Source organism: Erythrolamprus reginae, chromosome 2 (assembly GCF_031021105.1).
Source record: "Erythrolamprus reginae isolate rEryReg1 chromosome 2, rEryReg1.hap1, whole genome shotgun sequence".
NCBI classification, from domain to species: Eukaryota; Metazoa; Chordata; class Lepidosauria; order Squamata; family Dipsadidae; genus Erythrolamprus; species Erythrolamprus reginae.
In genome coordinates, this window is record NC_091951.1 from 8415944 (window position 1) to 8542053 (window position 126110).

Below are 126110 nucleotides of genomic sequence, written 5' to 3' on the forward strand. Positions count from 1 at the left end.
GGACTTTTATCCCGCCCCTTTCTGAGGACTCGTTATGTTTATGTTACACAAACTATGTTATGCTTATATGTTATGTTTATACAAACTACTATCCTATACATGTTTGACTAAATAAATAAATAAATAAATATATAAATGAATGAATGAATGACTGCATAACAGACACTGCATAATAGTGCATAACTGAATAAATGACTTATAACAGACATTAATAGAACTGAAGGAGTCCAGAAATATTTCACAAGAAGAGTCCTCCACTCCTCTTCAACAAATTGCCTTACTCCTCCAGACTTCAATTACTACCGCTCCGAGTCTTCGGAGAGAGGCGGCATACAAATCTAATAAATAATAATAATAATAATAATAATAATAATAATAATAATAATAATAAATTTACAGCTACACCGCCTCCAAATTAATTTAATCATTCATAAAATCATACATCGTGCATAAGTGCACTAGAGTGCCTTCCGACCCCTGTCCTATTGTCTCTCCTATATCCCATATATTTCTCTTCTATCCCTATATCTTTCTTCTATTTTCTCATTGATTATTTTATCCTATACTCTCTCTTCTATTCTTTCTCTAATTATATTTCCTGGAAGGTGTCCTCTATTACCTTCATCGTGTATTATTGTGTATTGGACAAAATAAATAAATAAAATAAAATGCTGTACATCACAATGTACTCCCTGTTAGCGACTACTTCACCTTTAACAACAACACAAGAGCACACAATAGATACAAACGAAATGTAAATCGCTCCAAACTAGACTGCAGAGAATATGATTTCAGCAATAGAGGTCAACGCCTGAAATTCACTACCGGCCTCTGTTGTTTCCTCCCCCAATCCCAATCCCAAAACCTTCAACCTTACATTATCTACAATAGACCTCTCCCCTTTTCTAAGACGCCTCAAACATGATCTAAGTATTGCCCACAAGATCATATGCTGCAACATCCTGCCTGTCAAAGACTACTTCCGCTTCAACCACAACAACACAAGAGCACACAACAGACACAAGCTTAATATTAACCGCTCCAAACTTGACTGTAAAAAATACGACTTTAGTAATCGAGTTGTCGAAGCGTGGAATTCACTACCGGACTCGGTAGTATCATCCCCTAACACCCAACACTTTACCCTTAGACTATCCACGATTGACCTCACCAAGTTCCTAAGAGGTCAGTAAGGGGCATACATAAGCGCACTAGAGTGCCGTCCGTCCCGTCCTATTGTTTCTCCTATATCTCCTATATCTTCTCTTCTATACCTATATCTTTTTCTGCTATTCTCTCATAGTTATATTTCACTCCTTTATTTTCTCCTCTATTCCCCCTTTAATACATTCTACCCGATTATATCCTCTATAACCCTCATTGTGTATTATTGTGCATTGCAGTGTTTCTCAACCTTGGCGACTTGAAGATATTTGGACTTCAACTCCCAGAGTTCCCCAGCCAGCTGGCTGGGGAATTCTGGGAGTTGAAGTCCAAATATCTTCAAGTTGCCAAGGTTGGGAAACACTGGTGTACATTGGACAAAACAAATGAAAAAAATAAATAAAAAAGGGGCGTGCATGTGCACCTTCTTGCCTACCGTCCCTGTCCTAATGTCTTTTCTATCTCTACTTTATACTTTTATTATGTTAAACATATTATAATACTATATTTGTATGACAAATAAATAATATACAATAAAATAAATAAACGTACCTAAATTGCACTTTGGGGCTTGGGTCTCTTGAAAGAAATATAAAATCGAATAGATAGATAGATAGACAGACAGACAGACAGACAGACAGACAGACAGACAGACAGACAGACAGACAGACTGGAATGTGGGGTTTGGGACAGACACCTCCACATCTTAAACCGCCCCCCTCCCCATGGCCCTCTATCACGGGAGAGGGGGAACTTATTGTAATAAAGTAACTCAGGAATTCGGTCTCTGCACAAAAAAATCCCTCCCCCCCCCGAAACGCTCCCCTCCTCGCCCAAATGATAGAGTGGAACGGACGCCAGAAGCAACGGAGTACTGCCAAACTTCCCCACGATGTGAGCATGCGCAAGGTCCCTTTGCCAGCCCGCCCGCTCGCTGGTTAGCGTGAAAAGGAACGCAGAAAGCAGGTGCACCCGACAAAGTCTTCCCCCATTCCCCGAAACCTGATATCGCCACAAAACTCTCTCCTTTCCACCTCCGTGTAGCCCCTGCGGACTCCTCCCGGGCGGGGGAAATTTCTCCCGCGAAAGAGACCATTCTCCCCGCCCTCCCACACACACACAGAAAAGCCCCACCCCGACCACGAAGGAGGAAGCGGGTTACAAATCTCCAGGCAGGTAAGACAAATTATTGCGGTTGCTGGGAAAAACGGTGGGAAGAGAGGATTTCTGCTTTAAAGAAAAGCGGGTGGAGGGAAAATGATTTGAAGTTTGCATTTTGCAAGGTGGCTGCCTGCATCCCTAAGATCAGGTCCTCCTTTTCCCAGCTCCAGACCCAAAGTCTCTTGTTGGTATAAGGCAGAGGTCTTCAAACTTGACAACTTCATTTTTATTTATTTATTTTGTCCAATACACAATGAGGGCTTTAGTGGGTATACAGTATATCTATATACACATAGTAAAATACATGATGAAGGTTATAGAGGAGATACTCATACTAAAATATATCTAAGAAATAATAGAAAAGAAGGTATAGTAATAGAACATATCAATGAAAGAATAGAAGAAGAGATATAGGAATAGAAGAAAGGTATAGGAGATATAGGAGAGCAATAGGACAGGGGACGGAAGGCACTCTAGTGCACTTGTACTCGCCCCTTACTGGCCTCTTAGGAATCTGGATAGGTCAACCGTAGATAATCTAAGGGTAAAGTGTTGGGGGTTTGGGGATGACACTGTGGAGTCCAGTAATGAGTTCCACGCTTTGACAACTCGGTTACTGAAGTCATATATTTACAGTCAAGTTTGGAGCGGTTAATATTAAGTTTAAATCTGTTGTGTGCTCTTGTGTTGTTGTGGTTGAAGCTGAAGGCAGGACGTTGCAGCATGTGATCTTGTGGGCAATACTTAGATCTTGTTTAAGGCATCTTAGTTCTAAACCTTCTAGGCCCAGGATTGAAAGTCTAGTCTCATAGGGTATTCTATTTCGAGTGGAGGAGTGAAGGGCTCTTCTGGTGAAGTATCTTTGGACATTTTCAAGGGTGTTAATATCTGAGATGCGATATGGGTTCCAAACAGATGAGCAAAGGTGGCTGGAGAATTCTGGGAGTTGAAGTCCACAAGTCTTAAAGTTGTCAAGTTTGGGGACCCCTGGTATAAGGTCCCTTGCTTGAGCATGGGACTGGACTAGAAGACCTCGAAAGTCCCTTCCAGCTCTATTCTGATTCTGATTTGTCCTCTCTTCCTCAGCTTCATAGGGAAGGTTTGCCTATTTGCCGAGGACTCTAAAGTGTGCAATAGGGGTGATATTCCTGGAGGCGTCTGTATTATGGTAAATGATTTAGCTCTACTAGATAAATGGTCAAAGCAATGGAAACTGCAGTTTAATGTTTCCAACTGTAAAATAATGCACTTGGAGAAAAGGAATCCTCAATCTGAGTATTGTATTGGCAGTTCTGTGTTAACAAAAACTTCAGAAGAGAAGGATTTAGGGGTAGTGATTTCTGACAGTCTCAAAATGGGTGAACAGTACAGTCAGGCGGTGGGGAAAGCAAGTAGGATGCTTGGCTGCATAGCTAGAGGTATAACAAGCAGGAAGAGGGAGATTATGATCCTGCCATATAGAGCGCTGGTGAGACCACATTTGGTATACTGTGTTCAGTTCTGGAGACCTCACCTATAAAAAGATATTGATAAGATTGAACTGGTCCAAAGATGGGCTGCAAGAATGGTGGAAGGTCTTAAGCATAAAACGTATCAGGAAAGACTTAATGAACTCAATCTGTGTAGTCTGGAGGACAGAAGGAAAAGGGGGGACATGATCGAAACATTTAAATATGTCAAAGGGTTAAATAAGGTCCAGGAGGGAAGTGTTTTTAATAGGAAAGTGAACACAAGAACAAGGGGGCGCAATCTGAAGTGAGTTGGGGGAAAGATCAAAAGCAACATGAGAAAATAGGAATATCAACCCTATTGCACACTTTAGAGTCATGGGCAAATAGGCAAACCTTCCCTACCAAACTTTCCTCTATGTCACTCACAAACACATTAAAAAGAATAGGACCCAGAACAGACCCTTGTGGCACACCGCTTGTAACCTGTCTCTGCTCAGAATATTCGCCATTCACAATAACTCTCTGATGTCTATGCTTCAGCCAGCTCCTTATGGTCACGTGAACAAAATTTAGACACCTGGCAACTGATTTATACTTGTGAGTTGCATTGTGCCATAGACAGGCAATCCCTTTCAGTTTCAGGAGCTCTTTGTGGAGATGGCTGTTCAACGCTTTAAAGCATGGGGAGATGTGCTGCATCCTTCTCAGGAGGGGGAGAACTCCCAGGAAGAGACATCTAAGAATATACCATCAGGTAAGAATGCTGTCTGGGGAATTCTGGGAGTTGAAGTCCAGATATCTTCAAGTTGCCAAGGTTGGGAAACACTGTTTTAGGGTGAGTAGGAAAGGGCGTCTTATACTCCGAAAAATGCAGTAATTTTGTGTGTGATGTATTTTCTCTTTTATCTCACTCTCAGAGAATGGAATGTTGCTGACGGCACCTGTGGAAACATCTCCTCTTTATAGTGGAGCAGAAACAGTAGTCATCCTTCCAGCTCAGGTACGGTGACTTTTCCCTCTCCCAACAAATTAGAATGACCCAAGGAGCATCCAATTTGATCAAGATGGGCACAACCAACTGCTTTCACTTTCTTAAAAAGTTAAAGGTTCCCTCGCACATGCGTGCTAGTCGTTCCTGACTCTAGAGGGCGATGCTCATCTCCGTAACAAAACCATTGTGCCTTCTAAGAAGGAAAGGGAGACTCAGACTACTATAAGATATGGGATAAATTTTATAATTGGTTAAGAGAGAGAAATGGCAAAAGAAATGAAATTAAATAGAAATATTTAATTGGCTGCTGATCAATTTCAGGTCACAATTCAAAGTGTTAGTTATGACCTACAAAGCCCTACACGGCATCGGACCAGAATACCTCTGAGAATGCCTTCTGCCTCACGAATCCCAGCGGCCGATATGGTCCCACGGAGTTGGCCTTCTCCGGGTCCCATCGACTAAACAATGTCGTCTGGCAACTAACTTCAGATTGTGTCCCCTTGTTCTTGGACTGTGTTGTTACCTGAGGGACAACATAAGCCAGTTAATGCAACATTTCAAAGAGGAGCCTCTTTACAGGATGATCTGAAGTTTCTGTTTAATTTAGCTTTACTAGATGTTCTGTCTGGGTTCCCCCAGACCTCAACACCAACTGGAAAAAACAGCCAGACACTCTGGTAAAAGCCAAAAGTAGTTTATAACTGGAAAAAATAAGCACAGAGGAAAACCTGTTCTTCCCAACAGACAGGATATAATACGGTACAGCAGGGTCCTGATGTCCAGACAATACAGCAAGCTTCTTGCTGGCACCCCCCCCCCCCCCAAGGTTTCAATAGTCAAAGGCACAAACCAGGATTCCAAGACGCCACAGTCAGGTCCCACGACTCTCAAAGATAAAACTCCACAAGCCAGGAAGGGTGGGTCTGCCTTTTAGCCTTTCCCAAGAGCACCACACCCAAACCCAGCTGCTGCCACTTTAATGCTGAAAGTATTTAGCCAATTGACTCCGTCTCTGATTAGCTCTTCGTTGTCGCAGATCAATTATGGCTTGTGCACTTTCCTCTAAGGAATCCAGGCTGCTTGCTGAGGAGAGCTCCCCCTGGTGGGACTCTGGCTGTCCTCCCTCTTCTTCAGCCTGGGATTCCTCCTCGTCTGTCTGCACCTCCTGTTCCTCAGCCTCTCCCTCTGAGCTGGAAACCGACAGAAGGTCAGCCGTTCCCGGAGGGGCCTCAGACGGAACCACAACAACTAGATAAATGGTCAAAGCAATGGAAACTGCAGTTTAATGTTTCCAAATGTAAAATAATGCACTTGGGGAAAAGGAATCCTCAATCTGAGTATTGTATTGGCAGTTCTGTGTTAGCAAAAACTTCAGAAGAGAAAGATTTAGGGGTAGTGATTTCTGACCGTCTCAAAATGGGTGAACAGTGCAGTCAGGCGGTAGGGAAAGCAAGTAGGATGCTTGGCTTCATAGCTAGAGGTATAACAAGCAGGAAGAGGGAGATTATGATCCTGCTATATAGAGTGCTGGTGAGACCACATTTGGAATAATGTGTCCAGTTCTGGAGACCTCACCTACAAAAAGATATTGACAAAATTGAACGGGTCCAAAGATGGGCTACAAGAATGGTGGAAGGTCTTAAGCATAAAACGTATCAGGAAAGACTTAATGAACTCAATCTGTATAGTCTGGAGGACAGAAGGAAAAGGGGGGACGTGATCGAAACATTTAAATATGCTAAAGGGTTAAATAAAGTTCAGGAGGGAAGTGTTTTTAATAGGAAAGTGAACACAACAACAAGGGGTCACAGTCTGAAGTTAGTTGGGGGAAAGATCAAAACCAACATGAGAAAATATTATTTTACTGAAAGAGTAGTAGATCTTTGGAACAAACTTCCAGCAGATGTGGTTGATAAATCCACAGTAACTGAATTTAAAGATGCCTGGGATAAACATATATCCATCCTAAGATAAAATACAGAAAATAGTATAAGGGCAGACTAGATGGACCATCTTTTTCTGCCATCAGTCTTCTATGTTTCTATGTTTAATGAAGCATCCACAGCGGTGGTATATCAGTTGATCAAGAGGAATATTGGAGTTACAACCCTCAGATGTATTTGCTGTAATATCAAATGTTTTGTGGAGATTCAGTAGAATCAATAAAACATTTACCAATCGGTAGCTTGAGCTCTTCTATTTAGTATCGCAAAATTTATCTGTAGGATGTGATTATTTATCTAGCATAAGGAGAAACTCTGGTATTGGGACTTGTTCATTAAAAGAGTACATATAAACACTTCCAGTAATTAATTAATTAATTCATTAATTCATTTATTTATTTTATTTATTTTTTATTTATTTATTTGTTTATTGATTGATTGATTGATTGATTGTTAGAGTTGAAAGGTACCATGAAGGCCATCGAGTTCAACCCCCTGCCCAAGCAGGAACCCTATAGTACACCAGTCAATTTTTCACTGATAGGAGAATACTTTCTTTCTGTTCTAGGTCCCCCTGATTTTTGATGACATAGCTGTATTTTTCTCCCGGGAAGAATGGACTCTGCTGGATTTCAACCAAAAAAATCTATATAGGGAGGTCATGCTGGAAAATGCTAGGAATTTGGCCACCTTGGGTAAGTTTTTTTTTTCTATTTTCTATTGAAATTGATGTGGATGATATTGTCTGCTACAAAGGAAACAGCAGAATAACAGAGTTGGAAGGGACCTTAGAGGTCTTCTAGTCTAGCCCCCTGCATAGACAGGAGACCCTACACCAGGGGTGGGCAATTAATTTTGCCATAGGGCCACATGAGAAATTGGGATAGTTCTAGAGAGCCGGATTAATATAATTAAATCAGTTCTACCCAATACTGTATATAATTGGGTAGAACTAAGTTAATTATATTATAATTATAAATTATAATTATATATTATATTATATTATATTATATTATTATTATATTATATTATATTACATTACATTATATTATTATATTATTATATATTATAATAATATTATAATTACAAATTAATTGCCTACCCCTTCCTTCCTTCCTTGTTCCCTCCATTTCTCCTTCCTTCCTTCCCTCCTCCTTCCCTCCCTTTCTCCTTCCGTCTTTCCTTCCTTCCTTCCTTCCTTCCTTCCTTCCTTCCTTCCTTCCTTCCTTCCTTCCTTCCTCCCTCCCCCAGATGGAGAGAAGCTTCTGTCTCTCTGATTTTCTCTGCCTTTTATTTCTGCTTTTGGGCAGTTCTTTACTTCTCTTTCCAAATATTCCTTTCAGCTGCCTCTCTTCAACTGACCTACATTGTCAGTTGAGAAAACATAGTGGAGGCTTTGCCTGAAAGTAGCTTTGGATTAATAATGGTTAATCCTTTTCATTAAACTAGATATATCCAAGATGGTTTTCCCCAAATCAATTCTGTACAACTTTTATCAAGAGAATGTAAATTGATTTTCCTTTAATAGCAGTAGCATCCATCTCTTGGTTTTGATTGAAATTTAACTTTTTTCATGCTTGAAACCAATTATTAAGAACAATAAACACTGGACTGCATGGGAGAGAAAATGGAACCATATCTTATCAACTGCTTAGATTTCCAACAGTAAACCCCAGCCCCACTAATCGGAAGATACACTGTGTAACATAATGTTTCAGTGTAGTTGAGTGTCAGGACACAGTAGGAATGTGTGCATAGTGTTCTGGTTTCTGGTAGAAGTTTAGTAATTACAAATAACTCTCATTAAATGCATCATTTCATGAATAAAGCAACTCCGTTTATTTCTCTGCTCTCCTGTACTTCAAACACATTCCAGACATCACTCGGTCCGTTATCTCTCTCTTAGCCGCATTTCTCACATTCCTTTTCCTGCTTCACTTAGACAAGATTTATTTTCCTAACTACATAACTTTGAAAAAACAGCAGCACTGACTAAATACAATACAAAATACTTTGGCTTACTTTAGCGTGGCGAAAAACACATCCATATTTCTTTTCGGCAACATTGAAACTCCACCCTTCTTCTCCATTAGCCCCCTGACGTGCCAAATGCATCACTGCAATATTTAACCCATTCCTCTCCTTAATATCTTCTTCCAGACCTTTGCTCTCTACGTTTCTGAACCCTTCTGAATTTAGGGTTAACCCAGCGAGTGTCTGATTCTCCCTCGCTAGATCCTGAACTCATAGCCCCATCCTGTGGCTGGCCTCCCACCTGTTCTACTACCTGTAACCCCGGGCCCCCCACTACTTCATAAACACTATCTGAATCCGAGTCCTCAATATCTTCATCATCCTCTGTTCTGTCGGGGTCTCTGGTAGACTTCTCCCAAAAATTCACAGGTACAAATTTCAGACACACACACGTTTGAAAATTCAAAACAATGTTCTTTATATTGAAAAGTCACTTAAACTAAGCCCTCTTTTGGTATAGCAAAGAACACTTGTCTCCAAACAAACTGGTAATTTGTACAAGTCCCTTATCAGTTCTGTGATACTTAGCTTGCAGCTGTGAGGCAATTCACAGTCCTTCTTCTTTCACAAAGTGAAACACACTTTGCTCTGGGTTAGTTTCAAAGCGGGGAAAAATCAGCATACAAAAGGTCAAAGTCAGTAAAGCAGTCACGAAACACAACGATCAGATAATCCTCCACAATGGCCAAACCCACAGGCTGCTCTTTATAGCAGCCTCACTAATCACCACAGCCCCACCCAACCACAGGTGGCCTCATTTTCTTTGATAATAATCTCTCAGTTGTTGCTGCCTATGCATCGCTCTTCGCATGCGTGGCTGTATCATTAACTTTTGTTCTGAATCCAAGGAGGAGCTAGATAATTGATCTCCTTCTGAGCTGTCTGCCACACTCTCCTCCTCCCTGTCACTCATGTCTTCTTGGTCAGAGGAGCCTTCATCATCAGATTCCACCGGGAGCAAAACAGGCCTGCAGCATGTGGATGTCTCCCCCACATCCACAGTCCTTGGGGCAGGAGCTGGGCCAAAGCTAACCACAACATCCTCCAACTGATCAGGAGTATGTACAACACATAGAGACCTTGAAAGGGAAGGACCGGAAGATTTAAAAGCAGAAGTGGGGTAACAGAGAGAGTTGGAGCTCTCATCTCACAATCAGGAGGGTTGTGAGTTCAATCCAAGGTAGCTGCAGCTACTTCACTCTCTGGGCACAAAGAGATAATATCTGCTACGAAGTGCTCATTAGCGACAGGAAGGGCATCTAGCTGTAAAACAGCTTCATTTGGTTGTCCTGATTCTATCCAAATGGGGTTATAAGAAAGGGGTAATAGAGAAATACTAGATAAAGAGGCAGCTAAGGGGGTTGATTCCTAACAGCACACTCAAGTTCTGCTTTAAATTTCTCGAATTAGCAACACTAGTTAAATATGGGGAATTACGAGAATTTAAAGAAATCAAAACAGCAGCTTTGGAAAGTGCTCAAGCAGTAATGGTATTAGGGTGGAAGGATAGCAATAAATGGACAATCCAGAATTGGTACTGGTACATGGTGGACCACATCCACTTCGAAATTATGGAAATAAGATTAAATAACTTTGATGAAAATAAATTGGAGAAGCTGATGGCACGATGGAATAAGGTGAAAAATTATATCTTAAGTAGAATTTATGACGACAATGTGAAAAATAAATTCCAATCACTTTTTGTATGTAAAGAAATGTAAACCGGAGCTAAGGAAGAAATTGAAACTTATTGCAAATAATTTAACCCCCTAAATGGTGGTGGGGTTTTATTGGTGTTGGGCACTTTTTCTTTAAGTATTTTTTTTGTTTGTTGTAATAAAATTTAATAAAAATATATATATTTATTTTTTTAAAGTTCTGCTTTAAATTTCTCATGGACTTTTTTTTTTTGGGGTTCAGTAGGGGATGGATGGGAGAACAAGAATTACGAAGATCTCCAAACCATCAAAACTGAAATAGGAGAAGAGACGTTTCGAAATCAGCAAGGGCCACAATGGTCAGAGGCAAACTGGCTAAACGGTGACCTCCAAAACTCCTCTGCTTCTCAAAACCCAGATGTCCATCTTTTCCCGATCCAAGAAGATCACAGAGGAAAAGGCTTTGGAGAAATAATTAAAGAGGAATCCAAGGTATGTGAACACCCCAGTGTTTATATGAAAGAGACGCAAGACGAATGCACGGAAGATGAGGAAAATTTCACCCCTCATGTAGAAGGAAAACCACGTCAATGCACAGAATGCGGCAAAAGCTTCAACAACAGCAGCCATTTTGTTTCCCGTCAAAGGACCCACATGGGGGAGAAATCGTATAAATGCCTGGAGCGTGGAAAGAGCTTCAGTAAAAATAACTCCCTGACTTCCCATCAGAGGATCCATTCAGGCGAGAAACCATGTAAATGTGTGGGCTGCAGAAAGAGCTTCAGTCAGAGTGAACAGCTGATTTCTCACAAAAGGATCCACACGGGGGAGAAGCCCTATCAATGCACGGAGTGTGGGAAGACTTTTAGTACCAACAGTGATCTTACTTTGCATAAAAGGATCCATTCAGGGGAGAAACCTTATAAGTGCACGGAATGTGGGAAAGATTTCAGTCAACAGAGTAATCTTATTTCCCATAAAAATATGCACTCGGGGGAGAAACCCTATAAATGTATGGACTGCGGAAAGAGCTTCAGCCAGAGTGGACATTTGACTTCTCACAAAAGGATCCACACGGGAGAAAAGCCATATCGATGCACGGAATGTGGCAAGCACTTCAGTCAGAATAGCCAGCTGATTCCGCATAAAAGGATCCACTCTGGAGAGAACCCGTATAAATGCCCGGAATGTGGAAAGAGCTTCAGCCAGAATGGCCACCTTACTTTTCATAAAAGGATTCACACCGGAGAGAAACCCTATCAATGTATAGAGTGTGGGAAGAGCTTCACCTTAAGCAGCTACCTTACTTCCCATAAAAGGATCCACACGGGGGAGAAGCCCTATCAATGCACGGAGTGTGGGAAGACCTGCTGCACCAGAAGTGATCTTACTTTGCATAAAAGGATCCATTCGGGGGAGAAACCCTACAAGTGCATGGAATGTGGGAAAGACTTCAGCCAGCGAAGTAATCTTATTTCCCATAAAAATACGCACTCGGGGGAGAAACCCTATCAATGTATGGACTGCGGAAAGAGCTTCAGTCAGAGTGGACAGCTGACTTCTCACAAAAGGATCCACACGGGAGAAAAGCCATATCAATGCATGGAATGTGGCAAGCACTTCAGTCAGAATGGCCAGCTAACTTCGCATAAAAGGATCCATTCTGGAGAGAAACCGTATAAATGCCCGGAATGTGGAAAGAGCTTCAGTCAGAGTGGCCACCTTACTTTTCATAAAAGGATTCACACTGGAGAGAAACCCTATCAATGTATAGAGTGTGGAAAGAGCTTCACTATAAGCAGTCACCTTACTTCCCATAAAAGGATCCACACAGGGGAGAAGCCTTATAAATGCACGGAGTGTGGGAAGACTTTTAGTACCAACGGTGATCTTACTTTGCATAAAAGGATCCATTCAGGGGAGAAACCCTATAAGTGCATGGAATGTGGGAAAGACTTCAGCCAGCGCAGTAATCTTATTTCCCATAAAAATATACACTCGGGAGAGAAACCCTATCAATGTATGGAGTGTGGGAAGAGCTTTAATCAGCGAAGTAACCTTATTTCTCATAAAAGGATTCACTCGGGAGAGAAACCCTACAAATGCATGGAATGCGCAAAGAGCTTCACTTGGAACTGCCAACTGACTTCTCATAAAAAGATTCACTCAGGAGACAACCAAATAAATGTTTTGACTGTCGAAAGAGCTTCGTGGACTCCAGTTCTGAGTTGATGAACACCATGTCGAGTTGGATATGAATGCAGGACCTACTCAAAGAAAGAATTGTACCTGCAAAGTTGAAGGAAAAACAAAAGGGAAGTCAGTTACAGAGTAGTTCAAGGTGCTTATAGAAAAATCCTTGAAAAAGGTGCAAATAATAATAATAATAATAATAATAATAATAATAATTTAAAAAATTTTTTTATTGTCATTGTCAAAACAACGAATTGTCATTGGCAACAAAAGTCGTGTGACACCCAGAGACCAGTCCCACCATACATAAAATTAGAAAAGGTAAATTTAAAAATAGAATAAAAAATAGAATAAAATGTCCCACCCACTACAAATTCCCCACCCTAAACCACTCAACCATCTACATGACAAACCGAGTAATATTGTCCAACAGTTCACTGATGGTGACCCTTTAATTCGTTGTTAAGTGCGAGTATAGCTCTGGGATAAAAACTATTCAGGAAACATGTGGTCCGAGTTCTAGTTGTTCTGTATCTTCTGCCAGAAGGCAACAGTTCAAAAAGATTGTAAGCAGGATGAGAAGAGTGTTTGAGAATGGTATGCACCTTCCTAGAACAGCGAGATGTGAAGATGTCATCCAGGGCGGGTAGCTGGAGCCCAATGATGTTCTGGGCAGTTTTAATAATTCTCTGTAGAGCTTTTTTGTTCGCTACAGAGCTGCTCCCATACCAAGCTAGAATGCCGTATGTCAAGACACTCTCAATGGTGCTGCGATCATAGGACAACAGTAGATGCTGAGATAAATTTATCTTCCTGAGCATTCTCAGGAAGTACAGCCTCTTTTGTGCCTTATTCACAAGCATATTTATTTATTTATTTATTTATTTACTTACTTACTTACTTACTTACTTACTTACTTACTTACTTACTTACTTACTTACTTACTTACTTATTTATTGGATTTGTATGCCGCCCCTCTCCGTAGACTTGGGGCGGCTAACAGCAGTAATAAAAAACATCATATAAATCCAATACTAAAACAACTAAAAACCCTTATTGTAAAAACCAAACATCCCTATAAACAAACATAACATGCATAAATTGTAAAGGCCTAGGGGGAAAGAATATCTCAGTTCCCCCATGCCTGACGGCAGAGGTGGGTTTTAAGGAGCTTACGAAAGGCAAGGAGGGTGAGGGCAGTTCTAATCTCCGGGGGGAGCTGGTTCCAGAGGGCCGGCTGGTTCCAGAGGGCCGGCTTTTCCCCTGGGCCCCGCCAAACGACATTGTTTTGTTGACGGGACCCAGAGAAGACCAACTCTGTGGGACCTAACTGGTTGCTGGGATTCATGTGGCAGAAGGCGGTCTCACAGATATCCTGGTCCGGTGCCATGAAGAGCTTTATAGGTCATAACCAACACTTTGAATTGTGCCCGGAAACTGATCGGCAGCCAATGCAGACTGCAGAGTGTTGATGTTATATGGGCATACCTTGGGAACTTTCATAGTCCATGAGAGGTCCTCCGAGATATAAGTGCCCAGAAATTTGAAACTACCAACCCTCTCCATCTCCTCGCCATTTACGTGCAATGGTGAATATACATCTTTCTTCCTCCTAAAGTCAATTATCAGTTCTTTAGTTTTTTTGGTGTTAAGTGTAAGATTGTTTTCTTTACACCATAATATCAGCCCTTGTACATAATTAATAGAGACTTATTGAGATGCCAAGCATTTCTTCATGTGATAGTATTATTATTATTATTTATTATTATTTATTAGATTTGTATGCCGCCCCTCTCCGGAGACTCGGGGCGGCTCACAACAATAGAACAGTACAAATCCAATAGTTAAGACACGTTAAAACCCTTGATATAAAACACAATCGTACTACTTGAAGATTCCAAGATGGTGATTTAGGAAGATGATAATAATAATAATAATAATAATAATAATAATAATAATAATTTATTAGATTTGTATGCCACCTCTCTCCAAAGACTCGGAACGGCTCAATGTTTAGACGGAGAATGGGAATCCAGGTTTGAAGAAAAACATTAAAAACAAGTGAGTTTTCCCCAAAATAATATGAAATGAATTACCATATTTTTGGAGAATAAGATGCACATTTTTCTCCCTAAAAGAGGGTGAAAATTTGGCTGTGTCTTATATATCAAATGTAGCCCAGTCCAGCCTCTCAAACTTCTGTTTCAGAAGCTTAAAATAGCTTGTGAAACCTGTTTAACAGGGTTTTTTTCAGCCTCTGAAACCTCCATTTGAGAGGCTACGCAGGGCTACAATGGAGGTTTCATAGGCTGGAAAAATGCCTCTGAAATTGTGAGAAGTTTATTTATTTATTTATTTAATTTTTATGCCGCCCTTCTCCTTAGACTCAGGGCGGCTTACAACATGTCAGCAATAGCACTTTTTTTTAAACAGAGCCAGCCTATTGCCCCCAACAATCCGGGTCCTCATTTTACCCACCTCTGAAGGATGGAAGGCTGAGTCAACCTTGAGCCGGTGATGAGATTTGAACCGCTGACCTACAGATCTACAGTCAGCTTCAGTGGCCTGCAGTTCAGCACTCTACCTGCTGCGCCACCCCGGTTCCATATAGTTCCAGAAAGCTCTCTTTCATCTGGATAATCAGTGCAAACGTGGGTCTCATTTTGTGAGAAATGGAATATTATTCTTGTAAGAAATAAGAAATAAAACAAGTTTATTTGGATTTATATGCCGCCCCTCTCCGAGGACTTGGGGCGGCTAACATGTAACAAGCACCATCGTACAACCATTTTATGATTTTGTAATTAAAAATGGATTTTTGTTTGCTAATCTCTATTTCCTTATAAACAGGATATGTGTGTCCTTAGAGAAGAGATGATTATGCTGTAAGAATGTGGAAAAGAGACGCCGACCAGTTAAAGTCATTAATTTGAGGAAATGAGCTATTATCAGAGTGATGGATGTTTTCGGGTTTTTTCCAAGTCGAAATGCACCATAAAAGGGTGCCAAAAGATTACATAAAGGGGGGGAGTCGGCAATGAAGTAGGAGGAGCAAAGCTGAAGACATGAAATGTAATTTATATGTTGAATTCATATTGTAATTTTGCCTCTTATGATATGGAGATTTTAGATCTGATCATAGGGGGACCTTTCTTGAAAGAAAGATATAATAAACCTCTCTCTTATTGTTCCTTTTGGACTCCTGTTGAATTTCATTGTTGGGCTTTTCTAACACATTTAATAAGTTAAGTATGAAAAAATAACCCCACCAGCTTGATGTATGTTTCTAAAATGTAAGCTGGATCTATAAAGAGGACAAATGTAAAAATCTTGGGGTTGCACTGTAAAGCACAATGCAGATGTTAACATTATATAGAAACTCTGAAAAAGGCAAATAGAGTGATACCTCGTCTTACGAACTTAATTGGTTCCGGGACGAGGTTTGTAAGGTGAAAAGTTTGTAAGACGAAACAATGTTTCCCATAGGAATCAATGGAAAAGCGATTAATGAGTGCAAGCCCAAAACTCACCCCTTTTGCCAGCCAAAGCACCCGTTTTTGCGCTGCTGGGATTCCCCTGAGGCTCCCCTCCATGGGAAACCCCACCTACGGACTTCCGTGTTTTTGTGATGCTGCAGGGGAATCTCAGCAGGGGAATCCCAGCAGTGCAAAAACGGGTGCTTTTCTGGCAACGGAAGTCCGGAGGTGGGGTTTCCGAGCGAGGGGAGCCTCAGCGAAATCGTAGCATCACAAAAACATGGAAGTCCGGAGGTGGGGTTTCGAGGACTTCCTTGTTTTTGCGATGCTGCAATTTCGCTGAGGCTCCCCTCATTGGAAACCCCACCTCTGGACTTCCGTTGCCAGCGAAGCACCCGTTTTTGCGCTGCTGGGATATCCTTGCTGAGATCCCCTGCAGCATCACAAAAACACGGAAGTCCGTAGGTGGGGAATCCCATGGAGGGGAGCCTCAGGCGAATCCCAGCAGCGCAAAAATGGGCGCTTCACTGGCAACAGAAGTCCGGAGACGGGGCATCCCAGTGGCGGCGGCTTGTGTTTGTAAGGTGAAAATAGTTTGGAAGAAGAGACAAAAAAATCTTAAACCCCGGGTTTGTATCTCGAAAAGTTTGTATGACGAGGGGTTTGTAAGACGAGGTATCACTGTACCATGTTAGGAATCATTAGGAGTTTTGAAGACAAAAACAGGTCTCATTATTATTCCTCTTTACTTAACACAATCACATTAAGAAAGTAATGTTTCTATTGTTTTATTTTTAATTTTGATGTTTTCTCAATAGTCGTTCTGTTGGGGTTGCTTCTAACCCCAGAGGTGTTTTTTCATGAAGCAACTGGACTTTCTTTGTTTTTCCTTGAAGACGTTTTACTTTTCATCCAAGAAGCTTCTTCAGTTCTGATTGAAGAACTGAAATGACTGACTGGGTGGTTTTTTAGTTCTAGCTACAGTGGTACCACTACTTACAAACTTAATTTGTTCCATGACCAGGTTCTTAAATAGAAAAGTTTGTAAGAAGAAGCAATTTTCCCCATAGGAATCAATGTGAAAGCAAATAATATGTGTGATTGGGGAAACCACAGGAAGGGTGGAGACCCTGTTTCCTCCCAGGAGATTCCTAGAGAGGCCCCACAGAGACTTCTCCCCGTATTTTCTGGCCCTGTTTTCTCCCAGGAGATTCCTAGAGAGGCCCCACGGAGGCTTTTCCCTGTCTTTTGTGGTTACAGTTTCAGAGGCTCTGGTTTATAAGTGGAAAATGGTTCTTGAGAAGAGGCAAAAAAATCTTGAAAACGAGGTTCTTATCTAGAAAAGTTCGTAAGTAGAGGCGTTCTTAGGTAGAGGTACCACAGTATTAGAGTTTGCTATTTTTTCCCCTTATATCTTCAAATGTAGATGAATGACTCCAAATGGGTGCTACTTCCTGCCTTTTCTCTTTCTTGATAAATCTTCACTTTCCATTGTTGTGGTTAGCTCTGGCCCAGCTCCTGCCCCAAGGACTGTGGATGTGGGAGAGACATCCACATGCTGCAGGCCTGTTTTGCCCCCGGTGGAATCTGCTGATGAAGGCTCCTCTGACCAAGAAGACATGAGTGACAGGGAGGAGGAGAGTATGGCAGACAGCTCAGAAGGAGATCAATTATCTAGCTCCTCCTTGGATTCAGAACAAGAGTTAATGATACAGCCACGCATGCAGAGAGCGATGCATAGGCAACAACAACTGAGAGATTATTATAAAAGAAAATGAGGCCACCTGTGGTTGGGTGGGGCTGTGGTAATTGGTGAGGCTGCTATAAATAGCAGCCTGTGGATTTGGCCATTGTGGAGGATTATCTGATCATTGTGTTTCGTGACTGCTTTACTGACTTTGACTTTTTGTGTGCTGCTTTTTCCCCACTTTGAAACTAAACCAGAGCAAAGTGTGTTTCACTTTGTGAAAGAAGAAGGACTGTGAATTGCCTCACAGCTGCAAGCTAAGTATCACAGAACTGATAAGGGACTTGTACAAATTACCAGTTTGTTTGGAGACGAGTGCTCTTTGCTATCCCAAAAGAGGGCTTGGTTTAAGTGAATTTTCATTATAAAGAACATTGTTTTGAATTTTCAAATGTGTGTGGGTCTGAAATTTGTACCTGTGAATTTTTGGGAGAATTCTACCAGAGAGCCCGACAGAACATCCATCCACTGGGGTTTTTTAATGAGATCAAGATATTTTAATATGTGCCATCAAGTAAATATTTCTTTTCTGTTATATCCCCAGAGTAATTCGGTTCTTGATTTGATATTATAGAGATCACGTTCCTGCATTAGAATAATTTTTTAACTATTTTTTACAGTTTCGTCCTTTTTAAATAATTTCTATTCACCTATGGAAACCAGCCCATTCAATACTTGTGTCAGCTCCCCAAATAGCATCTGAGAAATAAATAAACTTGCCAACTTGTCTATGGAGATTCTCAGTCATCCAGGTCATGGTTGTCCCAAAGGTACTTTTTCAAGAGGCAACTGGACTTTCTAGTTTTTCTCTGAAGACCTTTCATTTCTCATCCAAGAAGCTTCTTCAGCTCTGACTTCCCCACCATCCAGTCAGCTGAAGAAATGTCCTGGATGAGAAGAATAACATCTTCAAAGAAAAACCAGAAAGTCCAGTTGCTTCTTGAAAAAGCATATTTGGATCATTCAACAATTATTTTCTTATATTCTACATATTCAACATATTCTAGAAATTTTAATTTTCTAGAATATGTTGTTTTCAACTTTCTTCAATATTCCTGGGTTTTTTTTTGTTTTCAGGTTATGATTGTTTTATATCATGTACCACTGTCACCATTTTTATATTTACAGGTAGTCCCCGACTTACGACATTGATCCGTTCCTACAGGGCGTCGTAAGCCAAATTTCCGTGTAAGTCGGAATACTGAATAATGGAGGTGGCGGCGGTAGCTTCTAGGGACCAACAGCTGGTCCTTCTTGGCGCTGCGTTGCTGCAGCCTCCGAGGCTGCCCACCGTGGAGATCCCCTCACCCGAACGGAAGCAGCAATGCAGCCCCGAGAAGGACCGGCTGTTGGCCCCTTGAAGCTGCTGCCGCCGCCACCATTCAGGCGAGGGGATCTCCGCGGTGGGTGGCGGCGGTGGCTCTGAGGCCGCCCACCACAGAGATCCCCTTGCCCAAAGGGAGGGGGCGGCGGCAGCGGTGGCTTCGAAGCTGTCCCTAGGTTGTCGTAACGACAAAATGTCGTACATCGGGGACGACGTAACCCGGGGACTACCTGTATATATCAAATTTGTCTTCCTTTTCTCTCTTTTAAATGAAGGACAATTTATGCCATTTTTTAAAAAATTCACTTGGATCTCAAGATTATTTTGCACATACTTTGGCTTATGTCTACTTACAGCTTTACTGTCACACTACTGCAATCCACATGCTAGCACAGGTGGTGTCAAACAAGGCCCACAGTCCGGATGTAGTCAAATCCAACCTGTGGGACCATCCTGCAAAATATATTTTATTTATTTGATTGATTGATTGATTGATTGATTGATTGATTGATTTTGTCCAATACACAATGAGTGTTTTAGTGGGTATACACATAGTAAAATACATGATGAAGATTATAGAGGATATACTCATAGTAAAATATATCTAAGAAAGAAGAGAAGAGAAGATATAGGAATAGAACTTAGCAATGAAAGAATAGAAGAAGAGATATAGGAATAGAAGAAAGGTATAGGAGATATAGGAGAGCAATAGGACACAGGACAGAAGGCACTCTAGTACACTTGTACTCGCCCCTTACTGACCTCTTAGGAATCTGGAGAGATCAACCGTGGATAATCCAAGGGTAAAGTGTTGGGGGTTTGGGGATGACACTATGGAGTCCGGTAATGAGTTCCACACTTCGACAACTCGGTTACTGAAGTCATTTTTTACAGTCAGTTTTTGAGCTGTTAATATTAAGTTTAAATCTGTTGTGTGCTCTTGTGTTGTGGTTGAAGTTGAAGTAGTCACCGACAAGCAGGACGTTGCAGCATATGATCTGGTGGGCAATACTTAGATCTTGTTTAAGGCGTCTTAGTTCTAAGCTTTCTAGGCCGAGGATTGAAAGTCTAGTCTCGTAGGGTATTCTGTTTCGAGTGGAGGAGTGAAGGGCTCTTCTGGTGAAGTATCTTTGGACATTTTCAAGGGTGTTAATGTCTGAGATGCAATATGGGTTCCAAACAGATGAGCTGTATTTGAGGTTGGGTCTGGCGAAGGTTTTGTAAGCTCTGGTAAGTAGTGTGAGATTGCCAGAGAAGAAGCTACGTAGGATTAGGTTTACAACTCTTGAAGCCTTCTTGGCTATATTGTTGCAGTGGGCTTTGGCACTTAAACTTTTGGTATTAGTATACCGAGGTCTTTAACCGAGTGGGGGTTATCTTTGATAATCTGATTATTCAGTTTGTATTTGGAGTTCAGATTCTTTTTCCCAATGTGTAGGGCAGAGAATTTGTTAGTTGTGATTTGGAGTTGCCATGTGTTAGACCACTCAGAAACAGAGTTCAGGTCTTTTGGGAGAGTAGTTATGTTATCGATGGTCTTGAAGAGTTTTACATCGTCGGCGAAGAGGACAGTTGCTTGTGATGTAATCGCAAAGGTCATTGATGCTGGCATGTGTCATTTTGGACTGGTCTACCTAAAGACGGAAGAAGAAACATCAGGCCAACGTGGCTTTGGGCCGGTATACCCTTGTGAAGAGGCAACATGCCAGCAGTTTGGGGAATGGTGTCAAGCTGGCCAGCCCCCCCCCCCCCCCGCCATCACCACCCCTGCCCACCCCAGTCCCCCCCCAAACCACAGCTCTGATGCAGCCCTCTAATAAAATGAAATTCAATGCAGAGAAAAGTAAAATCCTACACCTAGGTAAGGAAAACCAAAGATATACAGTGATCCCCCGTTTATTGCGTCCCCAACCATTGCGAACAGGGTACTTCGCTATTTTTCAACCCGGAAGTCAAAAATACCATCTACGCATGCGTGCCGGGCACGCATGCGTAGATGGCAGCGGCTTCCCTGGGTCTTCCCCCTCTTGCTGGCGTCAGCGAGGAGTTTCCCCACCGCCCACGCAAACTCCTCGCTGCCGCCCGCCCTTCGCCCGCCCACGCCGTTCATTCTCGCCGCTTTTGAGCTGAGTCCGGGAGCGAATTCGCTCCCGGACTCAGCTCAAAAGCGCCGATAGCAAGCGGCAAGGAACGGCTTGTCTCGGCGCTTTCGAGCTGAGTCCGGTCAGCTCGAAAGCGCCGAGACAAGCCGTTCCTTGCCGCTTGCTATCGGCGGTTTTGAGCTGAGTCCGGAAGCGAATTCGCTTCCGGACTCAGCTCAAAAGCGGCGATAGCAAGCGGCAAGGAACGGCTTGTCTCGGCGCTTTCGAGCTGAGTCCGGTCAGCTCGAAAGCGCCGAGACAAGCCGTTCCTTGCCACTTGGTATCGGCGGTTTTGAGCTGAGTCCGGAAGCGAATTCGCTCCCGGACTCAGCTCGAAAGCGCCGAGAGCCAGCGCCCCCCGGACCCCCAACCCGGGTTTGGGGGGCTGCTAGGAAGCCCTCCATGCCGGCGGCAAACAGCCGCCCCGCCCCCAATCTTCGGCTCCTCGCTAGCGCTGTGGGAGTAAAAACGCCATCTGCACATGCGCAGATGGTGTTTTTACTTCCGCAGCGCTACTTCGCGAAAACCCGCTCGTTGCGGGGGGTCCTGGAACGGAACCCTCGCAACGAGCGGGGGTCTACTGTACATATAAACTGGGTGAAACCAAACACAATAGTGACTGCGAGAGGGATCTTGGAGTCTTGGTGGACAACCAACTAAATATGAGCTAGCAATGCATAGCTGTAGCCAAACCCAATGCAATCCTAAATTGCATGAACAGAGGGATAGAATCTAGGACTCGGGAAGTACTAATACCACTCTATAAAGCCCTAGCTAGCGCATAACTAAAAGTACTACATCCAGTTTTGATCACCACACTACAAAAAAGACATTGAAACTTTGGGGAAAGTGTAGAAGAGAGCAACCTGGATGATAAAGGGATTGGAAACTAAAACATACGAAGAGCAGTTGCAGGAACTGAGCATGGCCAGTGTGGCAAAGAGAAGGACTAGGGATAGCAGTCTGGCAAAAGAGAATGACCAGGGGTGACATGATACTTGAAGGGCTGCCACAAAGAGGAGAGAGTCAGGCTGTTTTCCAAAGCACCAGAGGGCCAGACAAGAAATAATGGATGGAAGTTGACCAAGGAGATTCAACCTGGAAATGAACTTTCTGACCATGAGAGTGATCAACCAGTGGAACAGCTTGCTTGCGGAGGTTGTGAGTGCTCCAACACTTATTTATTTGTTTGTTTGTTTATTTTGTCCAATACACAATGAGGGTTTTAGTGGATATACACACACACACACACACACACACACACATAGTAAAATACATGATGAAGGTTATAGAGGAGATACTCATAGTAAAATATATCTAAGAAAGAATAGAAAAGAAGATATAAGAATAGAACATATCAATGAAAGAATAGAAGAGATATGACCGCTCCAGGTTCCTAAGAGGTCAGTAAGGGGCGTACATAAGTGCACCAGTGTGCCTTTCGTCCCTTGTCCAATTATCTTTCCTTTATCTCATATATCATATATATTTTCTTCCTTTCATATATCTTCTCTATTTTACATTTTCTTTATATATATATTACCTTATGTCTATTCTCTTCTATATGTATTGTGTATTGGACAAATGAACAAATAAATAAAATATAGGAATAGAAGAAAGGTATAGGAAATTTAGGATAGACAATAGGACAGGGACTTCCGTCCATCATCTCCAGTATTGGAGCGTTCACAACTTCTGGAGGCAAGCTGTTCCACTGATTAATTGTTCTATCTGTCAGGAAATTTCTCCTTAGTTCTAAGTTGCCTTTCTCCTTATTTATTTTCCCCCCATTGCTGCATGTCCTGCCCTCAGGTGCTTTGGAAGGTTGAAGACCACTGTGCTAACCGAAATATGAATTAGAAATCCTTTGAAATTGAGACAAGCGTAAAGCAAATCACGGCTTACACAACATCATGTTGTGCAGTAAGCAAGCAACCAATTAAAAGGCGGCCTCCTGCAATGAGGCTCGTAGTTCCCCCAACGCAGGAGAGCCTGCACCCGGAAGACCCCGCGCCACACCGTCAAGGGAAATCCCAGGCCCGAGTGTGCCCCTTCTAGGAAGCAGCACTCTCTCCCTTTAACCCTTTCTTGACCAGGGGGAGTTCTAGCCGGCTTGCGAGGCCGTTGGTTCTACGCTGCTCTCCGGATCCGAGAAATCGGAGCGCGGATCGTCCTACTTGTGCGGCTGGCTTTGGAAATCGGGTAAGCCTGGAGTTTGCGCTCCCTTCCGTTTCCCTCTGGATGCCGGGCAAAGAAGCTTTTCCTTTTGCAAACCTGCATTTGCAAATAGGTTGGAGGCAATCGCCTTGCAGCCTTTGAGCAAAAGGTTTTTTTGGGGGGGGGATGCTTTTTGTCCTGGAGGACCCGAGAAGTAAGGGCCAGGTAGGTGAAGGTGCACAGGGAGATATAGGGAGGTGGGAGCAAAGGCAGAGCCTATTTATTTATTTTATTGATTGATTGATTGATTTTGTCCAATACACAATGAGGGTTTTAGTGGGTATACACATAGTAAAATACATGATGAAGGTTATAGAGGAGATACTCGTTAAAATATATCTAAGAAAGAAGAGAAGTTATATGAATACAGCATATTTTTTTAATTTTATTTATTTATTTTGTCCAATACACAATGAGGGTTTTAGTGGGTATACACATAGTAAAATACATGATGAAGGTTATAGAGGAGATACTCGTTAAAATATATCTAAGAAAGAAGAGAAGTTATATGAATACAGCATTTTTATTTATTTATTTATTTTGTCCAATACACAATGAGGGTTTTAGTGGGTATATATCTATACACACATAGTAAAATACATGATGAAGGTTATAGAGGAGATACTCATAGTAAAATATATCTAAGAAATAATAGAAAAGAAGGTATAGTAATAGAACATATTAATGAAAGAATAGAAGAAGAGATATAGGAATAGAAGAAAGGTATAGGAGATATAGGAGAGCAATAGGACAGGGGGCGGAAGACACTCTAGTGCACTTGGATGGATATATGTTTATCCCAGGCATGTTTAAATTCAGTTACTGTGGATTTACCAACCACGTCTGCCGGAAGTTTGTTCCAAGGATCTACTACTCTTTCAGTAAAATAATATTTTCTCATGTTGCTTTTGATCTTTCCCCCAACTAACTTCAAACTGTGTCCCCTTGTTCTTGTGTTCACTTTCCTATTAAAACCACTTCCCTCCTGAACCTTATTTAACCCTTTGACATATTTAAATGTTTCGATCATGTCCCCCCTTTTCCTTCTGTCCTCCAGACTATACAGATTGAGTTCATGAAGTCTTTCCTGATACGTTTTATGCTTAAGATCTTCCACCATTCTTGTAGCCCGTCATTGGACCCGTTCAATTTTGTCAATATCTTTTTGTAGGTGAGGTCTCCAGAACTGAAGAACTGAAACAAGTCACTGCAGCCAAAGCCCCTCTGGGGATTTTATATAGCATGGTGAGAAAACGCTCTAAGGCTAAACAGTAAACTCGGAGAACAAACTACCAGCAACATAAGAGTATTGTCATGTATAAAACAGCGAAGTGTGCATCTCATAAAAAAACCCTCCCAATTGCTATATAGGTGGATTAACAAGAAAAGTTCTGAATAATTTCTGAGCAACGCCCAATGGTGGAAATGGACATACCTCAAGATGACTCAATAATAGGAAAAATTAAACACTGTGCAGAAATGACCAAATTAACCCTGGAAATTAGAAATAATGATGAGTCTTCATTCAATAACTGCTGGGATCCCTTCTATCACTGGTTAGAAAAAAAAGAACAACTTGCCCAATAAATGTTAAGAACCCTATATATTAATAATAATAATAATAATAATAATAATAATAATAATAATAATAATATATTTAAATAGATACATATCTGGTGTCAAATCGTCTTTTTTTCTTCTAAATGGATGTATGAGACATCGATATGTGTTAAAATTAGACTGGCTTTCTTAAAATCTTATTTTGATTTATTCAACACTTTCTCTTATTTATTTATAATTTAAAATATTAGATATAAGGTAATGAGCTACTGAGAATATTTCTAGTTCATAATTTCAATACAGATCTACCGTACACCTGCCTGCCTTTTCCTTTCTTTTTTTCTCTTCTTCTCTTTCTTTTTTCTTTCTCTTTCTTTCTGTTTGTCTGTATGTTTGTCTGCTTGTTTGTTTTGTCTGTTCCTGTTTACTGTTAAATGTATATTGTCTAGACAATAATTTGACATACAATCTTTGTTTTTTAATCTTCCAATTACCCAATTCTCTTATTTTTTCCCCTTGTATCTCGACATGTCTACACTGTTATTTGTACTTAAATGTATTTATTGTATTTATCCTTGTAAATAAAAACTTTATTTATTTTATTTATTTTATTTGTTTATTTATTTTGTCCAATACACAATGAGGGTTTTAGTGGGTATATATCAATATACACATAGTAAAATACATGATGAAGGTTATAGAGGAGATACTCATAGTAAAAGATGTCTAAGAAATAATAGAAAAGAAGATATAGGAATAGAATATATCAATGAAAGAATAGAAGAAGAGATATAGGAATAGAGGAAAGGTATAGGAGATATAGGAGAGCAATAAGACAGGGGACGGAAGGCACTCTAGTGCACTTGTACTCGCCCCTTACTGACCTCTTAGGAATCTGGATAGGTCAACCGTAGATAATCTAAGGCAGTGTTTTTCAACCAGTGTGCCGCGGCACACTAGTGTGCCGTGAGACATGCTCAGGTGTGCCATGAAGTTCAGAGAGAGAAAGAAAACGAGAGAAAGAGAAAGAAAGAGCAAGAGAGAGAGAAAGGAAGGAAGCAAGAGAGAGAGAAAGAAAACGAGAGAAAGCAAGAGAGAAAGAAAGAGAGAAAGAAAGGAAAAGAAAAAGAAAGAGAACAAGAGAGAGAGAAAGAAAGAAAGCAAGAGAGAGAAAGAAGGAGGGAAGGTGGGAGAGAGAAAGAGGGAGGGAGGGAGAGAAAAAGAGCAAAAAAGAAGAAGGAAGGAAGAGAGAAAGAAAGAGGGATGGAGAGAGAGAGAAAAAAGAGAAAGGGAGAGAAAGAGGGAGGGAGAGGGAAATAGAGCGAAATGGAGGAAGAGAGAGAGAGAGAATTTTTTTTGTCCAAACTTTTTAGCCGCCCCGCCCCTCAATGTGCCCCATGGTTTTGTAAGTGTAAAAAATGTGCCGCGGCTCAAAAAAGGTTGAAAATCACTGATCTAAGGGTAAAGTGTTGGGGGTTTGGGGATGACACTATGGAGTCCGGTAATGAGTTCCACGCTTCGACAACTCGGTTACTGAAGTCATATTTTTTATAGTCAAGTTTGGAGCGGTTAATATTAAGTTTAAATCTGTTGTGTGCTCTTGTGTTGTTGTGGTTGAAGCTGAAGTAGTTGCCGACAGGCAGGACGTTGCAGCATATGATCTTGTGGGCAATACTTAGATCTTGTTTAAGGCGTCTTAGTTCTAAACTTTCTAGGCCCAGGATTGAAAGTCTAGTCTTGTAGGGTATTCTATTTCGAGTGGAGGAGTGAAGGGCTCTTCTGGTGAAGTACCTTTGGACATTTTCAAGGGTGTTAATGTCTGAGATGCAATATGGCTAATGCCTTTTTTGAAATGAGTTTTCTTTCCTTTTTCCTTTAGCTTGGTGGCTAAAAAGAGTAAAGTTTCCAGTTTTCCAGGAAGAAAAATTCCTTGTCTCCCAAGATGGCTCAAGGGAGTTCTTCCTGCCATTCTGCTCCTATCAGTGAAAGATGCTTTGCAGAGCAGGAAAGTCCTTTGAATTTGACCAGAACAGCATTTAAGCACAGAAGGAAAACAGACACACAACAACACATAACAAAAAAAGAAGGAAAAGGCCCCAGGGTTGTACTGAATGAGGCTGCTGGGAAAATCATGGAAAAAGACAATCAATACATCCTGGAAAGGGAACAAACTTACTTTTTCAAGGAATTCTGTTCCCAAGAGGCTGACGGGCCCCGAGAGCTTTGCAGCCGACTCCACCATATTTACCGTCATTGGCTAAAGTTAGAAAAACACACGAAGGCTCAGATATTGGATCTTCTGGTCCTGGAGAAGTTCCTGGCTGCCCTTCCTCCAGAGATGACAAGTTGGATTCGGGAGTGTGGAGCAGAGACCTGTTGCCAAGCGGTGGCCCTGGCCGAAGGCTTTCTCCTGAGCCAAGCAGAGGAGAAGGAGCTGAGGGTGAGACAGAATCATTCAAAAATATGTAATTGTGGGAAATAATGTTACTCAATTTTTAAATGCTTCCCTTCTACAACTAATATTATGAGGAAGAGATTTCATTTCCACTTTAGGTATTCTGTTGTCTGTTGTACGTTAGACATTCTGCTGTCTGTTCTTGAATGGCATCGGATCAGAATACCTCTGAGACCGTCTTCCAGCGGCCGATAAGTCTCCAGACCTTTGATCATCTTTGTTGCTCTTCTTTGAACTTTTTCCAAGCCCTCATTGCCTTTTTTGTAGTATGGTAACCAAAATTGGTGGCTTTATTTATTTATTTATTTATTCATTCATTCATTCATTCATTCATTCATTTATTTAATTATTAATTATTTATTATTTATTATTTATTATTTATTATTTATTATTTATTATTTATTATTTATTATTTATTATTTATTATTTATTATTTATTATTTATTATTTATTATTTGTTTGTTTGTTAGTTAGTCCAATACACAATGAGGGTTTTATTGGGTATATATCTATATACACATAGTAAAATACACGATGAAGGTTATAGAGGAGATACTCATAGTGAAATATATCTAAGAAAGAATAGAAAAGAAGATATAGGAATAGAACATATCAATGAAAGAATAGAAGAAGAGATAGAGGAATAGAAGAAAGGTATAGGAGATATAGGAGAGACAATAGGACAGGGGACGGAAGGCACTCTAGTGCACTTGTACTCGCCCCTTACTGACCTCTTAGGAATCTGGATAGGTCAACCGTGGATAATCTAAGGGTAAAGTGTTGGGGGTTTGGGGATGACACTATGGAGTCCGGTAATGAGTTCCATGCTTTGACAACTCAGTTACTGAAGTCATATTTTTTTACAGTCAAGTTTGGAGCGGTTAATAGGCAGGATGTTGCAGCATATGATCTTGTGGGCAATACTTAGATCTTGTTTAAGGCGTCTTAGTTCTAGGCTTTCTAGGTCTTATTCGGGTTTTATAAAGCAGCACAAACAGCAATAGGAGTAGAGTAGAACAGTGTTTCCCAACCTTGGCAACTTGAAGATATTTGAACTTCAACTCACAAAATTCCCCAGCCAGCATTCGCTGGCTGGGGAATTCTGGGAGTTGAAGTCCAAATATCTTCAAGTTGCCACGGTTGGGAAACACTGGAATAGAGAACAGAAGAACAGAATAGAACAGGGAAGAACAGAGGGTGGGTATTGGAAGCTTTGGGCAGTAATGCACTCTTCACTTCTTCTTTTTTATTGCTCCTGGCACAGAAGCCCTTCACTGAGATGGCCGTTGAACACTGTAATAAATATCCTCTTCAGGAGCTCATCTTTAGTGGGAGATCCCAGGAGAAACCATTTCTGGACTCATCTTCAGGTAAAGGAAGATTCTTCTGATACAACAGCCCTGAACAGTCTGTACTATCTGAGTCATTCATGAGATTGTTTTTCAAGAATACCACCCATAGACAACCATTTATTTAACGACCGTTTGAAGTTACTTCACTTCCAACTTGTGACCATTTTTCACCTTTACAATCCTTGCAGCATCCCCATGGTCACGTGATTAAAATGTGGTTGCTTGGCAACTGACTCGTATTTATGACAGTCACAGTCAGTGTTCCCTCTTATTTTTTTTCGGTGTGGGCGGAAAAGTATAGTGTCTGAGCGGCAGTCCCTTTGGGACTGGGCGAGTGTGGGCACACACTATTCCGCATGTGCGAGTTCTGACATTCATAATTCACTCCCCCTCCTTTCTCTCTCTTTCTCTCTCCTCCTTCCTCTCTCCTCTCTCTTTCCTTTCCCTCCCTCTTTCTCTCTATCCTTTCTATCTCTCACTTTCTTTCTTTCTCTCCCTCCTCCATTCCCTCTTTCTCTCCCTCCCTTTCTCTTTCTTTTCTCTCCCTCCCTCTTTCTCTCTATCCTTTCTATCGCTCTTTCTTTCTCTCCCTCCTTCATTCCTTCTTTCTCTCCCTCCCTTTCTCTTTCTTTTCTCTCCCTCTTTCTCTCTAACCTTTCTATCTCTCACTCTTTCTTTCTCTCCCTCCTTCATTCCCTCTTTCTCTCCCTCCCTTTCTCTCTCTTTCTTTTCTCTCCCTCCTTCTTTCTCTCTATCCTTTCTATCACTCTTTCTTTCTCTCCCTCCTTCATTCCCTCTTTCTCTCCCTCCCTTTCTCTTTCTTTTCTCTCCCTCCCTCTTTCTCTCTATCCTTTCTATCACTCTTTCTTTCTCTCCCTCCTTCATTCCCTCTTTCTCTCCCTCCCTTTCTCTTTCTTTTCTCTCCCTCTTTCTCTCTATCCTTTCTATCTCTCACTCTTTCTTTCTCTCCCTCCTTCATTCCCCCTTTCTCTCCCTCCCTTTCTCTTTCTTTTCTCTCCCTCCCTCTTTCTCTTTATCCTTTCTATCTCTCACACTTTCTTTCTCTCCCTCCTTCATTCCCTCTTTCTCTCCCTCCCTTTCTCTCTTTCTTTTCTCTCCCTCCCTCTTTCTCTCTATCCTTTCTATCTGTCTTTCTTTCTCTCCCTCCTTCATTCCTTCTTTCTCTCCCTCCCTTTCTCTTTCTTTTCTCTCCCTCTTTCTCTCTAACCTTTCTATCTCTCACTCTTTCTTTCTCTCCCTCCTTCATTCCCTCTTTCTCTCCCTCCCTTTCTCTCTCTTTCTTTTCTCTCCCTCCTTTCTCTCTATCCTTTCTATCACTCTTTCTTTCTCTCCCTCCTTCATTCCCTCTTTCTCTCCCTCCCTTTCTCTTTCTTTTCTCTCCCTCCCTCTTTCTCTCTATCCTTTCTATCACTCTTTCTTTCTCTCCCTCCTTCATTCCCTCTTTCTCTCCCTCCCTTTCTCTTTCTTTTCTCTCCCTCTTTCTCTCTATCCTTTCTATCTCTCACTCTTTCTTTCTCTCCCTCCTTCATTCTTTCTTTCTCTCCCTCCCTTTCTCTTTCTTTTCTCTCCCTCCCTCTTTCTCTCTATCCTTTCTATCTCTCACTCTTTCTTTATCTCCCTCCTTCATTCCCTCTTTCTCTCCCTCCCTTTCTCTTTCTTTTCTCTCCCTCCCTCTTTCTCTCCATCCTTTCTATCTCTCACTCTTTCTTTCTCTCCCTCCTTCATTCCCCCTTTCTCTCCCTCCCTTTCTCTTTTCTCTCCCTCCCTCTTTCTCTTTATCCTTTCTATCTCTCACTCTTTCTTTCTCTCCCTCCTTCATTCCCTCTTTCTCTCCCTCCCTTTCTCTCTCTTTCTTTTCTCTCCCTCCCTCTTTCTCTCTATCCTTTCTATCTCTCACTTTCTTTCTTTCTTTCTTTCTCCCTCCTTCATTCCCTCTTTCTCTCCCTCACTTTCTCTCTCTTTCTTTTTTCTTTCTCCCTTTTCTCTTTCCTTTCTTTCTCTCGGCGAGGGGGCGCCGCTTGCCTTTCGGCATTGGTGCCCCCCCCACGGATGGAAAGAGGCTCGGTGGCGGGGCACGCCGCTAGTCCATTTGCCTTTTGGCAGCCCCTGGTCGGCATCCCCCCCACGGACGGCAAGAAGCTTGGTGGTGGGTGTGCCGCTAGACCGCTTGCCTTTTGGCAGCCCCTGGCGCAGCTCACCTGGTCAGCAGTCTGTGCGCCTTAGAGGGAACTATGGTCACAGTGTCCCTGGGGTCCTGTGATCCTCTTTGGCGACCTTCCGACAAGCAAAATCAATGGGGAACCCAGATTCACTTTACAACCCTGTTATACTGACTTAACAAATGCAGCGATCCATTTAACAGCTGGGGCACAAAGGTCGTAAAATGAGGAAGACCTTACTTGACAAATGTCTCACTTAGCAACAGAAATTTTGGGCTCAGTTGTGGTCGTAAGTTGAGGACTACCTGTACTTTAGCTCTATAGGTAAGGAGGCCATTGTGTTCTGCTATATTATTTATTTACTGTATTTATATGAGGACCCAGATTGTTGGGGGCAAAATGCTGACTCTGTAAACCGCTTAGAGAGGACAGCAAAAGCACTATGAAGTGGTATATAAGTCTAAGTGCTATTATTATGTCTTATCTTTATTAATTTTAGAAATAAATAATACCCAGTTGTACATCTCCACCCCATGTCCAGTCAACGAAGCAGTTGAAGTGATGTGCCGGTGCCTGGAGGCTGTTGGGGCCTGGATGGGTGTCAACAGACTCAAACTCAACCCTGATAAGACGGAGTGGCTGTGGGTCTTGCCTCCCAAGGACAATTCCATCTGTCCGTCCATTACCCTGGGGGGGGGGACTATTGACCCCGTCAGAGAGGGTGTACAACTTGGGCGTCCTCCTCGATCCACAGCTGACATTGGAACATCATCTTTCAGCTGTGGCGAGGAGGACGTTTGCCCAGGTTCGCCTGGTGCACCAGTTGCGGCCCTATTTGGACAGGGAGTCATTGCTCATAGTCACTCATGCCCTCATCACCTCGAGGTTCAATTACTGCAACGCTCTCTACATGGAGCTACCTTTGAAAAGTGTTTGGAAACTCCAGATCATGCAGAGCGCGGCCGCGAGAGCCATCGTGGGGCTTCCCAGATTCGCCCACGTATCTACAACACTCCGTGGCCTGCATTGGCTGCCGATCAGTTTCCGGTCACAATTCAAAGTGTTGGTCATGACCTTTAAAGCCCTACATGGCATTGGACCAGAGCAGTGTCTCCCAACCTTTTTTGAGCCGCGGCACATTATTCATATTTTCAAAATCCTGGGGAACATTGAAAGGGGGGGCAGGGGGGGCGGGCTAAAGAAAAGTTTGGACAAAAAAACCTCTCTCTTCCTCCCTTTCGCTCTATTTCTCCCACTTTCTTCCTTCCCTTCTTTCTCTCCATCCCTCTTTCTTTCTTCCTCTCTTTTTTGCTCTCTTTCTCTCTCCCTCCTTCCCTTCTTCTATGTCTTTCTCTCTCCCTTGCTCTCTCTCTCTCTCTCTGTCTCTCTTGCTATCTCTTTCTTGCTTTTTTCTCTCTCTTGCTCTCTCTCTCTTTCACTGTCTTGCTATATGTCTCTTTCTTTCTCTTTGCTTCTCTTGCTATCTCTTTCTTTCTCTCTCTTTCTTTCTTTCTCTCTCTCTGTCTCTCTTGCTATGTCTCTCTTTCTTTCTCTCTCTCTCTGCCTCTCTTGCTAAGTCTCTCTTTTTCTCTTGCTATGTCTCTCTTTCTTTCTCTCTCTCTCTGCCTCTCTTGCTATGTCTCTCTTTCTCTCTCTCTTTCTCTATCTCTCTTCCTCTGCCTCTCTTGCTGTCTCTCTTTCTTGCTCTGTCTCTCTTTCTCTGCCTCTCTTGCTATGTCTCTCTTTCTCTCTCTCTCTCTGCCTCTCTTATATGTCTCTCTTTCTTTCTCTCTCTCTTTCAGCTGACTGCAAGCAGGAGCCCTGACGGCGGCAGCTGGACGTGCTGCTGGACACTGTATATGCCAGGCCCGCAGCGCCAGCATGTACGACGTCCAGCAGCACATCCAACCGCCACCATCAGGGCTCCCGCTTGCAGTCAGCTGAGAGAGAGAGAGAGAGCGCTCCCTCTCGCCGCCGCCTGGAGCTCCCTCTCGCTGCCGCCATCTCCCCGCGACTGCCTGCGGCCGCTGCAGCCATCCCCCCCGCTCCCACCGCCAGTGCCCTCCCGCCGGGCCACAAAGGACACTTGCCGCCGACGCCAGGGAAGCTCCAGCTGGGCGGGGCGCTGCCGGTACTTCCGTCCTGGGGCTCCCGCTCGCAGCTGTCCCCCGGCTCCTGCTCGATGCCGCGGTTTTCGGCGCTCTCCTGCTGGGCCCCAAAGAAGGAAGGCAGGAAAAAGGCGCGAAGAATGGAGCTCTCCTTCTTCCTGCCTTCAACTAAACAATGTCGGTTGGCGGGCCCCAGGGGAAGAGCCTTCTCTGTGGCGGCCCCGACCCTCTGGAACCAACTCCCCCCCGGAGATTAGAACTGCCCCTACTCTCCTTGCCTTTCGTAAGCTCCTTAAGATCCACCTGTGTCGTCAGGCATGGGGGAACTGAGACATCTCCCCCGGGCATATACAATTTATAAATGGTATGTGTGTATGTATGTGTGTTTAGAAAATGGGGTTTTAAAATGTTTTTAGTAGAAATTTAGATTTGTTGTGAATTGTTTTTTCACTTTGTTGTGAGCCGCCCCGAGTCTGCGGAGAGGGGCGGCATACAAATCTAAATAAATAAATAAGTAAGTAAGTAAGTAAGTAAGTAAGTAAGTAAGTAAGTAAGTAAGTAAGTAAGTAAGTAAGATATTTGGACTTCAACTCCCAGAATTCTGGGAGTTGAAGTCCAGATATTTTCAAGTTGCCAAGGTTGGGAAACACTGCACTAAAACAACAACCATTTGAGGTATCCTGGGGTGAGAGAGAGTAATTGACCCAAAGTCACCCACCTGGCTTTCATGGCTAAGCCAGGACTAGAACTCCTGGTCTCCCGGTTTCTAGCCTGGTGCCTTGACCATTGAATCAGACAGACTCTGTGCTAGAATACATAATTCCTTTTTAAAAATCTCTTTCTCAGCAAATGGTGCAACAATAATGCTACCTGTGGAAACCTCTGTTCGTTATGGTGGACCAGAAACAGTGGTTGTACTTCCAACTCAGGTAAGAGTAATATCTTCTACAGTGATTTCTTCAAAGAGAATCCTACTCCATCCTTAGTGGTACAAATCTTCTTTCTGGTGCCATCTCCTTTATTTTATTAGGTCCCTCTAGCTTGTTTTTGGATCATGAGAAGCTTCCAGTTTTCTGATGGGAAAACTATTAGATATCAATAATAGAGGATATTTGTAGCTCAGGGTTCAAATGAGGGGTCCTTGGTGCTCTCTGGGTTTGCTTATTTCCTTGTAAACATTTCATTACCCAGATTAGGTAAAAGCCATTGGACTTAATGTCATCTGCAGAGCTATGGTTCGAGACCGCACGAATCTCAGCGACCGGTTAGGTCCCACAGAGTTGGCCTTCTCCGGGTCCCATTGACTAAACAATGCCGTTTGGCGGGACCCAGGGGAAGAGCCTTCTCTGTGGTGGCCCCCAACCCTCTTTGCCTTTTGCAAACTTCTTAACACTTATCTCTGCCGTCAGGCATGGGGACATTGAGACATCTATAGTTTTATGTATGGTATACTTGTGTTGAATGGTTTTAAATTAAAGGGTTTTCAGATACTTTTTAAATATTAGATTTGTTTATTATATACTGTTTTGCTATTGTTGTGAGCCGCCCCGAGTCTATGGAGAGGGGCGGCATACAAATCTAAATAATAATAATAATAATAATAATAATAATAATAATAATAATAATAATAATACAGTAATAATAATACAGTAATAATAATACAACAATAATAATAATAATAATAATAATAATAATAATAATAATAATAATAATAATAATAATAATAATAATAATATGGCTCTCCTGCTACTACCTGGAGGATGTCTGCCAACAACTTTGTGTAGATGTTCAGTGGAGTTTGTTAACTAGTTAACTTGTCAATTAGCCAGCCCAGCTCTGTCTGCACCAAGGCTGCACGGCAATAAATCCCAAATTTATCTAGCAAAACAAGAACAAAGCAAAGAATTCAGGGAGCACAAGATAACAGATCTATTTTTTAAAAAAATAATTTTTATTTACATATACACAATGAGACAATAACGACAAACAATACATTTACATAAAAAATGAAAAAACAAGCAAGAGATATATGTTCTTCTCTCCTCCTGTAGTAGGGACAGTTGACAACGTCCTCTCTCTCTTTTTTTTAAAATTCTTGGCGGTGTTAAGACCAGTGGTTTAGGTTGTATATTGTTATAATTGAGTTCTTATGTTATAAATTCTTATCAAATAAATGAAACTAAAATTGTGTTAATTGTTTAAGAAAATTTGTTATTTAAATTGTTTCTTTATCTCGCAGCACTTAAAGAGATGTTCTTTTATTTAACCAGATGTAAAATTCTTCCCGTGTTTGGTAGTATTTTGTTTTTTCTTTTTCTTTTAGTTCCATTGTTAATTTGTCTGCTTCAGCACAATCTAACATTTTTTTAAATTAAATTCCGTTCTTTTGGCATATTTTCATTTTTCCAAAATTGTGCTATGGCTATTCTTGTTGATGCTATTAAATGTTGTATCAAGTAATAATGTTCCTTATTCATCTGATTTTCAATAATACCAAGCAAAAATATTTCCGGTTTCATTTCCAATTCTATCTTAATTATTTCTTTAATCCACTTTTGAAATTTGAGCCAAATTACTTTAACTTGTCTGCAAGATAACAGATCTAAGCTGATCCCGTTTCCTCTGCACTCTCCAAGCCTTTGTATCCGAAGGTGGTTTATGCTCCTGGGCTGAGCTCTGTTCTGAGCTCTGAGCAGGCCTTGCTAATTCTGAACAGCCTTGCCTGGACTTACTCTGCCCTTCTCCAGTTTTATCCAAGGCCAATGGAGCTGCCCTCTCACTTGCTGTCAGTTCTTCTTCCAGCTCATCTTCTGCTGCAGGGTCTGACTCCAACAGGGGGCATGACAATGGGTTTGAAGGTTATGCAGAATCATTGGTGTGAGTTTGTTTGGTTTTTTTCCTTAAGAAAGACAACTTGCAATGTTCCTGAAATTATTGACAAAATTGAACGGGTCCAAAGATGGGCTACAAGAATGGTGGAAGGTCTTAAGCATAAAACGTATCAGGAAAGACTTAATGAACTCAATCTGTATAGTCTGGAGGACAGAAGGAAAAGGGGGACATGATCGAAACATTTAAATATGTTAAAGGGTTAAATAAGGTTCAGGAGGGAAGTGTTTTTAATAGGAAAGTGAACACAAGAACAAGGGGACACAATCTGAAGTTAGTTGGGGGAAAGATCAAAGGCAACATGAGAAAATATTATTTTACTGAAAGAGTAGTAGATCCTTGGAACAAACTTCCAGCAGACGTGGTTGGTAAATCCACAATAACTGAATTTAAACATGCCTGGGATAAACATATATCCATTGTAAGATAAAATACAGGAAATAGTATAAGGGCAGACTAGATGGACCATGAGGTCTTTTTCTAACGTCAGTCTTCTATGTTTCTATGTTTCTATTAATTAATTGGGAACATTTTCTTCCTGTGTTAGGAACCCATAACCTTTGAGGATGTAGTTGTGTTTTTCTCCAACGGAGAGTGGGCCATGTTGAATTTCGACCAAAAATCTCTCTACAAGGAGGTGATGCTGGAAAATGCAAGCAACTTGGTCTCTTTAGGTAAGGAACTCTCTTTCCTTTTAAAAAAAATATATTTTTATTAAATTGCATAGACAAACATGACATACATAACATGCAACACTTAATGGAGCTACAGTCGCTCCGCTCAGAGTAGAAGTCATCTTTATATTTAAACGAAAAAAAAGTGAAAAGAAAAGATCTTGTCATTGTTTAACACCGTCTCTAAAATACTTAAAAATATCAATTATACAGGGATAAATAGAAAGACATCTAAATTATTTAGCAACATATGTAAAAAATTTAAAATTCTAAGTTAAATTGAACTAAAAGAAAAGGAAAAAAAGAAGGAAAAAAGACCAAAAAAATGTACAAGAAAAAAAAGAGTTCACATTTATATTGTGAATAATCATCATCTACTACAATATAACTACTAAGTACTCTAAGGAACTCTCTTTCCTCTGGGCTCATGTAGTATTAGAACACATTATTTACTCAAAAGTAACCAGCTGATATATTTATGTTGTGGTTAGCTCTGGCCCAGCTCCTGCCCCAAGGACTGTGGATGTGGGGGAGACATCCACATGCTGCAGGCCTGTTTTGCCCCCGGTGGAATCTGCTGATGAAGGCTCCTCTGACCAAGAAGACATGAGTGAAGGGAGGAGGAGAGTGTAGCAGACAGCTCAGAAGGAGATCAATTATCTAGCTCTTCCTTGGATTCAGAACAAGAGTTAATGATACAGCCATGCATGCGGAGAGCGATGCATAGGCAACAACAACTGAGAGATTATTATCAAAGAAAATGAGGCCACCTGTGGTTGGGTGGGGCTGTAGTAATTAGTGAGACTGCTATAAATAGCAGCCTGTAGGTTTGGCCATTGTGGAGGATTATCTGATTGTTGTGTTTCATGACTGCTTTACTGACTGACTTTTTGTGTGCTGATTTTTCCCTGCTTTGAAACTAAACCAGAGCAAAGTGTATTTCACTTTGTGAAAGAAGGACTTTGAATTGCCTCACAGCTCCAAGCTAAGTATCACAGAACTGATAAGGGACTTGTATAAATTACCAGTTTGTTTGGAGATGAGTGCTCTTTGCTATATCAAAAGAGGGCTTAGTTTAAGTGAATTTTCATTATAACGAACATTGTTTTGAATTTTCAAATGTGTGTGTGTCTGAAATTTGTACCTGTGAATTTTTGGAAGGATTCTACCAGAGAGCCCGACAGAACATATTTATTAAAGGAAATTCTCATCTGATATTTTTCTTTCAATGGAAAAAGAAAGTATTCATACCTTTATTGCTTGTAAGAAGAGCTAAAATCTTCATGCTGTTTCTATAGAGATACCCTGCATAGAGATACCTTAACCATGAAATGTTCTTTGTTCTTTCACTTTGTTCCCAGAAGGTGATGGACAACAGACTGACAGTTATACACAACAAGCTGTAGAGCCTTCAAAATCATTTGAAACTGAAATCAGAGGACAGATATTTGGAAATCTGCGGGGGTCACAAAGTCCCAAGGAAACCCAGTTAAACAGAGACATGGAAAAATCCCTCCTCTCTCTGCGTGCATGCAAACAAGATGAAAAAGAGAGCAGTTTGAACCGTCCTCTTACTTTACACCAGGATTTTGAGCTTCAAGATAAAAAACATAAATGCACGGAGTGTGGGAAAAGCTTCAGGAAGAACAGCAACCTGAATGCCCATAAAAGGATCCACACAGTAGAAAAACCATACAAATGCGCGGAATGTGGGAAAAGCTTCCGCAGGAATAATAACCTTACCTCCCATAAAAGGATCCATTCTGGAGAGAAACCGTATCAATGCACGGAATGTGGGAAGAGCTTCCGCAAGAACAGTCACCTTACATCTCATAAAACAATCCACACTGGGCTGAAGCCGTACGAGTGCGCAGAATGTGGGAAGAGCTTCAGCATGAACAGTTACCTTACTTCCCATAAAAGGATCCACACCGGGGAAAAACCATATCAATGCCCGGAGTGCGGGAAGAGCTTCAATGGCTTGACTTCCTTCACTACTCATAAAAGGCTCCACTCGGGTGAAAAGCCATATAAATGCACGGAATGTGGAAAGAGTTGCAACACCAGCAGCGACCTCACATACCACAAAAGGATCCATTCAGGGGAGAAGCCGTATAAATGCTTGGAGTGCGGAAAAACCTTCCGTATTAGTTCATCTCTTACTTGCCACAGAAGGATTCATACAGGGGAGAAACCGTATCAGTGCCCGGAATGCGGAAAGCGCTTCATCATGAGTTCTTCCCTTACATGCCACAGAAGAACCCACACAGGAGAGAAACCCTACAAATGTTCAGAGTGTGGGAAAAGTTTCAGTCAGAATGGTCACCTCACTTCTCATAAGAGGGTTCACGCAGAGGAAAAAGTTCAGTAGTGTAAGGTCTTCTGTTACTCCTATTAAGGTGCAGAAAAGAGCAACCAAAATGATTAGGGGACTCGAAACCAAGACTTACGAAGAGAGATTGCGGGAACTGGGCATGGATAGGATCAGAGAGGGTTCGCAACTTGGGCATCCTCCTCGATCCACAGCTCACATTAGAGAAACATCTTTCAGCTGTGGCGAGGGGGGCGTTCATCCAGGTTCGCCTGGTGCACCAGTTGCGACCCTATTTGGACCGGGAGTCACTGCTCACAGTCACTCACGCGATCTTCACCTCGAGGCTCGACTACTGTAACGCTCTCTACATGGGGCTACCTTTGAAGAGTGTTCGGAAACTTCAGATCGTGCAGAATGCAGCTGCGAGAGCAATCATGGGCTTTCCCAAATATACCCATGTTACATCAACACTCCGCAGTCTGCATTGGTTGCTGATCAGTTTCCGGTCACAATTCAAAGTGTTGGTTATGACCTATAAAGCCCTTCATGGCACCGGACCAGATTACCTCAGGGACCGCCTTCTGCCGCACGAATCCCAGTGACCAGTCTGGTCCCACAGAGTGGGCCTTCTCCGGGTCCCGTCAACTAAACAATGCCGCTTGGCAGGACCCAGGGGAAGAGCCTTCTCTGTGGCGGCTGCGGCCCTCTGGAACCAACTCCCCCCAGAGATTAGAATTGCCCCCACCCTCCTTGCCTTTTGTAAGCTACTTAAAACCCACCTCTGCCGCCAGGCATGGGGGAATTAAGATTCCTTTTCCCCCTAGGCCTTTACAATTTTATGCATGGTATGTTTGTATGTATGTTTGGTTTTTTATATTAAGGGGTTTTTAATTCGTTTTTAGTATTGGATTACTATTGTACACTGTTTTATGATTGCTGTTAGCCGCCCCGAGTCTTCGGAGAGGGGCGGCATATAAATCAAATGAATGAATGAATGAATGAATGAATGGCCTTGAGAAAAAGAGGGCCAGAGGGGACATGATAGCAGTCTACAGGTATACGAGGGGTTGCCACAGAGAGGAGGGGGTTACTCTATTCTCCAGAGCACCAGAGGGCCAACCGAGGAACAACGGCTGGAAGCTGACCAAGGAGAGATTCAACCTGGAAATAAGGAAGAACTTCCTGACGGTCAGAGCGATCGACCAATGGAACAACCTGCCTGCGGAGGTTGTGAACTCCCCAACTCTGGACACTTTCAAGAGGAGATTGGACTGCCACTTGGCTGGGGTGCTTTAGGATTCCTGCTCAGGCAGGAAGTTGGACTTGATGACCTGCATGGTCCCTTTCAACTCTAACAATAAATAAATAAATAATAAATAAATATTCCCTTACACCCAAGAAAAAGAGATTCATTATGTGTGGGAAACGGTATCACAAAGACAACCAGACAAAAGAACAGTTTTTCCCCCAAACGCCATCACTCTGCAAAAGAGATAATTCTCTCACCACTGTCAAACTATTCACTAAGCTGCATTACTATTATTATTAGTCTTCTCATCTTTCCTATCACCCATCTCCTCCCACTTATGACTGTATGACTGTAATGTTGCTTGTATCCGAGTCTTCGGAGAGGGGCGGCATACAAATCTAATAAATTATTATTATTATTATTATTATTATTTAATAATTATTATTAAGGGGGACATGATCGAAACATTTAAATATGTTAAAGGGTTAAATAAGGTCCAGGAGGGAAGTGTTTTTAATAGGAAAGTGAACACAAGCACAAGGGGACACAATCTGAAGTTAGTTGGGGGAAAGATCAAAAGCAACATGAGAAAATATTATTTTACTGAAAGAGTAGTAGATCCTTGGAACAAACTTCCAGCGGACGTGGTTGGTAAATCCACAGTAACTGAATTTAAACATGTCTGGGATAAACATATATCCATTGTAAGATAAAATACAGAAAATAGTATAAGGGCAGACTAGATGGACCATGAGGTCTTTTTCTGCCATCAGACTTCTATGTTTCTGTTATTATTATTATTATTATTATTATTATTATTATTATTATTATTATTATTATTATTACATTAATATTGATTGTTTCCAGATTGCTTATTTGTACCCTATGACAATCATTATCATAATAATAATAATAATAATAATAATAATAATAATAATAATAATAATAATTTATTAGATTTGTATGCCGCCCCTCTCCAAGGAGCGGAGTGTTAAATGTTGTACACACACACACACCGCTCCGGAAGATTCCAAATGTCACAATAGTGGAAAGTTTCTGATTGGCTGTTAGGATCATGTGATTTCAGAGCTCCATTTTATAGAAGAGAACTCAGATCAATTACTGTCACAGGATTCCTGGCATCATCTTCTCAGCTTTAATGCTTTAATGACCCACTCTCTTGATTTCCTGGGACCTCCCTCAGAACCTCATGTCTCCCACTTATATGTGGGTTGTTACCCTTTCATGGTCCCTTCCCAACTCCTGTTCTGTTCTATTCTGCTCTGCTTTTTAAAATTTCCAGTGTTGGAGGATTCACAACTTCTGTTCCATTGCTCAATTGTTTCAGGAAATTTCTCCTTAGTTCTAGATTGTTGGGGTTTTTTTCTTTGATTAGTTTCCATCCATTGCTTCTTGTCCTGTCCTGGAGAATAGCTTGACTCCCTCTTCTTTGTGGCATCCCCTGAAATATTGGAACACTGCTATTATGTCACTCCTGGTCCTTTTTTTTATTAATCTAAATAAACCCTGAGCAGGAAGTTGGAGTAGAAAACCTCCAAGGTACCTTCCAATTCTATTATTCCTTAGATCTGTGAAACAATGCAGAAAAGCTATTGGTTCCCTCCCTCCTGAAGCCCCTCCAGTCTGCCATCTCTCTTCTCATTCCATGACTCACTTCACCCTGTTGTGGTTGGCTCTGGCCCAGCTCCTACCCCAGGGAATGGGGAGGGGGATACAGGGGAAACTTCAACATGTCACAGGCCTGTGTTATTGCCAACAGAATCAGTTCAGAGTTTAGTTTCCTCGGACGAAGAAGAAAGTGGGAGTGACTCGGCAGAGGAGGGCTTGGCACACAGACCAGGCAGTCAATCTCTCTTATCTTCCTTTGATTCGGATTATGACGTTTTGGACCCACGCAAGCGCAGAATTATGCGTAGAAGAGACCAAGTAAGAACATATTACAGGAAATAAGGGAGGCCACTTGTGTTTGGGTGGGGCTCCAGTAATTAGGGCTGCTGCTATAAAAAGCAGCATGTGGGTTGGCTGTTGTGGAAGAATATCTGATCAGAGTTCGTCAGGAATCTTGTGTTGCTGGACTTTGTTGCTTTTTCACGCCTTTGAAACCAAAGCAGAGCAGCGTGTGTGTGTGCGTGTGTCCCTTCTTTGGAAGAAGAAGGAGTGTGAAGTTTCTTCACAGCTGCTAGCTAAGTACTTAATGACTGCTTAAGGGAAATTGTGCAGACTACCCAGTTGTTTTTCGAAGAGTGATAAAGAACATTTTTTTGAATTTTCAAACGTGTGTGTGTCTAAAATTTATACCCTTGAATTTTCGGGAGGCTCCTATCAGAGAGCCCGGCAGAACACACCCTATCCCCATTTTCCACCTGCTGGTGCATTCAGGAATTGCTAGGTGGGTGAGCTTCCTACTCCCCAATTTTCTTGTACATCCCTCATGTCTCTCACTTATGGGTCATTACCCTCTCATGTATGCTTGCTCAGTCTTAGTTTCCTGGATAAGAATCACACTGTGCCAATGCATGTGAGGCTTGAGTTATACCTGGAGTAATTTACACCTGAAGGTGAAAAAGACTCTTAAAATGCTTCTTTTTTTGCCAGACTTTTTAGAAAACTGGAAAAAATGTATTACTTTTCAGTACATACACGATGGCTGCATAATGATTAGAAAATATATTGATAATCAAGTTATTATATTGCTGATCTTAGTTTATTATGTATTACATTTTATTATTTTGTCTGGACTGTGAATACCTGTAAGTGGATATGAAATTTAAAAAAAATGCTATTAGTGCCAGTCAATTCAAGTTTTCTGAATTTGTGCAAGATAAGAACGTAAGAAGAACCATGCTGAATTGGGCCAAAGCCACAGTCGCTCATGCCCTCATCACCTCGAGGATCGACTACTGCAACGCTCTCTTCATGGGGCTACCTTTGAAAAGTGTTCGGAGACTTCAGAGCATGCAGAATGCGGCTGCGAGAGCTATCGTGGGGCTTCCCAGATTTGCCCACGTTTCTCCAACACTCCGTAGCCTGCACTGGCTGCTGATCAATTCAAAGTGTTGGTTATGACCAACTTTTCTATTGTAACATTGTTTTATTGTTGTTGTGAGCCGCCCCGAGTCTTCAGAGAGGGGGGGGATACAAATCTAATAAATTATTATTATTATTATTATTATTATTATTATTCTGTGTCACACAGTAGCCCACCAATTGTACATGGGGATCTTGAGCAGAAAGAAAAGGCAAAACCCTCCCTTTCTCTTGACCCCCAACAAATGGTACCCAAGGGAATCCTGCCTGCTCAACCAATATAGAGGCAGCACTTGTACATCTGTTTCAATAACCACTGATACACTTGGCATCCATGAATCTAAGATGTGAAGCCAAATATTTATATATTGCAAAGGTTTGGGTAGATTCAGCCACACATCCCTGCCTTCTTAGATTTCACTCAAGGCTTTTAGTTGTTTTTAGCTATTTTACAGTGGGTAAAGTTAGGTACAGTTTGTACATTTTTTAGGTCATTCCTTGACTTACAACCATTTGTTTAGCGCCCATTCAAAGTTTCAACAGCACTGGAAAAAAATGACTTTACCACCATTTTTCAAGTTATGACTGTTGCAGTATTCCCATGGTCATGTGACCAAAATCCAGATGTTTGGCATCTATGTTTCTATGGCATCTGCTTCATACTTATGACAGTTGCAATGTACCCTTGTGGTCCCCTTTTGAGACCATCTGACGAGCAGATCAGAAAGGGACAACCTAGAACTAAGGACAGATTTCCTAACAGAACAATTAACTAGTGGAAATATTTATTTATTTTTATTTATTGATTTTGTCCAATACACAGTGAGGTTTTTAGTGGGTATACACATAGTAAAATACATAATGAAGGGTCCAGTGGCAAGACCAACACAATCAAACCAACACTTGGTTAGCTCCGTCTCCACATTCACCATCATCAGGCTGAAGTTATAAGCTTCGTGCTGCTGTAAATATAGTTTATATATATAAATATATATAATAATAATATATATAAATATATTTACAGCAGCATGAAGCTTATAACTTCAGCCTGATGATAGTGAATGTGATTTCACCGAAACGTCGCATAGACACTCAAAATATTACATGGGGCAAAACCCAAACTCAGAACAATCGACATATATATATACCAAGACCATCATATTGAGCCGCCCCGAGTCTTCGGAGAGGGGCGGCATACAAATCTAATAAATAATAATAATACTAATAATTCCCCCTGAAACCTATCAGATTCCATCACCAAAAAAGTTGAGAGGGATGGCTGCAAAGTTTAGTTTGGAAAGAGTCTTTAATACCTTGTTGCTACTAAAACAACTACACACAGGGACAGTTGAAGGCCACTCACTTTTCATCAAACTGGAATCCTTTCTTCAACAACATAAGTCTTTCAGACTCTTATTAATTTGTACAGCTATCAGTTTTATTGAAAAGGAGAACCGTTTCTTACAAACAGCATTGGAACTCTTAGTATAACTGTAGATTCAAGTGCAAGACAGACAGGGGGTACAATTTAAAGCAAGGTAACAAATCAGATAATAAAACATTAAGGTGTTTCCTTTACTTTTTTCCTGTTATTTGTTCTTTTGTATTCAAATCGGGCCTCAAGATAATAATGTAGCACTTGGGGATGAAAATGCAGCCCAACAGTCCAGCACTGGAGGCCAAGATGGAAAAGACCTGCACAGCCACCATGTATTTCCCTTTGGTGCTCAGGTAGGTGGGCACGAAGGAGATCCAGACACTGCAGAAGACCAGCATGCTGAAGGTGATCAGCTTGGCTTCGTTGAAGGCCCCAGGAAGCTTCCTGGCCAGAAAAGCCACCATAAAGCAGACGGCGGCCAGGAAGCCCATGTAAGCAAGGGCAACATAAAACATGATGACAGAGCCTTCGTTGCACTTCAGGACAATCTGTTCAGGATGGGAGTGCATGTCGGAGTCAGGGAATGGAGGGGAAACTGCCAACCAGACAATACAGATGAGAGCTTGAAGACCAGAGCAAGAAAAAACAATAGAGTTGGCCAAACTCTTCCCCAACCATCTCTTGATTTTGCTTCCCGGTTTGGTGGCCAGGAAAGCCAATACTACCATTAATGTTTTGGCCAAAATTGAAGAAACGGCAACTGTGAAAATAATGCTAAACATTGCTTGTTGGAGAAGGCAGGTAACTTTCTTTGGTTGGCCAATGAACAGGAAGGAGGTCAAGAAGGAAAGCAGGAGGGAGACGAGGAGGATGTAGGAGAGGTCCCGGTTATTCGCCTTCACAATTGGCGTTTGTAGAAATTTAATGAAGATTCCTAACCCAAAGCTGGTGATCAATGATAAAAATAAAGCCAAGGAAGCCAGAATGATGCCCAAATATTCTTCGTAAGACAGGAAAGTTATAATCTTAGGGATACACTGATATTGACCTTTGTTTGGATGCTGATCTTCTGGACATTGTTGGCAATCACTTGCATCTAAGAAGTTGATGAATAGTTTTAAAATCACTGGCATCAGTTCTTTTTTTAAAAAATTATTTATTCAGGAATTTTATTAACAGAAGATAATATGTCATTATTTTTAGACAAAAACCCCAAAAACATAGTATGCATTATTTCTAATAATGCAAATGCTGTAATTCATTTTATACATTTCATCTTTTTATATATGGCATTGGATTGTATATGAAACATAAAAATGTTTCCAAGAAATATAGGCATAAATTTTCCTACTTAAAGTGGCCTATCGCCTTCTGGAAGTCATTCTACTCTAGCACATTTCTGTTTCTTCTGAAAACAAATGATTCATTTCTTACAGAAGAAATCTTTGAAATCTCTCCCATATGTCATTCTAGTAGCTACTAAAAATAATTAATACAGAAGACTAAGTACCACCTAACCTGGCATCAGTTCTATGTCTCCTTAAATTAAAAAAGTGTAACCGATAATGCTGAAATCCAATTTTTTTTTATTACTGGTTCTGTGGGCGTGGCTTAGTGGGTGTGGCAGAGGAAGGATCCTGCAAAATCCCCATTCCCTCCCCACTTCTGGGAGAAGGATATTGCGAAATCTCCACTCCCACTCCACTCTGGGGCCAGTCAGAGGTGGTGTTTGCCGGTTCTCCAAACTGCTCAAAATTTCTGCTACCAGTTTTCCCAAACCTGTCAGAACCTGCTGGATGTCACCCCTGGTAACACCCATAAAAACCATTAATGTCTGTTCTGCCGGCGTGTCCCAACCGCCCGTAATTACAGGGTATTCATTCATTCATTCATTCATTCATTCATTCATTCATTCATTTATTTATTTATTTATTTATTGGATTTGTATGCCGCCCCTCTCCGTAGACTCGGGGCAGCTAACAACGGTGGTAAAAACAACATGCAACGATCCAATACTAAAACAGCTAAAAACCCTTATTTTAAAAACCAATCATACATACAAACATACCATACATAAATTGTAGAAGCCTAGGGGGAAAGAATATCTCAGTACCCTCATGCCTGAAGACAGAGGTGGGTTTTAAGGAGCTTACGAAAGGCAAGGAGGGTGGGGGCTATTCTAATCTCTGGGGGGAGTTGGTTCCAGAGGGCCGGGGCCGCCACAGAGAAGGTTCTTCCCTTAGGTCCCGCCAAACGACATTGTTTAGTTGACGGGACCTGGAGAAGGCCCACTCTGTGGGACCTAACTGGTCGCTGGGATTCGTGCGGCAGAAGGCGATCCCGGAGATAATCTGGTCCGGTGCCATGAAGGCCTTTATAGGTCATAACCAACACTTTAAATTGTGACCAGAAACTGATCGGCAACCAATTAGTCCAGAAAGACACACACCACACGATAGAAGGAAAACCAAAAGTCTTTATCAACAGAAAAACAGAAACAGCTCCCTTTTTAAATGTCAAAGGGATTTTCTGCTACACACAAGGCACAGGTTAAATGCAATCCAATTTCTCACCCAATAACTGGGAAATTGAGTCCAATTCTAAAGTCCAGAATGTCCACACACAGTCTTGAACAGCAAAAACCACGATCTTGACAAAACTATGAATCAGATAAACTGCCATGAGGCTAAACCAGCAGGCTGCTCTTTTATATGTAGCACTAATTACAGCAGCCCCACCCAACCACAGGTGGCCTCACTTATCTCCTGTAATAATCCTTCAGTTGTTCTCTCCTATGCATCACTCTACGCATGCGTGGATGTGTCATAAGTTCTTGTTCAGAATCCAGGGATGATAAGTATGATTGATCTCCTCCTGGGCTGTCTGCCAAACTCTCCTCTTTCAAGTCACCCCAACTTCTTCTTCTTCCTCTGAGGAAACTTCACTACCTGACTCTGTCGACAATAAAAGAGGCCTCTGACATGTTGATGTTTCCCCTGCATCCACCTCCACATTCCTTGGGGCAGGAGCCGGACTAGAGCCAACCACAACAAATGTCATTCAGAATAGCACTTAGATTTATATGCCGCTTCACATCACAAGGCTTTACAGCCCTGTCTAAGCACTTTACAGAATCAACATATTGCCCCCAACAAAGTGGCTCCTCATTTTACCAATCTTGGGAGAATGGAAGGCTGAGTCAACCTTGAGCCAGTGAAAATTGGACTTCTAGCTGTCAGCAGAATTAGCCTGCAATGTTGCATTTTAACCACTGTGCCACCAGAGCTCTTATTAATCCCATGGAATGGATACTGTGATCAATGTATTAAGCTTTCTGCTTTGTTTTGTTTTTTGAAAGTCTGGTAAGTTCAAGCAAAAGAACTGCTTAATTTAAGCAATAGTTGTAATCATAGGTTTTTTTTTGATTTGATTTGATTTGATTTGATTTGATTTGATTTGTATGCCGCCCCTCTCCGTGGACTCGGGGCGGCTAACAACAGTGACAAAAACAGAATGTAGAAATCCAATACTAAAACAGCTAAAAACCCTTGTTATAAAACCAATCATACATACAAACATACCATGCATAAATTGTAGAAGCCTAGGGGGAAAGGAATCCTCAATCTGAGTATTGTATTGGCAGTTCAGTGTTGGCAAATACTTCAAAAGAAAAGGATTTAGGGGTAGTGATTTCTGACAGTCTCAAAATGGGTGAACAGTGCAGTCAGGCGGTAGGGAAAGCAAGTAGGATGCTTGGCTGCATAGCTAGAGGTATAACAAGCAGGAAGAGGGAGATTATGATCCCACTATATAGAATGATGGTGAGACCACATTTGGAATACTGTGTTCAGTTCTGGAGACCTCACCTACAAAAAGATATAGACAAAATTGAACGGGTCCAAAGACGGGCTACAAGAATGGTGGAAGGTCTTAAGCATAAAACGTATCAGGAAAGACTTAATGAACTCAATCTGTATAGTCTGGAGGACAGAAGGAAAAGGGGGGACATGATCGAAACATTTAAATATATTAAAGGGTTAAATAAGGTCCAGGAGGGAAGTGTTTTTAATAGGAAACTGAACACAAGAACAAGGGGACACAATCTGAAGTTAGTTGGGGGAAAGATCAAAAGCAACATGAGAAAATATTATTTTACTGAAAGAGTAGTAGATCCTTGGAACAAACTTCCAGCAGATGTGGTAGATAAATCCACAGTAACTGAATTTAAACATGCCTGGGATAAACATATATCCATCCTAAGATAAAATACAGAAAATAGTATAAGGGCAGACTAGATGGACCATGAGGTCTTTTTCTGCCGTCAGACTTCTATGTTTCTATGTTTCTATGTTTCTATGTTTCTATCTTAGTTCCCCCATTCCTGATGACAGAGGTGGGTTTTGAGGAGCTTACGAAAGGCAAGGAGGGTAGGAGCTATTCCAATCTCTGGGGGGAGTTGGTTTCAGAGGGCCGGGGCCGCCACAGAGAAGGCTCTTCCCCTGGGCCCTGCCAACCAACATTGTTTAGTGGATGGGACCCGGAGAAGGCCCACTCTGTGGGACCTAACTGGTCGCTGGGATTCGTGCGGCAGAAGGCGGTCCCTGAGATAATCTGGCCCGGTGCCATGAAGGGCTTTATAGGTCATAACCAACACTTTGAATTGTGACCGGAAACTGGTCGGCAACCAATGCAGACTGCGGAGTGTTGGTGTGACATGGGCATATTTAGGGAAGCCCATGATTGCTCTTGCAGCTGCATTCTGCACGATCTGAGGTTCTTAGGCACTGAACACTGGGATAAAATATTACTGGAGGATGATGTTTTAGCCTAATGGGTGCTGAATAAAACCTTATTCCCCCTCTTTAGAAAGGGAGCAATCTGCAAATTCCATGATCACGTGGAAAATAATTAACATCTCCCCCTTGCCCATGTAGTTTTTGTGTATGATTCGATTGTGTGCTTGTTTTTTATATATTGGGGTTCTTTTGGATTTTTTAACTTAAAACGGTAATTTAGATTGTGAAATATTAGATTTGTTACTATGTTTTGTTTACCATTGTTGTGAGCCGCCCCGAGTCTACGGAGAGGGGCGGCATATAAATCCAATAAATCTAATCTAATCTATTTTCCATCCATAAAGAAGAAAACATCTTCCATCAGGCAGTTGGCTAGTTACCATATTTTTCAGTACACCCAAAAGTGGATGGAAATGTCTGTGTGTCTTATACAGCGAATATTGCTGAAGCCCCATCCAACCACTGGGTCTTAGAAACATAGAAGACTGACGGCAGAAAAAGACCTCATGGTTCATCCTTATACTATTTTCTGTATTTTATCTTAGGATGGATCTATGTTTATGCCAGGCATGTTTATATTCAGTTCCTGTGGATTTACCAACCACGTCTGCTGGAAGTTTGTTCCAAGGATCTAAATACTACTCTTTCAGTAAAATAATATTTTCTCATGTTGCTTTTGATCTTTCCCCCAACTAACCTCAGATTGTGTCCCCCTGTTCTTGTGTTCACTTTCCTATTAAAAACACTTCCCTCCTGGACCTTATTTAACCCTTTGACATATTTAAATGTTTCGATCATGTCCCCCCTTTTCCTTCTGTCCTCCAGACCAGTGTTTCCCAACTTTTTTGAGCCGCAGCACATCATTCATATTTTCAAAATCCTGGGGAACATTGAACGGGGGGGGGGGGGGGGGGGTTGCTAAAGAAATTTTGGACAAAAAATCTCTTCCTCCCTTTCGCTCTATTTCTCCCTCCCTCATTCTCTTCCTTCCCTTCTTTCTCTCTCTCTATCCCTCTTTCTTTCTTCCTCTCTTTTTGGCTCTCTCTCTCTCCCTCCTTCCCTCCCTCTATGTCTTTCTCTCTCCCTTGCTCTCTCTCTCTGTCTCTCTTGCTATCTCTCTCTTGCTTTTTCCTCTCTCTCTCACTCCCTTCCTCACTCATCTTTCTTTCTCTTTCTTTCTCTCTTGCTTTCTTCCTCTCTCTCACTCTCTTCCTTCCTCTCTCATCTCTCTTTCTTTCTCTCTCTTTATCTCTCCCTCTCTTTCTCTATCTCTCCCCCTCTTGCTCTCTCTCTCTTTTTCTCACTTTCCCTCTCTTCTTTTCTTTCTCTCTCTCTCTCTTGCTTTCTCTCTCACACTCTTTCTCTCTTGTTTTCTTTCTCTCTCTTTCTCTCTTGTTTTCTTTCTCTTGTTCTCTCTCTTGCTATCTCTTTCTCTACCCCTTTCTCTCTCTCACTTTCTTTTGTTTTCTCTCTCACACTCTTTCTCTCTCTCATTCTCTCTCTCTTGCTATCTCTTTCTCTACCCCCTCTTTGTATCTCTCTCTCTTTCTCACTTTCTATCTAGCTCTGTCGCTCTCACTCTCTCGTTCTCCGGAGGCTGGTGAAAGTGATTTTCAATGTTGGGCGCGCAGGCTGGCGCGCGCTCTCTCCCCATCCCCCTGCCAGCCCGCCCGGAACATTCAAAGTAAGAAAAACCTTCGCCGGCTTACTTTGAATGTGGCAGGGGGAGAGGGAGAGCGCACGCCGGCCCGCGCGCCCGACATTGAAAATCACTTTCGCCAGCCTCTGGAGAATGAGAGAGATCGCCTTCGCCGCCTCTCCTTCAGCCCCCTCGCTGAGAGCCCGGGACAAAAGCGCTTTCGGCGAAGGCAGCAGCGAGTAGCCAGGGGCGCGAGGTGCGGAGGGGGCGGCCGCGGCTTCGGGTGCGCGGGGGGGCCTTTTGGGGTGCGCTGGTGCAGGTGTGCGCGGCCCGGCACCCTCCTTCTCCCACCGCCAGTGCCCTCCCTCCGGTCCCCAAAGGACATTGGTTGCCGCTCCCGCCAGGGAAGCTCCAGCTGGGCGGGGTGCTGCTGGTGCCTCCGCCCTGGAGCTCTTGCCACTGCCATCCCCCGGCTACTACCTGGTGCCGCTGCGAATGGCGCCCTCCTTCTCTTGCTGCCGGTGTGAAGAATGAAGCTCTCCTTTTTTCCCGCCTTCCTTCTTTGCGACCCAGCAGGAGAGCGCCGGCAACAGCAGCATCGGGCAGTAGCCAGGGCGGGGGACAGCTGCGAGTGGGAGCTCCAGGTCGGAGGCACCAGCACCGGCCGTGCCCCGCCCAGCTGGAGCTTCCCTAGGAGTTTCGTGGCACACTTGACCATGTCTCGCGGCACACTAGTGTGCTGCGGCACACTGGTTGGGAAACGCTGGGTATACAGATTGAGTCCATGAAGTCTTTCCTGATACGTTTTATGCTTAAGACGGCTCTTACCCGTCTGTTTCCACATGTCGCATTTTCAGCCTCTGCATGCTCCATTTTAGACCCATTCCAGGCTGCGGGGATCGCTACAGCACGCCACCAATCGCTGTCTCTGCATGCTGCATTTTTGGCCTCCACGCATCACACTTTTTACCTTGCATGCCCTGTTTTTGGCCTCTCTGCATCACATTTTCGGCCAGTTGGGATCGCCATCACTGCTCATTCTATCCGATTTAACAGGATTGGCCTATTGCACATTGATTAAAAAGTGTCACCTGTTGGGACCTAGAAGGGAACCTGCTTTGGTCTATTGCTTGCCCTCTTGAATGACATTCATCCCTAAGCCCCAGATTCACAACCTGCCCTTCCTCGGGCAAGCCCTGGAGAGGAGTAGTTTATCTGTGTTATGGTTGGCTCTGGGCCAGCTCCTGCCGCAAGGACTGTGGGGGTGGATGTGGGTGAATCCTCCCAGGGTCAGAGTCCAGTTTTATTGCTGACTGCTTCTGACAGCGAAGTGTCTGAAGCAGATAGTGGAAGTGAAATGGGATGAGAGCTGCTGGTGCTGAGGGCGACGAAGGAGACAGATGGCCGGAACATGCAGGAAGGAGGCTGAGGCGAGTTGGAGCTGCCCTGTGGAGTGGAGTGTTGGCTGGGATTGGACTGAAAGAACAGAGAGGGCAGAGTTGGGGGAGAGTGAACAATGGAATCCCCCCCTCTCCCCTCACTTCCAGAGTGGACAATGGGAACTGAGGTGCCAAACTGCCAATTAAACTGGGGGTATTTGCAAATGTTGAGATCGTTGCTTTGTCATCTTCCCCCTCCTCCTCCCCCTGCTTCCATCCATTGTCTGTATTCCCTATTCCCTATCGAATAACATTGAAGACACTGCGCCCCTAGTGGATGACTTTATAAAACAGCAGTCTTAAAGAAGGATTTACTAAAGACATTATTATCACCCTGACCTGGATTGATTGATTGACTGATGAATTTTGAACTACTTACTTAAGAACTGATCTTACATTATTTGATTCCAATTTATATTATTGTCTCAGTTTAATTTTATAATTATAATTTAATTTTATAATGTCTACAGAGAGGGGTGGCATACAAATCCAATAAATTATTATTATTATTATTATTATTATTATTATTATTATTACTATTATTATTATCCTCAGAGGGGGTAATGGCAGACAGCCCATTAGATAGTCGCCCCGTGAGTGATTCGTCATCATTATCATCACTGGATTCAGAAGAAGAGACATTCATTGATGTACACAGGTGCAGGGCAATGTCTAGGAAAGAGCAACTGCCTAAATACTACAGGAAATAAGGTAGATTACCTGTGGCTGGGTGTCATTAGACTAATTGGGGCTGCTGTTAAATAGTCAGCATTTTGGCCTCTGGGTGTGGAAGTTTATCCGTTCGGTAAAGGAGACATGTGTTTTATATCAGGATTCTACAAGGACTATCTCTGAATTGTTTCTAGGAATTTTGAACTAAATCATAGTCACGTTTGTGCCTTTGCGAATTCTTGAAGGAGAGTGGCTGTGACGTCTTCACAGCTGCTTGTTATCTGCTTTGTGTTTGTTTATTGTTCTTCACAGCACTTAAGGCGGTTGCTTTGAAGGTGAGCATTTTGCCTGACTAAAAGTGTGCTTGGCTCCTCTTTTACTTTTGATAAAAAACAGTATTATTGACTTACAACTGTGTGTGTCTGAATTCCTACCTTTGAACTTAATTGAGGGCTCGTGCTGAGAAGCCCCACAGAACAATCTGAGGCAAGGTTCTTTTTTCGGAAGCCTGGAGTTCCCCCCCCCCCCTTTAATGCTCTTTTTATATTGTTTAATTATATTGCCTTGAAATTATATTACAGGATGCCCAGAATTGTGTTAGAATCAGGCATCTTATAAAGGAATAAATTAATCTCAATTTTCATCTAGGATTATAGGGTGACTAGAGTTCCCTTTTCCAGTAACAGGGCTCAGGATGAGTGACAGCCCACAGTGACCAGTGACCAGTGAGCATCTCTGGATGCAGAAGGAGAATCCCCTCACATGCCACCCAGGGTTACTCACCTTCCTGAGTGGATATTGTTCCTTCGGCACACAAGGAGCAAGCATAGCAACAAGGGGCCCTTCCTTCCAAAACCACCTTGGCCTGTCCAGGAAGACAACTTTTAGTACATCTGGACTGAGGAAGGACCTAAAACAAGGTACATGAAATAGAGTGTTAGGTGCAGCTCATGGAAATTAGGGAGAGATCTCACTTTGTGTATTAATGATTTTAAGTATCTTATCATATTGTTAAATTAAGTATAGTGAAGTAGATTTTAAATTAAATAAAAGATATATTGAAGTTTTAAGGATAGTTTGATATTAAGAAATCTAAGGACAAGGTTTTCTTTTATTATTATTAGAGTAAGTAACTGATTTTAAATATTTTAATATATGGTTAAATTAGACACAATGAAGTAAATTTTAAACAAAATGAAATTATAAAATTAGAATGTTATATTGATATTTTAATTGATTATAACTGTAATATCAAAATGGAATTTTTATGTGGAATGTTGTCAACTATTTTTCTGTATGGATTTGATTATAGTTAGTTTTTTTTCCTGTATTCGCTAGACTTCTATGACTAGCAGAGCAAATGTAGCTCCTCTAAATGTTGAATGTTGTTCGTGTTGTTTGTCTGAAGAAAAATTCAATATTTTTTTTTAAGGAAATTAGGGAGAGAATAGGAAGACTCAGAGTGTCTGTCCACCCAAAATTAGGTAGCTTCTGCACCTATTGTTTATCTATTTATTTATCTATTTATCTATCTATCTATTCATTCATTCATTCATTAAATTTTTATGCCGCCCTTCTCCTTAGACTCAGGGCAGCTTACAACAGTTAGCAATAGCACTTTTTAACAGAGCCAGCATATTGCCCCCACAATCTGGGTCCTCATTTTACCCACCTCAGGAGGATGGAAGGCTGAGTCAATCTTGAGCCGGTGATGAGATTTGAACCGCTGACCTACAGATCTACAGTCAGCTTCAGTAGGCTGAAGTACAGCGCTCTACCTGCTGCGCCACACTGGCTCTTATGATCAAGTGAGCAGGGAAAGCCAAGAGAAATTTGCCAAAGAATAGAAGAAAGGAGAGTGACCAACAAAACTTCACTGGGGAAGTTTTAAGTCAATGTCCTTAATAAATTTTCCTCCAAATCAAGTGTTTGTACTTGGTTAGTGTTAGAGCTTGAGAAAGGAATAAGAAGGAATAAACCTGGAGTTTCCTTAAGAAACAAAGTGAAAAAGGATCTTCAGTTGTGTGGCCTGCAATGCTTTTAGATATCTGACCTGTAGTGCTTTTAGTGTTCATGTTCTCATCCAAAAACAAACAAACAAACATTGCAAAGAACAAGGGCATACATTCAATTTTGAAGCTACTGAGATTGTTGGACGAGCAGGCACAAAAATAGCAGGGAAATCATCGAAAACTTTCAGTGAACAGGTGTGCTGATTTGATGACCTAAATCTGTGATGGCGAACCTATGGCACACGTGCCACAGGTGGCACACGGAGCCATATCAGAGGGCACGCAAGGCGTTGCCCTATGTCAGCTCCAGCACGCATGCATGTGCTGACCACCTGATTTTTGGCCTTGGGAAAGGCCGTTTCATCCCTGAAGCCCCAAGGCAAAAAATCACTTAACGCAAAAACCGGAAGTTCGGGAAAGCGCACTTCCGGTTTGCTATCATGCTGGGTTTTTTGCATTCTGGAGGATTCAGGGAAGCTTCACTGAAGCATGGGAGGCAAAAAAATTTGCCCAAATTGCCAGAGCAACAAAGACAGCTACTGCCCTTCGTTCCCCCCCCTTCAGCAGCAAGAGACACTCCGAAAGTGCGGTGAGGATCTCAGGGATCCCTATATGTTTTGGGGCTTCTCTCGCTCATGAGGAAGACAGGGTAGAAGCTGTGTCCTTTCCTTGTCTTCTCCTTGAGGGAGAGAAGCCTCAAAACATATGAAGATCCCTGAGATCCTCGCTGCGGTTTCACAGCTTCTCTGGCTGCTGAGGTGGGGGGAACAAAAGGAAGAAACTTTGTCCCTTCCCTTCTTCCCCTTGAGGGACAGAAGCCCCGAAACGTATGAGGATCCCTGAGATCCTCACTGCCGTTTCAGAGTTTCTTTGGATCCTCATACATTTCAGGGCTTCTCTCCCTTAATAATAATAATAATAATAATAATAATAATAATAATAATAATAATAATAATAATAGTAATCATAATCGTAGTAGTAGTAGTAGTAGTAGTAATAGTAATAGTAATAAAAATAAAAATATGTGGCAGAGGACTTTTGCAAGTGAAGCAGAAAGTGGAAGAAGAGAAGCATGCATTAGCTGACTATGTGAAGAAGAGCAAAGAGTCAGCGTTGATGGAGGTCAACAATAGGAAGCTTCTCAAGGTGAGGCAAACTAAGGACCAGTACAGAAAAACTGTAAACCAGTACAGATGTCGTATGGACAGTTGGTGGAACAAAGCATTGCATGGCCAGTTCTTGGAGAAGATTGAAGGCAAAGTGGATAAAGAAAAGACCTGGTCATGGCTTACAAGTGGAACACTCAAAAAGGAGACAGAAGGACTAATACTGGCGGCACAAGAACAGGCCATTAGAACAAATGCTGTCAAAGCCAGAATTGAAAAATCAACAGACGATCAAAAGTGCAGACTCTGTAAAGAAACAGATGAAGCAATCGATCACATACTCAACTGCTGCAAAAAGATCGTACAGATTGACTACAAGCATAGACATGATGCTGTGGCACAGATGATCCACTGGAACTTGTGCCGGAACTACCATTTATCAGTGGCAAAGAACTAGTGGGATCATAAGCCCGAAAAAGTGGTCGAAAATGAGCAAGCAAAACTACTGTGGGACTTCCGACTTCAGACTGACCGAATTCTGAAGCATAACACACCAGACATCCTTTTTTTTTTTTTTTTTTTAATTCAATTTTTTATTATTAAAATATAGACATATACATCGTTATATACAACATATGATACAAGATACAATGCAGGGTATATCACATATAAAGGGAAAAGACAAAAAAAACAAAAAAAAACAAACAAAAAACAAACAAACAAATAAAAACAAAACTAATAACAATATCGGCGAATAAGCAGGGGAGTTGAGTTAAAAACGAAAATTAAATCTAGATATTTTGCTCAGTTAACATATTTCAAGTAGGTTATCAAGAGTGTTAGAAGCCAGCGTTGCATTTACATATATTGTTAGGAAGTTCGCAAAAAATAATGATAGGTTTAGATAATTGAATAAATATACAGTCACATGTGATAATATTAGATAATGAAATACTTTATACCGGATTTGTAACAGTTCATGGTTTGTTTATTTTTTTTTGGTTTTTAACCATCTTAAAGCCTATTGGCCTCTCTGTTGCTTTCTAGCCATTTATAGAGAGGGTCCCAACAACTGTTAAACGTATCTGCCGGTTCGTTCCTGACTAATAGGGTCAGTTTCGACATTTCTGCGCAGTACATTATTTTCCTAAGTATTGCTTCTTTTGGGGGAAGATCTTCATTTTTCCACCACTGCGCGTATGTAAGTCTTGCTGCAGTAGTTAAGTGGATGATAAGATGAGCTTGGGGTTTTGACAGTTTTTGCCTAGTTATACCTAGTAGAAAACACTCAGGGGTTTTGTCGAACGTCAAGTTTAATATTTCCTCAATCCAATTTCCAATCATCACCCAATAGGTTTTGGCTTTACTGCATTCCCACCATAGATGAAAGTAGGTACCCAATTCTTGTTGACATTTCCAGCAGATTGGTGAAAGTTTGTTGTTCACTTTGGTTAATTTAATTGGGGTAATATGCCAACGGTAAAACATTTTGATCAGGTTTTCTTTATAAGAGGTGGCGATGGTCAGTTTATAGTTCTTTGTCCAAAGTGTTTGCCATTCCTCCTCTTTTATCTCTTTTTTAAGATCAAGGTGCCATTTCTTGACATTGGATTTTTGGTTGAAAGAGTCCAAATCATTGTAATTTAAGTAGCCATAGAAGTTTTTGATTATCTTGTCTTGTGGACCTATACATAGTTTATCTAGCAAAGCATTTTTGGTAATCCCGGAATTTTTGGTGTCTTTGTTAAATTTGGTCTGGATCTGAAGGTATTCCCACCATTCCACTTTTTGGCCCAAGTTCTCTAGTTCTAATCTTGTTTTAATTGTCCCATTTGGGTTTAAAATGTCTTTATATCTTATTATATTATTTCTCTTCTGTAAATTAGGATGTACATAGGCTTCTAAAGGAGCATACCACATGGGAATTCCATTGTATAATTTAGTTTTAGTTTTTTTCCAGGTGCCAATTAACGATTTTCTAATCAGGTGGTTGGAGAAGTATTTGTGGGTTGACGGCTTTTCGTCCCAGAGATAGTAATGCCACCCTGCATGGAGGTCATGGCCTTCTAATTTAAGAAGTCTAGTGTTTAATAAACTCATCCAATCTCTTGTCCAGTCTAGCGATGCAGCAGTATAGTAGTTCTTCCAATTTGGAAGAGCCAGACCGCCCTCTTCTTTTTTCCCTTGTAATATTTTAGACGAATTCGAGGCCGTTTGTTTTGCCAGATAAAATTGTTAGTTATTTTGGTCAAATTGGTAAAAAAATCCTGTTTTACTTGTATAGGGATAGTTTGAAATAAAAACAATATTTTAGGCAGAATGTTCATTTTTATGGCTGCAATTCTCCCAAGTAGAGATAGTTGTAAATTCCTCCATTTTGACAAGTCTTTATTTATCTTGTCCAGTAATATATCGTAATTATTTGATTTCAAGCTTGACACTCTGTTTGTCAAATTGATGCCAAGGTATTTGATTTTTGTGACAATTTGAATATCCAACTTAGCAAATAAAATATCTTTTTGTGCTTGTTGCATGTTTTTTGTTAAAATTTGGGTTTTAGTTTTGTTTATTTTAAGGCCTGCCACTGTACCATATTCTTCCAGAACTTCTAATAATTTAGGACCTGATTTTAAAGGATCTTCTAGGATTAATACCAAATCGTCTGCGAAAGCTTGGAGCTTATAAATTTCTTTCTTACAGTTTAGACCCCGTATGTCTTCCTTGTCTCTAATTATTCTTGTTAGTACCTCAAGAGTTAAAATGAATAGTAAAGGGGACAATGGACAACCTTGTCTTGTGCCTTTGTGTAAAGAGATTTTGGATGATGTATCTCCGTTGAGGATTATATAGGCCGATTGGACAGAGTAAATAGCTTTTATTGCGTTAATAAATTTGGGGCCAAATTCCATATATTCAAGCTGTTTTATCATAAATTTCCAAGATACATTGTCGAAGGCCTTCTGGGCGTCGAGAAATATTAACGCCACTTGTTTCTCATTGTGGGCTTCATAGTATTCGAGCGTGTCAAGTACAATTCTAATATTATTCTTTAGCTGTCTCCCGGGGAGAAAACCGTTCTGATCTGGATGTATAAAATAATTTAAAAAAACTTTTGATTCTATTCGCTAAGATAGAGGTGAATATCTTGTAATCTGCATTTAAGAGAGAGATCGGGCGATAATTAGCTATGTCTGTATGGTCTGTATCTTTTTTTGGAATTAACGCTAGGTTTGCTTCTGTCCATGAATTTGGGATTTTGCCTCTATCTAGAGCTTCATTTAACGTCTCTAAAAAGGCTTTTTCCATTTCTTTAGGGAGGTCTTTATAAAGTTCTGTGGGGAGTCCATCCGGACCTGGTGCTTTGTTGTTTTTTTGATTTTTAATTACTTCCTTTAGTTCTGTTTCAGTAATCGGTTTATTGATTATATTGACCATTTCTTGGGGTACTTTAGGGAGTTTAGCCTGATCTAGGATTTCTTGAATTTTTGCGTCATGGGTATTATTTTGTGTAGTTTCAGAATATTCATATAGTTTACTATAAAAATCGCTAGCAATCGTTTTTTTCCTTTCCAAGTCATGACAAGGTTCCCCATTTTTGTTTTTTAAACAGTTTATCAGTTTCTTTTCCTTTTGCTTCCTGAGCTTATTAGCTAGCCATTTGCTAGGTTTGTTGGCATTCTCAAAATTGTATTGGTTATTTCTTTTTATTTGTTGTGCCCATTTTTGTTGGTCGATTAAGTTTAGTTGGTGTTTAATATGTAGCATACTTTGTTTGATTTCTTTTTTAGTGGGGAAGTTCTGAAGTTCTTCTTCTAAAGCCCTATACTCTTCTTCTAAATTAGCTAACTTCTGTTTTTTTTGTTTAAATTCTCTAGCCATGGATGATATAGCTATCCCTCTAATAACAGCTTTGGCTGTATCCCAAACATTTTGAAGGCTAGTGTCCTCTTTTGAATTTTCTTGGAAGAAATAGTTCATTTCAGTTTTAAGTTTTTGCTTAAAATCTTCCTGACTTAGAATAGATTTCTGGAGCGACCAACTACAACTCTGTTTATTCCCTTTCCAACAAACTTTGAGCGCACTGTGATCTGAAATATAATTGGGTTCTATATCTATCGAGTGGATTTTGGTGTTGATTTCTATTGTCGTCCAGACCATATCCAATCTTGACCAAGATTGATGCCTATCAGAATAAAAGGTAAATTTTTTAAGTTTGGGGTTTCTGTCCCTCCAGCTATCTTTCAATTTTAGTTCTTTAATTAGATCGAAAAAGGTTTTAGGTAGTATTCTTTTCTTTTGTTTAGTCTTTTTGTCATTCTTATAGTCCATTTCATTGTTAGTTATGCCATTAAAGTCACCTAATAAGCAGATGTTCTCAGTGGAATGTTCTCTAATGGTGATTAATAGTTTTTTGTAAAAATTTTCTTGGCCTTCATTCGGGGCATAAATATTTATTAAAGTTATTTTGTCTTTTTCTATAGTAAGTTCTAGAATTAATATTCTACCTTCTCTATCTTTATATTTCAATTCAGCTTGAATATTAGGATTGATATAACATATTACACCTCTCTTTTTTTCCCCCGCAAGCGACGTAAACAGATTTCCAAGTTTATTTCTTTTGAGTAGGTGCTCAAATTTTTTTTTGATGTGCACTTCTTGCAATGCAATAATGTCGAAGTTTAATTTAGCTAATTTATTTAAAGTTTGGCTTCTTTTTTTTGGTGCATTTAGGCCATTTATGTTAATTGAGTAAAGTTCAATTCCTTTGTTTAATTTTTCTTGTGACAAGTTTAAGTTATCTATACTTGGGTCTTGTTGCCCTAGTGCTTCTAGTTTCTTTTGGATATCCTGTATAGCCATTGTTGCCTAAAGTTAGTTTATCAGTAGCCTGAGTTCTTTCTAGACTTGTTGGGCTCTGTTCTATAGGTTGTACGCTAGTGGAAGGGAGAGTCGTTATTCCGGTATCGTCTTGGTTTTCAGGAGTTCGGTCGGTAGAGAAATTTTTGTCGAAAAATTCCTCCGCTTTTTCGACAGAGTCTATTTTTATTTTCCTATCTTGCCAGGTCACCAGCATACCCTCTGGGACCAGCCATCTGAAATTTATATTGTGTCTGGTCAGTTTCGCTGACAGAAAGGTGTATGGCCTACGAAGGTCTCTGACGTGTTTTGGGACCTGTTTTAATATTACCAATTGTCTCCCTTTATGTTCTATAGGGTCTTCCCGGGCTCTGTGAAGGATTTCGTCCCTGACTGATTTTTTGATAAATTTGATATGGACTTCTTTGGGGAGGTTGTGGCGTCTAGCGTAATTAGTGTTTATACGATAGGCTTCATCGATTTCGTTTAGCATTGTATCCTTTTCAATGCCCAGAGCCTTTGAAAGGATATCGGCCATAACATCTGGCAGGTCTTCACTTTTTTCCTCCCTAAGATTTTGAAATCTGAGATATTGGTTAGCTTTTTCGCTCTCTAATTGAATTACTGTGTTCTCTAAATCTTTGTTGGCGTGGATTAATTTATCTGTCAGGTCTTCCATTTGTTTGTGCTCTTGGTCTATTTTGTCTTCTAAGACCTGTATCCTCTGTTCTTGTTTAGTCATTTGTTGTTGAAAAGCCTCGTGCTTTTTGTCCATGTTCTGCATCCACTCTTTTAATTCGGATGTGTCACTCCTCACCTCACCTAGTTCTTTTTTAATATCCTGATGATTTTTCAACATTAGCTCCTGCATTTGAAGCAGTGTAGCTTGGAGATCTTTATAAGAATTGGACCTCTCTCTAGGTATCATATCGTCGAGAGATCTCTGGGTAGAGGGGCTTGGTATAGCAGATGTAGAGTGGGTGATTGATTTTTTCCCTGATCCTAGCCTAGACAAATTAGAAAGGCTTGTCATTTTTATAGCTGACCACCAATTTGCCCACTGATACAGTTGTTTGATGGTCTGATCCAGAATTTGGTATCAATAAAGCAAAACAGTATATTTTAAGTAATATATAGTTAGGATATCAATTCCTGTTGGACTCAATATTAAACCTTAGAAGTTTAAAAATATTTCTTCCCTCTAGAGATTGTAGATACGTAAGGGAAGATAGAAGGAATGAGTTCGAACAGGTTATGTACAAATTAATTATTAAGTAACTATATATATGTAGATTAACCAAGGTATTTAACTATTACAATGAAAATACTACCTTATCTTAATTATAGTAGCTTCTAATTAAGGTGTCATTTACTATTGACAGGTAACTAATTGACAAAAACAGAGTAATATATATAGATTAATTCAGAATATTATTGCCGGTATATCTTATCTTATATTTCTATTTCTATTGTTCTATTTCTATTAAATACCCAGTACAAGTTTTATAGTTTAGTGTTAGTACTTACAGAGTTAATAGTATATTCAAATATTCCTATAGCTAAGTTATTTTTACAGAGAAACAATAATTATCAATTAATATATACAAAAAATTAATAATAGCAGTTAATGTCTTGTTATGTTAAATATAATATACAATATATTAATTAGTAAAGTCAATAAGCTTATTCCTATAAATTCATTAGATTAGAGTTGATTTAGAGTTGAATTAGGCCTTAAGATATTTGGTATAGATAATAACGATATAGAGTCGAGGGATACAAACTTGGTAAAGTACAGAAACCTTGTGTGGATCTTCAACTAGTAATAGAGATTAGGAATTTGCGAGGCAATAGATCGTAGGAGTTACTTGTGCAGTTAAACAATTAAATGGAGTTTCAAACCCTTCTAAATCTTCAAACTTTACTTCATGGAGTTCGTGGAGTTCGGGTAGGATCTCAATGATGTCGCACGCTGATGTTGTTTTGAGTTCGTTATATCGCTGGGTCGGTTATTCAATAGGGCCGATCTCTCTAGTAGTCTCTGGGGTGCTCCAGCCGCTTAAGATCTCTCCTGCAGCCTACCCCTCCCGATATCAGATGAAAGGGGTGCCTCCGCTAGCCGTCTCTCATATACCAAGAAAGTTGGAAATTGAAAAAGCCGACGCTTCCTCAACTCGCTCGCCTGTGACGCAGCATCCAAGATCGAGGGGCCAGAGAGGAACCAGGAACCAGGAAGTGGATGAATCAGCTGTCTCGTTGAGTCCTCTTTAGAAGATTCCAGATTTAGCCATTTAAAAGTTCATTCGGTCTTATATATTTCCTCGCGGGACGTCAGATCTTCTTAGTACAAGTTATACGCTTTAGAAGATGTTGTTGATTGCTTTCATAAATAGATATTGTGACTCAAAAACAAAAGCTCGCCGCCAGCCGGAAGGGGGAAGCTGTCAATTCCTCCCTCCTCCTTTCCTTGTCGTTGCTTGTCAGATTTTTAACTCTAGTGACGCCAGCCCGTATGTGAGGAAACCGAAGCTAAATTCGAAGATCTCACGTTCAATCCAGCTCCGATATGTTAATCATCAACTCCTCTACCCCGGTCGCCGTTGCTAGCGTTAGTTTAGTCACCACCAGCTGGGAACACTCTAGGCCGCCATGACGCTCCTAGCTTGCAGACACTCAGTCGTAGGGGGAATATCCGCTCCGCCGATCGGGCTGCCGCCACAAATCGTGCTGACGGTATCCCCTTAACGCCAGACCCTTTTCCGCAGAGTCTGGGATCCCCTTGGGACCAAAGAGAATCTGAAAAACGGTGGTGTTTGGCGGAGCTCAGCTCCACACCATCCGTTCTGTTCCGCAGTTGGCTCCGCCCCCGAAAAGCCACACCAGGATGTCACACCAGACATCCTGATTGCGGAGAAAAAGCAAGTATGGATCATCGACATCGTAATCCCAGGAGACAGCAGAATTGAGGAGAAGCAGCTAGAGAAATTAGTGAAATACGAAGATCTAAAAATCGAGCTGCAACGACTCTGGCATAAGCCAGTGAAAGTGATCCCAGTGGTACTTGGCACGCTGGGCGCAGGGCCAAAGGATCTCAGGGGACATTTGAAAACCATTGGAATTTACAAAATCTCCATCTGTCAATTGCAAAAAGACACTTTATTGGGATCGGCAAAGATAATTCGCCGCTACATCATGCAATCCTAGGTGCTTGTGAAGCACCTGACTGGTGATGAAATATGAAATCCAGTAAAATGATTTCGTTTTCTGTGTTGTATAATAATAATAATAATAATAATAATAATAATAAGAATAAGAATAAGAATAAGAATAAGAATAAGAATAAGAATAAGAATAAGAATAAGAATAAGAATAAGAATAATAGAAGAATAAGAATAAGAATAAGATTAAGAATAAGAATAAGAATAAGAATAAGAAGAATATGAATAATATGAATAAGAATAATATGAATAAGAATAATATTATTATCCTTTCTATTACTACGTTCTACTTATGTTATGTTATGTTATGTTGTGTTAATATGTACTATAATACTATACAGTGGTACCTCAAGATACGAACCCCTCGTCTTATGAACAACTCGTGATACGAACCCGGGGTTCAGAAAATTTTTGCCTCTTCTTACGAACTTTTTTCGAGTTACGAACCGGCGTTCGGAGACTGCTGGGAAGCCGCGCAGCTGCTTTAAAAGGTGACAGCCGGGCGGCGGGGCTTCCCAGAAGCCTCCCGAACGCCGGTTCGTAACTCGAACAAAGTTCGTAAGAAGAGGCAAAATTTTTCTGAACCCCGGGTTCGGTTCGGGAGGTTGCTGGGAAGCCCCCCAGCCCGGCTGTCACCTTTTAAAACAGCCGCGCCGCTTCCCAGCTGTCTCCCGAAGCCGAACGCGGAAGTTCGGCTTTGGAGTTCGGCTTCAGGAGACAGCTGGGAAGCGGCATGGCTGTTTTAAAAGGTCGCAGCCGGCCTGGGGGGCTTCCCAGCACCCCCCCGAACCCTGAACCCGGGTTCAGGGGGGTGCTGGGAATCCCCCCAGGCCGACTGCGACCTTTTAAAACATAGAAACATAGAAACATAGAAGTCTGACGGCAGAAAAAGACCTCATGGTCCATCTAGTCTGCCCTTATACTATTTTCTGTATTTTATCTTAGGATGGCTATATGTTTATCCCAGGCATGTTTAAATTCAGTTACTGTGGATTTATCTACCACGTCTGCTGGAAGTTTGTTCCAAGGATCTACTACTCTTTCAGTAAAATAATATTTTCTCATGTTGCTTTTGATCTTTCCCCCAACTAACTTCAGATTGTGTCCCCTTGTTCTTGTGTTCACTTTCCTATTAAAAACACTTCCCTCCTGAACCTTATTTAACCCTTTAATATATTTAAATGTTTCAATCATGTCCCCCCTTTTCCTTCTGTCCTCCAGACTATACAGATTGAGTTCATTAAGTCTTTCCTGATACTTTTTATGCTTAAGACCTTCCACCATTCTTGTAGCTCGTCTTTGGACCCGTTCAATTTTGTCAATATCTTTTTGTAGGTGAGGTCTCCAGAACTGAACACAGTATTCCAAATGGGGTCTCACCAGTGCTCTATAAAGCGGGATCACAATCTCCCTCTTCCTGCTTGTTATACCTCTAGCTATGCAGCCAAGCATCCTACTTGCTTTCCCTACCGCCTGACTGCACTGCTCACCCATTTTGAGACTGTCAGAAATCACTACCCCTAAATCCTTTTCTTCTGAAGTATTTGCTAACACAGAACTGCCAATACAATACTCAGATTGAGGATTCCTTTTCCCCAAGTGCATTATTTTACACTTGGAAACATTAAACTGCAGTTTCCATTGCTTTGACCATTTATCTAGTAAAGCTAAATCATTTACCATATTACAGACCCCTCCAGGAATATCAACCCTATTGCACACTTTAGAGTCATCGGCAAATAGGCAAACCTTCCCTACCAAACCTTCCCCTATGTCACTCACAAACATATTAAAAAGAATAGGACCCAGAACAGACCCTTGTGGCACACCGCTTGTAACCTGACCCTGCTCAGAATACTCGCCGTTAACAATAACTTTCTGATGTCTACGCTTCAGCCAGCTGCAAATCCATTGAACTATCCAGGGATTAAGTCCAATCTTCACTAATTTATCTATCAGCTCTTTATGTGGCACTGTATCAAAGGCTTTGCTGAAGTCCAGGTAGGCAATATCCACGGCACCACCTTGATCCAACACCTTTGTGACACAGTCAAAGAAATCAATGAGATTAGTCTGACATGATTTGCCTTCAGTAAAGCCATGCTGATTTGGGTCCAATAAGTTATTGTTTTTTAGGTGCTGATTTATCCTCTTTTTGAGTAGAGTCTCCATCATTTTAACTACAACTGATGTCAAGCTAACTGGCCTGTAGTTACCAGCTTCTTCTCTACTGCCCTTCTTGTGGATAGGCACAACACTGGCCATTCTCCAATCCACAGGAACTTCTCCTGTTAACAGGGATTGGTTAAACAAATCAGTCATGGGGGTAGCAAGGACAGACCTTTTAAAAGAGCGGCGCCGCTTCCCATCTGTCTCCTGAAGCCAAACGGCAAAGCCGAACTTCCGCGTTCAGCTTCAGGAGACAGCTGGGAAGCGGCGCGGCTCTTTTAAAAGGTTGCAGCCAGCCTGGGGGGCTTCCCAGCACCCCCCGAACCCCGAACCCAGGTTCGGGGGGTGCTGGGAAGCCCCCCAGGCCGGCTGTCACCTTTTAAAACTGCCGCGCGGCTTCCCAGCAGTCGCCGAAAGCCGTTTTTTTGCGGGGGTTTTTTGGTTGCACGGATTAATTGACTTTACATTGTTTCCTATGGGAAACAATGTTTTGTCTTACGGACCTTTCGTCTTACGAACCTCCTCCTTGCACCAATTAAGTTTGTATCATGAGGTATTACTGTACTTGTTTGACAAATAAATAAATAAATAAATTAAAAATAAATAAATAACTCACTTCCAGTCTTCACCTTTAAGTCTTTCATGTATTACAAAGGGTTCCATTAGTCCCTACCTGGTTAAACCGCTTCGTCCAGATTCTGACATTCTGGTAAAGAGTGAATTTCATCTCATCAAATCCCTTTTGTCTGTCTATCTTCCCAAACTTGACTGCTCCAAGGGACCGGTTGGGAAACACTATCCACTTCATGAGGTCATACGCAGCAACCAGCTCCCCCTTTTCATCCAAATACACACCATCTATGGAAGTATTGAAAAAGTGGGCATTTCTTAGGAAAGAGTGAAGCTGCAATGGTGGGAAAAATAATATCAATGTTCAGAAACAGGAAACCCATTGAGATTGTTCAGTCCTGACCCTTGCATAGCTAGAGGTTATGGGGGCTGCATAGCTAAAGGTATAACAAGCAGGAAGAGGGAGATTATGATCCCATTATATAGAGCGCTGGTGAGACCACATTTGGAATACTGTGTCCAGTTCGGGAGACCTCACCTACAAAAAGATATGGACAAAATTGAACGGGTCCAAAGACTGGCTACAAGAATGGTGGAAGGTCTTAAGCATAAAACGTATCAGGAAAGACTTAATGAACTCAATCTGTCTAGTCTGGAGGACAGAAGGAAAAGGGGGGACATGATCGAAACATTTAAATATGTTAAAGGGTTAAATAAGGTTCAGGAGGGAAGTGTTTTTAATAGGAAACTGAACACAAGAACAAGGGGACACAATCTGAAGTTAGTTGTGGGAAAGATCAAAAGCAACATGAGAAAATATTATTTTACTGAAAGAGTAGTAGATCCTTGGAACAAACTTCCAGCAGACGTGGTAGATAAATCTACAGTAACTAAATTTAAACATGCCTGGGATAAACATATATCCTTTTTTTTTTTTTTTTTTTTTTTTATTTTATAAAATTTTTATTACAAATATATACACATTTACATACAATATATGTTTTATATTAATACAAGGCTAAATCAACGCGTAACAAATACACGAACAAACAAACATGACAAACAAACAAAAAAAAATATTCTTTAAAAAAAAAGATCTAATTGCTTATTTAAGTACATTAATAACAATAACTATTCACTTAGCATATTTTATAATATTTGTACTTGTATTCCCTTCAGGAGGTAAGTTTTGAATGATTTTTGATTTTAAATTATTTTCTGGTGAAACTTGTTGTGTCCTCAGCGTATACCATTTTCTCTTGTAGGTTGTCACTGTTTTTTAAATCATTTAATTCTTTCTTATCCGCCTTCTTTTATTCATATTCAATTTCTTTAATGTCATACAAATCTTTTTTTATAAAAAGGTTTTTTGTATATATGTCTTTTGTATATATTTTTTTTCTATGTAATGAAAAGGATATAAAGTATTGTTAATTTGATTTTTTCTTTTGAATTTTATTTCTTTTCTTAAACCAGTTATAAAGATGTATCCAGGTTTTATCGTGTTCGGAATCCTCTTTGTTTTTTAATTTAATTGTTAGTGCGTCAAATTCAGCACAATCTAATATTTTTTTAATTATCAAATCGTCTTCAGGTGGTTCGGGTTGCTTCCAATTTTGAGCTATCGTTATTCTAATTGCTGTTAATATATGAATTAATAAGTAGTGTTTGTTTTTTTCAATTTTTTGATCTATAATTCCCAGGAGAAAGGCTTCAGGTTTTTTATTTATCTTCATTTGTAAGATCTCTTCTATCCAATTCTGCATTTTGTTCCAGAATTTTTTTATTTTTGAGCAGGTCCACCAAATGTGGTAATATGTCCCCATTTTTTTGCACCTCCAACATTTTGGGCTTGTTCCTTTATACATTTTGGCTAATGTTGCCGGTGGAAGGTGCCACCTATAATACATTTTGTATATGTTTTCCTTATAGGCTGTAGATTTTGTTAATTTATAGTTCTTGGTCCAAATTGATTCCCACTTATCTAAATTTATGCTATAACCAAAATTTTTGCCCCAACTATGTATACTATTTTTAACGATATGTTCCTCCATTTTATAGTGTAGCATATATTTATATATTTTGGAAATCATTTTTTTTTCTTGGCCTAAAATTATCTTGTCTAATTCTATCTCTTTTATTTGTATTTCCTTCCTTTTCCCTTCTTGATATTTTGATTTAATTACGTTATACGCCCACCAGTCGATTTTGATTCCAATTTCTTCTAATTGTTCCCTAGTTTTTAATTCCCCATTTTTTTCTAATGTTTGATAATAATTTAACATTTTGTTTAGTTCTCTTGAGTTTGGATATATCGTCGCCTCTAAGCTTGAGTACCATTTGGGAGTTTGGTGATAGTACATTTTTTTGATTTTTTTCCAAGTTGTGTATAACGAGTTTCTTATTATATGTTGTTTGAAGTAACTATGTGTTGGTTCTTTATTTTCCCACAGGATAGCATGCCACCCTATTCTCATATCGTGTCCTTCCAGTATTAGAAGTCTCTTATTTTCCAATTTAAACCAATCTTTCAACCAATCCATAATTGCTGCAGTATAATATAATTCGAAATCTGGTAGTGCAAATCCTCCTTGTTTGATATTATCTTGTAGATATTGTATTCTAATTCTAGGTTTTTTTCCGGCCCAGACGAATTTTGTAATCATTCTATTTAGTTTTTGAAAAAAGTCTTTTCTTAATATAATTGGAATCGTCCTAAATAGATATAGAATCTTGGGTAAGATAGACATTTTTATTGTTGAGATTCTACCTATGAGCGAAATAGGCAATTTGTTCCATTTTTCTAATTTCTTTTTTATTTCTTTCATCAAAACCGTGTAATTATCTTCCTTTATTGTGATCGCTTTTGCTGTTAATTTTATTCCCAAATACTTAACTGTTTTTACTATTTGTAAGCCTAATCTGTCTTCTAATATTTTCTTCTCTGTATTTGTTAGATTTTTTGTCAGTATTTTGGTTTTTTGTTTATTAATTTTAAGTCCTGCTACTTTTCCGAATTCAGTAATCTCCTTTAATAAAACTTCCCCTGATTCAATTGGATCTTCTATATTGAATACTAGATCATCGGCAAATGCCTGAATTTTGTATTCTTGTCCTTTCAAATTTAATCCTTTAACATTTTTATTTAACCTTATCTGATTTAATAAGGTTTCTATGGCCAAAATAAATATTAATGGGGAAAGGGGGCATCCTTGCCGTACTCCCTTTTCTATTTTTATATTTTGTGTTAATTGGTCGTTTATTATAACTTTTGCCGATTGTGTAGAATATATCGTCTTGATTGCTTTTATAAATTTTTCTTTAAATTTCATTTTGGTCAGTTGCTTAATGAAGAAGTTCCAATTCAAATTATCGAATGCTTTTTCCGCATCTAAAAATATTAGTGCCAAATTCTTTCCTGGGTTTACCTCATAGTATTCTAAAATATTTATAATGTTTCTCAAATTATTTTTTATATTTCTGTTTGGTAAAAAGCCGTTCTGGTCCGGATGTATGATTTCATTAATTATCCCTTTAAACCTTTCTGCTAATATTGTTGTAAAGATTTTGTAATCTGAGTTTAGTAATGCAATTGGTCTGTATTGTTTTATTAAATGTCTTTGTTCCAAATCTTTTGGTATTAGTGTTATTAAACCTTCCTTCCAGGATTCAGGCATTGCTCCTTTGTCTAACACCTCGTTCAACATCTGTAGTAATAATTTTTTGACTGGTTCATATATTTCTTTATAATATTCGGCTGGTATTCCATCTACTCCTGGGGTTTTGTTATTGTTTTGTTTTTTAATTGCTAGTTCTAATTCTGTCATAGTTATATTTTTATCCATTCTATCAATGTTAGTCTCCGATATTTGGGGTAATTCAATCTCGTTCAAATATTGATCTATTTCTTCCTCTTTTATCTCATCATTCCTATATAGCTGTTCAAAATAGTTTTGTATTATCTTTTTTTTTTCTTCTATATCGATTTGTTTTTTTCCCTTTTCATCTTCCAATTGTTGGATATATTTCTTCTCTTTCTGTTTTTTAATTTTATAGGCAAGCCACCTTCCCGGTTTGTTTGCGTGTTCGAAGTAATTTTGTTTTACACTTTTGATTTTTTGGGCTATTTCTTCCTGTGCTATCAAGTTTATCTTATGTTTAATTACATCTCTTTTTTCTTTTAGTTCGATTTTTTTTGGATCTTTTATCCATTCGGCTTCTATTTGTTCTAATTCTTTTTGATTTTCTCTCATCTCCCTATTTTTATCCTTATTTTTTTTACTAGTGTATGCAATGGTTATCCCCCTTATATAGGCTTTGGTTGTGTCCCATATGTTTTGTATGGTTGTGTCTTCATTCCAATTTTTTTCTAGAAAGATATCTAATTCTTTTTTTGAAAATTCTTTGTATTTATTTTCTTGTATAATTTTTGTATTCATTGTCCATCTATTTTTTTTGGTTTGGTTTCCTCTAATTATAATGCTTACTGGGTTGTGGTCTGCCCAAAAGTTGGGTTCTATTTCTGCTGATATTATCTCTTGTTGTAATTCTATATTTGTCCATATCATGTCCAATCTGGACCATGAGTCATGTGGGTGTGAATAATAAGTATACTTACATTCATTTCTGTGTCTTTCCCTCCACGTATCTTTTAGTTTAAATTCCTCTATAATATCTTTGAGTTTTTCTGGTATTGTTTTTTTCTTTTTACTCTTTTCTTTACCTTTGTAGTCTTTGTCGTAATCTATTATTATATTGAAATCCCCAATCACACAGATGTTTCCTTTTTCAATTTTTATTATTTTTTGGTACAACGTTTTATAAAAAGATTTTTGGTCTTTGTTGGGAGCATAAATCACAATTAAATTTATTTTTTTTTTATTAATTTCAATTTCTGTTATAAGTATTCTACCCTCTTCATCACTGTCAATTACTTTTGGATTTAACCAGCTTTTGATATATAGTGCAATTCCCCTTTTTTTTTCGTTTGCAAGTGATGTGAATAGTTTCCCTAGTTTCGGGTGTTCCAATACTTTCTTATCCTTTTTCCTTACATGAACTTCCTGAAGGCATATTACGTCTAAATTTTGTTTTATTAATTTTGTAAATGTTTGTCCTCTTTTTTGAGGAGAGTTCATTCCGTTTATATTCACAGAAAATAATTTAATTTCCTTATTCATTCTTCGTCAACTATCTTGCCCTTTTGCTGCTTCTAAGCTCTCTGTAATTTTCTGTTTTCTCCCCTTTCCCCTTGCTTATCTTGTCTGTTCTCTCCTCCTCTATCTCTCCTTCCTCTTGGCTTGTTGTCTCCAGTTCTATGCTGCTTTCCCCTTCTTTTTTCAGGTGTTCTCGGATAAAGTTATCTGCTTGTTCTAGTGTTTCTATATTTATTTTCTTCCCCTTCCACGTTAGCATCACCCCCTCTGGCACTAGCCATCTAAATTGTATCTCGTTTTTTATTAATTTGTTTGTGAAGTAGTGGTAATCCCTCCTTCGTTCCCTAATTCTTTTAGGTATTTGTTTTAACACAATTATGTCTTTCCCTTTGTACGTTAAGACCCCTCTGGTGTTCCTGTATATCTCGTCTCTCAGGGTTTTTTTTGTAAATCTAAGGTGGACCTCTCTGGGGAGTTGATGGCGACGTGCGTAGTTGGTTTGCACTCGGTATACCTCGTCTACGTGGTTAATTAGTTCACTATCATTTATTTTTAGCTCTTCCGCAAAAAGTTCAACTACAGTCGCAAACAGGTTCTCCCCTTTTTCTTCGGGTATATTTTGTAGCCTGAGATAGAATGAGGCTTTTTCGAATTCTAATTGGGCAATGGCCCCTTCTAAATCTTTATTTACCCTCCTAAGGTCTTCTTCGTTTTTATTTAATCTCAGCTTGTTCGCTTCTGTTGTCTCTTCCACTTGTTGAATTTTAATTTCCTGTCTGTCTACTGCTTCCTTAACATCTTCTATTATACTGTTAAATTTGGCAAAGTTTTCATTTACTTCCTCAAATTTTTTTTGTGTCTCTTGGTGGTTTTTAACTATAGTTTCTTGGGTTTGATTGGCGGATTCCTGTTGTTTTATCATAAATTCTTGAATTTTGTCTAGGGAATTTTGTAAGCTTTGAAGCGAGGGTGCCTGATCCTTAATTTCTCCTGTAACTATGTCGGAAGTTGAAGAGGATTTCTGCACAGCTGGTGATAGTAGGGTTAAATTACCCCTTCTCAATGACTTGGTTAAAGTCTGTTGAGTTGCCATTTGTAATAGGTTTTAACCTTCTAATAATTAAATCAATATCTAATCAATCTATTCTATATCTAATCAATTAGTCAAATTACTCTTTAACAATTAATTCAGTATATGACCAGTCGAACCAATCAATTTATACAACTTATTTTTCAAAAAAGAGAAAGGGTAGAATTAATGCTTTCAATTATTATCGGTGTTTCAATATTTAAACAGTATTTAATCTAACTTAGCTTATTCTTTTCAGACTTATGCTTGATATTCTAACTTATATCTTAATATTTAGTATTTAATCCTTAATATCTAATATCTTAATATCTAATAATATCTAATACTTAATGCTATTGTATTTAATACTTAATACTTAATCAATATTCAATATACAGTATATAATACACAGTTAATTAATTAATGGTTAAGAGATCAACAGTTGAGTAGTTAAGTAGTTAAATAATAGTTGAATAAATCCTTATAAATATTATATATAAACAATTTTTGAGAGTAGAGGTAGAGATTTAGATAATAATAATATAGTTATAGCTTTAGCAAGTCCTTACATCAATTAATCACTTAATTAATTTGTTAGTTGATTGGTTAATTACATTTATTAGTATTGTTAGTTGATAACAGCAATTACTTTGATTTCATCTAGTTAGATTTTATCTAATTGTATTCTTGTCCAATCTGGTTTCTGTCCTTTATTTTCCTCTAATTTTATATATTGTCCAGTGTACGTTTCTTGATCCTAATATTGGCTTTAGTCCAGACTATTGCAAAAGTAAGTGAATTTAGCAGTCCCACATTCAATATTCACAGTTTAGTAGATTGTAGCTTAGTGTCTGGTAGTTTAATTTCGCGTAAATTTCTAGTTTCCTATGGGAGGATCTGCTGTGATGACGTTGAAAAAAAAAACCAGCCCAGTCAAGTTGATATCTAATTGAGTCAAATTCCTGTCTCTTTAAGGTTATACCTTCTTGTATTTTATGGGATTTTAAGTCGTTGCGTAGTCCAAAGGCAAGCGCAAACCAAACAAACCAGATAGACCAAACGAACAAGCTGAACAAAACGAAGGGGCGTAGATCTCCACGATGTTATCTTGCTGTTTCTGCTTCCTGCTTTCGTAGCTCTATGTTTCCGGAAGAGGGGGAGGCTTAAACACGTAAATGTAACGTCTCACGCCGGGGGAGGTTTTTTTTCTTAAATCCCCGCTTTCGCTGCTCTTATTCCACCTGGTGTTCCTGGTATTCCAAATGTTCGTGAAATAAAATCATATCATCCCCCGGTTATATCCGTCTTTAGTTCCCGATTTTTAGTTCCTGATTTTTCAGTCTATCTCCGTTCCGTCTCCGCCCCTCGACCCAGCTCTCCTGTCACACACCCGATTCTCCTGTCACCGCACGCTGTCTCTTGCTTCTCCTGTCGCTCAACCTTTTAATCGCCGCTTCTTTCAATTTGAGCTTTTCTATCTTTTATCGTCTTTCCCACAGTTGTTCTGGTACACAAGAAGTTTCCGAATTCAAAATATGTTATTTTAGGGTACTTGCTGAGGTTCACCGATCTCTTCTCACTTCCTCCTCGATGTTTACGGGGCGGCCATGTCTTAGGGCCAGCAAACGCTGGCTTCTTTTTTGCCCGGTCCTGGCGGTTCAAAAAAGCTTGTGCCGGTGTGAGCTAGCGACTCTCACATCGGGCACAGCATAACCACCTCTTACGACACCCTTCCCTCCAAGTTGGGTGTCTGATCTTATTTTTAAAGGCAATAAAAGTCGTGCTGGGAGAGCAGCGGTTCACTCACCAGCTCCGCATCGACCAAGCCCCGCCCCGGAAGTCTTCGGGATAAACATATATCCATCCTAAGATAAAATACAGAAAATAGTATAAGGACAGACTAGATGGACCACGAGGTCTTTTTCTGCCGTCAGACTTCTATGTTTCTATGTTTCTAAGATAACAAAGATAACAAATTTGCATGTCTAGGAAAAGAAATGGGTTGCTAATTTTCCCTCTTAATTGGAATGAATGGTCCCAAGGTTTATTTTTAGGCAGGAGTGAAAGCATTTTAAATATTAGCACATTTTGGATTTTCTGTTGAAACAATATTTAGAAATGTAGGGTCATTTCTACTTCCCTCTAGTAAACAAAGAAACTTTAGATATAATCTCTGGTACATAAGCATTGGTAGAATGAGATAAAGTAGAGAAGAATAGTATTCTGAACCAGGTCCCCAAACATGACAAACCCTCTGAAATTAACTCCCTTCTTGTTCCCAATTATTCTCTGTTGTGGTTGGCTCTGGCCCAGCTCCTGCCCCAAGGAATGTGGAGGTGGATGTGGGGGAAACATCCACATGCCACAGGCCTGTTTTGCTCCCGATAGAATCTCGCGATGAAGGCTCCTCTGATGAAGGAAGCGTGAGTAGCAGGGAAGACGGGAGTTTGGCAGACAGCCCAGGAGGAGATCAATCATCCTTATCATCCCTGGATTCTGAACAAGAACATATGATGGACCCACTCATGCGTAGAGTGATGCATAGGAGAGAACAACTGAAGGATTATTACAGGAGATAAGTAAGGGCGTGCATAAGCGCACCATTGTGCCTACCGTCCCTGTCCTATTGTCTTCTTTTGTTTCTTTTTATCATTACTTATCTAATGTTTTATTTGTACAAATTACCACCCTATAATTGTTTGACAAAATAAATAAATAAATAATAAATAAAAATAACCTTCTCTGATTCTACTTTCACCTATCCTTTTGGAAGTGTATGCCCAGAACTCTGCAAACTCCAGATGTAGTCTCATCAATGCAGTGTAGAAAAGAACAGCTGTGGGATGGGGTGGGGCGTCAGTCTTCTATCAACAGAGAATGTGGAATGGATCAGGAAGAAATGCTTTGCAAGTCCACCAAGCTTATCATAAACCAGAATACTGATTATTTTTATTTTTATTTTTTTACAATTTTAGAAAAAAAATATTTACAAATATAATGCAAGGTACATAGAATACATAAAACATTACATCCAATAAGAAAAAAATTGACAACACAAAACACAGAATAAAGTACACAAGAAAAACAAAGAAAAAATAGAAACCTATATATTAAAATAAAGGCGTGTACAGGGTCAATATCTATATTCTTCCGAAATTATGTATATTTTCTTTAGATTCAGTGACAGCTTTTATCGAAAAAGAGTTTGGGTGGGTTTTTTTGTGAGACAATCAATTCATTTAATAAATCATAATATTATCTCACTTGCTCTTTTTGTTTTCATCAGGGATATATGTATATTTATATACTTTACATGTTCATATTGTAATTAGCAAGGATTTTTTTCTTTTTTCTAACCAGAGATAAGAGTAAATTCCAACAATCATAAAATTGTGAGTCTTCTTTACCTTTAATTTTTAGGGTCAGTTTAGACTTTTCTGCACATTGAGTGCAGAATACTGATTATTTTTTGGGCAACAGATGAGAAGGAAAAATCAATACCTGCCATGACTGAATCCTCAATGGAGCTTGCCTGCCATTGTGGACTGTTGTCTTTTGTCGGGATCTTGATAGATGTGCAGCATTTAAAGAACGTGCCAGAGCCTGGAGGATGCTGTAAATGTTGTTATTGTCTAGAGAGAGGTTTTTTTCAACCAGCATTTTAGGCAGAGACTCCAGGTCTTCCATCTCTTGACACCGCATCCTTCCTCTCCTGGACAGCCCATGCCTTGAATATAAGCAGTTAAATGCCTTCTTCTGAAAATGCATCAAAGCCCTTAAGACTCCCCGAGTCGTATCATAGTTCTCCTCTTTTTTCCTGTGGATTAAGAACGAAAAGAAGCTATGTGTTTGCGGGGCAAGCAAAATCTCAAGATCTAAGTTCAAGGAGAGATCCCACGAAGCGGTGGTCACCCAGACTTTACCTACAATGGGCTTGATGAATTTTTCAATGATAGCTTGCATAAGCCAGATTGTGCCGTAGAAAAAACGATATTCCCCATAATAAATCATCACACTGACTTGGTTCCAAAGATGGAACACTTCAAATTCAAAACTGATCCTTTGTGTGGTTAAAACCGGGGTGCGGTATATGAAAACGGCACAAATTGCGTTCTGAGTGAGCACTGGGACAAAGGTCCTGATGAATCTCTCTCCATTTTCAGAGTCTGGAGTAATGAGACCAATCCAATTCCATCCGAAATGCAGGAACATCTGGGCAATCCCTTGGTAGAAGTGTTCTTCTTTGGGGGCCATCCGGTACATGAATGGGAATTGATTTTTCTCATTAAAAGTTTGAGAAACAAAACCATAGCTGACCTACAGAGGAAGGGATAAGACTGGTCTTTGCCTGGGTCCCTGGTTTCCATGGTAACCTTCAGATATATGCTTACCTGCATTGGTTGACCTCATGATACATAGGGGTTGAGATTTTGCAGGATCCTTGGATGAAAGCTTCTATCCAGAAAACTAAAAACATGTTTAATCCTGATCAGCAAAAGAGCCTTCTCTGTGGTGGCCCCGACTCTCTGGAACCAACTCCCCCCAGAGATTAGAATTGCTCCCACCCTCCTTGCCTTTCGTAAGCTTCTTAAAACCCACCTCTACCGCCAAGCATGGGGGAATTGAGATACTCTTTCCCCCTAGGCCTTTACAATTTTATGCATGGTATATCTGTATGTATGTTGGTTTTACAATAGGGGTTTTTAACTGTTTTTATTGGATTGTCATATGCTGTTTACTACTGTTGTTAGCCACCCTGAGTCTACGGAGAGGGGCGGCATACAAATCCAATCCAATCCAACCAGATCAGATCAGATCAGATCAGATCAGATCAGATCTGATCTGATCTGATCTGATTTGATTTCATTTATTTGATTTGATTTGATTTGATTTGTATGCCGCCCCTCTCCGTAGACTTGGGGTGGCTACACAATATGTCTACACCATATCTAGTATCTTGTACATGTTTTGTATAAATGAATGAATGAATGAGTGAATTAATGAATGAACAAACAAACAAACAAACAAACAAACAAACAAACAAAACAAATACATACATACATACATACATACATACATACATACATACATACATACATACATACATACTTTATACATTCTAGATAAGTTATCCAGTGTTAAATACCAGCAATACATCCTCTTATAAACATTTTCTTTTCAATTATAGTTTAGTGTGAATTTTAAACCTTTCATCCACGTATTTTCCCATTGTTCAAGCAACCCATTATATTCCCAATTCCTTGTCCACCGAGTCATACAATGTTTTACCTGTTCACTTTACATCTTCAAACCTTATTTCAGACCATTTTCAAATAAACACGCTTTCTGGACAGACATTATTAGGCCTACCTGCGGGATTTTGTAGATTTCTGACATGGTTGAAATCTGCTTAGAAGTAATCGAATGAGTGCCTTCGATGACCGCCAGCAAATTGTTCTGCCTTCCACAGTGGAAGTTTGGAATATTGGTCTGTCCAGTCGAGAGCAGATCTGCCATGGCTTCGGAAGTACTCCTCGCATCAAAATAATTGTCCAATAAATTGTAACCCAGGGTGATGTTGGCCAACAGTTGAGGGTTATGGTTGATCTCATAGACAGTAAAAAGGAAGGACAGGATTTTCCAGTACAATATTTGCCCTTTGCTGCAATACAATATTTGCATCAGGGGTTGTTTTTTTTTCTAATTCTCTATTCAGTGATATAGTACCTATCAAATTCTTCATTACCTAACACCAACATCTTTTCTTGATAGGTGCTTAGATTTCTTCTTGGGTCTCAATTTATTTATTTTGTCCAATACACAATGAGGGTTTTAGTGGGTATATATCTATATACACATAGTAAAATACATGATGAAGGTTATAGAGGAGATACTCATAGTAAAATATATCTAAGAAATAATAGAAAAGAAGGTATAGTAATAGAACATATCAATGAAAGAATAGAAGAAGAGATATAGGAATAGAAGAAAGGTATAGGAGATATAGGAGAGCAATAGGAAAGGGGACGGAAGGCACTCTAGTGCACTTGTACTCGCCCCTTACTGACCTCTTAGGAATATGGATAGGTCAACCGTGGATAATCCAAGGGTAAAGTGTTGGGGGTTTGGGGATGACACTATGGGGTCTGGTAATGAGTTCCACGCTTCGACAACTCGGTTACTGAAGTCATATTTTTTACAGTCAAGTTTGGAGCGGTTAATATTAAGTTTAAATCTGTTGTGTGCTCTTGTGTTGTTGTGGTTGAAGCTGAAGTAGTCGCCGACAGGCAGGACGTTGCAGCATATGATCTTGCGGGCAATGCTTAGATCTTGTTTAAGTCGTCTCAGTTCTAAACTTTCTAGGCCCAGGATTGAAAGTCTAGTCTCATAGGGTATTCTATTTTGAGTGGAGGAGTGAAGGGCTCTTCTGGTGAAGTATCTTTGGACATTTTCAAGGGTGTTAATGTCTGAGATGCCATATGGGTTCCAAACAGATGAGCTGTATTCGAGGATGGGTCTGGCAAAAGTTTTGTAAGCTTTGGTAAGTAGTGTGAGATTGCCAGAGCAGAAACTACTTGGATTAGGTTTACAACTCTTGAAGCCTTCTTGGCTATGTTGTTGCAGTGGGCTTTGGCACTTAGATCTTTTGTTATTAATATACCAAGGTCTTTAACTAAATGGGGATTATCTGTGATAATTTGATTATTCAGTTCGTATTTGGAGTTCAGATTCTTTTTCCCAATGTGTAGGACAGAGCATTTGCATCAATGACCAGTTTCACCTCAGAAGCATTGAAGAAAGATTAAAGTAAGGGCTGCGGATTTTATTAAATAGTGGACTATATGTATATACTGCACTTCTACATTAACAAGAATGTGGATTGCATTGATAAGTTAACACAAAATGTACAGATACTGTAAAATGTAAAAGACCTTGGAACACTAATATCAAATGACCTAAGTGCCAAAGCCCACTGCAACAATATCGCCAAAAAGGCTTCTAGAATTGTTAACCTAATCCTACGCAGCTTCTGCTCTGGCAATCTCACGCTACTCACCAGAGCCTACAAAACTTTTGCCAGACCCATCCTTGAATACAGTTCATCTGTCTGGAACCCATACCACATCTCGGACATCAACACCCTTGAAAATGTCCAAAGATACTTCACCAGAAGAGCCCTTCACTCCTCCACTCGAAACAGAATACCCTACAAAAGCAGACTATCAATCCTAAGTCTAGAAAGCTTAGAACTATGTCACCTAAAACACGATCTAAGTATTGCCCACAAGATCATATGCTGCAACGTTTTATCTGTCAATGACTACTTCAGCTTCAATCGCAACAACACAAGAGCACGCAACAGATTCAAACTTAATATTAACCGCTCCAAACTTGACTGTAAAAAATATGACTTCAGCAACCGACTTGTCGAAGCGTGGAACTCATTACCTGACTCAGTAGTGTCAACCCCTAACCCCCAACATATTTCCCTTAGACTATCCACGATTGACCTCTCCAGGTTCTGGAGACCTCACCTACAAACAGATATTGACAAAATTGAACGGGTCCAAAGACGGGCTACAAGAATGGTGGAAGGTCTTAAGCATAAAACGTTTCAGGAAAGACTTCACGAACTCAATCTGTATAGTCTGGAGGACAGAAGGAAAAGGGGGGGGGACATGAAATAGTATAAGGGCAGACTAGATGGACCATGAGGTCTTTTTCTGCCGTCAGTCTTCTATGTTTCTATGTTTCTAAGATAACATTATTCACACACACTCGCACAAACTACCTCGGTTTCTTTGAATAAATGCTAGAAGTATCTAAAATGAATGAGAGGCAGCAGAGCCTGGAGAAATATTTTATATTTCCTTCTCTCTAAAGACAGTAAAAAGCAGCAACTGGTAAGATCAATTTTTCCCCGTGAGTAAGATAGAAAATGCTGTCTTTGATGGACAGAGTCAGCAGGGGGCCCATGAAAGCTGAGTCACATTTAATAATATTAAAAATGACTTACTTTGCAAGTTTGGTGGAAGGTGATTGGCGGAATAGAAATGGGTAAAACATGACCGGGGTTGCTGGGAGAATGCCACCAATATGGAAATCTCCTGATCGATAATAACTCTGGAACCCATCCTGATCTGAGATGAAATTCAATGGGCATTTCATCTCTGGCTTCCTGCTGGCTGCATTGGGCAAAAGCAACGGGAGCAAGAAAAGAGAACATAATGTTCCAGCTATATTTTTGAAAGTCTCCTCCCTTCTTGCTGAACTAAAGGTCATATCAGGAGCTGGCTCTGGTCAATGTTTCAACACTAGCAATATTAATTCTTACATTGCCATTATCTCTATCCCTGCCCTTAATCTCAGCCTAAACTCTCCATGGTATACAATGATTTTATTTTGGCATTAGCCTCTCCAAGCATCACAGAGCGAAGTGTTAGTTATGTCACGCCGAGTACATTGCAGATGGAAGATTACCTTTGGGGTTTGGCCAAATCACTTTATCTTCATAATTATAAGGTTAGGATGCATTTTCTGCGTCCTTATTTCTGGAAGCAGGTGTAGGAAGGATGAAAAGGTCTCTAACAAGTTCCCTATGGTAAATATAAATTTGAGCTGTCTTTAGCAGTGTGAAGGACTAGGAAAAACTCTTAAAAATGAGTATGTAATATACTATTATCATACAGCAGGGACTCTGTATGGATTCATACTTATAAACATTTGGAATAGTGTGTTCAGTTCTGGAGACCTCACCTACAAAAAGATATTGACAAAATTGAATGGGTCCAAAGACTGGCTACAAGAATGGTGGAAGATCTTAAGTATAAAACGTATCAGGAAAGACTTAATGAACTCAATCTGTATAGTCTGGAAGACAGAAGGAAAAGGGGGGACATGATCAAAACATTTAAATATGTTAAAGGGTTAAATAAGGTTCAGGAGGGAAGTGTTTTTAATAGGAAAGTGAACATAAGAATAAGGGGACACAATCTGAAGTTAGTTGGGGGAAAGATCAAAAGCAACATGAGAAAATATTATTTTACTGAAAGAGTAGTAGATCCTTGGAACAAACTTCCAGCAGACATGGTTGGTAAATCCACAGTAACTGAATTTAAACATGCCTGGGATAAACATATATCCATCCTAAGATAAAATACAGAAAATAGTATAAGGGCAGACTACATGGACTATGGGTCCAGATGGCATCCACCCCAGAGTTCTTAAAGAACTTAGATATGTGGTTGCTACCCCCATGACTGATTTGTTTAATCAAACCCTTTTAACAGGAGATGTTCCTGATTATTGGAGAATGGCCAGTGTTGTGCCTATCCACAAGAATGGCAGTAGAGAAGCTGGTAACTACAGGCCAATTAGCTTTACATCAGTTATAGTTAAAATGATGGATACTCTACTCAAAAAAGAGGATAAATCAGTACCTAAAAACCAATAACGTATTGGACCCAAACCAGCATGGCTTTACTGAGGGCAAATCATGTCAGACTAATCTCATTGGGCCCCTAATTTTTCTTACAGGCTATGTCACAAAGGTGGTGCCATAGATATTGCCTATCTGGACTATTTGCCGATGACTCTGAAGTGTGCAATAGGGTTTGTCTGTAATATGGCAAGTGATTTAGCTTTACTAGATAAGTGGTCAAACCAATGAAAACTGCAGTTTAATGTTTCCACTTAGAAACATAGAAACATAGAAGACTGATGGCAGAAAAAGACCTCATGGTCCATCTAGTCTGCCCTTATACTATTTCCTGTATTTTATCTTACAATGGATATATGTTTATCCCAGGCATGTTTAAATTCGGTTACTGTGGATTTACCAACCACGTCTGCTGGAAGTTTGTTCCAAGGATCTACTACTCTTTCAGTAAAATAATATTTTCTCATGTTGCATTTGATCTTTCCCCCAACTAACTTCAGATTGTGTCCCCTTGTTCTTGTGTTCACTTTCCTGTTAAAAACACTTCCCTCCTGAACCCTATTTAACCCTTTAACATATTTAAATGTTTCGATCATGTTCCCCCTTTTCCTTCTGTCTTCCAGACTATACAGATTGAGTTCAGAAGTGAAGGATTTATGGGTAGTGATTTCTGACAGTCTCAAAATGGGTGAACACTGCGGTCAGGTGGTAGGGAAAGCAAGTAAAATGCTTGGCTGCATAGCTAGAGGTATAACAAGCAGGAAGAGGGAGATTGTGATCCTACTATATAGAGCACTCTTGAGACCGCATTTGGAAAACTGTGTTCAGTTCTGGAGACCTCACCTACAAAAAGATATTGATAAAATTGAACTGGTTCAAAGACGGGCTATAAAAATAGTGGAAGGTCTTAACCATAAAACTTATCAGGAAAGACTTAATGAACTCAATCGACAGAGTCAGTTCAGAGTTTAGTTTCCTCAGACGAAGAAGAAGGTGGGAGTGACTTGGAAGAGGAGGGCTTGACACACAGCCCAGGCAGTCAATCTCCATTATTTTCCATTGATTCGGATGAAGACGTCTTGGACCCACGCAAGCGCAGAATTATGCATAGAAGAGACCAAGTAAGGACATATTACAGGAGATAAGAGAGGCCACCTGTGTTTGGGTAGGGCTCCAGTAATTAGGACTGCTGCTATAAATAGCAGCATGTGGGTTTGGCCGTTGTGGAAGAGTATCTGATCGCACTTCTTCAGGGGTGGCGCAGCAGGTAGAGTGCAGTACTGCAGGCCACTGAAGCTGACTGTAGATCTGAAGGTCAGCGGTTCAAATCTCATCACCGGCTCAAGGTTGACTCAGCCTTCCATCCTTCCGAGGTGGGTAAAATGAGGACCCGGATTGTGGGGGCAATAGGCTGGCTCTGTTAAAAAGTGCTATTGCTAACATGTTGTAAGCCGCCCTGAGTCTAAGGAGAAGGGCGGCATAAAAATCGAATAAATAAATAAATAAATAAATAAATCCTGGGTTGCTGTTTTCTGGACTTTGTTTGTTGATTTTTCATGCCTTTGAAACCAAAGCAGAGCAACGTGTGTGTGTCTCACTTCGTTGGAAGAAGAAGGGGTGTGAAGTTTCTTCACAGCTGCTAGCTAAGTACTTAATGACTGCTTAAGGGAAATTGTACAGACTACCCAGTTGTTTTGGGACGAGTGCTCTTTGCAATCCAAAAAGAGTGCTTTGTTTATTTTGAATTTTGTGATAAAGAACATTGTTTTGAATTTTCAAACATGTGTGTGTCTGAAATTTGTACCCTTGAATTTTCGGGAGGCTCCTATCAGAGAGCCTGGCAGAATACATACATACATACATACATACATACATACATACATACATACATACATACTTCTCATATCACCCTTAATGCATCCTGATCCCCTGTGTTGAGAATGTATTATATGAGTATTGTGTGAATGAAGCCTATTTGGGCAGCAATACTTACAGCAACATGAGTAGCCTTGTTGGACATAGTATCCTATTCATTACACCAAACTAGTCTGGTTCCTATTGGTAGAATCCACTTAGCCTGGTCACTTCACCAGTGGCTGCCTTCACATGTGTAACTTTTAACTATGGTTTGCTTTATGAAGGTGAATTAGTTGGTTGATGGGCCAGTGAATTATGGGAACCCTGAAGTACATGAATTTAGTGGAGACAAGCTGAACAATAGTTTGTAGCTGAAATAACCAGGAAATATTTTTCTTCCTGCAAGGATGCCATTCACACAATAGACAACATTAAATCAGCGAAAAGTGCCAAACTGAGACAAATTGGCAGTCTATGTTCAGCCTTCTGAAAGGCCATAACAAACCACAAATGTCAACAGGCACCCTTCCTCCTCTCCCCTGGGGAAAAACTACATATTGGCTGTTGTGGTTAGCTCTGACCCAGCTCCTGCCCCAAGGACTGTGGATGTGGGGGAGACATCCACATGCTGCAGGCATGTTTTGCTCCCGGTGGAATCTGCTGATGAAGGCTCCTCTGACCAAGAAGACATGAGTGATAGGGAGGAGGAGAGTGTGGCAGACAACTCAGAAGGAGATCACTTATCTAGCTCCTCCTTGGATTCGGAACAAGAGTTAATGATACAGCCAGGCATGCAGAGAGCGATGCATAGGCAGCAACAACTGAGAGATTATTATCAAAGAAAATGAGGCCACCTGTGGTTGGGTGGGGCTGTGGTAATTAGTGAGGCTGCTATAAATAGCAGCCTGTGGGTTTGGCCATTGTGGAGGATTATCTGATCGTTGTGTTTCGTGCCTGCTTTGCTGACTTTGACCTTTGTGTGCTGATTTTTCCCACGCTTTGAAACTAAAGCAGAGCAAAGGGTGTTTCACTTTGTGAAAGAAGAAGGACTGTGAATTACCTCACAGCTGCAAGCTAAGTATCACAGAACTGATAAGGGACTTGTACAAATTACCAGTTTGTTTGGAGACGAGTGCTCTTTGCTATACAAAAAAAGTGTTTCATTTATTTGCATTTTCGGTATAAAGAACATTGTTTTGAATTTTCAAACATGTGTGTGTCTGAAATTGTATCTGTGCATTTTCGGGAGGATTCTACCAGAGAGCTCGACAGAACATCGGCAAGGGCACATATCTGACCAAAAAGGGAATTCCCCCCATCTCAATAGGCCCAGACCCCGAGAGTAGAAGTTGAAGGTCATACAGTGGGGAAACTTTCTCACTTTTTCTGTTACCCACTTCAGGATGGACTTTCCTAACCCCTCAGCTCTCTCCTTTCACTCAAAACCCCAGTTATTTATTCAAATCCAAGCTGAGCATATGAAGTGACAGTTCATTTCAGTCTGTTCTTTAGGTAGGAAATGTAACCTCAACAATAAATCATCCGGATAAACCAGGAACGCAGGTCTCCCAACTGCTCTTCAAAGCACTTCTGTGTGGAGAGAGGTGTCACACACAGTCTCAGAGATGGGAATCTCAAATGGGACCCATCCCACCAAGTACGTTCATAAAAGCAGAGAAAGGACCACTATACAGGGCCCTGCATATGTCTACACCAGTTTCTCAATAAGTCTGGCAAGAAATCAGATCACAGTCATCCCAGACAACATGCTGTGAGCACCACCACCATCTCAGTCCAGACATCACTCTCATTCTTTATGCCCTAATGGCAGATAGCAGAAATCAACTCCCTGGGTATTGAAGCACTTCCTTCAGCATCACTTTATGGATATGTCCTAGCAGGCATGATAACAATTGCTATAGCAGGGTTTCTCCAGGGATGTATGTGCAAACCATACCACATCTTGGATATCAACACCCTTGAAAATGTCCAAAGATACTTCACCAGAAGAGCCCTTCACTCCTCCACTCGAAACAGAATACCCTACGAAAGCAGACTATCAATCCTAGGTCTAGAAAGCTTAGAACTATGTTGCCCAAAACACGATCTAAGTATTGCCCACAAGATCATATGCTGCAATGTTTTACCTGTCAATGACTACTTCAGCTTCAATCGCAACAACACAAGAGCACACAACAGATTCAAACTTAATACTTAAACTGAGTTTATTTATTTATTATTTATTTATTGGATTTGTATGCCACCCCTCTCCAGAGACTCGGGGCGGCTAACAGCAACAATAAAGCAGTGTACAATAGTAGTCTGATGTTAGAAATAATTAAAAGCCCATTAATATAAAAAAAACCAAACATACATACATACATACTGTTTTGTCTGGGTCACTCCGGAAGCTATGACCAACCCAAAAAGATAAGCCAGAAACACCGGTAGAATCCAAACACAGTTTTATAATGGTAAAGAGAAAAGAAGTCAACAGAAAATGTCCTTACAAATCAGGAAAACACTGGAACTCCAAATAGATACAGGAAGGCAATTGTTCATACAGAAACACAGGATCCTTAATGCCAAGATGAGGCTGTTGAGATAACAGACATACACCTCCCACGGGTCTTCAAGACTGCTGGGCCACAAGCCAGGAACAGAAATGCTGAGAGACAATGCAGATAACAGCAACTCCACTCTGATAACACTCCATGCTGCCGACAGTTTGCCTGCCTTATAAACCCTTCCCTGCTAATGAGGACCACACCCAACCCCCTGATGTTCCTCATTCAACGCTGATAATATTTCTTCAATTGATTCCTCCTTTGATCTATGCGTCTCTGTCACATACTAATGATAGCTTGTGCTTCGTCATCCAATGACTCCAGAGACTCCAGAGAATACAAGCTACTAGCTTGAGAGAGCCCTTCCCCAGGGCTCCCAGGCCTTTCTTCCTCATCACTTTCCTCTCCGCTCTCATCCTCCCCCGGGCATGGAGCCAGCAGAGACGCAGCTGGTCTTTCATCTGACTTAGGCTGAACCACAACACATACCATGCATAGAATTGTAAAGGCCTAGAGGGAAGAGGGTCTCAATTCCCCCATGCCTGACGGCAGAGGTGAGTTTTAAGCAGCTTACGAAAGGCAAGGAGGGTGGGGGCAATTCTAATCTCTGGGAGGAGTTGGTTCCAGAGGGCCGGGGCCGCCACAGAGAAGGCTCTTCCCCCGGGTCCCGCCAAGTGACATTCTTTAGTTGACGGGACCCGGAGAAGATCCACTCTGTGGGACCTAACTGGTCGCTGGGATTCGTGCAGCAGAAGGCGGTCCCTGACATAATCTGGTCCGGTGCCATGAAGGGCTTTATAGGTCATAACCAACACTTTGAATTGTGATCGGAAACTGATCGGCAACCAATGCAGACTGCGGAGTGTTGGTGTAACATGGGCATATTTGGGAAAGCCCATGATTGCTCTCGCAGCTGCATTCTGCACGATCTGAAGTTTCCGAACACTTTTCAAAGGTAGCCCCATGTAGAAAGCGTTACAGTAGTCGAGTTTCGAGGTGATGAGGGCATGAGTGACTGTGTACAGTGACTCCCGGTCCAAGTAGGGTCGCAACTTGTGCACAAGGCGAACTTGAGTAAACGCCCCCCTCGCCACAGCTGAAAGATGTTTCTCTAATGTGAGCTGTGGGTCGAGGAGGACGCCCAAGTTGCGAACCTTCTCTGAGGGGGCCAGTGATTCTCCCCCTAGGGTAATGGACGGACAGATGGAGTTGTCGAAGCGTGGAACTCATTACCTGACTCAGTAGTGTCAACCCCTAACCCCCAACATTTTCCTCTTAGACTATCCACGATTGACCTCTCAAGGTTCCTTAGAGGTCAGTAAGGGGCGTGCATAAGTGCACCAGTGTGCCTTCCGTCCCCTGTCCAATTGTCTCTCCTTATCTCATTTATCTTTTCTTCCTTTCAAATATGTTCATCTATACTTTTATATCTTTTCTTCTATTCTTTTCTTTATTTATATTATTACATATCTGTTCTCTTCAATGTGTATTATGAATTGGAGAAAATAAATAAATAAATGAATGAATGAATGAATGAATGAATGAATGAATAAATAAATAAATAAATAAACATTTCATAAAATTTCTCCAGCTGTCACTCTAGGTGAGAGGTGTCACACAAAGTCTGAGAGATGGGAATCTCAAATGGGACCCATCCCACCAAGTACATTCATAAAAGCAGAGAAAGGACCACTATTATACCTCTAAACCAGTTTATCTGTAATTAGAAGAGTTCTCCAGGGGTGTATCTGCAACATTTCATAAAAATCCTTTTCTCCAGCTTTCACTCTGTACATGGAGCCATGGAAGAGGCCTGAAGGACAAATTATCATTCACTGTAATTATTACAAGCCCAGACTTTGAGATGATTACTACTATTACTTTTCCAGTGACTGCCTTTGATATAACATCAGACTGAAGCAACATGGAATGGTTCTTGTATCAGAAAAAGATATAAACGTCTACTAATGCTGAATGGTTTGCACAAGATTGAGGAGGCAAGACTAAGCTCTTCTATGGAAACAGGCGATTGATTCAACTCTATGAATTATGGACCTCCTGATCTTGTTTTTGATGCTACTGGTGTCCAAGACAGACTCTGGGAAGCTTAGAATGAAGTGCCCACAGAATATGAAGCAACTGGATAGAGAAAAACCATGGAGCTACTACAGGCCAGGAGACCATCTCATTGGTATAGTCACCAGTGCAGTAACAAAACACCACAAAATGTTGTTTTTCAACCTGCTTCCTTACAGTCAGTCATACTTGTAAGTTTATTTTCCAAATGTAAAATAATGCACTTGGGGAAAAGGAATCCTCAATCTGAGTATTGTATTGGCAGTTCTGTGTTAGCAAAAACCTCACAAGAGAAGGATTTAGGGGTAGTGATTTCTGACAGTCTCAAAATGGGTGAACAGTGTGGTTGGGCGGTAGGAAAAGCAAGTAGGATGCTTGGCTGCATAACTAGAGGTATAACAAGCAGGAAGAGGGAGATTGTGATCCCGCTATGTAGAGCACTGGTGAGACCACATTTGGAATACTGTGTTCTGTTCTGGAGACCTCATCTACAAAAAGATATTGACAAAATTGAACGGGTCCAAAGATGGGCTACAAGAATGGTGGAAGATCTTAAGCATAAAACATATCAGGAAAGACCTAATGAACTCAATCTGTATAGTCTGGAGGACAGAAGGAAAAGGGGGGATATGATCGAAACATTTAAATATATCTAAGGGTTAAATAAGGTTCAGGAGGGAAGTGTTTTTAATAGGAAAGTGAACACAAGAACAAGGGGACACAATCTGAAGTTAGTTGGGGGAAAGATCAAAAGCAACGTGAGAAAATATTACAGTGGAACCCCGACATAAGAGCTGCTCTACTTAAGAGCAACTCGAGATAAGAGCTGGGAGGGGAGAGATATTTTTGTTCTACTTACAAGCCCAAATTCGAGATACAAGCGCCAAGGAGCTGTCTCCTGAAGCCAAACGCTAACTTCCGCGTTCGGCTTCAGGAGACAGCTGCGAAGCGGCGCGCGTGTTTTAAAAGGTTGCAGCTGGCCTGGGGGGCTCGGGGGGGTGCTTGCAGCTTTCTTTCTTGCTCTTTTTCTTTCTCTCTTTTACCTTCCCTTCCTCTATTTCTTCTTTTCTTTCTCCTTCCCACCTTCTTCCCTCCCTCCCTCCCTTCACTCATTCCTCTCTTACTCTCCCCTTTCATAAGTTTCCTTGCTTCCTTCCTCTGTTCCTGTCCCTTCCCCCTTTCTTTCTTTCTTTCTTTCTTTCTTTCTTTCTTTCTTGCTCTTTTTCTTTCTCTCTTTTACCTTCCCTTCCTCTATTTCTTCTTTTCTTTCTCCTTCCCACCTTCTTCCCTCCCTCCCTCCCTTCACTCATTCCTCTCTTACTCTCCCCTTTCATAAGTTTCCTTGCTTCCTTCCTCTGTTCCTGTCCCTTCCCTCTTTCCTTCCTTCCTTCCCACCCTCCGTCCATTCATTCACCCATTCCTCTCTTGATCGCTTAAAGCCGGTCCCTGGTGCAAAAAGGGTTGGGGACCTCTGTCCTACAGGATTGGGTGGCAGAGAAGTTGAACATATGTAAATTTAAAAGTTTAAGAAAGTTTACAAGTTAAGTGAAAGAAACTTCATTATTCATTTATATGTACATGTACATTTCTTCATTAAAAACATGTCTTTCTGCATAATTTAGACTAACTTTGTGAGTTTTTTGAGGGCTGGAACCAATTAAAATTATTTACATTAATTCCTATGGGGAAAAGTCGTTCGAGATAAGAGCTGCTCGACTTAAGAGCCCAGGTCCGGAACGAATTAAACTCGTATCTCGAGGTACCACTGTATTTCACTGAAAGAGTAGTAGATCCTTGGAACAAACTTCCAGCAGACGTGGTTGGTAAATCCACAGTAACTGAATTTAAACATGCCTGGAATAAACATATATGCATTGTAAGATAAAATACAGGAAATAGTATAAGGGCAGACTAGATGGACCATGAGGTCTTTTTCTGCCGTCAGTCTTCTATGTTTCTATTTTTTTTTTTTTTATTTGTCTAGTACATAATGGGTAGAAATAACATATCAATATACATGAAAAATGGAGTAGAATAGCATTGGGATAATATAGAAGAAAATGAACATTAAAATAATGGAGTTCATATCCGTGATGCAAGTAAAACATAAAAAGACATTTGGAAAGGGGACGGGAAGCACTCTGGTCCACTTATGCAATTCCCCTTAGGAATTTGGAGAGGTCCACAGTGGACAGTCTAAGGGTAAAGTTTTGCGGGTTGGGGGATGGCACTGCAGAGTCAGGTAGTGAATTCCATGCTTCAACCACTCTGTTACTAAAGTCATACTTTTTGCAGTCCAGTTTGGAGCAGTTAACATTAAGTTTGAATCTGTTGTTGTGACTGAAGCTGAAGTAGTCATTGATAGGGAGGATGTTGCAGCAAATGATTTTATGGACTATGCTTAGATCGTGTTTAAGACAATGTACTTCTAAGCTTTCAAGACCCAGGATTGTAAGTCTAGTTCCGTAGGATATTCTGTTACGAGTGGAGGAGTGAAGGGCTCTTCTGGTAAAGTATCTTTGGATATTTTCAAGGGTGTTTATCTCTGAGATGTGCTGTGGATTTCAGGATGATGAGCTGTATTCAAGGATAGGTCTGGCGAACGTTTTGTATGCTTTAGTTAGTAGGAAATGGTTCTTAAGAAGAGGGGGGGGAATTTGAACACCCACTTCTTATCTAGAAAAGTTCGTAAGTAGAGGCGTTCTTTTTTTTTAATAAACTTTATTGAATTTTCATAAAAAGACAAACATGACATACACACATCTGTTTGGGGTTACAATTACCCCACTTATTTTTGAAGTCTTACTAATACAGAAAAAAAAAGTTCACTAATAACTTATAAGATTAATATAATAAATCAAGTGTAAAAAATCATTTTTGTTATTGTATCATTATTACATATAAAGTTAGCAAAATAAGGCTATTTCTAATATCTATAAATCATTTAAATTTTGTTGTTTTCTCTTTTACTTAACCATATATACAATTTATTCCAAATCTCATAGAATTCTGATTCTTCATGATTATTTAACCACCTTGTCATCATATCCATTTTGGCACACTCTATAATTTTTTTTATTATATCCTCTTCCTTGGGAATATCTCCTCCCTTCCAATTCTGTGCGAATACTATCCTAGCTGCTGTTAAAATGTGAATAATTTTTTAAAAAATCTTTTTTAAATTTTTGTTTCTTTATACCCAATAAGAAAAATTCTGGCATTTTCTTAATATCTTGTAGGGCAATTTCTTTTATCCACTTTTCTATTGTATTCCAATATGTCTTGGTTTTTTGGCATGTCCACCAATGATGATAAAAAGAACCTATTTCTCGCTTGCATTTCCAACAATTTGGGGACATGTTAGGAAACATCTTTGCTATTCTATTTGGTGGCAAATGCCACCTATAAAACATCTTAATTTGGTTTTCTTTTAATGAGACTGATTTTGTCATTTTCCAATTAGATGTCCAGACTTTCTCCCAGGTTTGTAAATCAATATCTCTTCCTAAATTTTTGCACCAACTTATCATAGAAACATAGAAGTCTGACGGCAGAAAAAGACCTCATGGTCCATCTAGTCTGCCCTTATACTATTTTCTGTATTTTATCTTACAATGGATGTATGTTTATCCCAGGCATGTTTAAATTCAGTTATTGTGGATTTATCTACCATGTCTGCTGGAAGTTTGTTCCAAGGATCTACTACTCTTTCAGTAAAATAATATCTTCTCATGTTGCTTTTGATCTTTCCCCCAACTAACTTCAGATTGTGGCCCCTTGTACTTGTGTTCACTTTCCTATTAAAAACACTTCCTTCCTGGACCTTATTTAACCCTTTAACACATTTAAATGTTTCAATCATGTCCCCCCTTTTTCTTCTGTCCTCCAGACTATACAGATTGAATTCATGAAGTCTTTCCTGATATGTTTTATGCTTAAGACCTTCCACCATTCTTGTAGCCCGTCTTTGGACCCGTTCAATTTTGTCAATATCTTTTTGTTTATCATATTGTCTTTTAATGTTTGATCTATGTTTTTATAACCTATCATATAGTAGAGGCGTTTTTAAGTAGAGGTACCACTGTATTGCTGTTTCTTGGTTGCTTATCTGTATGCTATGACAATCATTGTTCTACCTTATGATTCCAGATGAACTTTTCTTTTTAAAGAATTCTATTCTAGTCTATTCCATTCCATTCCATTCCATTCCACTCAATTCTCTAATTTCAGATGCTTCCTGCCTTGTTGTTCTATAGCCCTCTAATTTTCCCTTGACTGGCTACCAAATGCAGCTCCTGAACCTGCAATAGAACAGAACAGACTAAAACTGGAAGGGACCTTGAAGGTCTTCTAGTCCAAACCCGTCCTCAAGCAGGAGAACCTATACTATTTCAGACAAGACAACTAGACAGGAACAGTTTTCCCTCAAACGCCATCACTCTACTAAATAAATAATTCCCTCAACACTGTCAAACTTTTTACTAAGTCTGCACTTCTATTTCTACTAGTTTTTTTCTCATCCTTCCTATCAACCGTCTCCTCCTACTTATGACTGTATGACTGTAACTTGTTGCTTGTATCCTTAAGGTTTTTATTAATATTGATTGTTTCCTGATTGCTTATTTGACCCTTATGACAATCATTAAGTGTTGTACCTCATGATTCTTGAAGATTGGACTTAATCCCTGGATAGTTCAGTGGATTTCAAGCTGGCTGAAGCGTAGACATCAGAGTTATTGTTAATGGCGAGTATTCTGAGCAGAGACAGGTTACAGGCGGTGTGCCACAAGGGTCTGTTTTGGGTCCTATTCTTTTTAATATGTTTGTGAGTGACATAGGGGAAGGTTTGGTAGGGAAGGTTTGCCTATTTGCCGACGACTCTAAAGTGTGCAATAGGGTTGATATTCCTGGAGGGGTCTGTAATATGGTAAATGATTTAGCTTTACTAGATAAATGGTCAAAGCAATGGAAACTGCAGTTTAATGTTTCCAAATGTAAAATAATGCACTTGGGGAAAAGGAATCCTCAATCTGAGTATTGCATTGGCAGTTCTGTGTTAGCAAAAACTTCAGAAGAGAAGGATTTATGGGTAGTGATTTCTGACAGTCTCAAAATGGGTGAGCAGTGTGGTCAGGCAGTAGGAAAAGCAAGTAGGATGCTTGGCTGCATAGCTAGAGGTATAACAAGCAGGAAGAGGGAGTTTGTAATCCCCTTATATAGAGCGCTGGTGAGACCACATTTGGAATACTGTGTTCAGTTCTGGAGACCTCACCTACAAAAAGATATTGACAAATTTGAACGGGTCCAAAGATGGGCTACAAGAATAGTGGAAAGTCTTAAGCATAAAACGTATCAGGAAAGACTTAATGAACTCAATCTGTATAGTCTGGAGGACAGAAGGAAAAGGGGGGACATGATCGAAACATTTAAATATGTTAAAGGGTTAAATAAGGTTCAGGAGGGAAGTGTTTTTAATAGGAAAGTGAACACAAGAACAAGGGGACACAATCTGAAGTTAGTTGGGGGAAAGATCAAAAGCAACATGAGAAAATATTATTTCACTGAAAGAGTAGTAGATCCTTGGAACAAACTTCCAGCAGACGTGGTTGGTAAATCCACAGTAACTGAATTTAAACATGCCTGGGATAAACATATATCCATTGTAAGATAAAATACAGGAAATAGTATAAGGGCAGATTAGATGGACCATGAGGTCTTTTTCTGCCGTCAGTCTTCTATGTTTCTAAATGTATATTTTCTTTTATGTACAGTGAGGGCATATGCACCAAGACAAATTCCTTGTGTGTCCAATCACACTTGGCCAGTAAAGAATTCTATTCTATTCTATAAAGGATTCTATTGATTTTCAGATTTCCACAGGTTTCCTTTTTCTCTTATTCAGAGGAAGAGTCACAAATACAAAGGTGAAAGAAGTCTGCATTATTTTCCTTTCCAAGTCCAATCTAGAATTTAAGACTTGAATAATCCCTTTTGTTTAAAGTAGTGATTGTTGTAGTTAACCCTTGACCAGCTCATTTCCATATTTTTATAACTGCTCATTGATATTCAATGCTTGATTTTATTTTTTTATTTTTTTCAAATTTTTTTATTGAGTTTTTTGACAAACCAACACACAGACATTTAACATTAAACATTGACATTTCCCTATATACATAAAACACAAATTGATTTTTTTTACAATTCCATTTACTGTACATAATAGTCTTTTACTGCTAGTTTCTCTTTTTTCTCTCGCTCCAGTTTTACAATTTTTCCCATACTCTGTAGTAGTTTTTATTTTGTTGATTTTGCATTTCGTAAGTTAATTTGCTTAATTTAGAGCAGTCTAATATTTTTTAAATTACCATCTCTTCATTTGGTGTTTTTTCTTGCTTCCAAATTTGCGCAAATGCCAATGGATTATTAGATAATAATTTTCTTTACTGTGTTGTCCTCTATGACTTGATTTTTGAACAGCTTTATTAGGTCAGTTATGAAATATCTTTTTTCTTTTATGATGGTTGTACTTTAAAAATGATTTTCTTTGCAGACTGGGTTCTGTGCTGATGAAAATTATTGCTGCTATAATTCATAGACTATTTGTATTACCTGCTTCCCATTTTCTCAACATTTCAAAATATTAAATTGTTCTGCCGGCTCTCTGCACGAGCCTCTAATTAAATGCAAAGGTAGCAAAAACAGACACACACACACACATGAAAAGTCAAGAATACTGTACTTTCTTTATCCACAAAAAAATAGAAGCAAACCCCCCTTTTTGTAATCAAAGGGCTCACTTTCAAAGCAAACAGACTTGAATTCAGTGAAAAAACAAAAAAACAAACTCAAAGCAATTAACAAGTAGCTATGATTTACGTTCAGAGTTGTACCTTCTGCCGCACGAATCCCAGTGACCGGTTAGGTCCCACAGAGTGGGCCTTCTCCGGGTCCCGTCAACAAAACAATGTCATTTGGCAGGCCTCAGGGGAAGAGCCTTCTCTGTGGCAGCCCTGGACCTCTGGAACCAACTCCCCCCGGAGATTAGAATAGCCCCCACCCTCCTCGCCTTTCATAAGCTGTTTAAAACCCACCTCTGCCATCAGGCATGGGGGAACTGAGATCTTCTTTCCCCTAGGCCTTTACAATTTATGCATGGTATGTTTGTTTGTATGTATGTTTGGTTTTACAAATAAGGGTTTTTTAACTGTTTTAGTATTGGATTTACATGCTGTTTTGTACTATTGTTGTTAGCCGCCTCGAGTCTACGGAGAGGGGCAGCATACAAATCCAATAAATAATAATAATAATAATCAAAGCACAGAGTCCTTGGAGAATCCGGAGAGTCAAGCCACATCCACTATCACGAACAGATAATCTTCCACACTGAGGGGCCGGCACGCTGCCCATTTAACAGCAGCCCTAATTGGTTGAACCAAACCCAATCACAGGTGAACTCTCTTATCTCTTGTAATACCTACATAGCTGCTCTCTCCTATTCATGGCCCTTCGCATGCGTGCGTCTATGACTGCTTCTTCATCAGAGTCCAGTGAAGATAAGGATGATGATGAATTGCTTCCTAATTGGCTGTCTGCCATGACCCCCTCTGAAGGTCCCATTTCACAGTCACTCCCTGCATCTGACAATACTTCGCTGTCCGAAGCAGTCGGCAGTAAAACAGGCCTTTGACACTGGGAGGATTCACCCACTTCCACCCCCACAGTCCTTGGGGCAGGAGCTGGCCCAGAGCCAACCACAACTGCTTGTTAATATTCAATGCCTGGTACCTACAGGAATAGAGGATGACTTGATTTTACAACAGCTTTAGGGGGACAGTTATGAAACATCCTATCTCTTTTGTGATGGTTGTACTTTAAAAACTTTTTTTTTGCAGACTGGGAACTGTTATAATTAAAATTAATTCTGCTATAATTAATAGACTATTTGTAATTCTTATCTCCTTTCCATTTTCTCAACATTTACAATGTTGAGGGATATAGCATTGCTTCCAGCTGTATGGATTCAGCTCCAGTGATCTTAGAAGCCGATGTCTTAGAAGAACTTGAAAGATTAAAGATAAATAAGGCAATGGGTCCAGATGGCATTCACCCCAGAGTTCTTAAAGAACTCAGATCTGTCATTGCTACCCCCCTGACTGATTTGTTTAACCAATCCCTGTTAACAGGAGATGTTCCTGAGGATTGGAGCATGGCCAGTGTTGTGCCTATCCACAAGAAGGGCAGTAGAGAAGAAGCTGGTAACTACAGGCCAGTTAGCTTGACATCAGTTGTAGTTAAAATGATGGAGACTCTACTCAAAAAGAGGATAAATCAGCATCTAAAAAACAATAACTTATTGGACCCAAATCAGCATGGCTTTACTGAAGGCAAATCATGTCAGACTAATCTCATTGAGTTCTTTGACTATGTCACAAAGGTGTTGGATCAAGGTGGTGCCGTGGATATTGCCTATCTGGACTTCAGCAAAGCCTTTGATAGGGTTCCACATAAAGAGCTGATAGATAAATTAGTGAAGATTGGACTTAATCCCTGGATAGTTCAGTGGATTTCAAGCTGGCTGAAGCATAGACATCAGAGAGTTGTTGTTAATGGCTAGTATTCTGAGCAGAGACAGGTTACAAGCGGTGTGCCACAAGGGTCCTATTCTTTTTAATATGTTTGTGAGTGACATAGGGGAAGGATTGGTAGGGAAGGTCTGCCTATTTGCCGATGACTCTAAAGTGTGCAATAGGGTTGATATTCCTGGAGGGGTCTGTAATATGGTAAATGATTTAGCGTTACTAGATAAATGGTCAAAGCAATGGAAACTGCAGTTTAATGTTTCCAAATGTAAAATAATGCACTTGGGGAAAAGGAATCCTAAATCTGAGTATTGCATTGGCAGTTCTGTGTTAGCAAAAACTTCAGAAGAGAAGGATTTAGGGGTAGTGATTTCTGACAGTCTCAAAATGGGTGAGCAGTGTGGTCGGGCGGTAGAAAAGGCAAGTAGGATGCTTGGCTGCATAGCTAGAGGTATAACAAGCAGGAAGAGGGAGATTGTGATCCCGCTGTATAGAGCGCTGGTGAGACCACATTTGGAATACTGTGTTCAGTTCTGGAGACCTCACCTACAAAAAGATATTGACAAAATTGAACGGGTCCAAAGACGGGCTACAAGAATGGTGGAAGGTCTTAAGTATAAAACGTATCAGGAAAGACTTAATGAACTCAATCTGTATAGTCTGGAAGACAGAAGGAAAAGGGGGGACATGATCGAAACATTTAAATATGTTAAAGGGTTAAATAGGGTTCAGGAGGGAAGTGTTTTTAACAGGAAAGTGAACACAAGAACAAGGGGACTCAATCTGAAGTTAGTTGGGGGAAAGATCAAAGGCAACATGAGAAAATATTATTTTACTGAAAGAGTAGTAGATCCTTGGAACAAACTTCCAGCAGACGTGGTTGGTAAATCCACAGTAACCGAATTTAAACATGCCTGGGATAAACATATATCCATTGTAAGATAAAATACAGGAAATAGTAAAAGGGCAGACTAGATGGACCATGAGGTCTTTTTCTGCCGTCAGTCTTCTATGTTTCTATGTTTCTACAAATATTAAATGCTGATGGGTGACTATCATATGTATTGGTTCGGACTCAATAATCATGAGTTGATAAAGAGGATGGAATTGGGAAAAAGGTATTTTATTACTGTTGTTGATGATGCTGGTATTAACCACGGCATTTTTTTTTCACTAGTCAATCTTATACTTCTAAAGGAATAGAACGCTTTATTTTCACCATTCAGGAAATCAACAAAAATATTCAATTCCAGAGCAACCTCACACTTGGCTACAATATCCATGACAATTATTTGAACACACTTGGCACTTCAGAAGTCTTGTTGGACATGCTCTCTACTGGCAAAGCCAATGTTCCCAACTACAGCTGTGGAAGAAAAGATAATATTTTGGCTCTTCTTGATGCAGCTGACAGAGAGATTTCCATCCAGATGTCAACCTTAGTAGGAACCTACAAAGTCCCACAGGTTTGTTTATGTGTTTCTTTGCTGTACATAGTAAAGTGAGTGGGGTGGTAGTGGGTGCAGGATAGTTCCATTCATATATTCCACTCGAAAAAGAATACCCTATGGGACTAGACTTTCAATACTGGGCCTAGAAAGTTTAGAACTAAGACGCCTTAAACAAGATCTAAGTATTGCCCACAAGATCATATGCTGCAACATCCTGCCTGTTGGCGACTACTTCAGCTTCAACCACAACAACACAAGAGCACACAACAGATTTAAACTTAATATTAACCGCTCCAAACTTGACTGTAAAAAATATGACTAACCGAGTTGTCGAAGCGTGGAACTCATTACCGGACTCCATAGTGTCATCCCCAAACCCCCAACCCGGTTAGTTTTTACAGTCAAGTTTGGAGCGGTTAATATTAAGTTTAAATCTGTTGTGTGCTCTTGTGTTGTTGTGGTTGAAGCTGAAGTAGTCGCCGACAGGCAGGATCTTGCAGCATATGATCTTGTGGGCAATGCTTAGATCTCGCTTAAGGCATCTTAGTTCAATCTTCCAAACTTAAATGGCCCTTTATTGGAATAATATTCTTCAGTTAACATCTGCACTTGTGAGTCTAACTGCATTACACTTAATGGTCATCAAGAAATATGATTTGCATTTTGAGTGTTATTCTTTTTACTTAATTTGTTTCTCATCTTCCATTTTTATATAAAGTCTTCATAATATCCTGTGTTTAATATTTTAAATAATGGCCAATGAACAAACTATTCTAAGATGTTTATCAAAACAAAGTTGGATTTATTAAAGACGCATATTTGGGAATTCCCTTCTTTGCTTTTCTAGATCAGCCATACAGTTGTTTCAGAAACTCTGAGTGATAAAAGTAAATTCCCTTTTTTCCACCGGATGCTCCTCAAAGAAGGGTTTCGGTATTCAGCAATTGTCCGAGTGCTTCTACACTTCAGATGGACCTTGATTGGTCTCCTTGCTCCACACACAGAGGAGGGAGAGAATTTCCTCAAGATTTTTCCTCCTTTGCTTATCAGGAATGGAATTTGTGTTGTTATATCACAACAATTCTCAATGAGTAGCTATTCAGTACCCTTGAGAGATTCCAGCTTTTCTCAATGGAAACAAGTCAATGTCTATGTTCACTTCACAGAACACATAATCATTGCAAGCACGTTTAATATTTTTCAATTAACATTTGACATCTTGTTAGGACCCATCAGACAGAAAATCTGGATCACCACAACTTTGGGAAACTGTATAATTTCTCATCATGGATATCACAAATACATCCATAGTATTTGGAGCTTTGAATTTATGCAAAAAAATAGCCCAATATATGGTGCTTTTGAATCCTTTTCCTTTGTAGACTCTCAGTATAAAGACAAGAATTTTCAGTGCTCTTTTTCAAAGCATGTTTTTTCTGCCAAAGGCCGGAAAAGATGCACCCAAAAAACGCCAGTGGAGACAGAAGATGATTTGAACGGGATATTGGTAGAAAACAGTGACTCTGTTTATGTTATCTTTATGACTCTGGCCCATGTCTTGAAGGCTGCATATACTTCGAGATCCTGGAGGAAAAGGAAGGAGGGCAAAGAGATACTGGAGTCTCAAAGGCTGCAGCCATGGCAGGTATGTGGTCTGAAAAAGGATTTATTTTATTTTATTTTATTTTATTTTATTTTATTTTATTTCATTTTATTTCATTTATTCATTTATTCATTCATGTATTCATTCATTCATTCATTCATTCATTCATTCATTATTTATTTATTTATTTATTTATTTATTTATTTATTTATTTATTTATTTATTTATTTATTTATTTATTTAGTCCAATACACAATGAGGGTTTTAGTGGGTATATATCTATATACACATAGTAAAATACATGATGAAGGCTATAGAGGAGATACTCATAGTAAAATATATCTAAGAAATAATAGAAAAGAAGCTATAGTAATAGAACATATCAATGAAAGAATAGAAGAAGAGATATAGGAATAGAATAAAGGTATAGAAGATATAGGAGAGCAAAAGGACTGTAGTGCACTTGTACTCGCCCCTTACTGACTTCTTAGGAATCTGGATAGGTCAACTGTAGATAATCTAAGGGTAAGGTGTTGGGGGGTTGGGGATGACACTATGGAGTCCGGTAATGAGTTCCACGCTTTGACAACTCAGTTACTGAAGTCATATTTTTTACAGTCAAGTTTGGAGCGGTTAATGTTAAGTTTAAATCTGTTGTGTGCTCTTGTGTTGTTGTGATTGAAGCTGAAGTAGTCACCGACAGGCAGGACATTGCAGCATATGATCTTGCGGGCAATACTTAGATCTTGTTTAAGGCGTCTTAGTTCTAAACTTTCTAGGCCCAGGATTGAAAGTCTAGTCTCATAGGGTATTCTATTTCGAGTGGAGGAGTGAAGGGCTCTTCTGGTGAAGTATCTTTGGACATTTTCAAGGGTGTTAATGTCTGAGATGCGATATGGGTTCCAAACAGATGAGCTGTATTCGAGGATGGGTCTGGCAAAAGTTTTGTAAGCTCTGGTAAGTAGTGTGAGATTGCCAGAGCAGAAGCTACGTAGGATTAGGTTTACAACTCTTGAAGCCTTGTTGGCTATATTGTTGCAGTGGGCTTTGGCACTTACATATTTTGTTATTAGTATACCAAGGTCTTTAACCGAGTGGGGATTATCTGTGATAATTTGATTATTCAGTTCGTATTTGGAGTTCAGATTCTTCTTCCCAATGTGTAGGACAGAGCATTTGCTAGTTGAGATTTGGAGTTGCCATGTGTTAGACCACTCAGAAACAGCGTCAAGGTCTTTTTGGAGAGTAGTTGTGTTATCGGTGGTGTTGAAGAGTTTTACATCGTCGGCGAAGAGAACACAGTTGCTTGTGATGTAATCCAACAAACTAAATCCCTCCGGAGAAGGCATTCATTAGAGAAAGAGGAGAATCCTATCAATCTCCTTATGCTACAAAAAGGCCAACAGATTTGGCCAATCTAGTTGCTGGGTGGCATAATTTACCAAGGATACGAGATATATTTTAATAATAATTGAATAATAATTTATTAGATTTGTATGCCGCCCCTCTCTGAAGACTCAGAGCGGCTCACAACAAACAATATACACTCTACAAAAATATGTACAGTGTACATATTTTGATATTAAACACTTCTAATTTTTAAAATTGTACTTGGGTGTTGTATTATTAGGGTGAATCTTCGAGTGGTGTAGGTTGAGGCTGAAGTTAATCATGCTGTGGTCACTGTTGGAAAAAACGTTCTTTTATTTGTAGTCCATAAATTGCGCTTTTGCTGTTGCAGAATACAAGGTCTAGGCCAGTGTTTTTCAACCAGTGTGCCGCGGCACACTAGTGTGCCGTGAGACATGGTCAGGTGTGCCGCGAAGCTCAGCAAGAGAGAGAAAGAGAGAGAGAGAAAGAAAGAAAGCAAGAGAGAGAAAGAAAGAGAGAGAGAAAGAAAGCAAGAGAGAAAGAGAAAGAGAGAGAGAGAAAGCAAGAGAGAGAGAAAGAAAGAAAGAAAGCAAGAGAGAGAGAGGCAGGGAAGGAGGGAGAGATAGAAAGAGCAAAAAAGAGAGGAAGGAAGGAAGAGAGAAAGAAAGAGGGAGAGAAATAGAGCGAAAGGGAGGAAGAGAGAGAGAGAGAATTTTTGTGTCCAAACTTTTTTTAGCCCCCCCACTTCCCCCCCGCTCAATGTGCCCCATGATTTTGTATATGCAAAAAATGTGCCGCAGCTCAAAAAAGGTTGAAAATCACTGGTCTAGGCAACTGTTGAGGCTAGTATTGTTTGTTACTACCGTGTTTCCCCGAAAATAAGACACTGTCTTATATTAATTTTTGCTCCAAAAGTTGTGCTACGTCTTATTTTCGGGGGGTGCCTTATATTTCTCAACACAAATTCATAGGCAGAAAAGCTGACACCCCCAAAGAAAGTGTACCGTACGGTACACTGATTACGGTACGGTACCTGTCAGTATGGCACACACACACACAAACGACGGCACTTATATGGTACAACAATATACTCCCGCTATTGCAGCTTCCGGCCACCAGAGGAACTACAGTCTACGCACTGTAGTGGAGACTGTAATGGCGGTAAGACAGCAGCAGACTGTGTCTGCTGTACTGGACGGTACAAAGCAATGGAAGGGGCCAGCAGGGGACGCCACATTATTATGGTACTGCTATGAACAGCTTTGAATGGTACCGTATGTTTTTCCACCGTATGTAAACTTGACTACGCCTTATTTTTTGGGGGGTTGCCTTATATTAGCAAATTCTGCAAAACCTCTGACATGGCTTACTTTCGGGGTACCTCTTATTTTTGGGGAAACAGGGTAGTTGGTCGAGTCCCACATTGGTAACAGCGTTGTATAGGGTAGTATGGATGGGTTCTGCGGTGCATTCCTTTAGGGTCCAGTTAATGTGGAGTAGGTAGAAGTCATCAAGGAAAAAAGGGGGTATGGACAGGAGGCTGTCCACATTAGTACTGAGTTTAATTTGTTTGCATGGGTGATGGTGTGGTCAGGGGCTCTGTAACAAAATGGGGAGCGAAGTGTGGTTTTTGGGGTAGATCACAGACAATGGTTTTAGGGAAGGTAAGATCATGTGCAACATTTTTATTTATTTTTTATTTATTTATTTATTTTGTCCAATACACAATAATACATAATTCAATTCAATTCAATTTATTAGATTTGTATGCCGCCCCTCTCTGAAGACTTGGGGCAGCTCACAACAACAATAAAAACAGTGTAACAATGGAACAAATCTAATAATAAAATTACATTAAAAACCCCCAACAATTTAAAAACCATACAACACATACATACCAAACATAAAATATAAGAAAGCCTGGGGGAGATGTCTTAATTCCCTCATGCCTGGCGATATAGGTGGGTCTTGAGTAACTTGCGAAAGACAAGGAGGGTGGGGGCTGTTCTAATCTCCGGGGGGAGTTGATTCCAGAGGGCCGGGACCGCCACAGAGAAGGCTCTTCCCCTGGGGCCCGCCAAATGACATTGTTTGGTCGATGGGACCCGGAGAAGGCCAACTCTGTGAGACCTTATCGGCCACTGGGATTCATGCGGTAGAAGGCGGTTCAGGAGGTATTCTGGTCCAATGCCATGAAGGGCTTTAAAGGTCATTACCAACACTTTGAATTGTGACTGGAAACCGATCGGCAGCCAGTGCAGGCCACGAAGTGTTGGAGAAACGTGGGCGAATCTAGGAAGCCCCACGATAGTTCTCGCGGCTGCATTCTGCACGATCTGAAGTTTCTGAAGGTTATAGAGAATACAGCAGAGAAGATATATAGGAGAGACTATAGGACTTGGATGATTTTTTAGGTTGAGTAACTTTTTGTAGAATATAGCTACTCCACCTCCGCTGTGGGATTCACAGTCAGACTGGAAGACAAGGTAGTTTCTTGATGTGATGATGGAGTCAGGATAGGATGCATTTAGCCATGTTTTACAGACAAAAATAACGTCAAAGGTGTCAGTGTCTAGTAGTGGGAGGAATTCAGACATTTGTGGGGCAGAGGTTCATTTCAAGTACTCTGACTAAAAGTTAGTTCAGAACTTTATGCAAAATGGTCCTTTGTTGTTTACAACATGTCAACCTATGCGATGGCATTCACAAGATCAGGGTTCATCCTTTTTGGTACAGGATTACATACATGGTATTTAGTACAAGATACAAAAAAACTTTCCAATCTTATTGTTCTCAGGAATTTCTTGCTACAAGTAGTTTGCCAGTTTTGCAAGAAACTGGGAAAGAAGGGCCCATAGACAGCCCGGTTGGTAGTATAATCTAACTTTTGGTGACTTGTTTCTACATACCCTGATCTTTTCCTGTCTCCCATCCATCCATCCATCCATCCATCCATCCATCCATCCATCCATTCATTTACGTATTAGATAACATAAAAAAAGTATAATGAAAAGTGTTCGGAAACTTCAGATTGTGCAGAATGCAGCTGCGAAAGCAACCATGGGCTTCCTTAAATATGCCCATGTTACACCAACACTCCGCAGTCTGCATTGGTTGCCGATCAGTTTCCGGTCACAATTCAAAGTGTTGGTTATGACCTATAAAGCCCTTCATGGCATCGGACCAGAATATCTCTGGGACCGCCTTCTGCCGCATGAATCCCAGCGACCAGTTAGGTCCCACAGAGTTGGTCTTCTCCGGGTCCCATCGACTAAACAATGTCATCTGGCGGGACCCAGGGGAAGAGCCTTCTCTGTGGCGGCCCCGACCCTCTGGAACCAGCTCCCCCAGAGATCAGAATAGCCCCCACCCTCCTTGTATTTTGTAAGCTCCTTAAAACCCACCTGTGTCGTCAGGCATGGGGGAATTGAGATACTCCTCTCCCCCCAGGCTTATAAAGTTTATGCATGGTATGTTTGTGTGTATGCTTCCTTTTAATAAGTGTTTTTAGTTATTTTAAATATTAGATTTGTTATACGCTGTTTTATTATTGTCGTTAGCCGCCCCGAGTCTACGGAGAGGGGCAGCATACAAATTAATTAATTAATTAAATAAATAAATAAATAAATAAAAACTGTAGAAGAAAAAATCATACTTCAGAATACCAGGAGGGATAGCAAACCAAGGTTTCTGCTTTTAATATTCCTGGATGTTTCTATTGCAGTTCCATCCCTTTCTGGAGAAGAATGAGTTCTACAATCTTTCCCTTTGGAATCTTTACATGGACCATAATGGAGAAATAGCTGCAGATATGGAGATTGAGTTCTTGGTGATTTCATCCGATGGGGATTTGATGAAAAGGAAACTGGGGAGTATTGAAAGACAGAAAATTAATATTAACGAAATTGCTCTTTCATGGCTAAATCTGCTCAACAGGGTGGGTCAACTTCTGCTGTTTCCTCTTTTATGTAAAGATTATGACCTATTTCAAGTGGGCTAACACTAATCAACATGGTGGATGACACTCATTGGGAGTTGAATGTACAGAGGAGAAAACTTAACATTTATTTATTTATTATTTATTAATTTATTTATTCAAACATTTCTGCAACACTCCATGGCCTGCAATGGCTGCCGATCGGTTTCCGGTCACAATTCAAAGTGTTGGTAATGACCTTTAAAGCCCTACATGGCATTGGGCCAGAATACCTCCAGAACCGCCTTCTACCGCACGAATCCCAGTGGCCGATAAGGTCCCACAGAGTTGGCCTTCTCCGGGTCCTGTCGTCCAAACAATGTCGTTTGGCAGACCCCATGGGAAGAGCCTTCTCTGTGGCAGCCCCGGCTCTCTGGAATCAACTCCCCCCAGAGATTAGAATGGCCCCCACCCTCCTTGTCTTTCACAAATTACTCAAGACCCACCTTTGTCGCCAGGCATGGGGGAGTTAGGATATTCCTTCCCCTAGGCCATTACAAGTTATGTATGGTATGTTTGTGTGTATGTATGTTTGGTTTTTATAATAAGGGTTTTTAGTTGTTTTATTAAATTGGATTGTTACATGTTGTTTTTTATCATTGTTGTTAGCCGCCCCAGGTCTGCGGAGAGGGGTGGCATACAAATCCAATAAATAATAATAATAATAATAATAATAATAATAAGAATAATTTATTTATTTATTCAAACATTTATAATATAGCAGGTATAGGTATAAACATAAACATACATTTTAAACATAAAGTACAGATAAATGGGGATAGTAAGAGAGGGAAGGTAGGCACGCTGGTACACTTATCCATGCCCACTTTACATACCCCTTAGGAATGGTGTAAGGTCCACAGTAGACAGTTTGAGGTTAAAGCTGTAAGGGATTGAGGCTGTAACAATGGAGTCAGGTAGAGAATTCTGGACGTTGACCACTCTGTTGCTGTTGCACCCTGTCGTATTTTCTGCAATCAAGTTTGGAGCGGTTTAACTTGAGTGTAAAATTTTGTTAGGTGGATTGTGGGGACTTCAGCAATATTCACAAAAGTGAAAAGCTAAAGAATCAGTTCTCAGCAAATGAACCAGCAAACATGTGGAAAACTCATAAAAACATCACCAGTTACAGTGAACCCCCTCTCCAAGCTGAAGGAAATCAGCAACTGACAGATGACCTGAATCTATCTATCTATCTATCTATCTATCTATCTATCTATCTATCTATCTATCTATCTATCTATCTATCTATCTATCTATCCATTCATTCATTCGTTTATTCATTCATTCATTCAATTTTTTATGCTTAGACTAAGGGCGGCTTACGACTGTTCGGAAACTTCAGATTGTGCAGAATGCAGCTGCGAGAGCAATCATGGGCTTTCCCAAATATGCCCATGTTACACCAACACTCCGCAGTCTGCATCAGTTGCCGATCAGTTTCCAGTCACAATTCAAAGTGTTGGTTATGACCTATAAAGCCCTTCATGGCATCGGACCAGAATATCTCCGGGACTGCCTTCTGCCGCACGAATTCCTAGCGACCGGTTAGGTCCCACAGAGTTGGCCTTCTCCAGGTCCCGTCGAATAAACAATGTCGTTTGGCGGGACCCAGGGGAAGAACCTTCTCTGTGTCGGCCCCGACCCTCTGGAACCAGCTCCCCCCCGGAGATTAGAACTGCCCCCACCCTCCTTGCCTTTCGTAAATGTCTTAACAACCATCTCTGCCGTTTGTGTGTATGTTTGCTTTTAATAATGGGGTTTTTAGTGTTTTTTAAATTGTTAGATTTGTTCTTACATTGTCTTTGTTATTGTTGTGAGTCACCCCGAGTCTCATTTGAGACAACGATGAAATCGCATACAGACAGAGCTTGAACAGCTAGCCTCGTGGTGCGACTGGAACAATTTGGAACTGAATACACTCAAAATCATAGAAATCCTCCCATCCTACCACCCCTTACAATTCTAGACAGTAGAGCACTGCACACCAAGACAACTAGATACAAGAATAATTTTATTTGATCTGTTTCTTTAAATTATTTAAACCCCTCTAGCTGTATATTCCATTTGTCAGTTTCATCCCACCAAGTTTCCGTAATTGCAACTATATCATATCTTCCCTCGTTTACTTGTATTTCTAATTCACCCTAATTCTTAATTCTTCTTTTTCTACTTAGTCTCTGCCTCAGTCGCAATGTGTGGAAAGTTGTCATCCTGGATTTGTCAAGCGGAAGCGAGAAGGAGAGCCTGTTTGCTGCTACGACTGCATTCCTTGTCCTGAGGGGACCATCTCCATCCATGAAGGTGGGGGGAAACAAGGAAAAAGGCAGGCATTGTGGAAGTGATTTGACTTCTATGCCATACAGTCCCAATGGGATTCAGGGCAGTTTACAACAATATAAAAATACAATATAATAATAAAAAGAAGTCAACTATTAAATACTAAAACAATAAAAAAACCATTATAAAACCCACAAAGCAAAGCAGTGAAATCAAACCAACATGCACACCAATCAAACACAGTTCGGCCGTGACAGATATAAGTATTCACAGCACCCAGGCTTGCCAGCAAAGTCAGGTCTTCACAGCCTTTTGGATGGCCAAAAGGGTAGGAGCAGTACAGACATTGGGAGAGAATTGGTTGCATAGAGCCGGGGCAGCCACAGAGAAGGCCCTCCCCCACGGCCCCGCCAACTTGCATTGCTTAGTCGACAGAACCTGGAGAAAGACAATCCTGTGTAATCTTTTTTAAAAAAATTCTGCTCTTTATTGGGGGCATATATTATTACTAGTAAGATCTGTTTAAAATTGTTCCTCATGAAGATCATTAATATCCTACCTTTATCATCTACATATATATATTCTGCTTCTATATCCCTCTTAATGTAAATTGCTACACCACCACCACCACCTCCTCCTCTTCTTCTTCTTGTGCTGCTGCTGTGAATAATTGACCTAATTTTTCTTGTTCCAAATCTTTTTCATTTTGATGGCTATATGGACTTTTTATAGGCAAATAATGTTGAAATTTTGTTTCAAGAGTTTATCAAAGGTGTTTTTTCGCTTTCTATATGAATTTAATTCATTGATATTTACTGAGAGTAAATGTATGGGTTCGTCCATTTATTTTATTTATTTGTTTGTTTGTTTGTTTGTTCGTTCATTCATTCATTCATTTATTTGTATGCCGCTCCTCTCTGAGGACCCAGGGTGGTTCACAACATGTCAAGAACAATATACCATATATATATATCTAAAAATCCAATTAATAAAACTAAAAAAACTTTTTAAAACTCTAATAAGATTTAAAATCATTCAGTCAGGAAAAACCCAAATAAAGTTTCAGAGGTGGAAAAAGGGTTCTCGAATTTAATCCAATATAGAGGTGCAGTCCAATTCTTACCAAGTCTTCCAGAGATCGTAATTAGTCCAATCCAAAAGTATAATCCAATTATCGTCAATTAGTCTAATACAATCCAATTTTCATCAATTAATCCAAAGTTCATAAATCCAATCATGTCATCCAGTTAGAGTCTCAAGATTTACAGTCTCAAAAACAAATATTCAACTCCACTATGTTATTTGACCCCTTTATTTCACTTTTGTCTTCTGTATAACAAGGTTCTTTTGCAATGTCTCTTTAAATCCGTAATCATCATCATGTGCCCAAGAAAAAAAAACCCACTCCAAATCTCATTAATTTTGTATTATATTGTCTAAATCCAGCTCCTAAACCCTCAGATCCTACATAAAATAGTATTCTTTCCAGGAAAAGGACCGCTGGAGTTTAAAACATTAATAATATGCTTTCGTTCTTTTGTTCTTGTTATTAAATCAAGTTCCGGTTTGTAAATTTCCATACGCTCTGGCTATTAAATCTGGAAACTTCTCACATTCACCTTAACATAGAAACATAGAAACATAGAAGACTGACAGCAGAAAAAGACCTCATGGTCCATCTAGTCTGCCCTTATACTATTTCCTGTGTTTTATCTTAGGATGGATATATGTTTATCCCAGGCATGTTTAAATTCAGTTACTGTGGATTTACCAACCACGTCTGCTGGAAGTTTGTTCCAAGGATCTACTACTCTTTCAGTAAAATATTTTCTCATGTTGCTTTTGATCTTTCCCCCAACTAACTTCAGATTGTGTCCCCTTGTTCTTGTGTTCACTTTCCTATTAAAACCACTTCCCTCCTGAACCTTATTTAACCTTTTAACATATTTAAATGTTTCGATCATGTCCCCCCCCCTTTACCTTCTATCCTCCAAACTATACAGATTGAGTTCATTAAGTCTTTCCTGATAAGTTTTATGCTTAAGACCTTCCACCATTCTTGTAGCCTGTCTTTGGACCCGTCAATATCTTTTTGTAGGTGAGGTCTTCAGAACTGGACACAGTATTCAAAATGTGGTCTCACCAGCGCTCTATATAAGGGGATCACAATCTCCCTCTTCCTGCTTGTTATACCTCTAGTTATGCAGCCAAGCATCCTACTTGCTTTCCCTACTGCCCGACCACACTGCTCACCCATTTTGAGACTGTCAGAAATCACTACCCCTAAATCCTTCTCTTCTGAAGTTTTTGCTAACACAGAACTGCCAATACAATACTCAGATTGAGGATTCCTTTTCCCCAAGTGCATTATTTTACATTTGGAAACATTAAACTGCAGTTTCCATTGCTTTGACCATTTATCTAGTAAAGCTAAATCATTTACCATATTACAGACCCCTCCAGGAATATCAACCCTATTGCACACTTTAGAGTCATCGGCAAATAGGCAAACCTTCCCTAAACCTTCCCATGTAGGGCACACTGCAATAATCAAGACGGGAGGTGATGAGGGCCTGAGTGACTGTGTGCAAAGCTTCCTGGTCCAAATAGGGCCGCAACTGGTATAACAGGCGAACCTGGGCAAAGGTCCCTCTGGCCACAGCCAACAGATAATAATCAGGCTCAGCTGTGGATCCAGGAGGGCACCCAAGTTGCAGACCCTGTCTGATGAGGTCAAATTCCATCCCTCTCTGAACAATGGACGAACAGATGGAACGGTCCTTTGGAAGAAATGCTCAGAGCCATTCAGTCTTGTCTAGGTTGAGCTTGAGCCTGTTGACTCCCATTCAGACCCTTACAGATTCCAGGCATCAGCAGATTTCTGCCCCCCCCAACACCAAATGAGAGTGACCAGAGAGGTAGGAGGAGAACCATTGTAAAGCGGTGGCTCCCACTCCCAACCCCCCAGCCGTCACAGAAGGATACCATGGTCAATGGTATCAAAGGCTGCTGAGAGGTCAAGAAGCACCAGGATAGAGGAATAATTCACCAGGATAGAGGAATAATAATTTCCATCAGCGTGACCAAAGCAGTTTCTGTGCTGTGACTGGTCCTGAAACCAGACTGAAAAGGGTCAAGATAATTGGCTTCATCCAAGGACTGATTGAACTGGAGTGCCACCAAGTTCACGTTAGATTGAAGTTCAATTTTTTTTTTGCCATCAATTTGACAGTTCAATTATCACCAGATGAAAGTTGACTCAGCCTTCCATCCTTCAGAGATTGGTACAAGGAGGACCCAGATCATTGAAAGAAATAGCCTGACTTAGAGAAGGCTGTAAAGCACATGAAGTAGTTTATAAATCTAAAAACTGTTGCTAATATCTTCAAACTGCACAGTTTCTTATCTAGAGGGAGGAATAGCAGAAAGGCTAGGAAGGGACAGGTGGTGTAACAGATTGGACAAACTTCTCTACTGCCAGAAAAAAATATTCTGCTTTCTAGGTTGGATTCTAGATAATTTGCAGAAATAACATCTAATTAGATTTCAAAAGACAGGCACGCAGGGTCACATATATTAAGGAATGGCGTTTGGCAGGATCCAGGAAATATGTATAGAAAGATTAACTGATACATTATCTATCTCTAATAATGTAGTTTCTGCGAGTTGCACAAAAATATTCCTGTGCCACGGCTTCTTGTAATTTCTTCAATTATAAGGGGAAGGTTTGGTAGGGAAGGTTTGCCTATTTGCCGATGACTCTAAAGTGTGCAATAGGGTTGATATACCTGGAGGCATCTGTAATATGGTAAATGATTTAGCTTTACTAGATAAATGGTCAAAGCAATGGAAACTGCAGTTTAATGTTTCCAAATGTAAAATAATGCACTTCGGGAAAAGGAATCCTCAATTTGAGTATTGCATTGGCACTTCTGTGTTAGCAAAAACTTCAGAAGAGAAGGATTTAGGGGTAGTGATTTCTGACAGTCCCATAATGGGTGAGCAGTGTGGTCACGCAGTAGGAAAAGCAAGTAGGATGCTTGATTGCATAGCTAGAGGTATAACAAGCAGGAAGAGGGAGATTGTGATCCCCTTATATAGAGCGCTGGTGAGACCACATTTGGAGTACTGTGTTCAGTTCTGGAGACCTCACCTACAAAAAGATATTGACAAAATTGAACGGGTCCAAAGATGGGCTACAAGAATGGTGGAAGGTCTTAAGCATAAAACATATCAGGAAAGACTTCATGAACTCAATCTGTATAGTCTGGAGGACAGAAGGAAAAGGGGGGACATGATCGAAACATTTAAACATGTTAAAGGGTTAAATAAGGTTCAGGAGGGAAGTGTTTTTAATAGGAAAGTGAACACAAGAACAAGGGGACACAATCTGAAGTTAGTTGGGGGAAAGATCAAAAGCAACATGAGAAAAAAGTATTTGACTGAAAGAGTAGTAGATCCTTGGAACAAACTTCCAGCAGACGTGGTTGGTAAATCCACAGTAACTGAATTTAAAGATGCCTGGGATAAACATATATCCATTGTAAGATAAAATACAGGAAATAGTATAAGAGCAGACTAGATGGACCATGAGGTCTTTTTCTGCCGTCAGTCTTCTATGTTTCTATAAAATAAAGCTGTTTTTTTTAAAGAAAATGATAATACTCTTACAATTTTTTGTAGAGATTTTAATAACCCTGCTGTTCTGTTTAAAAAAAGTTAAAAATCTTCTGTTCCCGGGTCACTCTGACCCAGACCGAAAACTCTTCATTTGCAGTGCTTATGTTTGGTCAATTTGAATACTTTTTTCACTTGGAAAGTAGTCTGAACATTTCTGCACACAATGATATGAAAATTGAACTGAAGAAATTAATCCTTATTGGTTTATTTTGCATATAAATATGCCTCCCCCCCGTTTTTGTGAATTTGTTTTAGGTTTATTGATAATTATGCCTGCAAAATGCATTCTATTTTACTAAAGTTGGTGTGGGATTGGTAGCTTGAACGTTTCTGAACATAATGATATGAAAATTGAACTGGAAAAATTGATGCATATTGGTTTATTTTGTTGATGAAATGCACGCCCCCCCGTTTTTTTAAAATAGTCTTCACTTTATGGATAGTTTTGCTAGCAAAATACATTCTATTTTACTAAAGTTGGTGTGGGATTGGTAGCTTGAACATTTCTGAACATAATGATATGAAAATTGAACTGGAAAAATGGATGCATATTGGTTTATTTTGCACATAAAGTATGCCTCAATTATTTCAATTTATATAAAAATTATGCTGTTAATTTCAAACTTACATACTTTTTTTTTAGTAAAATGGATTTGTTTCATAAAATTAGTTCTCTGGCTACAATGTGGTTGATTTTCAAAAGGATATTCCAAATATTTCTAGCCAAATATGTATAAAAAGTGACAATAATGGCACACAGCAAGGCCAAGGGGGGGGTGGCCCTTTTGTGGCAAAAATAAACCAATAAGAACCATTTTTTCCAGTTCATTTATATTTTTCTTATATTCAGAAATGTTCAATTTAGTATATCAAACCTTTTGGGGGAAAATCCCTTAGGGATTTGTAGCCTTAAAAAATAGAAATTGACACGAAATTCAAAAAGGATGGGGGGAGGGGCTTTTTGATCAAAATAAAAATATAAGTCTCAATTTCTCCAGTTCAATTTCCATATCATTATGTTCATAAATGTTCAAACTAGTTTTCCAGTTGAAAAAGTTTTCAAAAAGATCAAATTCAAGTACCTAAAAAAATTATTTTTGGTCCGGTCATATACGAACAGAAACAGACTCGAAGTTATGATTTTTTTTTGCCCAGAAAACAATTAGCCACCACCCCAAAAATATTTTTTGATGATCAGCATTGTTAAATTGAGTAAATGAATGCCTAAGATTTTAAAGAATATTTCGGATTTGGAGCATAAAAAAATAAAAAGTGAAAATGGTAGCAAGCAGCCGAGGGGGGGGGGAGGCCTTATTTCTGATGTTAAAAAACCAATAAGAATCGTTTTTTTCAGTTCCTTTATATTTTTCTTATATTCAGAAATGTTCAAGCTACCAATCCCACACCAACTTTAGTAAAATAGAATGCATTTTGCAAGCAAAACTATCCATAAATTGAAAAAAATTTCACAAAAATGGGGGGGCGTGCATTATATCCGCAAAGTAAACCAATAAGATTTACTTTTTTCATTTCAATTTTCATATCATTGCGTGCAGAAATGTTCAGACTACTTTCCAAGTGAAAAAAGCTTTCAAAAAGACCAAACATAAGCACTGCAAATGAAGGGTTTTCGGTCCGGGTCAGGGTGACCCGGGAACTGAAGATTTGTAACTTTTTTTGCTCAGCAAAAACTAAGCCCCCCACCCCCCAAAAAAAATTCTCATAGAGAGAACCCCTGAAATGATGAAAAGTCATGAAATTTCAAGTTTCAGATATGCAGGGAAAATTTTTTACAGGGACTCAAACTTGGCTTCGGGCCACATACGACTCGAACAGAACAGCAGGGGCAATGCTTCTCAGAAAATGCTGCTAGTAACAAATGTTGTCCCAGGAAAGTATTTTTTTGAATGATGAAATAAAGATTTTTTTTTTTTAAAAAATTGCTTTTATGGTTTACTATTCAGATACAGAAAAATGCATCAAGTGTCCAGATGAAAAATATCCAAATGAGGACAGAATCCAATGTATCCACAAAGTTATATCCTTCCTTTCTTATGAAGAATATCTGGGAATCATTCTGGTCTCTTTTGCCCTATTCTTGTTTTTAGGCACAGGCCTTGTTTTAATCATATTCATTAAACATCAGGAAACTCCCATTGTCAAAGCCAACAACCGAGACCTTTCTTATATCCTCCTCGTCTCCCTCCTGCTTTGCTTCTTGTCTCCTTTTCTCTTCATTGGTCAACCAAGGAAAATCACTTGCCTTCTACGACAGACAGCTTTCAGCATCATCTTCTCAGTTGCCGTTTCTTCTCTCTTGGCCAAAACAATCACAGTGGTGTTGGCTTTCCTGGCCACAAAACCAGGAAATCGAGTGAAGAGATGGTTGGGGAAGAGCTTGGCTAACTCCATCATCCTTTCTTGTTCTAGTGTCCAAATTATGATCTGCTCCATCTGGTTGGGAATTTCTCCCCCATTCCGTGACTCAGACTTTCACTCCCGACCTGGGGAGATCATCCTGCAATGCAATGAAGGCTCTGTTTTCATGTTCTATGTTACCCTCGGCTACATGGGCTTCCTGGCTGCCATCTGCTTCACAGTGGCTTTCCTGGCCAGGAATCTCCCTGGAGCCTTCAACGAAGCCAAGCTGATCACCTTCAGCATGCTGGTCTTCTGCAATGTCTGGATCTCCTTCCTGCCCACTTACCTGAGCACCAAGGGGAAGTACATGGTGGCTGTGCAGGTCTTCTCAATCTTGGCTTCCAGTGTTGGTCTGCTGGGCTGTGTCTTTATCCCAAAGTGCTACATTATTATTCTGAGGCCAAATTTGAATACAAAGGAGCATCTTACGACCAGAAGAAATGAATAAATGTAAATTATAGGAATTTCCAAACTCAACACCTTCCAACAGGCCAAGCATAGAAATTGTATCAAACTGTCCCCAATACAGATTTTGAGCTGAAATAATCAAAGGGCAATTGGAAGATAGAGTCCTCCATTCTTATCCAGTATAATTGTAAATGCAGAAAATCTGGATTACCCACCTGGTCAAATTATGTAGAAATAAAATAAGAAGGAAAATGAATTGCATCTGTGTAAATTGTTTTACAAAACTATTCCTAAAGAATTGAGAGTATCCATATTTAAGTATCCCATAAATGTGGTATAATGGCAGAGGTGGGATTGGGCATAAATACTCCTTACTAAATTGCAACAATTCATCTATCTCATCATTTTGATGGTTGACACTCAGGAGTTATTTGGGTCACAAATATCAGACTAACAGAACTGGAAGGGACCTTGTCTAGTCCAACCCCCTACTCAGGCAGGAAACCCTATAACATTTCAGATAAAGGGGTTGCCCAATCTCTTTTTAAAAACTTCCACTGTTGGAGAATCCAGAACTTCTGGAGGCTAGTTGTTCCACTGATAGATTGTTCTAACTTTAGGGAATTTCTCTTTAGTTCTAGGTTGCTTCTCTTCTTGATTAATTTCCATCTATTGCTCCTTGACCTGCCTCTTGATGCTTTGGAGAATAGGTTGACTCCCTCTTCTTTATGGTAGCCCTTCAAATATTGGAAGATTGCTATCATGTCACCAATAGTCCTTCCTTTGCAATTACATCACAAGCAACTGTGTCCTCTTCTCCGACGATGTAAAACTCTTCAACACCACTGATAACACAACTACTCTCCAAAAAGACCTTGACGCTGTTTCTGAGTGATCTAACACATGGCAACTCCAAATCTCAACTAGCAAATGCTCTGTCCTACACATTGGGAAGAAGAATCTGAACTCCAAATACGAACTGAATAATCAAATTATCACAGATAATCCCCACTCGGTTAAAGACCTTGGTATACTAATAACAAAATATGTAAGTGCCAAAGCCCACTGCAACAATATAGCCAAGAAGGCTTCAAGAGTTGTAAACCTAATCCTACGTAGCTTCTGCTCTGGCAATCTCACACTACTTACCAGAGCTTACAAAACTTTTGCCAGACCCATCCTCGAAAACAGCTCATCTGTTTGGAACCCATATCGCATCTCAAACATTAAAACCCTTGAAAATGTCCAAAGATACTTCATCAGAAGAGCCCTTCACTCCTCCACTCGAAATAGAATACCCTACGAGATTAGACTTTCAATTCTGGGCCTAGAAAGTTTAGAACTAAGATGCCTTAAACAAGATCTAAGTATTGCCCACAAGATCATATGCTGCAACGTCCTGCCTGTCGGTGACTACTTCAGCTTCAACCACAACAACACAAGAGCACACAACAGATTTAAACTTAATATTAACCGCTCCAAACTTGACTGTAAAAAATATGACTTCAGTAACCGAGTTGTCGAAGCGTGGAACTCATTACCGGACTCCATAGTGTCATCCCCAAACCCCCAACACTTTACCCTTAGATTATCTACGGTTGACCTATCCAGATTCCTAAGAGGCCAGTAAGGGGCGAGTACAAGTGCACTAGAGTGCCTTCCGTCCCCTGTCCTATTGCTCTCCTATATCTCCTCTACCTTTCTTCTATTCCTATTTCTCTCCTTCTATTCTTTCATTGATATGTTCTATTACTATAGCTTCTTTTCTATTACAGTGGAACCCCGACATAAGAGCTGCTCTACTTAAGAGCAACTCGAGATAAGAGCTGGGAGGGGAGAGATATTTTTGTTCTACTTACAAGCCCAAATTCGAGATACAAGCGCCAAGGAGCTGTCTCCTGAAGCCAAACGCTAACTTCCGCGTTCGGCTTCAGGAGACAGCTGCGAAGCGGCGCGCGTGTTTTAAAAGGTTGCAGCCAGCCTGGGGGGCTCGGGGGGGTGCTTGCAGCTTTCTTTCTTGCTCTTTTTCTTTCTCTCTTTTACCTTCCCTTCCTCTATTTCTTCTTTTCTTTCTCCTTCCCACCTTCTTCCCTCCCTCCCTCCCTTCACTCATTCCTCTCTTACTCTCCCCTTTCATAAGTTTCCTTGCTTCCTTCCTCTGTTCCTGTCCCTTCCCCCTTTCTTTCTTTCTTTCTTTCTTTCTTTCTTGCTCTTTTTCTTTCTCTCTTTTACCTTCCCTTCCTCTATTTCTTCTTTTCTTTCTCCTTCCCACCTTCTTCCCTCCCTCCCTCCCTTCACTCATTCCTCTCTTACTCTCCCCTTTCATAAGTTTCCTTGCTTCCTTCCTCTGTTCCTGTCCCTTCCCTCTTTCCTTCCTTCCTTCCCACCCTCCGTCCATTCATTCACCCATTCCTCTCTTGATCGCTTAAAGCCGGTCCCTGGTGCAAAAAGGGTTGGGGACCTCTGTCCTACAGGATTGGGTGGCAGAGAAGTTGAACATATGTAAATTTAAAAGTTTAAGAAAGTTTACAAGTTAAGTGAAAGAAACTTCATTATTCATTTATATGTACATGTACATTTCTTCATTAAAAACATGTCTTTCTGCATAATTTAGACTAACTTTGTGAATTTTTTGAGGGCTGGAACCAATTAAAATTATTTACATTAATTCCTATGGGGAAAAGTCGTTCGAGATAAGAGCTGCTCGACTTAAGAGCCCAGGTCCGGAACGAATTAAACTCGTATCTCGAGGTACCACTGTATTTCTTAGATATATTTTACTATGAGTATCTCCTCTATAACCTTCATCATGTATTTTACTATGTGTACAGTGGAACCTCAACATACGAGCAGCTCTACTTACGAGCTACTCGAGATAAGAGCTGGGAGGGGAGAGACATTTTTGTTCGTCTCCCGAGCTCAAATCCGGGATACGAGCTGAGAAGAGCCGGGATACGAGCTGAGAAGAGCCGGGCTGGTTTGCTTTCCTTCCTTCCCGCGCTGATGCAGAGCAAAGCGTCACGCCCCCCTGACGCTTTCGGCAGCTTCCGAAGCGACGCTGGGCTCTTTTGCCGCCAAAAGCGTCAGGGGGGCGTGATGCTTTGCTCTGCATCAGCGCGGGAAGGAAGGAAAGCAAACCAGCCCGGCTCTTCTCAGCTCGTATCCCGGCACTTGGTGAGTGGAGAGGCGGTCGCCTCCCCTGCCGCCCCACTCTGCAGGTCCTTGGCTTCTGCTGGGAGTGGGGGGATCTGAATGCTTTCTGCTGGGGGTGGGGGGATCTGAACGCTCTCTGCTGGGAGTGGGGGGATCTGAACGCTCTCTGCTGGGGGTGGGGGGATCTGAACGCTCTCCCTGGCTGGGAGCGCTTTCGCTGCGAGAGGGGCTTTCTCCGTCCCTTTCGGGAAAGCGCGCCGCGCCCCTCTCGCAGCTCGGAACTGACAGGGCGCTGCTCTCTCTCTCTCTCTCCCGTGAGGCGGGGGGAAAAAAGCAAAAAACCCCTTCTTGGGGGCTGCGAGAGGGGCGCGGCACGCTGCGCGCCTGTTTTAAAAGATCTCAGCCGGTCTGGGGGGGGCTTTCCAGCAACCCTGAACCCCCAACCCGGGTTCGGGGGTTGCTGGAAAGCCCCCCCAGACCGGCTGCGATCTTTTAAAACAGGCGCGCCGCTTCTCCGCTGACTCCTAAAGCGGGGAAGTTCGCCAGGAGTCAGCGGAGAAGCAGCGCGCCTGTTTTAAAAGATCGCAGCCGGCCTGGGGGGGCTTTCCAGCAACCCCCGAGCCCCCAACCCGGGTTCGGGGGTTGCTGGAAAGCCCCCCCCAGACCGGCTGCGATCTTTTAAAACAGGCGCGCCGCTTCTTCGCTGACGCCTGGCGAACTTCCCCGCTTTAGGAGTCAGCAGAAAAGCGGCGCGCCTGTTTTAAAAGATCGCAGCCGGTCTGGGGGGGCTTTCCAGCAACCCCCGAACCCGGGTTGGGGGTTCGGGGGTTGCTGGAAAGCCCCCCCAGACCGGCTGCGATCTTTTAAAACAGGCGCGGCCGCTTCTCCGCTGACTCCTGGCAAACTTCCAGCTCCTCCTCTTCCTCGCCGGGAAGCACCGGGCACCCCTCACCCGACGTCTTTTCCCCTCAGCCCTTGGGCTTGCACGCATTAATCGCTTTTCCATTGTTTCCTATGGGAAACAATGTTTCGACATACAAGCTTTTCGACGTACGAGCCTCCTTCCGGAACCAATTAATTTCGTATGTCGGGGTTCCACTGTATATAGATATATACCCACTAAAACCCTCATTGTGTATTGGACAAAATAAATAAATAAAATAAATAAAATAAATTAACTAGACATATCCAGTTCCAGCAAGTTTTATTTATTTATTTATTTATTTATTTATTCATTCATTCATTCATTCATTCATTCATTCATTCATTCATTCATTCATTCATTCATTCATTGGATTTATATGCCGCCCCTCTTTGCAGACTTGGGGTGGCTTACAACATATAATTTATATTTTAGCCTCCATTCTCCTAATCATCTCCTCTGTTTCCTTTTTACAACATTTTTTTCTCATTGTGGTGATGATAACTGGATGCAATATTCCAAGTGTGGTCTTATCATGGCACTGAGAGATAAAGATGGATCCTGCCCTGATTCAGAAGACCTGAAGTACTATTCTACTTGTATCAGGCCAAAGTCTCCAACTCAAAATGATGGTTCGGCCTGACAATAATATTGAAATTTATTTGGCAAGGGAAAAGACTGATGATGTCTGAAGATATTACAAGTTGCAAGAATTATGGGCGGCTTTGGCCTCCCCAATTGGGAGTTTTACTACCAAGAAGCAGCAATGGAATGAATAAAGGAATGGATTTTGCTTAGAAACAAGAGACTTTTAACATTAGAAAGACATGACTTACAGATTGAATGGCACACATTTATTTGGTATCATGGAAATAAAATACATAGCTACTTCCAGAGATATAATATAAGGAACTTGCTACTTCTAGCTTGGGGGGGAAAAATAAGAGTTAAACACTACTTAAAAATTTCTTGTTCCATATCTATAATCTCGGTGTTCTGGTACAAATCAACTTTTCCCAGTCAGATAACTCAGCACAATGAAATATCACATATCATTTTATTACAGGCATTCTCACAATAACTCACAGTTATGATGCGATTCGTCTGCAGTATAATCTTTCCCACTGTGCAGGTAAAAAAAGGTTGAATTGACCCAGGCTCTAGGTGTAGCATCTACATGCTGGCTGGCTTAGTGAATGAAGACAAAGACCTGCTGGAATGTTCTCTCCAATTACCCCTCATCCCGAGTCAGAGCCAATAGGAATACACAAATGTGGTCACATGTTGAACTACATTACCCAGAGTGCAATTTCACTACATTTCCCCTAATGCAATATCTTAAAGAGACATGCTTAAATACAGTCCAACTATCTCTGTCTCTGGCGACAGCACACTCGGAGAGGGGCGGCATACAAATGAAATAATGAAATGAAATGAAATGAAATGAAATAAATCAAATCAAATCAAATCAAATCAATCAAATCAATCAAATCAATCAAATCAAACCAAATCAAATCAAATCAAACCAAACCAAACCAAACCAAACCAAACCAAACCAAACCAAACCAAACCAAACCAAACCAAACCAAACCAAACCAAATCAAATCAAATCAAATCAAATCAAATCAATAATAGAGACTGAAGATTGAATTGGGACAATATACTGAGATATAATGATATTTTGACAAAGGAATGAAAATTGAAGCCCACATCAGAATTTGAAATCAGAATATAAAAATTGATTGGTATATGGAGTCCACGGAAAGGGGCGGCATACAAATCTAATAAATAAATAAATAAGGCACTTGGGGCTCTTTCAGATGCATTTGTCCACAGTTCGTCAGAGTCTCTGGCTGAGGCCTGGAACAAGGCTGCAGCAGAGGCCCTTGACCGAATTGCGCCGCTGCAACCTCTCTGCGGCACTAGACCCCGCAGAGCTCCATGGTTCAACGAGGAGCTCCGGGAGTTGAAACGCCAGAAGAGACGTCTAGAGAAGCGATGGAGGAAGAGTAAGTCCGAATCCGATCGAACACTTGGAAGAGCTCATATTATGACTTACAAAGTGGCGCTCAAGGCGGCAAGATGCACGTATCATGCCACCTTGATTGCATCAGCGGAATCCCGCCTGGCCGCTCTGTTTGGGGTAACCCACTCCCTTCTTAACCAGGGGGGAGTTGGGGAGCCTTTGCAGAGTAGTGCTGAGGATTTTAACACGTTTTTCACTGATAAAATTGCTCGGATTCGAGCAGACCTCGACTCCAATTGTAAAACAGAGTCGACTGACAACGAGTCAGTCGAGGTGACTGGGGCTAAACATCTTTGTCCATCTGTCTGGGAGGAGTTTGACTTGGTGACACCTAAGGAAGTGGACAGGGCCATTGGAGCTGTGTGTTCTGCCACCTTTCTACTGGATCCATGTCCTCTTGGTTGGTTTCGGCCAGTCGAGAGGTGACGCGGAGCTGGGTACGGGAGATTGTCAACGCTTCCTTGGGGAATGGGTCCTTTCCGGCCCCTTATAAGGAGGCACTTGTGCACCCCCTCCTCAAGAAGCCTTCCCTGGACCCAGCTGTACTCAATAACTACCGTCCAGTCTCCAACCTTCCCTTTATGGGGAAGGTTGTCGAGAAGGTGGTGGCATTTCAGCTCCAGCGGTCCTTGGAAGAAGCTGATTATCTAGGTCCTCAACAGTCTAGATTCAGGCCCGGCTACAGCACGGAAACTGCTGGGCCCAAGACAGGGGCTTGTCCTCTGTCCTGGTGCTTCTTGACCTCTCAGCGGCTTTCGATACCATCGACCATGATATCCTTCTGCACCGGCTGGAGGGGTTGGGAGTGGGAGGCACTGTTCTTCAGTGGTTCTCCTCATACCTCTCTGGTCGGTCACAGTCGGTGTTAGTGGGGGGTCAGAGGTCGACCTCTAGGTCTCTCCCTTGTGGAGTGCCTCAGGGGTCAGTCTTCTCCCCCCTACTATTTAATATCTACATGAAACCACTGGGTGAGATCATCCAAGGGCATGGGGTGAGGTATCATCAATACGCCGATGATACCCAGTTATACATCTCCACCCCATGTCCAGCCAACGAAGCAGTGGAAGTGATGTGCCGGTGCCTGGAGGATGTTGGGGCCTGGATGAGTGTCAACAAACTTAAGCTCAACCCAGACAAGACGGAGTGGCTGTGGGTCTTACCTCCCAAGGACAATTCCATCTGTCCGTCCATTACCCTAGGGGGAGAATCACTGCCCCCCTCAGAGAAGGTTCGCAACTTGGGCGTCCTCTTTGATCCACAGCTCACATTAGAGAAACATCTTTCAGCTGTGGCGAGGGGGGCATTTGCCCAGGTTCGCCTTGTGCACCAGTTGCGACCCTACTTGGACCGGGAGTCACTGCTCACAGTCACTCATGCCCTCATCACCTCGAAACTCGACTACTGTAATGCTCTCTACATGGGGCTACCTTTGAAAAATGTTCGGAAACTTCGGATCGTGCAGAATGCAGTTGCGAGAGCAATCATGGGCTTTCAAAAATATGCCCATGTTACACCAACACTCCGCAGTCTGCATTGGTTGCCGATCAGTTTCCGATCACAATTCAAAGTGTTGGTTATGACCTATAAAGCCCTTCATGGCACCGGACCAGATTATCTCAGGGACCGCCTACTGCTGCACGAATCCCAGCGACCAGTTAGGTCCCACAGAGTGGATCTTCTCTGGGTCCCGTCAACTAAAGAATGTCGCTAGGCGAGCCCCAGGGGAAGAGCCTTCTCTGTGGCGGCCCCGGCCCTCTGGAACCAACTCCCCCCAAAGATTAGAATTGCCCCCACCCTCCTTGCCTTTCGTAAGCTGCTTAAAACCCACCTCTGCTGTCAGGCATGGGGGAATTGAGACCCACTTCCCCCTAGGCCTTTACAATTCTATGCATGGTATGTATGTATGTATGTTTGGTTTTTTATATTAATGGGTTTTTAATTGTTTCTAACATCAGACTACTATTGTACACTGCTGTATTGTTGCTGTTAGCTGCCCCGAGTCTCCGGAGAGGGGAGGCATACAAATCCAATAAATAAATAAATAGATAGATAGATAGGTAGGTAGGTAGGTAGACAGACAGACAGACAGACAGACAGACAGACAGACAAACAAACAAACAAATAAATATGAGGATGCAATTAGAAGCAAGATTTGGAAAGGACAATGAAACAGACGGAATCAATTTGGAATTTGTTTGTTTGTTTGTTTGTTTGTTTGTTTGTTGGTTGGTTGATTGATTGATTGATTGATTGATTGATTGATTGATTGTTGGAAGGGACCTTGTAGGTCATCTAGTACAATCCCCTACTCGAGCAGGGAACCAGGCCAAAGCCAGGTGTGGGGAAGGGCAGAACTTTCGGCTTCTGGATGGACAGGAGAGCCCAGAGCTGCCACCGAAATGCGGTTTGTGCGGAGCACCTGTATCCCCTCCTATTAACGAAGGACATGTTGGCTATTTGGTGGAAGGCCATGTGTTAGATCTTAGGGAGGTGTATTATAGGCTATTGATCTGGTCTGGGAATGAATGGAAAATGACCTTTAATTGTTCCCTAGGCAGTTGCCACTTCTGGGTTATGCCCTTTGGGCCATAGAGGGCCTCGACTGTGTTCATTCTGCTCATCAATGAGGTATTGCATGAGCATTTGTACCAACTGGTGTGTCAGGTCCTTAAAAAGCTGCTAGCAGAACACTTATATGTTAAATTATCTAAATATGATTTCCACAGGTCATAGCTGGATTACCTTGGATTCCATATCTCATCTAAGGGGGTGGAAATGGACCCCACTAAAGTAAAGTCCATGTTGGAATGGCAGACCCCTAAAACTTGCGAACAGCTACAGAGCTTTTTAGGGTTCATCAACTTTTATTGCCAGATCATCCTGTCTTTCCCCCAGGTGGCGCTGCCATTGTCTGATCTTCTAAAAATGAAGCATCTCACAAAAACCCCACATCTGGGTTACCCAGTGTTATGAATGATTGAGTGTCAGCAAGCATTTGAGCACTTGAAATCCTGATTTGCCAAGGAGCCAGTGTTTAAACACCCAGAACCAACTAAATCATTTGTGGTTCAAGCAGACACCAGTGATATGATCATGGCTTCTGTTGTACTGCATAAAAACAAGGAAAGGGTCTTATAACCATGTGCCTATATATCATAATTGCTTTGCGTTTGGCTGGTTTTTCATTCCCTTCAGAACCTGACTGCCAGAGTTTATGCAAGTTTTCATTCACAGAGATTCTCTATGCTTAAAAATAAAGGAAAGACAAAGGGCTAAATAGTGTTTATTTAAAAGTAACATATGTCTATCACAACCTGAGCTCTTGGTTCATTGTCTTAGAACCATTAGATTATCAAATACTGTTACTTAAATTTACCAAGTGTTGTGGTTAGCTCTGGGCCAGCTCCTTCCCCAAGCAATGTGGAGGTGGGGGAGACATCCACATGCCGTAGGCCTGTTTTGCTTCCAGTAGAATCTGTCTCCTCTGACCAAGGAAGCATGAGTGACAGGGAAGAGAGGAATTTGGCAGACAGCCCAGGAGGAGATCAATCATCTGTATCATCCCTGGATTCTGAACAAGAATTAATGACACATCCACGCATGCATAGAGTGAGGCATAGGAGACAACAACTGAAGGATTATTACAAGAGAAAATGAGGCCACCTGTGGTTGGGTGGGGCTGCTGTAATTAGTGCTACAGATAAAAGTGCAGCCTGGCGTGTTAGCCTCATGGTAGTTTATCTGATTCATGGTTTTTTCAAGATCGTGGTTTTTTGCTGTTCAGGATTGTGTGTGTGGACTCTCTGGAGTTTAGAATTGGACTCAATTTCCTAGTTATTGGGTGGGCAATTGGATTGCATTTCACCTGTGCCTTGTGTGTACCAGAAA

General features: G+C 40.6%; 3 protein-coding genes across 5 annotated transcripts; 2 read left to right on the forward strand and 1 right to left on the reverse strand.

Moving 5' to 3' along the window:
* The first annotated feature begins 2189 nt into the window (after positions 1-2189).
* On the forward strand, positions 2190-39096 carry LOC139159663 (zinc finger protein 665-like). Of its 3 annotated transcripts, XM_070736984.1 has the most exons (6): positions 3425-3493; positions 4413-4530; positions 4694-4776; positions 7282-7408; positions 10668-12592; positions 38316-39096. In XM_070736984.1, the coding sequence occupies exons 1-6, from the start codon at positions 3491-3493 to the stop codon at positions 39090-39092; spliced, it is 3033 nt and encodes a 1010-aa protein (XP_070593085.1). In that variant the 5' UTR covers positions 3425-3490; the 3' UTR covers positions 39093-39096. The 3 variants fall into 3 exon arrangements, with proteins under 3 accessions (XP_070593084.1, XP_070593085.1, XP_070593083.1); XM_070736983.1 differs by lacking the exons at positions 3425-3493; positions 38316-39096 and adding an exon at positions 2190-2340 and having other exon boundaries at positions 10668-12744; XM_070736982.1 differs by lacking the exon at positions 38316-39096 and having other exon boundaries at positions 10671-12744.
* A 5811-nt stretch (positions 39097-44907) lies between these two features.
* LOC139159097 (vomeronasal type-2 receptor 26-like) lies at positions 44908-78930 on the reverse strand. Its single transcript, XM_070736459.1, has 5 exons — positions 78784-78930; positions 76915-77730; positions 67292-67522; positions 54040-54166; positions 44908-45806 (listed from the first exon to the last, which is right to left on the reverse strand). Exons 1-5 carry the CDS (start codon positions 78928-78930, stop codon positions 44908-44910), a joined length of 2220 nt encoding a protein of 739 aa, XP_070592560.1.
* Positions 78931-96874: 17944 nt separating this feature from the next.
* LOC139159098 (vomeronasal type-2 receptor 26-like) lies at positions 96875-116161 on the forward strand. The gene is made up of 8 exons (XM_070736460.1): positions 96875-97022; positions 99129-99397; positions 100230-101027; positions 105154-105222; positions 106081-106293; positions 108510-108636; positions 115257-115316; positions 115401-116161. Exons 1-8 carry the CDS (start codon positions 96875-96877, stop codon positions 116159-116161), a joined length of 2445 nt encoding a protein of 814 aa, XP_070592561.1.
* Positions 116162-126110: the final 9949 nt, after the last annotated feature.

What these genes read in the sequence shown, in the direction of transcription:
- LOC139159663 (XM_070736984.1), top strand. An exon ending in TAGTCATCCTTCCAGCTCAG is followed by an intron (nt 4,777 to 7,281) that starts GTACGGTGACTT and finishes TTTCTGTTCTAG; the next exon opens with GTCCCCCTGATTTTTGATGA. An exon ending in TAGGAATTTGGCCACCTTGG is followed by an intron (nt 7,409 to 10,667) that starts GTAAGTTTTTTT and finishes TTTGGGGTTCAG; the next exon opens with TAGGGGATGGATGGGAGAAC.
- LOC139159097 (XM_070736459.1), bottom strand. Translation starts at nt 78,930, where the DNA reads ATGGCAGATCTGCTCTCGACTGGACAGACCAATATTCCAAACTTCCAC. An exon ending in AAATCTACAAAATCCCGCAG is followed by an intron (nt 77,731 to 78,783) that starts GTAGGCCTAATA and finishes CTTCCTCTGTAG; the next exon opens with GTCAGCTATGGTTTTGTTTC. An exon ending in GGACGAAGCGGTTTAACCAG is followed by an intron (nt 54,167 to 67,291) that starts GTAGGGACTAAT and finishes ACCTTGTTTTAG; the next exon opens with GTCCTTCCTCAGTCCAGATG.
- LOC139159098 (XM_070736460.1), top strand. Translation starts at nt 96,875, where the DNA reads ATGACTGCTTCTTCATCAGAGTCCAGTGAAGATAAGGATGATGATGAA. An exon ending in GAACCTACAAAGTCCCACAG is followed by an intron (nt 99,398 to 100,229) that starts GTTTGTTTATGT and finishes TTGCTTTTCTAG; the next exon opens with ATCAGCCATACAGTTGTTTC. An exon ending in AAGGGCCCATAGACAGCCCG is followed by an intron (nt 105,223 to 106,080) that starts GTTGGTAGTATA and finishes TTTCTATTGCAG; the next exon opens with TTCCATCCCTTTCTGGAGAA.